Below are 144179 nucleotides of genomic sequence, written 5' to 3'. Positions count from 1 at the left end.
TGTGATAATGTTGTGTGAATAGTTTGTATTACACCAGTCTCATAAACCAAGGTAAATTTTCAATAGAAGAAAATATTTTTCTCACCACACAAAGGCACATGTATCATCTCTTTGCTACACTTGCTTTTAGAAGTCGTTATATTATATATTATATTTTAGTAAAGGTAATGTTATTAGGCTGCATTTTTGTGCTGTGTGTCTGAAAGGCTTCCTTTTGTTTTGTGCTATACCATGGCATTCAGCATCAGGTAAGGCATTTGATCTGAAAGGCCCCAGATTTGCAGGTTTGGCCTAGTGGCAGGCTTTTCTCAGTGGGAAGCCAACAAAGGCAATTCAGTCTTAAAAGAACTCAAATTTGTTGACCTTCAGTTCAAGCTGTAGAGCCTATTTACTGAGCTTTTAAGAAGCAGTAGGGGTGAATTGGTAGGGTTTTAGGTGTTGGGTAGTGGTTTACAAGACATTATGTTAGCTTAGGTTCACTTAGTATAAAGTGCTTTCATTACCTGTACTTAAGCTTTTTGGAAGGCACACTATATAAACCAGAAAAAAATCAAATATGCTACCATTTTAAATTAAAATTAAATTAAAAGTATGTTTCTTCAATAGTTATTGAAGTACCTCCCTTTCTGTCCAATGTTTTCCCATAATTAATTCTTTGGCTTTAATATTGCACACTTAAGGTTTCTCCAAATAATGTGTAGAATACAAGCACTGATGAACCAAGGCATTCACCCCCTTGACTCTAATGCTTTGTAGAAGAAACATCTGTAATGCTAGAAATCAGGTGATAAGGGTTTGAATCCCTTCCCTGACATATCTTTGCTTTATGGCTTTGGACAAGTTAACCATTCTGCATTTTAGGGCTTGTCTTTACTATGGAGCTAAATTGGCATTGCTATATTCGATGCAGCAGCATTGATTTAGTGGGTTTAGTGACGACACACTCAATCGATGGGAGAGAATTCTCCCATCGATTTCTGTACTCCACTTCAACGAGAGGCGGAAGCAATGTCAGTGGGAGAGAGTCTCCCATCAACATAGCATAGTGTGGACCCCGCGGTAAGTATATCTAAGCTATACCAAATTGAGTTATGCTACAAATGTAATTCAAATTGAGTAGCTTAGATCAACTGGCAGGTGTAGTGTAGACCAGGCCTTAGTCTTCCCATCTGTAAAATAGGGAATACAGAATTCTGAAACCTTGAAAGATGCCAAAATTGGAATTGTCACAAAATGGAATTGTCCGCCTTTAGCCAGCTCTAGTTTTAATTGAAAGAGCAAAAAACATTTTTTTTTTTTTGGTGTTTTTTTTTTTTTCTTTTCTTCCAGGAAGAGGTGTTTAAAGTCTACAAGTCTGTGTATAGCAAGAGAGTCTCTGTCTCTGAGCCCTAAACCTGGACTGGATCCAAAAAGCCTTTTACAAAAATGTCTACATTGGCAATGAAACATCTCCACAAAAAAATGTAGCATTGATGAAAATGAATATTTTGAGGAAATGTCATCTATATATGGAGACATACCTATCTCATAGAGCTGCAAGGGACCCTGAAAAGTCATCAAATCCAGCCCCCTGCCTTTACTAGCAGGACCAAGTACTGATTTTGCCCCAGATTGCTAAGTGGCCCTGTCAGGGATTGAACTGACAACACTGGGTTTAGCAGGCCAATGCTCAAACCACTGAGCTATCCCTCCTCCCCATGTTCCAACTGGTTCTAACTAAAACCTGAAAACTTTCTCCCCAAACTGATTTTTGGGGGCAAAATTTTCCTTTTTGTTGAGAAACATTTTCACTCTGAGAACTGGGGCTGAGATCACCCAGTGCTGTTAAGTGGCAGACACTATAACGAGTGATAAGCTCACTGCTTTACCTTGTCTATAATGCTATTACTGTACTAACATTGCTCTCTGTTAGTGAACCATGTCCATTAAAGTACAATCAAAATAAAAATTGTTTCACAATGAACTAAAATGTTTTGATCAAGAACTTCATTAATAGGTCAAAATTCTGCCTCATCGGAACCAATGGGAGTTTTACATTGATAGTCCAGAAGTTCACTCACACTATTTATATTAACCCATTTAAGCTGATTTGCACATTAAAATTGGAGATGCATGTGCAACACAAGTAGGGTGACCAGACAGCAAGTGTGAAAAATTGGGACTGGGGTGGGGGTAATAGGAGCCTGTATAAGAAAAAGACCCAAAAATCGGAACTGTCCCTATAAAATTAGGACATCTGGTCACTCTAAACACAAGCCCCTTACAAGACAAAGGATTCTATTCTTCCTGGGAATCTGATACGCAGCTCCTATAATCCCATGAAAATGTATGGGCACATGCATCTTGATCTCACTTTTTTCAGTTTCTAGAAACTTAAAGAAGAACAATGACACTCATTTTCAACATAGTGGGAGTCACAGCTTTCACAGTGTTTATATATTGCAGGGGTCGGCAATGTTTGGCACGCAGCTCGCCAGGATAAGCACCCTGACAGGCCGGGCCAGTTTATTTACCTGCTGACGTGGCAGGTTCGGCCGATCGCAGCCCCCCACTGGCCGCGGTTCGCCGTCCCGGGCCAAAGGGGGCGGCGGGAAGCCGTGCAGGCAAGGAATATCGGGTCTGCATTCTTGCTGTTATCTTTAGACATTTCTCTTTCTGGCTTAATTTAAATGAGCTTTCTAACACAGATACATGAATAATTTCATAATAAGTGCAAATAATTAAAGGAAAATCTCCCTTATCACAAGTCCTCCTTTCAGTGTTAGAGCATTATGGGGACTTTTCAGTGCTGTACATTGAGCAGAAAGATCACATCTAAAACTGCCATTAGCTAAATGTGCTCAAATCTTTTAGTAGGCCCAAGTGACAGCACACATCAATTTATTTAAGGTCTGTCTTTCTTTCCCCCCATCATCTACGTTTTTTAAGTAGAAGAGTGTAGGATTTAACTAGCACCAGAAATCCCAGTAACTCAGCATCCAGTCAATTACCTCAAGAAATACATATGTTCTTCTACCGTGATAGGACTGATGTAGTAATTATTCTGACAATTATGGGCTAAAGTGTGACTTTAACACAAGCCCCGGGTATGGGGGAGTGTATTGTTAGACCACCTCAGCGACAACTCAGTGACTCACAATCTGCCTCCCAATTTCTTGCTGCTCTGGGTGACATGGGTTAGAACATACCCTGCACTAGCTCTATACCTGGAATAACATATATCTCACAGCTTCATTGCCCTGGGGTTTAGATCCTAGGCTCTACCACCTTCCCATTTTTACCTACTGACTTGCTTTGGAGAGGGAGTAGTGGTTCTGAAGAAACTTTTTCACATCTCCTTGCATTACTTTCCACCCAACGTATGCCCCACATGTGAGCATAAAGTGTGACCCACCATCAGGCCTATACTTGTCACGGTAAGTTAAGTGCAAAAAGTAATTGAGTTATCAGCATCTACCTCCAAAGTTTCCAGGTATCAACATTTTTGTAGTGGTTCTCACAAAACCACATCCCTAACCCACAAACATGTGAAGGCATAGAGGTTCTTGTGTGGGTATTGTTTCTGTCCCCTGACTGAGCAACTGAAACTTTTCAAGCAAGATAATTAAGAAATAAATGATTAATAACAACTACTCCTGTTTATGCAGGACGACTGATGTTGACAAACAAATATAGGTTTTTTTTCCTGAAGAACGGAAAATCATGGAAATAAAAACATTTTGAAATACATTTTCATAATTAATAAATAAGAGGTATGAACATGGTCAAACCAATCAGCTATTTAGAACATGAATGAATGTGTGGAGCATTGTTTTTGCAGTACTAAGGTAGGATACAAGCCACAAAGGTACTTAGGTACATAAGTCCTGTTTTTAGGCACCTAGGTCCGATTTTTAGATGCCACTGCAATCCACAAAATTCCTGATTAGTTGTCTTTTAACTCTGTAGACAACTAAGTTTTTGCCACTGGGCATGTGCACAGTAGCCTTACTCTAGGCACCTGTATCCTGCCTGAACCCCAGTGATTCACAAACTGGGAAAGATAGGCATCTGGTCACCTAAACTGTGATCTTCTGGGCATGCTCAGAGCTGCCTAGTGGATTCTGCCCTTAAGGTGAGTTCACATAAAAGAGAGAGTGAGTGGGTGGGTGGAGGGATGGGGGGAGAAGATGGCTCTCCACTATAACCTTAGCTTAGTGGGTAGAGTATTTACCCAGGATGTGGGGAGATTTCTGGTTCAAGCTGAACAGGGATCTGCCATCTGTCTGGTGAGTGCCCTAAATACCAGCCTGTTTTTTGAAATTAGGTCATCTTAGAGCATGCCTACCAGATCAGGGCCCGAATGTGACCGAACTCCTGTCTTCCTTCACTACGCTGAGATAGGCACCTCCCTGCAGCTTGGAGGGGAGAGGAGTACACACCCCGCTAGTCAGCATCTCCCATTGATTGGCTAGCTTGGGTGGCTCCCTAGCTAGTGTGTTGGCTTTGTGGATCACATTCTCAGTCGTCTATTCCGTGGATAGGAAACTTAGGTGCCTAATTGAGGCTTTGTGGATTCCACTGTTGTTCCCATGATTTTCTAGGTGCCTAAATGTTAGGCATTGCAAAGCTCAGCATTGCATTGCATTGCCTAAGTCCCTTTATGGCTCTGGGCCCCAGTATTCTGAGCATTCCACTTCTAAATTGCCAGTGGAAATCCATCCCAGGCTGGCAATAAGTTATGTAACCAAAAGTTATCCACATGTGTCTGATGGCTATTCTGTAGACTGTATGAATTGAATTGATGATCTCAGTCCATTTCCTCCTGGAGTGCTGATTACAACACAAAACCTTCATCACAATTGACACTAATTGGCACCCTTATTTGTAGTCTCACCAAAGAGGCCAGGACTGAACAGACTTGGAGACAGAATTATCCTTTCAGGCTCCTCCAGGACATGTTTGCAAGATACGGTTGCATGGGGAAGCTTGTTTGACATTGGGCATCTTGTATTTCTTCTCTGCATAAACAACTTTAGTCTTCAAGTAAAAAAATCTGGGCTGGGATTTAATAAAGTGCCTAAGGGAATGAGGCACCAAACTTCCATTTAAAAATCCTTTTTGCAAATCTCACCCTATTACCTTTTACAAACATGGAAAATTCTCTTAAAAGCAGCAGCAGGAGCAAGTGTTGCATAAATTATTCAAATCTAATTGAAGGCATAATTAGTTCCGATAGGTTATATTTATTCATAAATGTTTTAGATGGATGCTATTCTTTTTTCAGAAAAAAAATTTCAGAATGCTGAGTTTGCTGGAATCAGTACATATACAACTACTGAGGAAAGAACACCTCTAATAAAAGGCATGGACTATACACCTTGTGACTTTACTATGCAGGTCAAAATATTAGGTCTTGTAATATTCAATCAGTGCTGATTTGATTACCTTTTTTTTTTTTTTAAACAACAGAATGCAGTCCAAAGTCCACAGAGCACTGGCAAAAGTTGAGATACAGCTAAAATTGAGCTAGGAATAAAACATTTTTTTTTTCTAAATAGTGATTAGAGTGGAAGATTAGCCACTCTGGGATTTTTCAGTCCGCAGTAACAGATGGCTAAGTTAGTGATGAACCACTGAGGGGGCTGAAGAGTTGATTAGCAAGACTGACTGAATGCATGCATCAAGAAATTGGCAGAATGCCTGGTAAAAGCAGTGACCCATCACTGTACTGAGTCTTTAAAATATTAAGTGGACAATTCTCTCCTGAAGAAAATGTATTCTTTTCAAAAAGTTTTGACATGGAACTAATTGCGCAATACTCATTTCTGTTTACTTTGAGTATACTTTTTTCCTTTCTCCCCACTTCATCTCGGTGTGTGCTTTAATATTCAAAAATGATTGAGTTTGATTTCATTAGACATACTTTTTTTTTTTTTTCAAACAACAACAGCTTGGCTTCAGTTTCTGTGACATGAGATTGCCTTAATCATCTGAAGAGAAGGAGACTGGCATTGTTTGTTTTCAATATTGATCTCAATGAAGCAATTGACAATGTGTATATTTTTGGACAGTTCTGGACTCAGCTCAGATCTAAAAACACCAAAAGATAACAAAAGAAGTTCAGTCTCTTATTCCAAACTGAAAGAAAGTTTAGACCATTGGGGTGCTGACTTCAAAGATCTCTTATTCATTTAGGGTCAAATTCTACCACCTTTTCTCAATTGAGTAATACTTTATACACATAGATTAATTTCATTTAGTAAAGTACAACCGAGTCTGATGATAACAGAATCTGGTCTTTGGAAAATGTTAATACGGTCTTCACTGAGAAAATTTGGTAGTACTATGGGACAAGACTGAGCCAAACCTTCAGGTGGTATAAAGTGGTGTTGCTCAATGCACTTAATATCTTTCCTCCCTTTCTAATGCACCATGCAAATGAATAGTAATCTATCAAAGGTTAAATAATAGCACTAATGTGGGATTTTATTCTTTTGCCATTGGAGTTTTATCATTTCAATGAGAGTAAGATTAGGCCTATGGTTCTGAAACTTTTGCATAACGCTGAGCACATGTTAATAGAGCTACTAGAGCTGTGAGAAAAAGAAATATTTGCACCCAGAGAAAGATCCTAGTTTCACTGAAATCGCAAAAAGCGGAACATTTTATATTTAGTTATTTTCCACAACATAGACTTTTAGAATAAGAATATTGCCATTTTACATGTGTGTGCGCGCGCGCGCACACACACACACACACACACACACATGATATACATGTATAGATTACCTCACTGGCACTGCAAGGAATGTGGTTTAACCAAGCAACAGGTCTATTAAAGAATACATTTCTTGATCCCTAAACTCCAAGGTCCTATTTGGATCTTCCCTTGATCACCCCTTAATAGCGCTGATTAAGATTACCCCTTCAATAGCCTAAGCAATACTCCTGGAATTTTGATAACCTGGTATCCTCCTGCAAGGTGTGCTGTTCTATAAATAGGGCCCTACCAAATTCACAGCCATAAAAATATGTCAAGGACCATGAAATCTGGTCTTCTGTGTGCTTTTACCCTATGCTATATTTCACAGGGGAGCCCAGCGTTTCTCAAATTGGGAATCCTGACCCTATCTCCTAGAACTGGAAGGGACCCTGAAAGGTCATTGAGTCCAGCCCCCTGCCTTCACTAGCAGGACCAAGTACTGATTTTTGCCCCAGATCCCTAAGTGGCCCCCTCAAGAGCCAAACTCACAACCTCAGTTTAGCAGGCCAATGCTCAAACCACTGAGCTATCCCTCCCCCCTGACCCAAATGGGAGATGTAGGGGGGAGGGTGTAACAAGGTTATTTTAGGGGGATTATGGTATTGTCACCCTTACTTCTTCACAGCCTTCAGATCTGGGTGGCCGGAGAGTGGCTGCTGTTAGCTGGGCAGCCAGCTCTAAAGGCAGCGCCCTGCCAGCAGCAGTGCAGAAGTAAGGGTAGCAATACCATACTGTGCCATCCTTACTTCTGCGCTACTGCTGGCTGTGGCTCTGACTTTAAAGTTGGGCTACCGGCCAGCAGCCACCACTTTCCAGCTGCCCAGCTCTGAAGGCAGCACTGTCGTCAGAAGCAGTGCAGAAGTAAAGGTAGCAGCACCACAACCCCCTCCCCACAATAACCTTGAGACCCTCCCACCAACTCCTTTTTGGGTTAGAACCCCTACAATTACAACACCATGAAATTTCAGATTTAAATACCTGAAATCATGAAATTTATGATTTTTGAAATCCCATGACTGTGAAATTGACCAAAATGGATCCTGGATTTGGTATCTATAAATGAACCAAAATAGCATATGATGCTAACCCATAGTGTACAACACCAATTGTAATATCGAGCTCTGAAGTAGGTCAGATTTTGAGAAGGTTCACCTCTGCCCTCTGTTGGAGTTAAATAAATTCCTCAACCCCCCAACATACAGTCACCTGTTTATGGTTCTAGTTGCTTTGCACTATGACAAAATTAATCAATAATCAAAGTTCCAAAGGCCTAGTTGTTCCCTAATGGGCCATTCACTCACACCCAGCACCCAATCTTAAGTTCTACCCACCTCATACTCTGTCCAACATTGAAATTCTCCATTTATTGATTTTCCTTAATAATAAGTTGAGGCTTGGTCTATACTAGACAAGTTTTGCTGGCATAACAATACCAATATACCAGTAAACCCTCCAAGTGTAGACGTAGCAGATGCTCGCATAAAAGCGCTTCTGCCAGAATAGTTTACACCTCTCCAAGCTATGACTGCAAAACACTTTTATGACAGTATAATTGTGTATTCAGTCGGATTTATACTGGCATAGCTAAGTCAGTAAACAAAACGAAAAAACCACACCCCTAACCAAACTAGCTATGCTGGTATAAGTTTAAAGTTTAGACCAGGACTGAGTCTGGCCACGACTGAGGAGGCAGCTGATTGCCAAGTGCAAAATACTCATCCGAAGGATATCACCCTGGGTATGAAATTGAAGATGGCCAGGCTTGTAGTTCATGCAAAGTAAACTTGGAATCCCCATCCCTATTAGCCTACAACTCTGCCAGTTTATTAGCAGTGAGTAGAAATAGCTGCCTCTATATCCAACTCAGTTTCCAGACAAGCCAGGCAAGTGAGATGGGGGCTTTCTGTTTTCCTTTTGCTGGTAGTACTCCTAATTTAGCAGCCTACTTGAAGTCAGGCCAACAGGCTTGTGCCCTCTCCTGAATCAACCCTTTCTGCAAATAATTTATCCATTTGGACCATCACCTGTAACTCACCAATCTGGTCTGTGTGCCACTATCCACTCTGACACTGTACTGGACCTTTAGAAGCTGAGCATGATCATGAGCACTAATGGGCTTGGCATGTCAAAATAACCACAGCCTCTTAACAACACCACCCCTCCCAGCAGATTACTTTGCACGACCTTGAAAACTGGAGTAATCGAAATAGGATGGAATTTAATAATAGTGCAAAGTCATGCACTTAGGAACTAATAACAAGAATTTTTGCTATAAGCTAGGGATGTATGAGCTGAAAGCGACAGAGGAAGAGAAAGATGTGGGTATATTGATTGATCACAGGGATGACTATGAGCTGCCAATGTGATGCAGCCTTGAAAAAGGCTAATGCAGTCCTAGGATACATCAGGCGAGGTATTTCCAGTAGAGATAGGGAACTGTTAGCAGGGCTGGCTTTAGGTTTTTTGCCGCCCCAAGCAAAAAAAAATTTGGCTGCCCCCCTTCCCAGCCCTGAGCTCCTCACTGGACCCCTCTGTTGCCCCAGCCCTGGGCTCTTCCCCCACACCCACACCCCCTGCCGCCCCAGCTCTGGGCTCCCTCATTCCCCCCCACCATTGCCCCCCACACACACCTCCTGCCGCCCCAGCCCTGGGCTCTCTCCCCCCCCACCTGCACCCTCCTTCCGCCGCAGCCCTGGGTCACTGGTAACTCGCTCCCACGGCAGGTCATTCAGCAGGAATTTTAGATGTGCACAGAACACAGATAGGATTGGTTCCCATATTGTTACAGAACTGCAGTAAAGTGGAACAATTTTCAGTTTGTGTGACTGGAGGATATCTGGATGCATATTATAAGACTGTCCTACATAAATGAAGAAAAGTTGAGGTGCCTTTATTATTCTTTTGTTCCTCTCTTTCTTTCTATGGGGAATTTGCCAATGCAATATCACTGTCTTCCTTTTAAACAAACAAACAAACAAACAAACAAACAAACAAACAAAAAAGGCAATGGCTGTTGAAAATAGTAATTCCAGTCCTAATAACCACTGGGAAGCATTTCTTGCTCAATTTTATTCTACTTTTTCTACCGCAAGTTACAGTGGATCAGTATATTTGATTTGGGAGAAATGAAGTAACAGCTGCCCAAACTGAGCTTGAGCACTCCTGAATTTTGAGGTGTTCAAATCTGGAAGGCAGGTGCTGCGGGGGGGGGAGGGGGGGAAGGGTGTGGCTCTGCGGGGGAGCACGGCAGCATGTATGCAGCAGTGTGTCTGGTGCTGTGTGGAGCCAGACACACTGGTCTGAGTGGCACGGTAAGGGGGCAGGAGGGTTGGATGGGGCGGAGAGGTTCAGGGGGGCAGTCAGGGGCAAGGAGAAGGGGGAGTTAGATAGGTCAGGGGTTGGGGGCAGTCTGGGGACAGGCAGCGGTTGGATAGGCATGGGAGTCCCAGGAGTTTCTCAGGGGACAGGTAGGGGGTGGGGTCCTGGGGGGAAGTTGGGAGGGGTCTCAGGAAGGGGCAGTTGGGGACAAGGAGAAGGGAAGCTTAGATAGGGGGTGGGATCCTGTGGGGCAGTTAGGGATAGGGGTCCCAGAAGGGGGTGATCAGGGGACAAGGAGCAGGGGGTGTTGGATGGGTTGGGGTTTTCTGTGGGGGGCAGTCGGAGGGAGTGGATGGGGGCAGGGTGGGGCTACACTCTCTCCCTGTGGAGTGTCCTATTTTTTGAATGTTAAAATATGGTATCCCTACTCACAGCGCAGCTCTCCATTCACTGCAGCATGAGGTCTCAGCTACCTCACTCCCTCCCCCTCTTTTCTGTTGGTGGTGGCCAAGGGAATGCTGGGAAATGTAGTTCTTTCCCTGCTTCAGGGCTGGCTCTATAGGCAGGGAGCTAACCAAGGAATTACAACTCTCAGGGCCCCCTGTTGGTTCTCAGCTCCCACGCTGGATCCCTGCTGCCCCTGCAAATGGGCTGCCCCAAGCACGTGCTTGCTTTGCTGGTGACTAGAGCCGCCCCTGACTGTTAGTACCAGTGTACAAGGCACTGGTGAGACCTCATCTGGAATACTCAGTGCAATTTTGGTCTCCAATGTTTAAGAAAGAAGAATTCAATCTGAAACTGGTGCAGAGAGGGGTTACTAAAATGAGCTCAAGAATGGAAAAGCTACCTTATGAGAGGACACTCAGAGCTTGGCTTATTTAGCCTAACCAAAAGAAGGATGAGGGGAAGATATGATAGCTTTCTATAAATACATCACAGGGATAAATACCAGGGAAGAAGAGGAGTTATTTAAGTTAAGTGCCAATGTGGACATAAGAACAAATATGTGTAAACTGGCCATCAACAAGTTTAGGCTTGACATTAGACAAAGGTTTCTAACTATCAGAGGACTGAAGTTCTGGAACAGCCTTCCAAGGGAAACAGTAGGTGCAAAAATCCTTACTGGCTTCAAGACTGACCTTGATACCTTTATGGAGGAGATGGTATGGTGAGATTGCCTACAATGCATGTGGCCCATTGGCTACTGCCATAGCTGCCCATTGGCTGCTGCCAACTGCTGGAGATGGGACACTAGATGGGAAGGCCTCTGAGTTACTACAGAGAATTCTTTCCCAGGTATCTGTCTGGCGGGTCTTGCCCACCTGCTTAGGGTCTAACTGATCACCATATTTGGGGTCAGCAAGGAACTTCCCCCAGAATCAGATAGGCAGGGAGCTTGGTTGGGGGGTGGGGGGTTTGCCTTCCTCAGTAGCATGGGGCACAGGTCACCTGCAAGTTTAAACTAGCATAAATGGTGAATTTTCTGTAAGTTGAAGTCTTTAAACCATGATTTGATGACTTCAGTAACTCAGCCAGAGGTTAGAGGGAAGTTTCGGGAGTGGGTGAAGTTCTGTCGCCTGCAGTATGCAGGAAGTCAGACTAGATGATTACAGAATTGTCCCTTTTGACCTCTGTGTCAATATTCACAGTTCTCAGGATCTGGTCTTAGGATAGCAATAGCACATAAGTACTGTAGATCAGTGCTTCTCAAAGCCTGGCCGCCGCTTGTTCAAGGAAAACCCCTGGTGGTCCGGGCCGGTTTGTTTACCTGCTGCGTCCGCAGGTTTGGCCGATCGCGGCTCCCATTGGCCGCGGTTCGCCATCCCAGGCCAATGGGAGCTGCGGGAAATGGTGCGGGCCAAGGGATGTGTTGGCCGCCACTTCCCAATGCCCCCATTGGCCTGGAGTGGCGAACAGCAGCCAGTGGGAGCCGTGATTGGCTGAACATGCAGCTGCGATAGGTAAAGAAACCTGACGGGCCACGGGCCAAAAGTTGCCGATCCCTGAGTTATTGGGAGACGCTAACAAGGGACTTTAAATGGTATAGATGGTAGAAAAATATCAAACAATTTTGTGAGAAATTTAAAACCAAAATATTTTCAAAATAGTTTTGATTTTATAGTTTTTTAAAAATGGTGTTTGACAAATTGTGTACACAGACACACACACACACTATTGTAGCATTGACTGTTACATTTGGTCAGGATTTTTTAAAAACCTTGTTTGTCAAAATATCAATTTGTCACATATATATGTCCAAAGCGGAACATTTTTCAGTTTCTGTGTTTTGAGTGAAAAAAACTGGAAAATTTTGACCAGAAGGAAAATTATATGAAGATTATCAAAAAGCCATTGTCAAAAGCCATTTTTCATTGTGAAAGTATTTTGATGAACAAAATATCAAGGACTCTAGTAAATATATTGAAAATACATGTAAAATTATTGTGTTTTTAACCATGGTTAATGTCTGCATTAAAAATCTACAATATTTTAAACTCTATTCCTTAAAAAAATGCTATATGATACTTTGCAAAACACTTTGGCAGTATATTTGCATCTTCTTGAATTTCACAATAATCTATTTATGTTTAAAAAGTGTTTAATCTGCTGTGTTTTTCAAATTTTAACATTTTGTGATTCGAATGACTAAATTACAATATCTTGAAAACATGTCTCTGGATTTCAGGGCTTGTGAAATTATTATATATATTTTCCAGTTTCTTCCTTTTCTAGAAATGAGCAAGATCGATAATTTGTAATGATTTGTAATGAATGTGTCCAGTGATTCAGATTTAATGACCTTAACATACTAGTAACAGCAGCTGAAAATTATATCACACAGAGAACAGCCAGACCCTGTGCCACTAAAGGTTACTTCCGCTTTATCTACCAAAATGGTTTGGACCTTTCCAGAGAATTACTGGGGATACGCTACTGAATCAATCACTTTAATCTCTTTCTCTAGCCCTGTTTTATTTGTTCACACTTCATCCCCTATTTGGGAAAAGAAAATGCAGAACAAGATTGCTGTTCTCATTTTAAGTGCTTACTAAACTAAGAATTCAAATTGATTTATCAAATTGGATTAATTGAGCATCACCATGTAGGGGGAATCTGCATAGTTTACTCCACAGTTACCATTAATCAAAGTTAACCATCTGGTATGTGGCAAGCCCCATATCAGGTGCCATCTTTTATATTAAGGTCTGGTCTTCACTGTCATGATAGGTAGAGGTATAACTCAAGTGCCCCTGTTCATACACAAATCTCTAGCTCAAGTTAAGTGCTGCTTTAAATTCGAGCTACCTGGTCTGTCAGGGTTGAGGCTTGTGTGCTGCTGATGCTTGAGTTAATGCAGTGGGGATGCAGGTACTCTGTGCTGCTAATACAAACATTCCATTCCTCAGTACTGGACAAAAAAAGCAAAGTCTGCCCCTAACCTTTCAGTCCCAGTATCATGCCCTGTACTAAGACAATACTCTTGCTTGATCTTCCAAATGCTCCTTTCCTCCAGACATTACTTCACCCCTAACCTCCATAATCATCCTCTTCCCTCTAGAAAAAACCTACAGCTACATTTTCAACAGTTCTTCATAACCATGGCTCCTGGTTTCTTTCCTTTTAGAAGGGATTAAATTTAACCATGAGAGATTCATGGAGTGGAAAGTAGACACAATCTCTGGATCTCTTCCTTTGAGTGGAAGCCAAGAGGAACCATGATCGTCTTGCTTCACAAGTGAGATAAAAATCAGAAGAGAATCAAAATATAATCTTCAAATCAGCCTGCTTGATCCAAAAAGGCAAGAAAATATAGGTGTTACATTGGTTTTTTTTTTTTCCTCCAGAAGGGGTTGAAAAACCAAACAATCCTTGAAAAGAACACAATTCATAAAAGTGCTCCTTTCCCTCTGTTAGCAGCTTGGATGTTGATACACTCCTACCAGCCACCTTCCTTTCCCTTATAATTGCTTCAGGCTGGATTTCCAGGTTGCTAATGAGCCTCAGCTGACTCATATCTCTTTAACCCTTTCTTCTTCAGCGTGAGACACCAGTGGCTTTCTATCTTGTCCATGCTGCCAACCATCCCTGAAGCCTGAGGGCACAGCACATTCTGTCACAGATGGCACCACGTGACACCAGCTGAAGTTCTTCAGTTGATAAATACACTATGTCTTTATATGCTAAGCCCCCTTTCACATATGAAATATCACAGAGAAATGGAATTACTCAGGTAGGCAAAGTTAATTGTGCAAGATCAGGCCCAAAGAGAGTTGACATTGCTGCTCAAATTCATTGCAAGTACAAATATTGAACCATGGATAAGTTTATATATACACACACACACACAGTATGTAAATGTAGTGCAGTTAAAATTTTCTCTTTTTACAATAGGCTAAAATGTTTCGAAAACAAGGGAGTAAGGGGAAAATGTCAGATAGAATCAGGCATTTGATCAAAATTTAAAGTGACAAAACCACTCTCCTCCCTCTTTTTGATGAGGCTTTTTATTAACTGAAAATGACCCATGTGTTTCTAGCAGTATTCAGATTGTCTGCAGCAAGAATACCAGTAGCATCCTATTGAGGAGCCAAATGTCTCTTTTATAATATCATCAATGGTAGAGCAGACTGAAAAATGGGAATGTTTTTCACAATAAATATTGCAAAGATTTGTCTTTGGCTTTCACTGAAAAAAATTAATATTCAGAAAAATTTTACCAGCTCCAGTCAAAGGCCAAAATTAAATTAAATAGGATTCTTAAAAGGATGGAAGAGGGTTCTGTCAGCAAAGTAGAGCTGGAGTGTTTGCCAATGGAAGGTTCATACCTAGTTTTCCAACAGTTTCTTGTATCTCTTGCTCACCAGGAAGTTATTTTCCCTGCAACAATGCCCTAGAAATATCTACCTACCTTAAAAGTTGAACTTTGAGCCCAGTTGGGTCTGTGATGTGTCCATGCTCAGGACTTCATCTTTGATTGGATGCCAGGGTGCTGCAGACATGGAGTACACAACACTTCAAAATGAATGTGTTGCTGGACTCTAACTTAAGAAATAGAAAAGGACACCCTCGGGGTTCAGTGGGCCACATAGTGCAGAAATTCAGCAGATTGTCCAGGCCCACCTGCAAGAAGTCCACATAGCCGTTCCTGCTCTGTGGGGAAAAGATCAGAAGGGAAAGTCCTGTGTGAGTGCCTCAGTAGAAATTAAGAAACCACAAAATACAGTTGATCTGAGAGCTGGCTTTTCCTAGCTGCCTATCTTTGGATCAAGAGATTCTACTTTAGAGGACTAATTCTGTTATTCCACATAAAGAGCTCCCAACATTCTTAGGGAGGATTCTATGTAGCTGGCTGCAGAATCAGATTAAAAACAATTTCACATTTACCTTGCAGGATATCTTAACATTTAGCTAGCTTCTTACTGGATTTTGACTTAAATGGGCCCAATATTTGGCCCCTAAACCCAGAGACTTATCAGAAGAGGAAAGAGAGAAATTCAAGAGGCATATTTTTCCAAGTATTAAAGAATTTGTAGTGTAGGAGATAATGTTCAGTAGTAAATAATTTTAAAAGTTTTCAATATTTCTAATGGGTACTTAAGTCCTTCAGGCAAATCACTCCAGTTAATTTGATTTCTACCTAATTATTCATATTCATGGTTTAAGTACCATTTAGTGCTCTTTCATAACCCTTTGTTTTTGAACAGTGAACCTGAAATCATTCCATATGGTTCACGAAATTCACCATGTGTTATGCTACTCCCAAGCACAATTGAGGCAAGCACCTTTGCACATGGCATCTTCTTAATGAACATATTACACCCCTTTTGCTTAATTAGAGGGGAAATTAATGACTAAGTATTATTTTTCCTTGCAACGTGACACATTTGTCACAAAGGAACTTGACATTTCAATGGAATGTGAGGTGTTTCCTCAGTTTACAGTGATATTGTACCTTTCATTAAACAGCTACTAGATCAGTTATCAGAAAAGCAGAGAGAAAGAACTCACATTCCCTAGACCATCTTCTTGATTAATAATATTGGAACATTACCTGTGCCACAGAAACCATTGGGCTCTATTTTGACCTCAATCATCTTGATGGTAATTTACACAGAACATTGTTTATTTGAATTCAAATATACAAAAGCTCATCTAATATTAATTAAATCAATCTCATTATAAATGATTGGTGCCATATGCATCCTTTAGACAATGTAAATTAGATGATCGTTAAATGGATCATCATGGCCAAATTATGGGCATATGGTCACAAAGTGTTTTTCTGTTATTTTGCACTTTGTTGTGAAACGAGAGGTTGGGATAATGAAAATGATCTTTCAATGTAATGTTGACCTAAAACTTCTAATTATGATGAATACATATTTAGTCCAAAAAATAAATATGGCCCTTTTCTAGTAAATCTCGAAGGATCAAGGATATTTTTAGGAGTAAACATGGTGGAAACAGTGATTTACTATATTGCTATAAGTTCCATCCCGGGAGAATACTTCATCTGAGCACAGCCCCATGGAAGTGAATGGATCTACAGATAGAATCATAGGACTGGAAGAGACCTTGAAAGGTCATCTCATGCACTAATGGCCAGGAGCGCCGCCAGGCAGCGGAAGGTCCCGCCCCGAAATGCTGCCCCCACAGAGGCGGTGGAAGGTCCTGCTGCCGAAATACTGCCGCGGTCGCCGCCCCCCAAATTGTAGCACCCTAGGCGACCACCTAGGTCGCCTAATGGGTTGCGCCGGCCCTGCTCATGGCAGGACTAAGTATTATCTAGACCATCGCTGACAGGTGTTTGTCTAACTTGCTCTTAAAATCTCCAATGACGGAGATTCCACAACTTCCCTAGGCAATTTATTCCAGTGCTTAACCACCCTGACAGGAAGTTTTTCCTAAAGGCCAACCTAAACTGCCCTTGCTGCAATTTCAGCCCATTGCTTCTTGTTCTATCCTCAGAGGTTAAGGAGAACAATTTTTTCTCCCTCCTTTTTGTAACAACCTTTGATGTACTTGAAAACTGTTATCATGTCCCCTCTCAGTCTTCTCTTCTCCAGACTAAACAAACCCAACTTTTTTCATTCTTCTTTCATAGGTCATGTTTTCTAGACATTAAATCATGTTTGTTGCTCTTCTTTGGACTCTCTCCAATTTGTCCACAACTTTCCTGAAATGTTGCACCTAGAACTGGACACAATACTCCAGTTGAGGCCTAATCAGCATGAAATATAGCGAAAGAATTAATATGTGCATGGATAGCTGCCTGCACAAAGCTATTATAGAATCATAGAATATCAGGGTTGGAAGGGACCTCAGGAGGTCATCTAGTCCAACCCTCTGCTCAAAGTAGGACTAATCCCCAACTAAATCATGCCAGGCAGGGCTTTGTCAAGACTGACAGTAAAAACCTCCAAGGAAGGAGATTCCACCACCTCCCTAGGTAACCCATTCCAGTGCTTCACCACCCTCCTAGTGAAAAGGTTTTTCCTAATATACAACCTAAACCTCCCCCACTGCAACTTGAGACCATTACTCCTTGTTCTGTCATCTGCTACCACTGAGGACAGTCTAGATCCATCCTCTTTGGAACCCCCTTTCAGATAGTTGAAAGCAGCTATCAAATCCCCTCCATTCTTCTCTTCTGCAGACTAAACAATCCCAGTTCCCTCCTCCTCTGCTCATAAGTCATGTGCTCCAGCCCCCTAATCATTTTTGTTGCCGTCTGCTGGACTCATTTTTGTTGCCCTCCGCTGGACTTATATAGCCCCCATTACCATAGTATCTGAACAACTCACTGTCCAACACATTTATCCTCACATCTTTGGGAAGTAGGGAAGTACTGTTGTCCCCACTATAGAGATGGAGAAACTGAGATACGGAGTGACTTGTCAAAAGTCATACAGGAAGTCTGTAACAGATCAAGGAATCCTAACAACTGGATAATCCTTCCTCTCATTGCAAGATTGAAGCCATAGGTCATGGTTGTCAGTAGACTCTGGATACTAACATGCGTAAGGATTGCCCATAAGGTTTTCACATTTCCTATATCAGGTTCATGAGATTTAAGGCACCAATTCAGTGAGGCACTTAAGCATGTAAGTAACATCAGTGAATCAAAGGGACTACTCATGATCTTAGAATTAGGCATATGCTTAAGTACTGTGATGGACTGAGACCCAAACTATTTTCACTACAGGTGTGAAGAAGCCTTTCTGAGCTCACAAATAATCAAACATTCACCTAGAAACATCCCTCCTAGTCTCATTCTCTACACATCTTTCCTATATTAGACCTTCCATTTGTACTACAATCTCTGAATTTATGATGATGCACTTAATTTTACATTACTTAGGAATTTTATTCCTGAAAGATGTGATAGAAGAAAATAATTTCACGGAATATAATTTGCCTAGTGAGAAAAGGGCCCTAAATATTACCCTATTTATAACTTCTTGCAATATTGGCAATTAAATTATGTTTAGTCTGCCAATTATTTTCCTTCATTTTAAGATATTGTTTGATTTATTGTCTAAAAAATATGCCTTACCCACACTTAATGGACCAAATTCTCCTTCCTGACTCACACTGCCATATGTATTCTACATGTGCTCCACAAAATCTACTGATGCTAACCATTTGATACAAGCATAGCCAATAAAATGTGCACTGCAGAGAAGAGAACGGCAATGTATGTTGTGAGAAATTTTAGATTAGATATGCATTGAATTCATCTACAAAGCCCAGTTTGTAAAGAGGCTTCAACGTGGCCTCTAAAACTGTACCTGCAATGTTTCATAACAATGATTTTGACATGCAAAACTCAATTTCACACATGAATACATTTCAGGGAATTGTAACCACCTGATCCACATATGCAATGAAATTCAAAACACAGAAATCCTGCTCCTCCCCATGTCCCCTGCATTAAAAACCCATTCGATGAAATCTTGACTCCATTAACTTCAATGGGGCATGATTTCACTCCTAGGCTTTGCAATATTACTGGCAGCATTCTGGAGGCTATTTGAACTCACATCACTGGATTGATAATCCAGGAGTCTGACCATTCCCCCCTAGAACCAGGTGTGGTGGCTGAGTCGTTAATGAGCTCAACTATATTTCTGAAGGCTGTGCTTTCAAGTCTTCTTCAATTATATGCTGAAAGGCCCTCTCCAGTTCTCTCTGCTGCAAAATGAGTATCTGATCCATTGGGTTAGGGGAGCCCAAGGCAGCCACATGTGATGCTGGCCACATCGGTCCCTTGTGTACTATACCTCTACCCCGATATAACACGACCCGATATAACACGAATTCGGATATAACGCGGTAAAGCAGTGCTCCGGGGGGGCGGGGCTGCGCACTCCTGCGGTTCGATATAACGCGGTTTCACCTATAATGCAGTAAGATTTTTTGGCTCCCGAGGACAGCGTTATATTGGGGTAGAGGTGTATTAGCAATGAAATTGACATGCCTTAATCATATTAACCCAATGAGCCATTAGCTCAGGGGAACTTTGACTTTACAGGCTGCTTTTGAAGAGCCCATAAAGTTCCAATAATATGCCAGGAATTGGAGCAGTTCTTGTAAAGTTAAAATTAATTTTTATCAATAAATCCTAAATCTTCAGCTATGCATAAGAATCCCTTTTCCTTGAGTGATTCTGACTTTGGTAAATCCTGAATGAGCAGTTTGTGTTTAATGATAATTTGGATTTTTTCCTAAGATTTTATATCATATATATCTTTAATTTACTCTACAGCACCTTGATTATTGGATGAGTGCTTTATAAATCAAAATACTGCTTCTACACATGCACATCCCTCTTATTTCATGAATTGACAGTCCAATAGCTGCAAACCTCTTTGTTAAAATAAAGTCAGCTCTGCAAGCTACACTCAGAGATGGAGACAATCATCTTCAGGTGATTTGCTCTTGCTAGTGCCATTACAACTGAAGGAAAGATGTGTCAGCCCCCTACTGTTAGCATGCACTTCCACTTCATTGATGGTGTGGAAATGAAATCTCTCCCCCACCCCCCAGCCATTTACAGCAGTTCATGAATGTTTGTGATAAGAACTGCACCAAGGGATTATCCACTGACTTTAAATCCAAAGAATACCCAATGGTTTATGTTCGTTTGCACAAGGACAGGACAGGACAAGATGTGTGGAGATGCATGCTTGTGTGCTCTGAATAAGTAGGCAGATTTCTTTTTTAAAATCAGACCACTTGTCAGGGGTATAAAGGTAATCAATAGTGCATGCACATCCTGAGGGGGCATGTATATAATATACATATATATACAATGTGTAATTCCAAGTTATTTAAACAAGGGAGTATTTATTAAAAAAAAATATTACCATGAATAGAGACTAGACAGGAAGTGACTGTAAGGTAAAATGCCATAAGATAAATAACAAATTCATTTTTAGCAGCGTAAGTGCCAATTAAAAGTATGCTACCCAAACATCTGGGATTAGAGAGTCACAGTACCTGGTGTGTTTACAGCCAGGGTCAGAAAATTCATTTACTGCAGCACACTGATCTCAGTGCTGCAGTAGTTGAGATAGATCCCGAGATAGACCAGAACACAAAGGTACACCGGAATGCAATGTCTGACCAGCATTAAAGAAACCATTGCTCAGGGCTGGTTACTTTTTCAAGTACCACCTATTGTCTAATCTCTGTTGTTTAAGCAAAAAAAAAAAAAAAAAATTAAGCTAGGAAAAAAGTCTCCAGTGCTAACCTTCAGCTACTAGAATCATGGTACACTTTTAGGAGATATTATATGAAGATAGAATGCTAACTCAATATGACAACAATTTACAATGGTTTACAATTAAACTAATATTTTCAAGGTTTCCTCACTACCATAAAGAGCCTAATATGTTTTTAAATGGAAGTTTGGATTCTGGAGCACAAATTTGCACCCAGAGGTGGATTCTACAGCAAATTATGCAACTATAAGAGGTCTTGCATATAAATATTTAGAGAGAAAGGGAGCAGAGGCTATGCAGTGTACATGATGGTGGCAGAAACCATGAAAGTGGTAGACTGAGACTATGTTCAGAATATGAACGAGAGGCTTCTAGGCAACTCTCTGACACCACATTCTACAGGCCATTACTCTCTGATCCCACTGAGGGTTACCAAAAGAAACTACACCATCTGCTCAAGAAACTCCCTGAAAAAGTACAGGAACAAATCTACACAGATACACCCCTAGAACTCCGACCAGGGGTATTCTATCTGCTACTCAAGATCCATAAACCTGGGAATCCTGGATGCCCCATCATCTCAGGCATTGGCAACCTGACAGCAGGATTGTCTGGCTATATAGACCCTCTCCTCAGGCCCTACACTCCCATCACTCCCAGCTATCTTCGAGACACCACTGACTTCTGGAGGAAACTACAATCAATTGCTTTGCATAATGACAGGTTCAGAGTAGCAGCCATGTTAGTCTGTAACCTCAAAAAGAACAGGAGTACGTGTGGCACCTTATTTGTTACTTTCTAAGGTGCCACAAGTACGCCTGTTCTTTTTACAATCAACTGGTGATCTTCCAGAAAACACCATTCTAGTCACCATGGATGAAGAAGCTCTCTACATGAACATTCCACATGAAGATGGACTACAAGCCATCAGGAACAGGATCCCCGATAATGTCACGGCAAAGCTTGTGGCTGAACTTTGTGACTTCATCCTCATCCACAACTATTTCACATTTGGGGAAAATGTGTACCTTCAAGTCAGCGGCGCTGCTATGGGTACCCTCATGGCCCCACATCATGCCAACATTTTTATGGCTGACTTAGAACAACGCTTCCTCAGCTCTTGTCCCCTCACATACCTACTCTATTTGCGCTACATTAATGACATCTTCTTCATCTGGACCCATGGGAAAGAGGCCTTTGAGGAATTTAACCAGAATTTCAACAATTTCCACCCCACCATCAACCTCAGCTTGGGCCAGTCCACACAAGAGATCCATTTCCTGGACATTACAGTGCAAATAAGCGATGTTCACATAAACACCACCCTATACCGGAAGCCTACTGACCACTATACTTACCTACATGCCTCCAGCTTTCATCCAGACCACATCACACGATCCATTGTCTACAGCCAAGCTCTAGGTTACAACCCGCATTTGCTCCAATCCCTCAGACAGAGACAAACACCTACAGGATCTCTATCAAGCATTCTTAAAACTACAATACCCACCTGCTGAAGTGAAAAAACAGATTGACAGAGCCAGAAGTCACCTACTACAGGACAGGCCCAACAAAGAAAGTAACAGAACGCCACTAGCCGTCACCTTCAGCCCCCAACTAAAACCTCTCCAGCTCATCATCAAGGATCTACAACCTATCCTTAGGGACAATCCCTTACTCTCACAGACCTGGGGAGACAGACCAGTCCTCACTTACAGAAGGCCCCCAAACTGAAGCAAATACTCACCAGCAACTACACACCACACAACAAAAACACTAACCCAAGAACCTATCCTTGCAACAAACCCTGTTGCCAACTCTGTCCACCTATCTAGTCAAGTGACACCATCATAGGACCTAACCACATCAGCCACACCATCGGGGCTCATTCACCTGCACGTCTACCAATGTGATATATGCCATCTTGTGCCAGCAATGCCCCTCTGCCATGTACATTGGCCAAACTGGACAGTCTCCACACAAAAAAAAATAAATGGACACAAATCAGACATCAAGAATTATAACATTCAAAACCAGTCATAGAACACTTCAACCTCCCTGGACACCCAATAACAGACTTAAGAGTGGCAATTCTTCAACAACAAAAACTTCAAAAACAGACTCCAATGAGAAACTGCAGAACTGGAATTAATTTGCAAACTGGACACCATCAAATTAGGCCTGAATAAAGACTGGGAGTGGATGGGTCACTATAAGAAATAAAAAAAATAAAAATCCCCATGCTAATTTGTCCCTACTGTTACTCACACCTTCTTGTTAACTGTTTGAAATGAGCCACCCTGATTACCACTACAAAATTGATTTTTTCATCCTGTTGATACTAGCCCACTAATTAAATTGTCTCGACCCCCCCACTTGGTAAGGCAACTCCCATCTTTTCATGTACTGCTATATATATCTTCCTACTGTATTTTTCACTCCATGCATCTGACGAAGTGGGTTTACAACTTACTTGTGTTATACACAATGAAGTGGAAAGTAGTAGTAGTATCACAAGATACTTTAATGAATAACCCAGACTTGGTTTCGAATATATTTTGACATACTATCTATCTATGATTAACCTGATCTGTTATGGATGGAATAAAAGCACTAATATTAGTACCAACATAAACACACTATTTTGTCAACCAGTCATAAATAACATGCTTCACAGTTATATAGAACAGATTCAGTTCTATATGTTCCTGAAAAATGCAACTTTAAGTGAAACAATGTTAAACAAATCCAATTTTCCCATAAGATGTAATGTAAATGCGGGGAATTAGGTTCCAACTGTGGTTGAGAGGTGCCACTGGCTTACCCCTCATAGGCACAGCCCGCTGCAGAAAATGAGGCAAGCAGGGACACTAGGAAGCACCTTGTGCAGCAGCAGCGGCAGCTTCCCCCCAGAAGAACAGGCACCGACTTTGAGGCGGGATACTTCAGGCCCTTCTTCCCATCCCTGCTCCACCTCCTCCCCAGAGCACGCCGCGTCCCTGCTCCTCCCCTTTTCTCCCAACACTTCTCTGCCACCAAACAGCTGTTTGGCAGTGCTTAGGACTTTCTGGGAGAGAGGGGGAAGTGCTGAGAGGGAGGGGGAGGAGACAGAGAAGAGGAATTTGTGCAATGCTCCCTTGTAAAGTCGCTGCTCTTCCACAAAATCTTACAAGCAGTGGACAGAGCAGGCAGCCAAACGATGTTATAAGGCAGCATTGCACAACTTTAAATGAGCATGTTCCCTAATGGAGCAGCCACATAACTTCAAAACAACGTTAAGCTGGACGATGTTAAGTGAGGAGTTACTGTATTCAGGTTATGCTTAAAGTTGTCTAACAGCATATAAAATATGCATCCTATAACTCAGGGACATTTCCAGAGGCAGCTCGCTTTGGTACATGATGACCTATGGGAATTTTCTTTAAAGATTTTCATTTCAAGATCTGTAGACTCCATCTTAAACAATCATTTGCATTTCAGATCTGTGGAGTTGTTCCATAGGTCTTCCAGTACAATATTCAAAGAATACTATTGTAGTTCAGATTAGAGCTACAACGTTAGCTCTCTCAGGGTACATCTACACTACAGCGGGGAGTCGATTTAAGATACGCAAATTCAGTGACGTGAATAGCGTAGCTGAATTCGACGTATTGCAGCCGACTTACCCCGTTGTGAGGACGGCGGCAAAATCGACTTCTGCCGCTTTTTGTCGGCGGCGCTTACTACCACCTCCGCTGGTGGAGTCAGAGCGCCGATTTGGGGATCGATTGTCGCGTCCCGACGGGATATTAGAGACACAACCTGGTCGATTTCTACCCGCCGATTCAGGCGGGTAGTATAGACCAGACCTCAGAAAGGGTACACACACTATTTTTCCTTTGCAAGGGTAGATGTGGCTTAACTGTAGGAATAAAGTTATGCCAAATTATTATAAAGAATGGTGTTCTTTCAATTCACAATAAAAAGTATGAATTTTCAATTAATAGAGTATAAATCAAGTGAATGTTTCTAATCTCATAAACTATGAGAATAAAGTTCTAGTGGTCTGTAAAAACATCAAGACCCCAAGTGATTTACTGTGCATCCCATTTATTCATGTTACCCAAGTCATTTTTATCAGTCTTTCCAAGGCCTGAAATGTCACCAAAGGCTATGGAGTCCTGGAAGAAAATGTCAGAAAATATTTCTCAACCAGATCATGGTAATTGAACCTGTGAAGATCTTCTTGCTTTGAATTCTCTTTGTGGTTAAGGAATGGTAGTGATAGGTTCAGTAAAGGCCAAGCTTTATGAGTTTCATATAAGGAAGAAGACCACAGGGGAATATATGAAAGCACATGTAGTGAATGTCCTTTAAGGGTTTTTACTGCTCCATAATAGCTGAAGTGATGCTAATGACAATATCTGTTAAAATTGTGATAATTTATAACACAGTTATAGTCAGTGCCTATTCCTGCTCCCATTGACTTTAATGGCAGACTGAGTCTTCATATAATACTGCTTTATCCTAAATGTCTCCTAAGAATATATGTGCATGCACACACACACATGGAAACAGGAATCAAGCAATCACTTCAGCCACCAGTGAAATGCTGGGGTAGAACGCAGAAACAATTTAACATTTTGTAGGAATAAATAAAGATGGCATGACAAGTTAGGACAGGAAATGAAGAATATATTACACTGTTCCATTAGCAATTGGAATAAAGGCGAATTTGAAAAGATACAATGTACTGCAATTGTAACCCACACACTTTCTGGGTGTGGTGTTCTGTCCCATCTAGTGGCACCGAGACCACTTAAAGTTAATGAGTCTGCTCTATAGTCAATTGGCCTTTAGCTTTATGTGGTAGAGACTCATGCACTAAGCTCCAGAGGTCCCCAGTTCAATCCTACCTGCTGATGACTGGGGTCATTCAGCGTTACACAATCACCTTTATTGGCCTTTGTCTAACAATGAGACTATTTCCCCATCTCTTTCAAAAATTGATACAAGAGCTTTAAAGAGGTCAGATATTATGTTTTGCTTTTCCCCAAACATCTGCAACTACAGAAGAAGTGTTCCCAACACATTCTCAGAACAAATGTAATGTTGCCAACGCTTTCAATTTTATCATGAGACCCATGATATGTGGTGATTTTCTGAAAGCCCTTGCTCCTGGAGTCATGTGATCACATGAGATGCTCCATTTTAATTTTTAGGAGGAAAAAAGAATCTAGCTCTCTTGGTTTCAGAGAAAAGCTTGAAAAGGTGAACCCTAGAGGCTAAAAAACAAACAAACAAACAAAGAAAAACCTCACCAGAAGGCATTTAATAATCAGTCTAACATTTATTAGTTTTAAAATCTCTTGATTTTTAAGATAATCTCCTGATCTGGAGTTGGCAATAGAGAAATTAGAAAATAAATGTGACACTGTAAAGCCCTGACATTGTTTTAAAGTGTGAATGAATTTAAATATACATTGTATATATCAATTTAAACATGATAATACAATATACCATATGTTAACAGAGTTTAAAGCAATATATCCCACATATAGTGAAAACAAATGAGTATAATTGTTTGCATTTTAATCTGTGGCATGGGCCAGATTCATCCATATGCTTGGCTTATTTGTGTTATGCCCATGCCACAGAGCAATTGCAAACCTCTCTTAGCCAGTCAGTTAAACTGGGTTTATTGCTGCTTTGCATTATTGGAGAAATTGTGTAATCTAGCCCATATATTTGTATATAATATAGTTCTAGGATGGCATTTATAAAATGCCTAGTGTGGATTCTATTGTTCAAGCTGAAGCTACATTTTGTTTACAGTGTGATATCTCTTTTATGGTCTCCTTAAAAATAAAAATCTACTTTGGGCAAGAAATATTAAGAGGCAACACAAAGACAGGAAAACATACTCACCGCAAAATAAAAGTACCAAACATTATAAATGGATTAGGAGTCTACAAAGTCTAGAAAGTCTGCATCACTTCACATTAAGATGAACATGAAATTGTCTCACCCAATCAAACTGCAAGGAGGCTACACAGTCTGTGATACATGATGAAATATGTTCTCCTAGTTATGGATTTACTTCACTCTGTGTCCAATTTACATATGGCTATATCTTAGTAACTACATAGGATGTGAATTTCTATATCTTGTTTTGCTGATGGCCGTTATTAGCTAGTCTGAGTGCAAGGATTTGCATAATCTGCATGGTTACTTCTTGATAACTATATGCCAAATATACAAATAACTCTACTCTGATTGGTTTCTACACTCAGAATTTTCAAGCTCTTTGCCAATCACCAAACCCCTACGCCAGCTTTTCAATCCTGTTTGAGGAATCAGAAAAATTCAATGTTTATATGAAGGAGAACAGGGGAAATCCTGCCACTGCCTCAAGCAAAGATGACAGTGAAGAGGGAATTTAAAAAGAGTTAAGCACGTGGACTCATTTTCTGCATCCCTTCCTTCAACCATGCATTACAATTTCTTACAAATTATTAAGGCATTTGGAGAATCACAACCAATTCCTGTTAATTCAGTTTGGAATACAATGCAAAAGTATATTACAGTAATTCTGTGCATAAGAACTTTATTATATTAATTATTATTATTATTAGGATGACAATAGCACCTAGAGGCTGCAACTAAGATCTAGTCTCCACAAGCATTGTACAAACACATTATAAACCCTTAGGGGCAGAACTGTCTGACTATCTAAACAGACAAGATAGATTGTAAGGGGTGAGGGAAAGGAAATATTATCCCCTTTTACAGACATGGAATTTAAGTAAAATTAATTGACATGTCCAAGATCACACAGGAAATCTGTTGCAGGGCTGGGAATTGAAATCAGAGCTCTTGAGTTCCAGACCTGTGTCGCTGTCAGAAGGCCACTCTTCCATTATGGCCTTCAGGAAGGGAGGGCAGGTGGGAATGGAAATTAGAGAAAAGAAAGAAAAATAAAAGAGAAGAGGCAGACAGTTGCAGGAGTTGGAAGAGGAAATACAACAGTACAGTAATGTTTCAACTTTTTCTATAATAATTTACCTTTCAGCAATTTGACAATTTTTCTTTTAGTGCCTCTCTTCTTTTAGTTAACATTTATTTAAAAATTCAGTAAGGTAATAACTTGAGGGTCCTTCATGTAAACTTGGTAACAGCCATATCCTTGGCTAATAAAATCCTTTGCCTTCAGTCTCAGTGGTTATTCATTCCAGGTTATGGTTATTACCTTGTGAGCAGAAAGCACCCTCAGGTTATCATTATAGGAACACGAAGAATAACTTTGTTAGATCATAATATGAACAGAGACTTCTCCATAATCAAAATGATACAGAAGCCTGAGCAGATACATTTAAAGTTCTGTTTCTACACCGAATCAAAAGGTAGAATTAGAAACACTTCTTTCTGCTGTTCAGATTCTTTCCAAACAGCACAAATTAGCCTGCTTGCTGTCTATTCCCTGAACTCTTATTTAAAATGATCAAATGTATGAACTTATGATCACAGAAAACCTCCAATACAGTTTTGCAGTACATCAATGAACAAAACCAGCATTTTTTTCAATTAGTGTAAGAGACTTTGAGTGGTTGCGTGAAATCTGTGAGCATGAGTGTGACTGTATCAGCAGGAGTGCAGGTCTCTGTGGACATGCAGAAGAGAAATATATAATCATGAATGAGATTTCCATTTTAAATGACTTCTCATTTTCATATTCAGATGTAAGTAAATGTGCATTGAATGATGAGTGCATTCAGATTTTCAGACAAATTAAGCAGATAGTTCTACATTTGTCCAGCATGTTAAAAACAGGTGGATTCACCTATTAAAGTTAAACACTTACCAATACCCCAAAGCTAAAGCTGACCAACTATACATAGATATAATTTTCTAGTCTCTCCTCTCGCCCGCCCCAAAAAGGATGAATATTTACATCACTTAGACATATTTATTCTGTTCCAAAGACTTTGGAAGGGCTCAGTTTAAACTTCCAAAGCACCATTTTAAATTAAAGAGGACAAGCAACGTTTCTTATTGTCCTTGGAATCAAAGATTGGCAGCAGGTTTATGATTTTGTGGCAGCTACAGTAAAACGATCAGCATGAAGTCTTTGTGCAAACTACAATTGTGAGCACAACACAGGCAAATTGTGTGCACAGCTAACAGGAGCAATTTCTCAGTGCAAAACCTGCTGCATGCCCAAAGTAAGTGGGTGTTTGTTTTTTGTTTTTTTTTATGCAGGTAAGTAAAAACATCTGTCTATTAAAGATACGAAAGGACAAATGACACCACCACCCTCCAGAATTTAGGGTTAGGACCCATCGCCTTTCCCTGCAAGAGGATGGACCATAGGGTCCCAGCTGCCTTGAGAAGAGTTAGACTTGGCCAGCAGCAGCTGTGGCTGCTGAGGGAGTAGACCATTCATACCTGCCAAGCTCCTGATTTGCCCCCTTAGATGCTTTTCCATGATTTATTTGTTGACTGCTATCATGTGTCTGCCATGTTTATTCTGATTGCAAGCTTTTCAGACCAGGGCTGTTTTCTTTTAGGCATTTGTACAGCAGCCAGCACAGTGGGTTCACAATCCTGATTGGGGCCACTAGGTGCTAATAGAATACAAATTGTAAGTAGCAATAATAGTAGGCACTAATTTAACTTCTAAATTTGTGGAGGGATATGCATCTTTAGAGAATCACTGAATTGATCAGCATGTTGCCCTCATGGACTGATGTTTTAATAGTCCCCATCAACAAGCAATTAAGTGAAACAACAACAAAACATTCTGAAATAATTATCAGATTTACCCATCTGTTGATAACATTATAGAATAATGTTATTTTTTTATGACGAAAACTGCACTCATGCACACACACAAACCTTCAAACACTGCTTACCCAAAGGCAACATACAGACAGGAGATAACTATGTGATTTAAGACTGGACGAGGATAGACCTCACATTTAATTAATATGAGGAGGGATTGAGTGCCTCTATTGTAACCAATTGATTGTGCTCATGGGAAAAGAAGATTTGAGCTAGTGAAGTATTGTACCAGATAGGTCAACAGAAAGTGTTCAAGGTGATCTGAAGGACTCCTAGGGTCAATTATGGTTAGTATTGTTGTGAGATCCAAAATCAAAAGCAATTATGGTTAGCAATAATCTAAAGTGAGAGGTAGATTGCTGCCAATTTTAACCACTGCAGCTTCAGCTGAATGAAAGAATCAGAATCCTAATGGAACTATCTGAAACATGTTATCTGTGGGATGATCTTAACATTGGAAAGCAATAATTTATTGCCAATTGTTCTAGAATTTGATTTTTTTAAAGACAAAAAACCCTACTTTACTTTCAACAGATTACTCTGTATTTGTTTTTAAAAATGAACATGTATCACCCAGAAGAGAAAGGCAATTATTGCATAGAACCACTATTGGAGCTTAATGCTAATTAATCCTACAATACATTACTGAGAAAATGCTGAATACACTGTAGAAAAGACAGAACAAGGAGCAATGGTCTCAAGTTGCAGTGGGGGAGGTCTAAGTTGAATATTAGGAAACACTATTTCACTAGGAGGGTTGTGAAGCACTGGAATGGGTTACCTAGGGAGGTGGTGGAATCGCCATCCTTAGAGGTTTTTAAGGCTCGGCTTGACAGAGCCCTGGCTGGGATGATTTTGTTGGTGTTGGTCCTGCCTTGAGCAGGGGGTTGGACTAGATGACCTCCTGAGGTCTCTTCAAAACCCTAATCTTCTGTGATTCTATGAATAGGCCCAAGTTGATGCTCAATTTAAAGACGATAGGAATTGAAGGCATTCGGCCTCTTACAAAAATCAGACCCAATGGCCATAGATTTAGAAATGAAGAGAAAAAAGGGCTGATATATTTATTTGATGTGATGAAGGAAAGTAGGCCACTGAACTTGTATGTTGAGTAATTCTTTCACAAGAAAATTCTGAAGAATTATTTTATGCGTTATTCCTATTAATAGTAAAGGTGAAAATAACCCCATGAGCATGTCTTGGAGAGTAGATCATCAAGAACCAAACTTGATTCTGGTGCACACTGTGAATCTCTAAGTTATGCAATGGAGTGACTGAGAGCAGCTCCTGCACATCAGATATGACTTGCCAGTATTCTGCCATCCTGTACTAGGATGGATCTGTAGGTCTGCCTGCCTTCTACACATGGGGCCATCCCAGTAAAACCTCTGGAAGAATGACAAAGTCCCAGGAAACCTCCGAAGGGTTACCTAATGGAGATTCCTTTTAATGTTTTAGTGTGGATCTCAGGCCACTTCCCCAAAGGAAGGGAATATAGCCTTCCAGCCCTGCACATCTTTGAAATCTCTCGTAAAAAGAAGCTGTAACCCCTTGCAAAGCTGGACATCCACGTGGACACTCATGCATCACTGAAGGAATTATATCACAGAGCACTACCACTCCTCCAGTACCACCACTGGCTATCCCTGGTACACACATCATAGCATCATGGAATCCTATACAATTGTGATGGATCCACAAAGCAGGGGACTACAAATCCCATTGGTTCTCTCCCTACTGCACTTTCTTTTCACCCAGCTAGGGAGAGGGAGAGGGAAAGGTCCCGAACCAGAAAGTGGCAGCCACATGTAACAAGCATGGAGCTGCAGGGAAGCTGAAGCAGAGACTGCATGGCAAAAAGAGAGCTAGAGGCAGGAATGAATGCAGCGCCATATGTGGCACAGGCTGACTACTGGACATTACAGCTAGGTGTATGTCTGTGTGGGACTTCTGGTCAGGAAGGCAGTGCGGAGAGGCCCCAATAGGAGGCACTAACTGCGCCTGGCTTGGAAACCCGCAAGCTCATATTTACTAGAATGGAGACTGGACTGGAAAGGTTACCCCAGGCACTAGGTCTGAAAAGTCCTGACTCTTAATTGGTTTTCCTCGGGGACCCAAATATTTAACATTATTGCTTCCTTTGAACTGTAATTGTTAAACCCTCTGTATCAGAGGGGTAGCCGTGTTAGTCTGAATCTGTAAAAAGCAACAGACTTTAAGACTGGCACCTTTAAGACTAACAGAAGTATTGGGAGCATAAGCTTTCGTGGGTAAGAACCTCACTTCTTCAGATGCAAGTAATGCTAATTTCCAGCGGCAGGTATAAATCAGTATGGAGATAACGAGGTTAGTTCAATCAGGGAGGGTGAGGTGCTCTGCTAGCAGTTGAGGTGTGAACACCAAGGGAAGAGAAACTGCTTCTGTAGTTGGATCGCCATTCACAGTCTTTGTTTAATCCTGATCTGATGGTGTCAAATTTGCAAATGAACTGGAGCTCAGCAGTTTCTCTTTGGAGTCTGGTCCTGAAGTTTTTTTGCTCTAAGATGGCTACCTTTACATCTGCTATTGTGTGGCCAGGGAGGTTGAAGTGTTCTCCTACAGGTTTTTGTATATTGCCATTCCTGATATCTGACTTGTGTCCATTTATCCTCTTGTGTAGTGACTGCAGACGCAACAGGTAAACAAACTGGCCTGGCCTGCCAGGGTGCTTACTCAGGGTGCTTACCCTGGCGAGTCGCATGCCAAAGGTTGCCAATCCCTGCTGTAAGGACTCGGGGAAAAGGGCTTCTATGGATGTGCTTTGGGTAATAATGGGCATATTTAGCATGAAATGTAAGCAAGCCTTATGTAGCAATTTAAAATAGGCCAGTCTTTCTTGAACCATTTAAGTGAGTGTAAATTGTAATCAATTTTGGAAAGAATACAATGCCCTTGAGACACCTGAAAGACGTAACCAATAAAGGAAGCCTTCTGGCTTCATGAGGTTTTCTATATCTTTCATCTAACTCAGAGATCCAAACGCAAAAATCTCCAAGTCAGAGGTCATCATGTGGATAAGTCATACTCCCTGGTGTACATTGGGTCCATGAAATAGTGACTAGATTAATTATATATATATATGATGTTAGTGTGCTGCAAATGTTATCTTGCTTCTATATTTTGCATGTTTGCTTTTCTCACATGTGATGTTCTGAAATAATCAAAAAGGAAACTGTATTCAGATAGACTTCAGGCATATTGTATAGCTGCACTTAGGTATATTTACGTGCACACAAACATACACAACTATAAATCTTTTGCCAGCTGCAACAAGGATCAGGGTCAGGAGTTAGAGGTTCCTCTTAGCATTACTAAATAGAACTTGCTTGAGTGCTTGCCCAGAAATTTGTGAAAACTAAACACCAACCCTAGGTGCCTCTGAGTCATAATACTCACAAGCACTGAGTCTGTATATAACAAAAGAAAATTTATTTTAAGAGGGGAGAGAACACAGCATTAATTAATCCGTGAGGGAGGTTCAATTTAGGGTGACCCTGTCAGTTACGGCATATTAATTACAATATGCTGGCTTTTACTCATACAACAAGGATGATATTTTATTACCCCTGCATCAAAGACGTAAGTGAATTTTAGCCCCAAACAGCCAAAATTGGTCATTTTGGCAAAGCAGATATGTCTGCTGATCACCTAGACAAAGTAGGTGTGTTTATGCAAATACAGTCTACTCCTGAGATTCCCCCTCCACCCCCGGTAATTAATAGGGGGAAGGAGAAAGTTCAATAAGTCACAAAATTTCTACAGCTAGTTCAGTACACTCTCACCAGCAGAGTTCAGCACCAGATGCTTTAGAGGAAGGTGCAAGTAAATCTGTGGTTGGCAATTATGGGATAACCTGCCTGTAGGGAATATTTTTTCTTAATCCTCAACAGTTACATGTTGCTTTAAGTCCTGAAAGAGATAATATCTCTTCTAAAAATAGTGTTTATACCTTTACTATTATAACTCCATACCATTTTTGTTATTCATATTACTGTCGAATCCCATTTTTAATCCTGCTAAATGCTTTGTCTTAATGATATTCTATGACAATGAGTTCCACAGTCTCATTATATATTATGTGGAAATATTTATTTTGTCATTGTTAAATAGTTATACTTCATTCCTTACTGACATTTTAGGTATATTTTTTCTTACCCTTGCTAAAGCCCTAATTTTTGGAACGTTGAGGCCCTAGACCTGGACCAATTTTGCAAATGCACTTGGGCTTTCTTTGTGCATTCAGTTACCAAAACTGCATGTGCAAATTAAACTCATTTGTGTATGCAAGGGACAGCCCCCAAAACAATGAATACAGAGACATCACATTCTGAAACTTTGACCTGGAAAGAATAAATATTTTTTTCACATATTTAAAAAATATTAGATGTCACCTAATCTGTATACATTATTTTGGACCCTTTATTTGTATTAATTTGTTAACTGTTGATTAATTATTTTCAATAAAATTTCCACATTTTTTTAAAACTTCCAGTTTATTGGCAGCACTAAAAATTGACAGTTTTCAGACCGACATAAATTTGATTAGTCTATAAGTTTCCAAAACTTTTGGACATCCCCTTATGATGCAGGTTTGAATGCTTTAGAAAACCATTTTCCACCCAATTCGTCCAAAAAGTCATTTGACTTTTTACTATGAGTGATGAGTTTCCTCAACCACATGCTTCATCCCACTTCTTGGATTTGATTTTGATTGTGATGGTCTTTGCAAGGGAAAACCTGAGTGTTATTCCTGGGATTTGTGAAAGAAATCAACTAGAAAGGGGATGTTATGTGTATTTTGTGATTGCCATTGTTATAAGGATATGACAACTGGGAACAAATGTTTACTTTAGGCAGGCTTGGTAGCACTGACTATTAAGATGTTCACTATTTATTACAAAACATTTATTCAGTTGCTTACTTTCCAAAACTAGTTGCTATTTTCCCAAACTTTAACCATTTGGGATGAAATTTTCTATGCTGACTGTCTGCCTCAGACTAAATATTTGTTGAGAGAATTGCAGCCAAAACAGGTCAGCCATTTCTGAAAATTAGGGTATGGGAAAAATATTTTGTTTTGTCATTCAAAAAACAAACAAACCACTCTGATGAACTTTTGAGAAGCTCCAGTGCTTTGGAGCAGGGAATTGAAATTTGCCAGGGAGCAGCTTTTTTGTTAGGGATATGCCTTTTGCTGTTCCTTTGAAAATATGCCCAAATTTGGCCATGTTGTAAACCTGCAAAAAATCCCATTTCACACATGCTCCGTAGAGAGAGATAATTTAATAGCTAAAGTCTCTGAAGATTCCAGAGTATGCTCAAGCCTCTCACAGCTTCTAGGGCCCACCAGACAGCCCACATGCACCATCCTCAGAGCACTGAGCTTACTCCCATCCCCTCACAGCTCTTAGATGTGACTGGACTGCACAGTTGCCATCCCCACAGAGTGACTGCATGCTCTTGACCAAGACTGCAGTTCCTGGCTGCTGCAGGCCAAGGTAGGGCCAGATACTATCACTGAGAGCAGGAACCCTGGCTCTCCTGCATTCTCACTGACCTCTCTACTGGAGGCAGTGTTGTTATAGCCATGTCAGTCAAAGGATATTAGAGACACAACCTGGGTGAGGTAATATGTTTTATTGGACCAACTTCTGTTGATGAGAGAGACAAGCTTTTGAGCCACACAGAGCTCCTCTTCAGGTCACCTTGTCTCTCTGACCCCTTTGCTGTCCCCCAGGCAGCATGGAGGAGGAAACCACTTGACCCAAATACAGTGAATAAAAGGGCCAGACTGGAGAGGAAGAAAATAAATATATGAGGACAAGGAGCCAGCCTGGGACTGGGAGCCATGAATGTGTGTTGGTGGAGGGGTGGAGGGCGGGACTGGATGTCACAAGGACTGGCCCTCTGAAGGGTCAGACACCCACCCTACCTGTGATAGGTTCACAGAAGGAGAATGAGCCAACCCAGACCCACCTGTATATAGTTATTGTCTAAGTAGATGGGTAGCAGTTAATCAGGTAAAAAACAGATGGGCCTAATAAAGGCTTAAGAGGGCTCACTCAGATTTATTTACTGCACATGATTCAAGCTTCCACAAACCATTGCTTTCAAATTTCACTCCAAAGAGAAATGTTCCCAACAGTTTGCAGTAACTAAAAGAGGCAAATTGGAAACACCCAAGAAGCCTTAGCTAGAGCTCTTGCTACATCCATCAGCTATTATTATACAGTGTAGGATTTTCTTGTTCATACAGATAGAGGAAAATATACTTGTTTTGTACTGTTTTGCCAGAATATTAACTTTGTGTATAATATGCACACTCTCTATGGTGGGTTATGTTATATCTAGTTAAGAAAGATTAGAACTCACTTATACTATTGGATAGCCAGAATAAAGATATTTGTAGACACATGTTTCATTCAAGTCCCTAAATGCAAATACTTCACTGAATATATACAGCCTATTTTTGCCGCTGTGGAGATTTCATTCCACACCATAATATGCCATGTATCATACACATTTCTTACTGTATATGTACTTTTATAGAAATGAACATGCATTACTTAACATGGGTCCTTCCACTTTAATATTCAGGAATCATGTCTTCCAAACTATTACATTTGTTCATTTTGAAGTTTGTTCCTTCAGTATCATTAAAAAAAATGAGGACAGGCAATCTAATCTCTAAATTAGTTTCTGACTACATAACATCTTTGCTGTTTTATATGAAATTTACAAGTCAGGTTTGATAAACTGTATTATCTTTTGAAGCCCACTGAAAGTCTAGTCAACATGAAAAAAACTATTATGTTCATGTTGTTCATGTTTGTCCTGCAAAATCAAGACATGTATCAAAGCTTATCATAGTTGTGAATTGGCACTGGGATGCCTTTAACAATTAGACTGGGCTACATGTTTAAATTGCAGCAAGGGAGGTTTAAGATGGACATTAGGAAAAACTTCTTACCTGTCAGGGTGGTTAAGCACTGGAATAAATTGACTAGGGACGTTGTGAAATCTCCATCACAGAAGATTTTTAAGAGCAGGTTAGACAAACACCTGTCAGGGATGGTCTAGATAATACTTAGTTCTGCCATGAGTGCAGGGGACTGGTCTAGATGACCTCTCGAGGTCCCTTCCAGTTCTATGATTCTATGTTGCTGTGGGAATATTATTTTCAGGTGTTCAAACTGCTGTCTTAAGACTGCTTACTTGTACAAAAATGCAAATCATTTCAGCCTTTCATTGGTCAATGAAAAATGTATTGAGTGCAAAATACTGATAATCACTCACATGGTTTTATGATCAAGCAAATCTTATTCATCTTAGTAAACTGAAAATTACTTTGCATTTGCCTTCCTCTGACCTCTCGATGGTTCCACTGAGATCGAAAAGCACTTAGAAAGACAAAATGTTCCCTTGATATTTTCCATTATTTTGGAACTCAGTTGATTCTGTATCAGCCTTATACTACAAATTACAGCAATCATTTTCCTCTAAACCATGGGAAAAATATATTTCTCCAATAAACATCTGCCTATGGATTGTGTAAGATGTGATCTCAGTGTTATACTTTCATGAAGTTTTAAAGTGAGGATATAACACTGATCATTAAGGTGCTTAAATTTTCTTTATTCTTTTCTGTTGTGCTCCATTTCTAGCTGGAGATGGGGGCAGTAGTGGCAGACAGCACCTTCTGGAGGGTGCAAGAGTGGATGATGTATGACTATAGCATGGTATGAACATCGTGGAGTGAGAACACATAGTTTAGAATAATGTGCATGAAAACCTGAGGAGCATAAGCATTCAAACCAGTGTTGTATCCTGCCTCGAGGCTCTGCACAACTTTCTGCAGGAGTCTCAGTGCAGGAAGTGGGCTGAAGAGCAATGACCTTGTTGGCCAAGGTATTCCTGTGGCACAGATATGCCAGGTTGCAGGAATGACTGGTGCAAGTTACATAGGGTTACCATATTTCAACAAGCAAAAAAGAGGACGGGAGGAGCCCCGCCCTAGCCCCGCCCCTGCCCCTCCCACTTCCCGCCCCCCCAGAACCCCCAACCCTCCCCCCGTTCCTTGTCCCCTGACTGCCCCCTCCTGGGACCTCTGCCCCTAACTGCCCCCCGGGACTCCACTCCCTATCTAAGCCTCCTTGCCTCTTGTCCCCTGACTGCCCCAACCCTTATCCACACCCCCACCCCCAGACAGACCCCTGGGACTCCCACGCCCCATCCAACCACTCCCCACCCCCTGACAGCCCCCCCCAGAACTCCCAACCCATCTAAACCCCTCTGCTCCCTGTCCCCTGACTGCTCCGATCCCTCTCCCCACTCCTGCCCCGACAGCTCCCCCCCAGAACTCCCAGCCCCCTACCCCCCGCTCCTTGTCCCCTGACTGCCCCCTCCTGGGACCCCTGCTCCTAACTGCCCTCCAGAACCCCACCCCCTACCTAAGACTCCCTGTTCCTTGTCCCCTAACTGCCCCCTCCTAAGACCCCCCCCCAACTGCCCCCCAGGACCCTACCCCCTACCTGTACCCTGACTGCCCAAAACTTTCTCCACTCCCCTCCAAAAGCCCCCCCCCCGTTTCTTGACTGCCCCCTCCAGAACCTCCCTGTCCCTTCTCCTGCCCCCCCTTACCCTGCTGCTCAGAACAGGGTGTTGGGCTCTGTGCCAGCCGGACACATGGCTGAGCTCCCCTGCACAACACAAAACCCGGTCCCTGGCCCTGCACAGGGCTGCCGGAGCGGGCTGCAGGAGGAGGAGCTGCCGGCCGGCTCAGAATGCAGGGAGGGGGGGGTGGGAGGAGGAAGCTGCTCCGGAGTCCAGCCCGGGACTTTCCTGCAGCCCTCCCAGCCGCTCGCTCTGCCGGGGGAGGGGGAAATCCCGGACATTGTGAGTGCTTTACAAATTCCCCCCGGACGCTATATTTAGCACACAAAAGGAGGACATGTCCGGGTAAATCCGGACGAATGGTAACCCTAAAGTTACAGCTAAGGCTGCTTCAGGATTGGTGACTATCTTTCCTCTCTGTCCCTGTGCTGAGCTCACCACTATCAAAGGGATCAATTCCAAGATGCTCATAAAGGCTGCAGATGCTACTACCAACCATGGAAGAGGCTGTATGGATATTCTACCATTTGCCCCAAAGTTTCTGGGAAGATTAAATTCCCCCAGGCCCCACACGGACTCTCCAGTCAATGGCCATTTATTCAATCTTTGCAGAGGTATTTGGCCCAGAGTGTGGCTTTCCCTCCCCCACCAACCTCAAGGTCACTAGCTGTTAATGGAAAGTATGTAAACTGAACAAAATTTATTTTTCACAAGTAAACCAGACAATTATCAGACAAAGAGCAACATGACATCCACAGACAGACTGAGGTCGATATATATTCAGCAAATATTACTCCCTATAATTATTTTATTTAATAAAAATTATTCAGATAAGCTGTTAAGAAAACTTTTAAAAGAAATCCAGACCTGTAAAAGGTATGAGAAATGCACTGTTCAGGCATCCAAACAACCTTAACTCTGCCCTTTAGTGATATCAGTAGAAAGGGAAAAGAAGAAGAAGAAAAAAAGCAAGTGCCTTTAAAAGTCAATTTACTATAATATGGGATCAAAACTATTAAAATGCTTTAACCAATCATATGATTTTATAGTGTCACTATGGGTCAACATTAAGTTGGCTTGGGTGCCTTAACTGTGCATTAATTCCTAAATTGTATGGATTTCTTTTAAAAGTAATGTTAATTGTGAATTTCCTGAGTTTATAAAACTTATTTTCAGGGATAACTACAGTAGCCCTATAATATAGATTTACTCAGAGCTGTAGTGATGGTAGAAATTGTTTCATGAACGATTTTGATATTTGTCAAAAGAGGACTGAAACCTATATTTTTTAAAATACTCCACAAAAGAATATTGGAAAAAAATGTTTTCAGTCAAACTGTTTTGTTTCAACAGCATTGACAAGTTTCATTTTGATTGTGACCTTTAAGATTTTAAATTTACAGAATTTAAAATTTTGAAACAGTCATTTCAAAACAAAAATAAAAGTTTTTGTTCCAAAATTGTTGAAATGGGATACCTGGATATTGTTGGACTTTTTTTTTTTTTTTTTTTTTTTTTTCCAGATTTTGTGAAAATGAAATGAATTTTTGGCAAAATAGACATGATTTTCCAAAGCACTTTGACAAAACTGCATTCTCCAAACACCAAATGGTTCATAGACTCACAGAACTGGAAGGGACCTCGAGAGGTCATCTAATCCAGTCCCCTGCACTCAAGGCAGGACTAAGTATTATTATTATTCAATTGGAGTTCTTCAAACCAACTCTAATTTTACCTTTAATTTTTGATATGTACTTGTCAGCGTGCTTCAGTGAGTCACTGCTGAGCATGCCAGATTCAGGACATACTGCTAAGAAGTAAGGCAGACTTACCACAAACTGGTGATTATTCTATCATTTCTTTTGTTACTGGCTTGGTATAATCTAAACTTCTGTCTTACCACATTAGTTAACAAGAAGTCAAAGACGCAGTCTACTTAGGCATTCCAGCCCTTATCTCACCACCACCCAGACACTGGACTGTATGATGAGTGGCTACTGAAAACCAGTTTCATCACATATAGCAGTAATGGGCAGCCTGCAGCCCGCGGGCCGCATATGGCCCATCAGGGTAATCCACCGGTAGGCCACCACACAGTTTGTTCACATTTGCACGGCTGCCCGCAGCTTCCAGTGGCCATGGTTCACCGTTCCCAGCCAATCAGAGCTGCGGAAAGTAGCGGTCAGCATGTCCCTGAGGCCCGCGCCACTTTCCGCAGCTCCCATTTGCCGGGAATGGCGAACCGTGGCCACTGGGAGCTGCGGGCAGCCATGCAAATATAAACAAACTGTCTGGCAGCCTGCCAGTAGATTAAACTGATGGACCGTGTGTGGCCCACAGGCCACAGGTTGCCCACCACTGACATAGAGGGTCCTTCTAATCCCAAGAGATCAGCCACTTAGCCAGGTCAATATATAACTCAGATCTTACCCAATAATCATGCTAATACCAATCCTTTAGTGACTAAAACTAAATGTTTATTGTAAAAATAAAGGAAGAAGAGAGTTAGTAATGGTTAAAAGATCATACACAGTCAAATAGTTGCAAAGTCCTTATTTCAGGTTTGCAGCAGTGATGAAACAGACTGCTGGCTTATAAAGTCTCTCTCGTAAATTCCAAAAGATTGGAAGGTTCTAAGTCCATAATTCAATATGCTCCTTTTAGTTGTAAATCCACAGTCCAAAGAGAAAGGGCAGGAAAGAGTCATCTCAGGGGTCTTTTATATCCTTTGCCATATGCCTGGAAATTTACTGTTTCAAACTGAGCTCACAGTTAAGTTTGTGGAAAGTTACTAGCACAAGATGGAGTCCAGTGTCACATGAGCATATCACATGTCCTTACATAACCTGATGACTCACAAGGGCAGCCATTGTCCTGATCCATGCTGAGGCATCCACAGGAAAAAGCTATCTTGGCAGAATGAGTTCCTTCTATGTTCCATGGGGAATGCCAAAGTGGGGGGTTGGGTGGCTCATCTGTTTTAATTTGTTTATCAGTATGTTCCTGGATGGCTGGTGTTGGTTGCCTTTATTTCCCCTTAGACAAATGAACCTGGGATTTTTTTTTATTTTAATTGTTAAACAAATTATAAATTAATAGCTTTGTGGGAAGGCATAGGTGAGTTGAGCATGGAACAGTTTAAAACCAGAACTGGGAGGTGAAGTCAAAAAGTCCTATAAAATTGGTCTTTAGCTCATAAATTCAGGCCAGACTACTCCACTAAAATGTGATTCTTAGGAATGGGTAACAATTCTCAGTAATGCTACCTGGCTTTTGTTATCTGAAGTTATATAAAAAGAATGAATCCATTTCTAAATGCTCCTGGGAGAATCACTATTATATTGCTTCAAAGTTAATCAGTCACAGGACCTAGAACTCTTTGTATAGGCATTTTTAGTTATAGTCTAAATCTAAATAAGTGTTTTTAAAATATGTTGTTTTAAATTTAAAAAGAAATAACCCCTCTGTCAAATAATGGCCTGCTCACTTATTTTTACTCTTCATTGAACAAAATTGACTTATACCATATGAAACCCATGCTATGATGGTAACTGACAGGACCTATTCTCCCTTGATGTGTGCATCTAACTCCATTAATGTTAAAGGAATAATGCATGCATTCTGTCAATGGGAGAACAGACACAATAATTGCTTTAGGGAAAATTGCAGAAAGAGCTCTTTAATTTTTAACCTCATGAATTTTCGTTTTCCCTCTAAAAATGAAAAGCATTTTCATCTGCATTCTAATGTACAGTGTAGCATTTTTACCATAACTTAATAATAAAAACATGGTGTTAAGTGCCATAGTTAAAAATGCCCTGTTGGAAAAGATCTTTTAGTCCATTAAACTGCTATTTACTCGTCACCTACACATTCCCTCTGTTATTGTTTAATAATTTACTTTTTTCCAGTAATATGCCTATTTTTGTTTCATTAGTCTAAATGGATCTCTTTTTTAAGAGATCAAAAATATCTTTCAACATCCATATTTTCAATACATGTACAGGAGAAAAGACAGCTAGTGAAAAAAGGCACCTCTGCCCCCAATTGCCCCAGAAAATCATTTAATCCAGTTTTGTTGAGAGTTGTGTGACAGATTGGTATCAAATTTAAGTACTTGGAATTCAAGAAGCTTTTTTGAATAAACCCCCTTTGATCTCATAGTCACGAAAGTGAAGATCTTATGTCAAACAGTTACCTGATTTGATTGAAGATAAATCATCTAACACTTAAACCCTCCTCTTCTTCCAAAGTAAAGTAACTCAACTCGCTAATTGCATTGCACTCAGTAGCAAAAAGAACTTATAGCTAAAATATTTTTGGTTTTGGTTTTGCTGAACTCAATCTCAGTAGAATTAGATCAAAATGCCTTCCAGGTTATGTTCTGCTGATGTCCATGCCTGCTTCTCGAACGCTTTCTATACCTGCTTCTGAGGCACTGGCCTCACGGATGATGCTTTGAGTCCTTTGCCCCAGAAATCTTGAGACAACCAGTGTCTAGAAGGTTCCAGACTGTTGGAATCCCGGTCCCTCTGTTAGATCAACATGAAGAGCTGTCTCTTCATGAATCAAACTGACAACCCAGTTGCAGACTAGCCATCAGGTTCTTCTGATGCCAAACTAATCTACACAGTAGTTAATGACTGTGCATATGGAGTCAAAAAATCATCTTTCCAGGATGCCCTAGCCTTTTTTCCACACCCCATCCAAGCACCTGCACAGCAATGACTAGAGGGGAGAGCAGGTCATTGCTCAGTCTGAGGAGCAGGATACCAGCTCACAGTTGCTCTCGTTGATGCTCTATTCAGTTCAGGTTTTACCCATGCCTGAAATGTGGTGTCTGATCTCCTTCCAAAGACTAAATAAAAGAAAGTAACTAGCAGCAGTCACATATAGTTTATTCTCCCTGGTCAGAGGAATAGAGAAATTTGGTGTGTGTGTAGGGAGGTGGAAGGGAAGGGTGATAGAGAGAGGTTTTTTGGTTGTTTTTTTAAAGTTGATGTGCTATTTGCTTGTGTCCTGGACTGGTAAATTCACTCCCACTGATATAACTATCTCAAATATCTCCACTGTCCAGCCCAAGTAGCACCATTCTTTGACTTTTCCTTCACAAACAAAAGCAAACTATCCTGGACTGAAGAATTGGAGTTCCAAGAATCCTGTCTCATGAAAAGATGAACTTCACCTTTGCAGGCAGCAATTCCATTGTTCTAAAAGAGAGGAGTTGTCAATGAAGGTTGAGGTCCTGGAGTGCAAGATGGTCTTTTAGGTATCCTGGGCTCAGGGCATTCAGAACCTTGAATAAAAGGACTGAGGCAGGAAAGACAACAGTCTATGGGAAACCAGGGAAATCAGCAAAGTACAAGTGTGAGGGGCTCACAGTTAGAGCTTGACAAGAATTGTCAATCAGAAAGATTTTCTGAAGGAAAGTGCTTTTTTCTCAAAATCAAAATTTTTCATGGGAAAATTTAAATTTTGCTGAAAATTTCTGATTTTCCATGAGAAAAATTGAAGTGATGGCTTCTCACCTGGAAGGCTTTTGTCAGTTTCACTTTCTGGCTGCTGAGAGAAGTCCATTTTGCTTTCTCCCTGCAGGTAAAAGTGAAATTGACAGTAGTCTTTCAGGCAAGCACCTGGGAGCACAGGTGGGCTTAGGCTGGGAAGTAGTGGGTCTGAATGTCCCAGCATTCTGCCTGTCCCAGAACCCCCTCTTCAGGGGGAAGAATCTTGTCAATTTTTCTTTCTCCCATGAGGGAAAAAGTGAAATTATGAGTCTTCTAAGCAGGCAGCTGGCAAACTGTTGGTTCTCCCAAAATTGAATTTTTCTGGAGATCCCTTCCTGTAAAAGATGTTGCATTTGACATTGCATCACAAAAATTGCAAAACATTTACACAAATTGATTTCTCTTTTTCAGCCAGATTTACTCAGAATAACCCACGTGGCAGAGGAGATGAGCTGTTGCATTATGTACCATTTGGGATAACACTCCACCAATAGTAATAATGCTCTGCTTCCGGTTCCATAAACATGGTTACTTCCATATTCTGGGTGAGACTCTCATCCCCATTCTGACCCTTTTATGCCAAGTGAAAGGGCCAGAGCAATGAAAAACACCTCTCAGAGCCACAAATCTGGTTAAGGAAGAATTTCCCCAGCTCCGGAACTCTTCTTAGAACCCACTCACAAGCCCTGACATAGGGAGCATGTTGGGGTGGATCCCACACTTTTACTTCTTCAGAAATTCAGGGAAGGCTCTGCCCATAGATAGCAAGAGATAGGGCCTCAGGGCCATCTAAATTACACCACAGGACACTCCAGCCCCCAGAGCAGCCCAGAATGGGGATGGTGCAAAGTCAATTAAAGATCATTTTGTGCTGCTTCCCCTTGGGCTGCGAGTTTGTGCTGCAGCTTTCAGAGGCACAGCACAGAAACTCACCCTCTAATTTTGGGTGTCACAGAAGAAATCTCAGGAGATGGATAACAGCAGAGTTTGGATTTTCCATGCAGAGATGTGAAAATTCTAATTAAAAGGCCAAGCACAGCCTATATTGGTGAAACATTTCACTAATATTCCTAGACACACCATAGAACTTTAGTCTTAAAGCAGTCTGGAGTGTGGAGTATGGTTTTTATGATCACTGAATCAAGGTATGGCAGAGCCTATCTTTGCAGCACTCCCTTGTGGCCTGTCATGACAGTAGTCACCCTGCATCAGTTTCCCTCAAGGTCTTCAAAGGTTAGCAGCTGCCTTCAACGTGGTCCAGTGCTGTGGTGACTTAGCCGTCTGGCTAAAGCACAAAGTTCCACCAGAGTATCCAAGTTTTAAAATAAAATGTAATTAAGTCAAAATTCTCTGTTCATGGCAACTAGGAACTGTGCCAGATTCCTTCAGTCACCGTTATATGAGGGCTTCCTGCCAGAGCCTCTCTGCACTTAGCAGCTCCTCACCATGGCTAGGTTTGAGACCCTGGTCAATACTGGTCCCTGGAGAGGATTATGTATTCCAGTCCTTGGCTGGTCACAGCCATTCTACTTAGGGTCTGCTTTTCTCAAGTTAATACTTACCAGCATTCCCTTTCTCTGGCCTCCTTTCCCTCATGAAGGCTCTGTCAGGCAATCATCTTCCCCACCATCTCCAGGCAAGGTGCTGAAAATGAATTTAAACAATAGTCCCAAAAGAAACAAAATAAAAGAGGTTTCCATCTGCCTGAGCAACCACTACAACTTAATGGCTCATAGCTTACTGACTCTCTGGAGTTTCTCCCCAGAGATCCAGCTCCTACCCAAGCTGCTAATCCTCAGGGCTTCTCTGAGTCCTTCCCTCAATCTGGTTCTCCACAGGTTGGATTTTTATTCCCAGTTTATCTGCAGGCTCACTGTCTGGAGGATGGTCTTCTCCAGGGCCCACTACAGGATTTTCCTTCTCTCCAACCACCTTCTTCTTCTTTCAGGACTAGTCACATGAAACTACCTCAACTCCTGCAACCTTCCTCCCCAGTTTAGCTCTCCCAGCCTGTTATGAAAATCATCTGACTCCTTTGCAGCTGCATCTACTAACTGATCCATTCCATCTGATCCCTAACCAATCAAAATTAGCTGGGGTCAGGGTAAGGTTTCCTTGGTAGGCAAGACTGAATGTGACTCCCTTTAAAGGGCCAACCAGCCTATGACAAGGTTAGATTGTGGAAATATTAGTGGGAAGATAGAAGCATTTCAAGAACTATCTGAGACACCTATCTCTTCTTCTCTCAATAGTATCTTCCCTCCATGTATCAAAGCAGCTGAAGCCTCTAAGTCCTTCTGGCAATAATTCTAATTCTGGATGACCAGATAGCAGAAAAGGGGGACCTTATCTGGGTAGGAAATTTTGCATGTCTCTCTCGAGCAAGGATCTGGCTACCGTAATTCATTTGTGATTCTCTCTCCCTGGGTTTGAGCCTGGAAACAATACGGAGACTGCCTTTATCTTGTCCAAAATATGGTGTTGCTCATTCTCAATGGTTTCAGGCACATCAGTTCTGGGCTTTTCACTTTCCACTGTCTACCAGTTCTCCCTCCCCCCCGCATCCCTCCAATGCCCAGTTCCAGGCCTTTACCCCAATCTCCAAAGTCATCAATAGATCAAGCCCAAGCTACCAACCACCTCACCATCCACAAGATGGTAAAATAGTTGTGATCCACTGGGATAATGCCAATTAATCCCAGGATGAAATGGGCTATTGCACAGATGGCCAAACTTACCAACCCTCCAAGCAGCATATGACAAACTTCAAAAGTTTGAGAGCCAGGACACTCCTGCCAGGACTTGGGGCTTCAGACCTTCAGCGGGGTGGTGGGGATAGGGGCTTCTGCCCTGCAGGATCGGGAGATCTCAGGGCTTCCGCCCCCCAGGGTGTGCCTGCCAGGGCTCAGGGCTGAAAACCTGAGACCTCCCTACCTGCTAGGCAGAAGCCCCTAACCCCACCACCCCACCGCAGGGGGGAGCCTGGATGGGCTCTGGAGAGCCACACTTTAACTGTAAAAGAGCCACATGTGGCTCACGAGCCACCGTTTGGCCACCCTTGGGCTATAGTCAGAGATAAAGGGTTATATTAGTCTTTATGTACCTTCTTTTCTCTACCTCTTTTCTTACACTTACCTAAATGTATTGTTTGCTATGGCAATGAAGAGCACAATGAAAAATGTCATGGGGGATTATATTGTCAGATTTTCCCTCTCAAATTTAAGCAGAAATTTGCCTTTGGAAGAATATTGTTGAGAGTAAAAAGTTGAAAACAAAATATTAGACAAACAGTTTATTGAAGGGGACAGTTGCAAGCTAAAATTTCACAGAATAGCTTGGGCATATGTCCATTTATGGTAGTTTATACCAGGAACAAAATTCTCACTTCTCAACAAAGACTCAAAAGAAGTTCTAATGTTAAAGATTTTACTCTAAGTGCTGAATAATGAAAAATAATCAGTCATCCATATCCATCAAGTTATATTGAATCATATAAATGTAGGGCTGGAAGGCACTTTGAGAGGTCATCCAAGCACTAAAACCAATTGCCACTGAGGTTGATTGATGTCTGAATTCAAAGTCCATCACCACAAAGGTTAACATTTTAGTGGCACTGATTGAAGAATTTGAAAAATCTGGATGTAAATGGGACCCATCCAGAATCTGACTTCACAAATTTACTAATGAAACATGATCACATATTGTGAATCAAGTTTCAGTGCGCCTGGTTTCTAGCATCTCATCAAAATATATACTTTTGTTTTTTGCCCAAAATATGGAAAAGTTTAAGATTGTTTTATGTCACAATAGTTTATTTCTCAATTCAGGCTGCCTCTGAAGAACGAATTAGGACTTAATAAGGATTTAATGTATCCATACCTCTCTAACTTCTATGTGCATTTTTCAAAAATTACCTGTTGATGTGTAGGTAACAGTGGTGGATTGAGTTATACTAAAAATCCTGTAGCCACACAATCCTTTTTTTTTTATTTAAACCTCAATTCTTACCAATAATTTTCTATATATTTTAATGATCTAATGCGGCCCTTTATAAACATGTAGGACTTCTGCTTGCAGGTCAATAAGTAAATTAACCATTTACCTATAAAATGTTGGACTTGGTATAATTCAAAGTAATGCTGTGAATTCATTGAAATAAGATGAAGAAGAGAGCTAGAGCGATCTTAAAATCCCATAAAAGAACAAAGTTAAAGTGACTATGAGCACAGGTACCAACTTTCAGCTTTCCAGGGGGTGTTCCATCCCCACTCCTCCTCCTCCCCTGAGGCTGTGCCCCCACCCTGCCTCTTCCCACCCCCCTCCTCCAAAGGTACCCCACCCTTGCTCCGCCTCTTCCTGCCCCCGCTCTTCCCTCTGCCCCCCAGAGACTCCTGCCTGCCACTGAACAGCTGATTGGTGGTGGGCGGGAGGCGCTGGGGGGGAGAAGCTCATTGGGGACTCATCAAACAGCTGATTGGCGGGTGGCTGGTGAGTTCTGAGCACCCACAATTTTTTTTCCATGGGTGTTCCAGTGGCGGAGAACCCAGGGACTCAGTACCTATGCTTATGAGGTGGTAAAAGAGATAGTGATAAGTAAAAATGAAGAACAACCTAAGAGGTGAGTTAGCATCATCGTGATGATGGAATTTTTTCCTCTCTCGTTTTACATCCAGTTTTGAACAAGAATTATCCTTCTTCTGCTCACATGTGCATTTTTGACTCTTCCTTCACACTCCTGATTTCTAATCTATGAAATTCTTCCAATATCTTAAAGATACAGGAATAATTTTTAGCTGTGAGTGCAAAAGGTACAGCCATGTGCATGCCTTCATTGCATGAAAAAAAAAGTGTGTGCAAAAACAGGGATTTGCATGCAAGTTCAAAAGGGTAGTTAGGTGTATATTTACCCAATTTCAGCATGCAAATGCCAGAATGTATGTGCAGATCAGGTATTTGTGGGAACACCATTGCACTTTAAAAATACATATATATTTGACCTATACCATCTCAGAATGGTACATCCAACAACTCCCGTTACTATTGCTAACTAAAGGGTAAAAATTTCCATAAGCGATAGCTATACACTTTACAACTTTCTTTGATGCTAAGCAACTTTAGAAGTGGTTAACATTCACTAGGCCTCTCAATTACACGACCACGTGAATTCTGTGTGCTTATCTAACTGCATATTGGACATGGGAGATAGTTTCCAATCAAAACAACCAGACACATTGACAGCCAATATGTGTTGCTATATGCCTGATCAATTTAAAGTATATTTTGATAGCTCAGGCAGCTTCATTCTAGCAGTTCGGAGAGCCCATTGTAGTTTGCAGTCACAAATCACCTGTTTTTAATACAGTGGTTAAAACTTTGTTTTGTTATACCGGAATGTTGTTATTTGATATAGATTCATGTTTTCTTCCTCAAAGTCCACAGTCTTGTATTCTGAAAATACAAGATTTCACCAACCACTAAAAACAAAACAAAAACAAACCCCTTTGCTTGTTGAGATTAAATAGCTGTCTAGGTTGTAATGTTTAGTACTGCTGTTTTGCCCCACTATTATAAAATCATCAGTTGGTGGGGGGATGTTTGTTTCACAGTGCTGGTCTTAGGCAAATGGGTACAGTTTCCCTTAGAATAGAATAGAATGAAATATGTGGGAGCATGATTAGAGACATCAGACACATACTTTTAATGTCATGGACTAAAATGAAAATGGTCACACAAAATTTCACTTGAAGTTCCTTGGCTCAGTACTTTACATTTGAAAAGATGGTCCAGGTCCCACAATGCAGACGAACCCTTGGAGATCCATACAGGTGCAAAGATCTGGCCACTCCAATTGGATTGCAGAATCATAACCTACATTGTTCAAAGACATTCTGTTGGTTTTGCCTTCCGGTTCCACATCAGAGAACCATGAGTTGCCATGAGTTATGGCATCCTAAGATGATAATTATAATTGATCTTTGGTATTACCTTAAAGCCTAAGAGACTAATCACGGACAAGAATCCCATTGTGTAAGGAGCTGTACAAACACAGAACAAAAAAGAGGGTTTCTGCCTGTGACAGGGTAGTCTGTGGACTACCTATATTATCACATGACTTGGTCTTTTAAGGATTTGAAAAGTTCACAAAATACATAGAATCATAGAACTGGAAGGCACCTCGAGGCAGGACTAAGTATTATCTAGACCAAGGGTTGGCAACCTTTGCCACGTGGCTCCCCAGAGTAAGCACCCTGGCGGGCCAGGCCGGTTTGTTTACCAGCTGCATCCACAGGTTCAGCCGATCGCTGCTCCCACTGGCCGTGGTTCGCCATCCCATCCCTCGGCCCACGCCGCTTCCCGCAGCCCCCATTGGCCTGGGACAGTGAACCACGGCCAGTGGGAGACACGATCGGCCGAACCTGTGGTCATGGCAGGTAAACAAACCGTCCTGGCCCGCCAGGGTGCTTACCCTGGCGAGCCGCGAACCAAAGGTTGCCGACCCCTGATTTAGACCATCCCTGACAGGTGTTTGTCCAACATGCTTTTAAAAATCTCCAATGATGGAGATTCCACAACCTCCCTAGGCAATTTATTGCTGTGCTTAACCACTCTGATAGTTAGGAAGTTTTTCCTAATGTCCAACCGAAATCATCCTTGCTGCAATTTAAGCCCATTGCTTCTTGTCCTATCCTCAGAGGTTAAGAAGAACAATTTTTCTCCCTCCTACTTGTAACAACCTTTTATGTACTTGAAAACTATAATCATGTCCCCTCTCAGTCTTCTCTTCTCGAGGCTAAATAAACCCAGTTTTTTCAATCTTCCCTCATAGGTCATGGTTTTTAGACCTTTAATCATTTTTGTTGCTCTTCTCTGGACTCCCTCCAATTTCTCCACATCTTTCCTGAAATTTGGTGCCCAGAACTGGATGCAATACTCCAGTTGAGGCATAATCAGCGCAGAGAACAGCGGAAGAATGACTTCTTGTGTGTTGCTTACCATTCTCCTGCTAATACATCCCAGAATGATTGGGATTTTTTGCAACAGCGTTACATTGTTGATTCATATTTAGCTTGTGATCCACTATGACCCCCAGATTCCTTTCTACAGTACTCCTTTATAGGTGGTCATTTCCCATTTTGTATGTGTGCAACTAATTGTTCCTTCCTAAATGTAGTACTTTGCATTTGTCCTTATTGAATTACATTCTATTTACTTCAGACCATTTCTCCAGTTTGTCCAGATCATTTTGAATTTTAATCCTATCCTCCAAAGCACTTGCAGCCCTGCCCAGCTTGGTATCATCTGCAAACTTTATAAGTGTACTCTCTATGCCATTATCTAAATCATTGATGAAGATATTGAACAGAACCAGACCCAGAACTGATCCCTGTGGGACCCCACTCATTATGCCCTTCCAGCTTGAAAGTGAACCACTAATAACTACTCTCTGGGAATGATTTTCCAACTAATTATGCACCCAGTTTATAGAAGCTCCATCTAGGTTGTATTTCCCTAGTTTGTTTATGAGGAGGTCATGTGAGACAGTATCAAAAGGCTTACTAAAGTCAAGATATACCGCATATACCGTCCCCCAACCACCATGGACAAGGCTTGTTACCCTGTAAAAGAAAGCTATCAGGTTGGTTTGACACGATTTGTTCTTGACAAATCCATGCTGACTGTTATTTATTAACTTATTATCTTCTAGGTGTTTTCAAATTGATTGCTTAATTATTTGTTCTGTTATCTTTCTGGGTACAGAAGTTAAGCTGACTGGTCTGTAATTCCCTGGGTTGTCCTTATTTCCCTTTTAATAGATGGGCACTATATTTGCCTTTTTCCAGTCTTCTGGAATGTCTCCCATCTTCCATGACTTTTCAAAGATAATTGCTAATGGCTCAGATATCTCCTCAGTCAGCTCCTTGAGTACTCCAGGATACATTTAATCAGGCCCTGATGATTTGAAGACATCTAACTTGTCTAAGTAATTTTTGAGTTGTTCTTTTCCTATTTTAGGCTCTGATCCTACCTCATTTTCACTGGCATTCAATATTTGACCATGAAGCAGTTCTAATAATCACTGGAGCTTTGCAGAGAGGACCAGCCAATTGGACATGAACTTGGAAAAGGGAACCAGGATAACAGTTGCCTCCTTCCTCATAGCAGGGTAGACATCAGAAGATAGCAGGAAAAGGCAGGCCTGCTAAGTACCCTGAATCTGGATGGCTTATTAAGGGAAAAAAGGGGGGTCAGGAGAAGCTGGCAATTGACTAACCCACAAATCAGTTCCAGAGAGGAGAACTGGGGTCAAGGGCTCTTGTGTAAGGACTAAAAATGAAAGACTAATTAGTACAGCCCAGTTCCAAACAGGAGAGCTGGGAACTTCTGCTTAAGGAAGGACTGGGATGGAGTAATCCAGAGAAGGAACCAGGAAGGGTTCCAGAAAGAGAAACTGTTTCAAGATGCAGGAAAGTAAAGTATCCTGAAGGAAGGAGCCATAGATTGCTAGTTGGACTGAGCCTGAGAGGACAAATGCCTTGGCTGTATTTGCTGAGTAAAATTCTACTCATGCTTATGACTGGTATTAATAAGTCAGACTCTTAGAAGGGGGTGCTTTCATATAAAAAAGGTCTCTCTAGACCGCTTTATAACCCAGGTGAAGGGAAACCGAGGGAGGGCTTACCTGCGATGCCACACCTAACCAAAAGGGGATGCACCAGAGTACAAAATACCTCCCAGCATCACACTGCACCTAAGAGCTTAGCATCTACATGTAAGACAAGCAACAATAGGTGGGCACAGACAGACAGAGAGGGTGGAGTACAAAGAAATAAAAGAGACACTGTTGGTCATAACAATAGGCATAGGCCGTTGGTATGCTAAGACCAATCTATTGTCAATTTTTTGGGTAGGGATCATGGCAAAGAAGAATTTTTAAGGACGATAAGGTAGCTTTAGATATGTTTATGGGAAGCTCCTCCCAAGCATGAGGGACAGCATAGGAGAAATCATGACGATGCTTCTTTGAAATTTTGAACAAGTGGGCAATGGAGGCTGGGATCATTGGTCAATAGGAGATGGGAGTCAATAGTGAACTAGAGATGATTGGTAAAAGGGGAATATGCCGTGAAGAGCCTTGAATATGAATACAAGTAGCTTATGTTTGATGGAGTAGAGGACGGGGAGCCAGTGAAGGGATGCAAAGAGAGGGAGGTGATGTGGTCAGAGTGATGGGCGAGGGAAATAATCTTTTCAACAGTATTCTGAATGGAATGACTGGGGCAAGTTTGCAGTTGTCAGCACCAGAGAAAAGGATGTTGCAGTAACTGAAACATGATATGATGAGAGATAGAGAAGAGTTTTATCTGTCTCTCTAAGAAAGGCCGTATCTTAGAGGCATTATGTAGAAGAATTAGCATAGCAAAACTTAGACATAGCCTGGCTGCGAGAAACTAGAGAGATGTTGTAACCATGCCTCTGTGGGTCACAACTGAGAATACCAACCTCAGGATAATCTGCTGAGAAGTAGGGCTGACACGTCCCAAAACTGGAGGGTATTCTCTCATGAGATATACCAAACCAGCAACAAAAGTAAACTTCTGTTTCACCACACTGGCTAACAAGAAGTCATAAAAGCAGTTTCCTTAGGCATTTCAGTCCTTGTATCACCACCAAAATCACTAGACTTATAGATGAATAGTTCTTTAAAACCAATCTCTTTAAATAAAATGTTCTTCTAATCCGAAAGGACTAGGCACACACCCAGGTCAATATACAACTCAGATTTTAACAAAAAAATCACGCTGTTGCCAATGCTTTGGTATCTAAAATCTAAAGTTTTATTGAAAGAAAGAAAGAAAGAAAGAAAGAAAGAAAGAAAGAAAGAAAGAAAGAAAGAAAGAAAGAAAGAAAGAAAGAAAGAAAGAAAGAAAGAAAGAAAGAAAGAAAGAAAGAAAGAAAGGAGAGAGTTAAAATTGGTTAAAGGAATCAAATACATACAGTAATTGCAAAGTTCTTGGTTCATGCTTGTAGCAATGATGGAATAAACTGCTGGCTTGATAAGTCTCTGGTTGCTTCCAAATCATTGGAAGGACCTCAGTCCCTTCATTAGTATGCTCCCATTAGTATAAATCCATAGTCCAGAGGTTTGAGCAGGAAAGAGGCAAAGTGAAAATGATTCCAGGGCATTTTATATCTTCTGCTATGTGGAGGGAATCCCATTGTTCTTACTGTGGAAAATTACAGTAACAAGATGGTGTTTGGAGTCACATGGACAAGTCACATGTCCATGCATGATTTCGCCTAGTCACAGCAGGAAATCATTACCTATACTTCAAACAGCATGTTCACAGGAAAGTCCCTTCTGGGTAGGTGGGTGTCTTCCATTGTGAGTTAAATGTTCTTTTGATCAGCCATTCAGTTTGAATAGTCCCTTCAAGATGTGCTGGCTAACTACCTTGTGGTCGTTCCCCCAGGTATAGAGCCAATACTCATAACTTCAAACACAAAGAATGATACATGCATACAAATAGCATAATCATATTCAGCAAATCATAATCTTTCCATAGACATCTTACATGCCACATTTTGTACAAGATTTGTTGCACATATATAACAGTGGTTGCAACAATGATCTATGTGGTCATATTTTAATCAGATAACATCACAGAGGTCCACGTAAAAAATTATGCCTAAGTTATAGGGCTGAGTGACAGGCAGGCTAGGATGGTGATGTTGTCCACAATGATTGAAAAAGTAGTTATTGGGGTGAGACTTGGAGGGGAAGATAAAGAGCTCTGTTTTAGCCATGTTGAGTTTGAGCTGACAGCTCAACATCCAGGAAGAGATAACAGAGACAGGCCAAGATTTTAGTTTGGAGAGAAAGACAGTTCTGGAGAAGAGGGGATCTGTGAGTCATCAACATAGAGATGGTGGCTGACCTTGTGTTTCTGGATGAGACTACCCAGAGATAAGGTGTAGAGGAGGAAGAGAAAGTGACAAAGGACAGAGACCTATGGAACTCACATAGAAAGTTAGAAGGGGAATGAGGAGGATTCTGCTAAGGACATGCTGAAGGAGTGATTACATAGGCACAGTACATCTCACTGAAGTGATTCCTTTTTTTAATAGAAAAATATGTGTTATTTGGAGGTCAGTTGCTCAATTGGAACTATACACTGAGAAAGAAGTGCAAGATTTGATGCAAAAAAAGTGGTGTTTGCCTTGACTATATAATTTTGCCCTAAATATACGCCAAAGATAGTAGAAACATTGTGACAACTATATAATCTCATTTATGCTACTTTCAATCTATGCAGAGAGTTGAGTCAATTCCTAATAAAATGTAAAGGCGGCAGACAATTATTTAAAAAAATGAAGTTAAGAAATGACGGTGTACAATTTCTCTTTGCCTTTTTCTCAAAATCATGGAAATATTACATTATAGAAATTGCTTCTCTAGGTCCATCAAATCCGATTGAGCCTTGCACCTTTCTTGAAGGTATTTAATAGCCTTAATACTTCAAAATGAGACGAACCATATAACAATTTACAAACTCTGATAATAGATCTCTAATGGCATGCTTAAGCTTTTAGTCTCAACTTCAGCTCCTGGCACGTCCACATGAAATCATCCTTGAGAAATTAGTGTCTTTAACCATTTTAAATTATATATTTTTGCATTAATCTTCAAACAGTTTGGTGCTATAAACAATGATACAATGAGGACCATACAGTGATTAATAACATGCTTATTATCATACCAATTATCTCAAAAACCTAGAGTACTAGACTTTGAAGACAACCCATTTTTACTCTTTTCATTGAATAATCTGACTGCATATTGAGCATTTGCAGGAGATTAAAGTAAAGCTTTCTTGTGGAAACCTGAACTAACCTCAAGCTAATTAGTTTTCCTGACCTCCACGACATCCATATAGTGAAGAAAAGCAATAGCATGTGAAGCAGAACATATTTCCCCTGTTTATGGAGCATTATGATTATTTTCTTTAGCCATTTTAAAGTTAATGGATGACTATGCAAATTAGATATAATATAACACATATAAATATAACTATTACTTTGAACCCTGGGAAAAGTCCTTATGATTTTTAAAAGTGTTTCTTTAAGACAAGGCTAAGACATCTCAGCTAATGTCAACATGTGGGGGGGAAAAGGCAGTTTTAAGAGGCTTGGAAGGTCTCTTATAGAGTACATAGCAGAAATGATGACCCCACTCTGCTACTGTCACCAACAAAATCTAAATCCCCCATGTAAACAAACAAATAAAGCAAGATCCTTTTTGGAACAGTTTTAATCCCAAAGTGTTGGCAGTTGGCAGCATGTTTTAGCAGCAGTGCTTTTAGAGCTGGAAAATCCTATCTCTTGACATGAAGCTATGATTTGTTTTTAGCATAACTGAAGGCATCAGTTTGCCATGTGGGGCATCTAAACATGGTATCTCTGTAGTTGCAAGGCAGTAGAAGGGACAAACAATCCCAAGAGTCAGGTTCTCCTAGCAAAGAAGTTTCTGTAACAAGGGATCCACTTCTGCCAGCTTTATTCCCATTGGGTAGTACCTTACTCCATCAATAGTGTTTTGGGGTTAGGTCCTGGTCACAGATAAAGCTACTTGGAAATGCTCTGGAGATACAAATCAGCCGTAAACCAGGAGTTGGGGATTCTCCTGCTGCAGGGGGATCCTCGGCTTGTGTAGCTCTAGCATAGCTGGCTCTATTCAGTCCCTCCCAATTCCCAGTGTAAGGGCATATGAGGGATGTGCTCAGAGTTAGATTAGAATCCCTAAGGCTGCTCTAATTTATGCCAGAGTCTGAATCAGCACATTCCACTTCCCTGAGGTTCATAAAAGTGATGTAGAGACACCTTTGCCCCCACCAGTACTCTTCCTGGAGTAGAGCGTGGTTCAACCTGGGAATTAGGTCACATTATTTATTTACTACCTTAAGGAAATGCACAGATGAATCATGATCCTATTGATCAGGCTAAACTAAATATCTGATGGATATTTTGAGAATGTACAGAGCTATACAGCTAGGCTCCATGGCACACAAAGGTCCCGCGGCTAGCATATAGGTTCCCCAACTTGTGCCCACTCATCTCTGGTATATAGATATTGACCTCAAGGGCCCAAAGAGTTAAAGGTGTTTATAAACTCGTTTGTTAAGCAGTGATAGGTAGGTTCGGGATTCTTTTAAACAGAGGCTTTGGTTTTACTCTGTTACTTTGCAAACACCCAAAAGCATTTTTGTAAATTAAAAACATATTGACTGAAACACAAGAAGGAACAAGAAATTAAAACAGGCATTTATATGGAACTGTGATTGACCGATTGTGCAAATCAGAGTCAAAACTTTGAAAGTCTTTTGGAGTCTGTTATTTTCAGAGGAACCTTTCTTTGATGAAAAGGAACAGGTTAATTTTCCTATCAGTCCTGATGTATAGAGAGCATAGAGGGGGCAGAAAAAACACAACAAGGGAAGGGAAAGCAATGCAGGATCTTACATGCCTCTGCTGTGCTGGCAATTAGATATCCCCATTGATGGGCTGAACATAGGTGCCAACTCCATGGGTGCTTCAGCCCTGGAGCACCCACGGAAAAAAATTAGCAGGTGCTTAGCACCCAATGGCAGTCAGCTCCCCCCAGCACCTCCAGCCAGTGGCCCTGCCAATCAACTCCTCCCCCTCCCTGCCAGAGCCTACTGCCTGCCACAATCAGCTGTTTTGCGATGTGCAGGAGGCTCTGGGAGGAAGGAGGAGGAGTGAGGATGGTGCATGTTCAGGGGAGGGGGCAGAATTGGGTGGGAAGAGGCAGGACAGGGGTGAGGACTTTGGGGAAGGGGTCAGGTGGGGTCAGGACCTGGGTCAGAGTGGGGGGTTGAGCAGCCCCCGGGGCCAGAGGAAGCCAGCGCCTATGGGGCTGAGGATTGGATGTCATGATAACGTAATGAGTTTCAGCACTCACAGGTGAAAAAGTTCCTTGAACAAGATTAAGGCCAGCCAGCCTTACTCTCAGGAAGAAAGTCCATCAGATGAGCCAAGCTGACCTGCAGTGGCAGTTCGGGACGGGAGATGAGCTGGGTGCAAGGTGGGACAAAGACGAGAGGGAAAGCTGAACTGAACTGTCTATGTCTTTTTAGGAACTCAAGAAGAGGAAAGTGGACATCATAGTTCATCTCCTTCATTGTTTTGTCTACCAACTAGGCCTAACATCCATGACACCAATTTTGGTCTATTTTGGTCCTCTTCTGCCTCTTCCATTTTTACCAAGCATAATTTCAACAGCCCTTGAATTATATCACCCTAACATTGCAGGACTGGAAGGGACCTCGAGAAGTCATCTAGTCCAAACCCTTGCACTCATGGCAGGAGTAAGTATTATCTAGACCAGGGATCAGCAACCTTTGGGAAGCGGTGTGGGCCGAGGGATGTGCTGGCCTCCGCTTCCCGCAGCCCCCATTGGCCTGGAGCGGCGAACCACAGCCAGTGGGAGCCGCGATCAGCAGAACCTGCGGACAGGGCAGGTAAACAAACTGGCCCTTTAATCATTTTTAGCGAGAGGAGTACTTGTGGCACCTTTGAGACTAACAAATTTATTTGAGCATACGCTTTCATGGGCTAAAACCCACTTCATTGGATGCATGCAGTGGAAAATATAGTAGGAAGATATATATACACAGAGAACATGAAAAAATGGGTGTTGCCATATTAACGATAATGAGAGTAATCAATTAAGGTGGGCTATTATCAGCAGGAGAAAAATATTTTGTAGTGATAATCAGGATGGTCCATTTCCAACAGTTGACAAGAAGGTGTGAGTAACAGTAGGGGGAAAATAGCACGGGGAAATAGTTTTTACTTTGTGTAATGACCCATCCACTCCCAGTCTTTATTCAAGCTCATGGTCTTATGTCACAGATTCACAATCCCAAAGCGTCCCCTCCTTGCTGGTCAAGATGCTGCAAGTTCATCCTGCAACAGTTTCTATTCTTACCACAGACAAAAAAGGACAGACACTAGCCTCAAATTGAGTGTGACTATTAGAAATCAGGCTATCATTTTATTTGTTATTACCAATAATACTCAAAGTTCTGCTGTCTTCCATAGACTTTTTATCTTCACCCTGAAGTTCCCTTCCATTCAGGGCCCGCAGTAAAACTGGTTATTCAGTATATCTTGTCAGCTCATACTCCGAGATACAGACCTTTCTGAACTATTCCCCTTTTATCTAGGGCCTTAAGCAAGGACTTCCTTTGTCCATAGGTTATTGCTCTTTGTCAACACATACCATAACTTTATCCAGACTGATTAAAGTCCCTTTCATGTTCTATCACTAGACTTAGGGTCCCCGCAAGAGCCTGCGGCCTGCCTGCAGTCTCCTTTCACCAGCCCTCTGTAGGGTTCCTGCCTGAATCTCACTGTACTGGGCAACTCCCTCTCTGTTCTCAGACAGGACCTGTACAGCTTTGTCCCTTCTGTAGCTCCTTCCTTCTCTAGCACACATCCGAACTAAACATTTCAAAGCACATCTGAGCTAATGTCAACATGTGATAAAAAATGTAATAAGCAGCTTAAGAGGCTTTGAAGGCCTTTTATACAGTGCACAGCAGAAATGATGACCCCGCTGTGCTACTGTCACCAACTAAATCTAAATCCCATATATAAACAAACAGAGATCCTTTTTGGAACGGTTTTGGAACCTCTCTTAACCACCCTTCCCAATTTTATTAGTATCAGGTGTCCCTCATCAGCTGGGAAGCATCTATTCCATCACAGAGGAATTGGAACCCAATTCTCTTAAAGGGGCCAGTCATCCTGTGACATCCTAATTCCATTTCATAATGGGAATTTTTTGAATCAGTCAGGGCCGGCTCTGGCTTTTTGGCCGCCCCAAGGAAAAAAAAACAAACAAAAAACAAAAACGTGGCGGCCATAACGGCAAAGGAGTGCAGGTGCAGGGGGATCGGCTGGGGTGGGGGGAGGAGCAGGCGGGAGAGAGAGAGAAGGGGGCAGCCAGGGCTACAGCAGGGAGGCTACCACGCAGCCCCTCCCGCTGCACCGCCTCCTGCCGCGAGGGCTCCACTCTGGTCGGCGGGGAGGGAAGGAATAGGCAGGGCGCTCTGGTTCTCCGTGCCACCGCCCCCTACACGGCAGCCGGAGCGGAACAAGAACAACAAACAACAACAACAAAAAAGCGGCTGTGCCGCCCTAGGATTGGGCAGAATGCTGCCTCCAACAATCTGTCGCCCCAAGCACCAAGTTGCTCAGCTGGTGCCTGGAGCCGGCCCTGGAATCAGTGCTAAAGATCTCAGATTTTGACCATATTACTCTTTTTATTATTATTAAAGGTGGAGCTGTTAACACTGCTTCTAGTCTAGGATGATTAACATTTTCCATTATAACAACAAGGATTCCGGTGGCACCTTAAAGACTAACAGATTTATTTGGGCATAAGCTTTCGTGGGAAAAATTCCTCACTTCTTCAGATACATGGGCCAAATAACTCTGTTAGTCTTTAAGGTGGCACCAGACTCCTTGTTGTTTTTGTGGATATAGACTAACATGGCTATCCTCCGATATTTTCCATTATAAAAACCTGATTGCAGTTGCTTATAAATGTGCCAAATGTTTATTCTTTGGGCTGAAATTTTCCATGCTGGATATCTGCCTCAGGTTCATTGGAGTCAATTCACACATTTCTGAGAAGGAGATTTGCAATGAACACATTGTTTTGCCCATGTTAAAAAAAAAAATTCTTACACCTGTTTAATTGGGAAGCTCTAGCACCTCCATGCTTTGGGCACATTAATTCGGACATTTCCCAACTTTTCATTCCTTGACTTTGCACTTCATGTACTTTTAAAGAAGTATTTTTGATGTAATTTGTTTGGTGGTAGCACTTAAATGCCCTAGTCATGGATCTTCCCATTATACTAGGCACTGTACAAACATAACACAAAAATGATCTTTTTTCTTTTCCACTGCCCTAGCTTTTAGGAGATAAAGAGTTTTTAAATGCAGTAATTGTATTGCACTTCAACTGCTGGATGGGAAGGTATTTTTCCTAACCCATATTATACATTTCTCCCTTTTACAATAATAAGTTATGTGATTTGACTCAGAGCAACTTTATCTTCGCTATTAGTGAAAAGTTGATCAAAGGAGTGATTTATTTTGCAAGGTTTCAAAATTCTGCATCATAAAGATTTATTTATAAAAGTTTTTTTACTCAGAATATATACAAATATTATATGAAAAAAAAACATTAAAATATTACAGTTGCAAACTCAAGCTGGGATGAGGCATTGACCCCCACACCAGCACTGATGCAGTTAAAGTGGCAAGATAGGCCAGTTAACTTTACTCTGTACCTACTGGGGCAATGAGAATGAAGCTCACCTAGACAGCAACAGGCAGGACTTCTAAAAATGCCTAGGAGTTGAGGATGGAATGGGCAGCTGCAGTCAGGTGACCCTGCAGTCCACACACCCTAAGAACATAAGAATGGCCCTACTGGGTCAGACCCAAGGGTCCATCTAGCCCAGTATCCTGTCTTGCGACAGTAGCCAGTGCCACATTCAGAGGGAATGAACAGGACAGGTAATCATCAAGTAATCCATCCCCTGTCACTCATTCCCAGCTTCTGGCTAACAGAAGCTAGGGACACCATTCCTGCTCATCCTGGCTAATAGCCATTGATGGACCTACCCTCCATGAATTATCTAGTTCTTTTTTGGAACCCTGTTACAGTCTTGGCCTTCACAACATCCTCTGGCAAGGAGTTCCACAGGTTGACTGTTGTGTGAAGAAATACTTCATTTTATTTGTTTTAAACCTGCTACCTATTAGTTTCATTTGGTGGCCCCTAGTTCTTGTGTTATGAAGTAGTGACAAGGGAGTGAGAAGAAGCCTGATAAAGGTAGGGTAGGAAGTAGTACAGAAAAGGAGCAGCAAAGTGTGAAAGGGATAGACCTGGACTGCTGCTTCAAGGGTCCCCAGACTGGAAACCAGTGTAGATGGTGGGCCTGTGTTCCCCTACCAGCTACTGCAGAGTTGCAATCAGCACAGTGGATATTGAGATTGCCTGAAACTTTGAGGAAGGAGACTCTGATAGTACCTTGTAAGGGGAGGATGATAATGACTTGGCCGAAGGGCTATGCCACAAAGGTGAGGCAGTATAGCTTCAGATAAGCAAGAGAAGGGCCTCAGTTCGAGTGACTGAGGCAACAGGCTGAGCGACCACTGGATGGGGCACGGACCGTGGTGAGCTAATTTCCCAGATGAGCCATGAGGAGGTGCAACCAAGCCGTGAGTAGCAGACCCTGTGTACATTCTAGACTTAAGGATGCCCATGCAACCTTATTTTTTCCCTTTGGAGCATGATAATACAGTGTTTAATTACATGGTTGCACACTACTTTTTTCCATAGGATCTATATCTCATTCAATGAATGGGTAGTTATTCCATATTTATTTTTATCCTCTATATTCATTGTGTGGCCCCACACCTTATGTAGGGCACACCATTAAAATGCTGTACTGAATTAAAACATTCCTCATGAGCTTTTCTATGGCATTTTCATTACACTATCTTTCCAAATGCTTCACAACCATCAATTAATCCATCTTCAAAACATCCTGTGAGAATAGATTATATTATCTACATTTTACACATAGGGAACCGAGGGTCAGGCTTGTTTAAGTGACCTGCCCTGCATCACACAGGGACTCTGTGGCAGAGGAGGGATAGAATCCAGTTCTCCAGGATGATACTGAGCTCCCTCAACCATGAGATCATCTTTTCTCTTCCTGCAGTTCCAAGCATTGTTCAGTACACACCTTCCAGCTTCTGAAACAAATGAGGCAGAGATCCCACATAAAACAGCCTCTTTCACTACACAACACCAATTCATTCCCAGAGCATGGTCCATCCTCTGCTCTGAATGAACCATGGGTCTTTTCCTGCTCTCACCTCTGGGACCCGGTGTCACAGCAGCCCCGGGCAGCAATTGCCAGAATAGTTCTGCTCAGCCCTGAAATGGAGTATGCTCAGTCACTCTGTAAGGATGGGCATATGCAATCCATTCACAGTTAGGAACTGTGATGGTTCGGCGCATGCTCAGTGCAGATGGAAACTTCACTGAATTTATCAACCAAATTCTAATAAGTCTCTACCAAGCATGACTGGAAAAAGGCTAATGAGTGCCCATCTTTAAAAAAGGAAAGAAGGAAGACCCAGGGAACTACAGGCCAGTTAGCCTCACCTCGGTACCTGGAAAAATCATGGAGCAGATCCTCAAGGAATCAATTTTGAAGCACTTAGAGGAGAGGAAAGTGATCAGGAATAGTCAGCATGGATTCACTAAGGGCAAGTCATGCCTGACTAACCCAATTGCCTTCTATGAGGAGATAACTGGGTCTGTGGATGAGGGGAAAGCAGTGGACGTGTTATTCCTTGACTTTAGCAAAGCTTTTGATACAATTTCCCACAGTATTCTTGCCGCCAAGTTAAAGAAGTATGGGTTGGATGAATGGACTATAAGGTGGATAGTAAGCTGGCTAGATCGTCGGGATCAACAGGTAGTGATCAATGGCTCCATGTCTAGTTGGCAGCCAGTATCAAGTGGAGTGCCCCACAGGTCGGTCCTGGGGCCCGTTTTGTTCAATATCTTCATTAATGATCTGGAGGATGGCGTGGACTGCACTCTCAGCGAGTTTGCAGATGACACTAAACTGGGAGGAGTGGTAGATATGCTGGAGGATAGCGATAGGATACAGAGGGACCTAGACAAATTAGAGGATTGAGCCAAAAGAAATCTGATGAGGTTCAACAAGGACAAGTGCAGAGTCCTGCACTTAGGACGGAAGAATCCCATGCACTGCTACAGACTAGGGACCGACTGGCTAAGCAGCAGTTCTGCAGAAAAGGACCTAGGGGTCACAGTAGATGAAAAGCTGGATATGAATCGATAGTGTACCCTTGTTGCCAAGAAGGCTAACGGCATTTTGGGCTGTATAAGTAGGGGCATTGCCAGCAGATTGAGAGACGTGATCATTGCCCCCTATTTGGCATTGGTGAGGCCACATCTGGAGTACTGTGTCCAGTTTTGGGCCCCACACTACAAGAAAGATGTGGAAAAATTGGAAAGAGTCTAGCGGAGGGCAACAAAAATGATTAGGGAGTTGGAGCACATGACGTATGAGGAGAGGCTGGGGGAACTGGGATTGTTTAGTCTGCAGAAGAGAAGAATGAGGGGTTCTATGGTTCTATGATTCTGTGTGTGTGAGCTGAGATTTTTTTCAAAGGCTCATAACTTGGCCAAATTTGCAAACTTTTCCACACGTACAGTAAAAGATTTATCTCTGACAAAATGCCACCCTCTAAGAAATTTGAAGCCCTTGCTTCAAAGCATGGGGGCAATAAAGCTCCTCAGTTCTATTTATATGTAGCCTGAATATTAGGCTAGGACCACACTACCCGCCTGATTCGGCGGGTAGAGATCGATCTTCTGGGATCGATTTATCGCATCTCATCTGGACGTGATAAATCGATCCCAGAAGCGCTCCCCCATTGACTGCGGAACTCCTGCTCGCCGAGAGGAGGAAGCGCTGTCGACAGGGTAGCTTGCCTGCACTGTGTGGACTCACAGTAAGTAAACTTAGTTCGATCTAGGAAACATCAACTTCAGCTACGCTATTCTCGTAGCTGAAGTTGCGTTTCCTAGATCGATCCCCCGCCCCACTGTGGACCAAGCCTTAGACTAAGTACTACTGCAAATATAGACAAGTTGAACACAGTGATGGTTTGGAGATCCAAAGATGATTAGTAGTTTTTTTTTTTTCTTAAACAGAAAATGATAAAGGTAACATAATTACAACCTTTTTTTGTTGGAAATAAACCTTAAAAATCATGGGCAAATCTCAATGGACCTGTGTATATTTGCACTAACTGAGGATCTGGCTCTATGAAAAGTGTGAAATCCACACTGGATTCATCTGCTTCCTTTACATATCCCCAAATATGAATGTTGTCTAGTCAACTTGCTTCTCAGCTGGATCCAGTTACAAGCGTTTGGCAGTAGTTATTTTTCTCTTAAAGGGTCATCTCCTGAGGCTCTTCCTACACCTGGTCAAATTATTTGTTGTAAACAATTTATTCTTTTCATTTAGCCCTTTTTATGCCTGTAAATTCCCAAATGTTTTTGCTGAATTTACTAATCTCCTGTTAGCTGTCAACCATCTAGCCACAGGGCCATGTACTTGAATCTAGTGTCCTAAAAGAAGTGGGCTGTAGTCCACGAAAGCTTATGCTCTAATAAATTTGTTAGTCTCTAAGGTGCCACAAGTACTCCTGTTCTTCTTTTTGTCCTAAAAATGTTTGTCTTTTTGTAGAAAACATCAAACCTCTGTTGAGTTACTTTCAATAGTTGAAATAAAGATTATGATGGAATCTGATCCAGCTATTTTAGGTAATATAGTTAAAGTTTTAGTTTTTCTTCCAACTATGCTTTTTTCATTTTAAAAAGTGATGAAGAGTTTTCTTTCTTCTTGCACCATTTGTTCTAATTTTCAAACCATGTAGACTAGGTTTGATCAAGACTACGTACTTTTAAAGAAAAGCTCTTGGTGCATCTCACCAAGCACCATCTTGTCTCACAAATACTACAGTTTCAAAAGGGCATATTAATACAAAGAAGAAAACTCACACAGAGGAACTGTGAAGATCAATATGATTAGTAACCTAAGAATTCTCATACCTGATGAGACGGTTTGTCCAGCAAGTCTGGCATTCTGCTTTCAACAATGGCCAATACCTAATGGTTCAAAAGACAGGCCAAAAAAACAATAATTCATTTAACCAATTGAAGAGTGATTGAAAATAATGAAAGCCTAAGACTCCAAATATCATTGGCTCTTTATTACCCTCCTAGCACCATCAGCCTGCAGATTCCCATTTTTTGCTTGTAGGTGAATCTCCGATTAAAGAGCTCCTTTTGAAATGCAGGCATATCTCTAAACCTGTGATTTTTTCCAAGATCCCTCTCCCTTACATATCTTAGTTCATGGGACTCCATTAGTGAAACGATATTATTGAAGTGGATTGGACACAAAAGAACAATACAGCTTGTAGTTTTTATTTGATTCCTGTAGGGACATAGTTCCTTTCTAGTTTAGTGGGCAACAGTTCTCACTAAAAGTTAATTTTAGTATATATAATTCCTCATATTGGAAAGATATTTGTCCCCCAAGTCCCATATTTAAGAAATGTGACTAGGAGGATCTGTCTTCTTCTAGACCAGTGGTTCTAAAACTGTGGGTTGGGACCCCAAAGTGGGGTGCCAGAGCTGGCAACTTGCTGGGGCCTGGGGTGGAAGCCAAAGCATGAGCCCCACTGCCTGGGACCAAATGTGAAGCCTGAGGGCTTCAGCCCTGGACGGTGATCTCAGGTTACTGGCCCCCTGCCTGGAGCTAAAGGAGCCCTTGGGCTTTGGCTTCCTTCCCCCCCCCCAACCGCTGCCCAGGGCGGTGGGGCTTGGGTGGGTTCAGGCTTTGGGGTTGTGTAGTAATTTTTGTTGTCATTGTTGCAATGAAGTTTGTGAACCCCTGTTCGAGACATATAAAGCTCTTGGGCATAATTTCCATCATATTCCCAAGAGTATGACATTTTCCATTCTGGAATGAGTTCTTAAGTTTTTAAATAAATGTTGGATAGGTTTTAGAATTTTTTTCTCTTATAAAGCTTTCCAAATCATTATTACTTCTATTGATCCTTTGTCTTGTTCAATTGATATGCACATTTTCAGCAAAACATTAACCAGTCTAAGTTTGAATACCAAAATGGAGATATTTGTACCTAAACAGCCCATTATATGTTATAAAAGATATTCTAAATTGGTTTATGTGATAAATTCAATCTGGGGAAAGAATCTGATTGGGTTTGCTAAATAATGTTGCTTAGTTGATTGTTGTGGTGTTTAACATCATTTTTGTGGTTAGAATATCTCTCATCTATGTCTTCATTAGTTCCCCTAATATTAATGTATATATGCACAGCCCAAATTTTTTATAAATGACTACTCAGGAGGGAGTATCTTTCAACAGACTCTATGATGCACTTTTTTCCCTTTGTGAGTTTATCCTCACCCACATTCCTTGCATTAAGAGGGAGTCTGGGCATAGCTTGTGCAACTGATCCCATACAAGTGTTGGGATATATCTCTAGCTGATGTGTTGATATTTCAAACCCAGCAAAACATTCTTTCTATTTAGGTTTTAAAATTGCTATTTTTTGTGCTAACATAAAATGCCTGAGTCCTGGTACAAAGGACTTCTAGGCAAACAATAGTATTCCTGGTCAGCTACATATTCCGGCATCCTGGTCAGCTACATCTGTTGCTCTTGTATTAGGAATTCCTGCCTTTTTTTTTTGTTTAAGATATGCTGAAAGTGGCCTTCTATTATGTGTTTTTTTAAAACTTACTACAGTTTATAAAGTGTGTTTATATGTCTTTTAAGCCACATTCAAAAGATATTCTATCTTGACTGCAGCAATGTCAAAACCACTTGGTTAAGCCCATGATAACATGTATTATAGTTCATCTAGCCTGCCAATCAGTAAGCAAGCTGAGAGACTTGCCATTAATCTAAATCTGCATTCTTCCAGCATTGCTATCATCTTCTGCTGTGAAACCCTAACACTCATTGTTGTGCGGTATTAACTTCCCTTCCTGATTCTATTGTTTGGGAGGTCTTTGTCTACTCATCTTTAGTCTTATGCTGACTATAAAATGTCCAGTCCTCTTACATTGCTGCATTCTTGGGCATTGTGCCCTCTTTTCCCCATCCTGATAAAATGAGGGTGTTTGTCTGTTCCGCTATGTGGTGACCTAACTTCACTTTTAGTTTATATTAATAACCTTGCTGCTGTTTCAGAGAATAGACAGCACCAGATATTGTTCTTGTTGCAGATTTCATCTAAGCCTCAATTTTAGATTTCCTTGCAATCATCTACACTTTCCATGATGATGACAACAAATTATCTGCAACCTCATCTCTGTCTATATATCAATTCTGACATCTCCATATTCACACATTTGTACAAGGCCAGTTTCAGTGCATTGCATATCATTGAAGCAATAACTATGAAAAAGCCATTTTTCCCTATGTGTCTTAGAAAGACTAGTCTGAACCCTGAATCTACAAAGGTTTCCATTGATGGTAAATTAACTGACAAACATCTTCAGGGCCAAAATGGTACCATTCCTCTAATACTGTGGTTAGCACAAACACAGGAACTCAAACACCCTTTCTGTCCACATCAAACTAGTTTCCAGTCTTCTTGTTTACTAGTAAAGTATGTCCTTCTAAGAGTTCTTCATACAATTCACTGTATAGTGCAGATATTTGTTTCTGACGAACAAAATAATTTATGTTTCTTTCTTCCTTTGTAAATTGTGGTCATGTTGGCACTCTATTATCGTGGTTTTATCCCACTATCCTGGTGCCTTTCAAAAGAATGCTGAATACATTTCACAAATTGTTGGGCATAGCACCATCCAGTAAATAACCCACATTTAAAATTGTAGATCTCATTCTTGGTTCCATAATATTCTCTTTGGATGCAGTACACAGCCTACAACTGCACTGGTCTCTTCTGCAGCAGTATTGCACTGTTCAAACTCAGATTGTCTAATTTGCCATCCATTTTTCACCACTGGGTCTAGTTCAGCATAGCTATTCCCAAGTTTCTCCTTACCCTTGAGTCTGTTAGTTTCAGATTACTTCCCCCCACATATGTGTTTGCATGTTTTGAAGATGAGTGTCATTGATATTTTCATTGCTGTACCCTGTAAATGGTAAATTATTCCACTGCTTCTCAGAACATTTGAAATGTGAGGTTTTGTAAATCTGGCCAAGTTGGAGGCTGCCCAAAACTCTTGTTTTGGAAGTGTCTTGATGCTTTCACAATATTTCCCTACTGTTCAGATGTGTGTTTAGTATCATAAGCAATTACTGATTTTTGATTGCTTATGTATAGGTGTAAAATTCTATCTGCAATGAGGTACAGAATTCCCAAGATTGGTTCATCTAAAGCTATGAAGGATTCGTTGCAGTTTATTTATTTAGCCTGGCTTTTGTTAAATCTTCATTATATTTCTTTGTTCAGGCTATTTACCTTCAGGCATTCAACTGACCCTTTAAGGGTCTGGGGCAAGAGATCCAATCAAATATAAATTATTTGCATAAATATTTATATTTGCAAAACTTACAGCATTTATATTATAAATCAGCCTAACTTTATCTGATATACAGTCTAATAATCATTAATTGGCTTTTTGGGGGGGGAGTCATGATGACAAAGCAGTGTGACGCTGTATAAAGGAATGACAACCAGGTATATACTGCAGTGTTTCCCAAACTGTGTTCCGCCCGATGTGAATAAGTGTTCCATGAAAGAATCATAATTTAGAAAAAGGGTCTTTAATTTTTTTTTTATTTTAAATTTGGCATATTTGAAGTGTAGTTTACAACTCTTTTTGAATGACTAATTTAACATAAAACTTTTTCCAGTTGATGATAGCTCTCATATTGAATATCATGGCATAAAGAGACTGTGGCACGCAAGCATGTTGATGTCTACCCTTTTTGGGCATGTTTCAGTTAGTGACGTCGTACCCCTTCCGCTTGAGGCTGCGCGAACTGCAGTGGTATGCACACACCATTCTCTTTATGCCATGTTGAATATAACATATTCACTCAACACGTTCAAACCTGTGGGTCTTTACTGTGTGTGTGATAAGCACAACTAAACTAGTTTCGCTCGAAACAATATAAATGTTTGTGACAAACAAAATTTGACAAAAATCAGTATTTCTAGATATTGTTACTAAACCTTATCACCATGGATTTGTGGCTAAAAGAAGGAACTTTGAAATGAAAAGCAAGTTCTTCTGGTACTCCAACTGTGGCTGAAATAAATGAGCAAAATATTGTGACACTTCAAAGTGAGGATGAACAATCACAGTCTTTTGTTGCCAAAAAATCTGTTAGTACTAGTGAGTTATTCAAGGTGAAAGAATTTCCCCAAAGTATATAAAAAAACAAGAAGCAGGTGTTAAAAGACCGAAATGAAAGTATGACGAAAGTTATTTGTCTTTTGGTTTTACATGTGTTGGAAATAAAGATGTTCTTGATGCGCAGTGCGTCGTGTGCAACAAAATACTAGCAAACAGTTCATTGGCTCCTGCTAAACTTCGTAGGCATTTGGAAACAAAGCATGCTGAATACAAAGACAAAGATATAATTTTTTTCAAGAGGAAGCGTGACTCACTTGGAAATTGTAAACTTTTGATGATTAAAACATACAACAAAAGTGCAACAGAGGCATCTTATCGAGTAAGATACCATATAGTGCTTGCCAGAGAAGCTCTAGGACTTGATGTGCTACTAGTATTTGTCTGATATAGATTTAATAATATTATTGAAGAGGACCTGCTCTTAGGTGAATCTCTGCAAAGCAACACAACTGGAGAAGAAATATTCAACTGCATCAACAATTTTATCAGAAAGCATGAAATTAGTTGGGGAAAATGTATTGATGTATGTACTGACGGTGCTTGGGCAATGATTGGGAAGATGAAGGGAGCTGTAATGCGAATCATAAGTGTGGCACCAGAAAGCACTAAGCCATTGTGTTCTACACAGACAAGCACTCGCAGTTAAAAAAATACCATCATATCTGAAAATTGTGCTCGATGAAGCAGTACAAATCATCAATTTTGTCAAATCTCGACCACTTCAATCCAGGTTATTTAAAATTTTGTGTGAGGAAATGGGTAGTCAGTTTAAAGTGCTTCTTTTACATACAGAACTGAGGTGGGTATCCAGAGGAAAAGTGCTTGTGAGGCTTTTTGAGCTTTGTAGTGAACTACTGGTATTCTTCACTTCAGATAATTCAGGATGAAAATTTAATGACTGTCTGACAAATTCCTCATGGCTAATGAGACTTGAGTATCTTGCAGATATTTTTGCAAAATTAAATGAAATTAATCTGTTGCTGCAAGGAAAGTATGTGACCATTTTTACTAAAAATGGATAAAATTTCATAATTAAAAAAGAAACTGAAATTCTGGGCATCTTCTGTAGAAAAGAAGAACTTCAACTGCTTCCCTACAGTACATGAATTTCTGACTGAAGTAAATTCTACAATCCATGAAGAAGTTTCCAGCACCATTTTACAGCACTTGTGACTTGCAGGTCTCTTTATTAGAATATTTTCCTACAACTACTGATGATAATGCTTGGGTTCGAAATCCATTTGTAATTACAGCCAAACCAGTCGGCTTTACTGCACACGATTATGAAAGCCTAATTGACTTAATTTCTGACTCTGATTTGAAACAAAAGTTTAAGGATCTTCTGCTGAATAATTTTTGGAGAAGTCTAATAGAAGAGTACCCTAATGTGGCTAAACGTGTAGTTCCAGTGTTCCTTCCTTTTGCTACAACTTATTTGTGTGAGATGGGATCTTCGTATTATACTGCAACAAAAACCAAATATAGGAATAGACTTGATGCTGTGCCTGACATGAGGATTCAACTTTCCAGCATTATTCCAAATATTAAGCGAATTTGTGATAGAAAAACACAGAAACACCAATCCCATTAAATCCAAATTTTTATTTCTGTTTCTAAAAAGAGATTTTCCTAGTAAAAATCTCATTTGTTTGGTGTTTGTGTATATATAAAAACAATATTTTAAAGTAGAACACTTTTTAATTTTGACTCTTGCACTTGATTTTTGTACTGCTTTAAATGCTCTTTCCAATTAGAAATTGTTAGTTCAAGTTATTTTAAATTTGTATTTTTGCTTTGTTTTATAAAATAATATATTTGAGCATAAATAACACAATTTTTTATTTGAAAACCAAATGACTACAGAATAATATTATAAGTGTTCCATAATAGGCTAAAAAGTGTTCCGTGGCCAAAAAAGTTTGGGAAACACTGTACTAATGTATCATCACCACTGTATCACTCCTATTACAATCATAATGTATCACCAGTGTTACACAATTGCACTAATACAATGCAACTTTGTATCTACGGCTATGAAGATTGACTGTATAGTTGTATATCAAACATGTTTTCTTGGGTGATGCCCCAAGAAAGATTTAGATGAGCTATCCCATTGATTGGTCATCTGTGTTTTAATGTGCCAGTGAAGAGACTTAACTCACCCAGTGGGCCCTTCCTGGAGATGTTTCAGAAAGCACTGAGAAGCAATGGCTGCCTTGAGAGTCAGCATAGGATGTAAGGACATGTGATGAGGACATGTGACCTAAAACTCTATTTTTCACCAGTAACTTTCCATGCTCATGTGACCCTGCACTTCATATTAGCCAGTAACTTTCCATGCACATGGGCTGAGCTATAAATTGCAAGCTGTGATATCACTGCTTTGTCTTCCATTCTGCTCCACATCTCTGGATATCATTTCTAACAAACAGCTTTAAACAAGGGACTGAATGACCCCCAATCTGCTTGGGTAAACCAGAGACTTTTTACAAGATAGCAAATTTACATCACTGCTATGATCCTGACCTGCATCCCTGAAAATCAATTGTAATATATATGATTCCTTAACAATTTAATAATTCTTTTCAGGTTATCAAACCTGTAATTTTCAATTACTAAATAATTGGTTATAAGCATGTTTTTTGGGTAAAATCTGAGTTATATATTGACCTGGTGAGGTGGCTGATCCTTTGGGATTAGAAGAACTGTGTGTGATGAATCTGGTTTTTGGTAACCACTCACCATAAACTCCATGTGTGGGTGGTGAACCAATGGCTGGAATGCCTAAGGAGACAGCATTTTTGGCTTCTTGTTAACCAGTGTGGTGAGACAGAAGTCCACTTTTGTTATTGGTTTGGTAAACGCTAATGATAGAATAACCACTAGTTTGCAGTATGTCTGCCATGTTTCTCAGCAGTCTGTCCTTAGTTGGCATTCTCAGCTACTTAGGCATGGTGACAAGTGGATCTTGAGGAAAGATTTCAAGGTAGAGAGGGTCGTGGATTACAGATCTATTGAGTCAGCATGTTCCATGCATAGTGGGAATGTGGAAGAAGGCACAAGGATGCATGGGAAACTGACAAATGGGCAAACAAGGCTGGCATCATTGGTAGAAAGAGGGATGTAAATATAATGTGACAAGAGACAAAAAGGACAAATAAAGAAGAGTAGATTTGTGACTGGCATTGAAAGTGAGGCCAGAAAGCTTAAACTTGGGGTAGTGATGCCGGGAGAGCATGTGGAAAGATTCGAAGAAGAGGGTAACATGACAAAAGTGAAGGGCAAGAAAACTATTTTAAACTGTATTCTGTGTAGTTTGGAGAGGGAGGAATTATGCTTTCTGACTGTTTAAAAAAATGTGCTTGAGTGTCTCCCTAAATGTAAGTCCATGTTTAAGTCTTCTTGATTTCATTACATCCAGTTCAAGCTTGATTTCAATAGGACTTAAGCATGTGTCTTTGTGTTTCACTGAATCATGACTTAACGGTGTTCTCCAAAACCCACTGAAGAGAATGGAAATACACTCATGGACTTTGTGTCAGGTGATCACATTACAAGATAGCTGCTGTGTTTGCCAGCACATGTTACAACTGGCAAAGCAGACAAAGCCCTGCCAAAAATGGAGGCTACTTACCTGGAACTGGAAATTCTTTGAGATGTGTGGTCCCTACCTGAATTCCACATGTGTGTATGTAAGCACACCATGCACCTGAGACTGGAAACTTTTGCAAGCAGTGTTTATTGGTCTGTGCCTTTGCCCTGGCTCACCTCATTCTCAGCATCCAGGGTAGATGAGGAGGTGTGAGTCAACCACTTCTCCAGTTGGTTCTTTGCAGTAAGTCCAGTCAAGATCCAAAGCAGAGAGGAAGAAGGGCAGGTAATAGAATACACCTAGGGATCACATCTCAAAACAACCTCCAATTACATGTAAGTAATCTCAATTTCTTCAAGTGCTGGTCCCGACTCAGAGGCCCAGGCAGTCCAGCTCATTAGTTAAAACCAGACTGAGGAGGCCAGGGGTTCAAATCAGAGTCAAGAGCCAGGGCTCAGAGCGGGAATCAGAAACTGGGAAGGGGTCACAGGCTGGGACAAGGTGAAAGAAAAGCTGGAGCATGAGTGATGACAGCTGCAGGCCAAGAGCTGAGCAGCTAGTGACTCCTGTACTATTGAGCTCAAAAGCAGGACTGCTAGCTCTCTTCAGCCAATTGGGAGGGTCAGCCTTCCACAGCCCATAGGAGCTCATTAATCTCTCTGGAGGTTTGCCTGTTTTGTCCTCAGAATTGAGCACCTTCAGCTGAACCGGATATCTATGGCAGTGACTGTCAAACAGTGCTCAAACAGGGGTGTGTGTGCAAGAATATAGGTGGCATAGGTGTCTATAACATTGCAATACCAAAGGCTGCATCAGCAAAAGAGGCTTGGACCAAAATGTAAAACTTTGTGAAAGTGTGGATGAAACTCCAGATTGCTGCCTTAAAAATGTCCAGATGCTACTGAGGTCATCTGTCTCTAGTGAAATGGGCCTTCTTCCCATCTGTGGGAGGGAGATGAACCAACTGATAGCAAAGAGGATACAGCCAGAAATCTATTTAGACAGTCTATGCAGATATTGTTTATCCCTATGCTTACTCTGCTATAGCAACTGTGACAAAGTTCCTCCTCTATCTTGGTGGGTTCTGCGCTTATTGGAGGATTTTCTCGCCTCAGAGATTCACCATGTGGGTTGGGGAACAGCCCAGAGACCTTCCCCTCTGGAAGAACCCACAGTCCAGGTCAATTGGGAGGTTTGGGGGGAACCCAGGCCCACCCTCTACTCCAGGTTCCAGCCCAGGGCCCTGTGGACTGCAGCTGTCTATAGTTCCTCCTGTAACAGCTGCATGACAGCTACAACTCCCTGGGCTACTTCCCCATGGCCTCCTCCAAATACCTTCCTTATTCTCACCACAGGACCTTCCTCCTGGTGTCTGATAACACTTGTGCTCCTCAGTCCTCCAGCAGCACACCCTCTCAGCTCCTTACGCCTCTTGCTCCCAGCTCCTCACACTCACACCACAAACTGAAGAGAGCTCCTTTTAAAACCCAGGTGCCCTGATTAGCCTGCCTTAAATGATTCTAACAGCTTCTTCTTAATTGGCTCCAGGTGTCCTAATTAGCCTGCCTGCCTTAACTAGTTCTAGCAAGTTCCTGATTACTCTAGTGCAGCCCCTGCTCTGGTCACTCAGGGAACAGAAAACTACTCATCCAATGACCAATATATTTGTCCTCTACCAGACTCCTGTACTCCACTGGTCTGGGTCTGTCACACAACAAATAGTTTAGGTGATTTTCTAAATGGTTTCTTTTTTTGCAAGGTAGAACACCAATGCTTGTCTGATGTTGAGAGAATGGAATATCCTCTTCTTGCTTGAGGCTTTAGGAAGAATACTGGTAAGTGAATTTATTGCTTTATGTGAAAATCAAAAATTACTATACATTTAATAAAGAAGATGTGGTGGGTCAGGCAGGAGAGCACCCAGCTCACCCACCATCCTGGGCAATGCAATGATGACCAGGAAGGAAACCTTCATAGACAGAGGCACAGAACATGTGGTCCAATAAGTACTGAAAGTAAGAGATGGAGGTCCCGCTATGGTTTTGGCCTCACTACTAATAGTAATGTCCTAGTCAGACCCTTTAGGAAAAATAGACTAGCCATCTACCTGAGAATGGAATACACTGATTGTTGTTCAGTGGATCTGCAGCAAACTAATAGAAAGACCCCATGTCTTGAGTGTGACGAGGGAGTTTAAAAATAGCAGGTATCAGAGGGGTAGCCATGTTAGTCTGGATCTGTAAAAAGCAACAGAGTGTCGTGTGGCACCTTTAAGACTAACAGATGTAAACGGATGGACATCATACCAAATGGACTGAAGGTGAAAAATCCATTGCTATCTACATACTGCACAGACCACAGTGAGAGATTATGCCATACACTATCAAAGAAACTGAGGAACCACCCAATCAGCATCCTATACAGCAAACAGGAAAACATCAAAAAAGAGCTCTCCAACCTGGAGACTTTCATTAATAACCAACCCTCCATACAAATGGACTTCACTAAAATAAGACAGGAGATCTACAAACCCCTAGAAATTTCCATTACATGCATCCTACAAAGTGGGCATTCACCCATGAAAGCTTATGCTCCAATACATCTGTTAGTCTTAAAGGTGCCACAGTTGCTTTTTAAAAATAGCAGGAATACTTGTTGATTCTGATAGCTGATAACAGATAGAGAAACACCTTAATTTGGCTAGATATATTCTGGTAGAATCTTTCCTGCTGTGATTGCCCAGCCTTTGACCATGACCACTCTAGGTCTGATGACCATCCAAATACCAACCCATGAGATGACGAGAGTCCAGGTTGAGATGTCTGATTCTGTTGTTCTAAATTTTCAGGTCTGGAAAGAACTGAATGCTGATGGGTTGACAGGCTGACATTCGCAGCAGGTCCAGAATCCAGAATTGTCTGGGCCATTTGGGTGTGATTAGAATGACCTATGCTTTCTTGTGTTGAATCTTCTGTACACTCTGGGGTAGTAGGCGTACCTCAAGTGCCTGTCCAGAACAAGAGGAGAGCATTGTCCCTGGAGTCCATCCCTTGTGCTGCTTTGGAACAATATGCATTGAACTTCTTGTTTAGCTGGGAGGTGAACAGGTCCCAAGATGGCATTTGCCACTGAGTGAAGATGTTGTTCAGCACTGAATTAAGTGACTCCCACTTGTGATCAGTGGCAAAATGTCTGTTGAGGTCATCTGCCAGTGAGTTCTGAGTGCCTGGGAGGCGATGTGGTTCCAGATCATTGGCTGCCCCTACTCATAGACCCTTTCCCCTCCTTGCTTGTTTATATAGGAGATGGTTATATTGTCTGGCATTATCAGGATTGTATAAGTGGTAGGAATACATTGCAGCCCTATCTGACTGCTCATAGTTTCAGAGATTGAAATGCATCCTGGCCTCTTGAGGCTTGCAGATAGAGCAAATGCATCCTGGCAAACAGCATTACATAAGTAAAGAATTACATTCTGTGGCCTATCGGAGAAAGACAGACCCAGATTGTTGTTCAGTGTTTGTAAGTGACTTAATAGAATCGTAGGACTGGAAGGGACCTCGAGAGGTCATCTAGTCCAGTCCCTTGCACTCATGGCAGGACTAAGTACTATCTAGACCCTCCCTGACAGGTGGTTTTCTAACCTTCTCTTAAAAATCTCCAATGGTTTGGGGGAGCACAGGGGGACAAGGCATTAGGTACTAGTGCTATCTTGGAAGGTAACCCTTGAGAGGAGGATAAGTCCAAGACACATTGAAAGCCATATCTGAGCTAACCTCCCTGGGTAGGGGAAGTGATGGTATATCCTGGACATCAGATTCAGCCAATAAGAATGCTGGATCTGGCTCCATCAGTGGTACCATTGATGCCAGAGGGAGGAAGCTCTTAGACTAGGGGAAGAACTCCTTCTCCTCGAGGTGGCATTCTCTTCTGGGGTCAAAATGTTCCTCAGAAGGACTAGGACTAAAAGTGGAAGAGATTGTGGGTCTGCGTGGGTGAAGATATCCTCTGGGGTAGTGTGTGTATATATATATATATATATATATATGAGGGGTCTCAAGTGTTGGTTCCACTAGCTTTGGTGCAATGACTAACTTAGTGGTCAGTGGATTCTTATGAGGCTGGGCTGGTACCAATATAGTCCTGTCTTGAGCTACTGGAGGATGTTGGTCCTTTGGCTTGCTAGTGGTCACAGTCTGCATTGGTGTCAGTATTAGGCTCAGTACCATTGGAGCTGTGCTTCTACGCACTTTCCCCAAGTCCTAGGGACCTGCATGTGCAGACTCACCCAACTTTGAAAGGGTCAGAGAAGGATCCCTTCTCCTGGAAGCGGACTTAGAGGTGGCTCTGTTTTTATGTCTGTGAGAGTGCCCCTTACTGTCCTAAGAAGCTCAAGATAATGGGTCTTTACAGTTATCTGATTCCACCTCTGTTCTGGAGCTTTTGCTCAGAGGTGTGCTGCTTGAGGACTGAGGCCGTTGTGTGTGTGTGTGTGAATGGGTGTCTCATGACTCGCTCCATGAGGTACTTCCTCAGTCAGAGCTCTTGTCCCTCTCAGATCCCAGGTGGGAAGGAGTGACAGATACTGCCTTTGGCGAACATATGCACCTCTCCAAGGCAGTAAAGGCAGCACTGGTGATAGTCGCTGACTGAGAAGGAGTGAGGACAGAGAACATGGAGTTTTTAAATCCCACAATTCTGGGTATAGCCTACTCCTGAAAGGAAGGACATAGAGAGCTCAAAGGGTGGGGAAAAGTAAGCTAGACTAACACTATAAAAAGCACTAACTGAGTATATATAATTATAATTACAGAGATGAAAATGATGTGAGGATAACTCCAGCCACCGGGAATTCCTACTCAGACCATGCGGTGATAAGAAGGAACTGGAGAAAGAGGAAACTGATTGTGCATCTGCACCACAGGACATTATTTTCAAGATTTACCAGCCTCAGGTGCGTAGAGCAGATGTGTACTTATATATAGGCTACACGTCAGGACCAGCACTCAAAGAAGAAATTAAGTATTTTCCTAATCTGAAGAACACAGAAAGGTAAAAGTGGGTGTGGGAGGACCCTATTATCCTTAAATAAAATATTTCTTCTTGAAAACAAATGGGTAGTCATGTGCATTCAACATCTAACCCTGTCAAAAATTCAAGCATGGTAGCTATTTTTTATTTCGTTAGACAGGATCTTTCTTCTCTTCCTACATGTAAGATGGATCCATACTTTGACATGATCATATTTATTTGGTGCTATGAGTCATATTTTAATTAGATAACCTCACCAAAACTTGGTAGATCTTTCTCTAGACCTTGTTTCAATCCATTATGTTTATTTATATTTCACCTTTAACACTAAAATGTGTCTTCAGGTTTGCCATCTATTACAGTTTTTATTGCTATAGTCTAGAGGATGCAATTATCTTTTACTACTCTCATCTGCATTTGCAACTCCTCATGTTAGAGGCTCAGATGCATTTTGTTTTTTATTTCCCCTTATAAACTCAAATTAATGCCTGCTGCTTTGGGGAATTCATTTCTGCCTAAAGATCAATTAATTGTTTTCCTTCTTTCACCCACGTCTGTACTAGAGGTGACATTGTGTGTCTTGTGTCATTTGCATAGATGACAGACAAAATACAAAATAAAGTGACAAACTAAATTAAGTAAGCAGTCCACTTTGCACTCTTGGGTAATTAGGAAACATTGTTTTTGAAATTTATATAGTGTGCTCGCACATGTATTGAATTTCAATGTCAACTATATTAAGCTTTAATATATAAAATAGAAATAAAATGGTTGTTTCATGTATAGTATTGTACTATGTCCTGTAGTGTATACTGTGTTATATAAGTTACTCAATTGCACTTTACAAAAAAGGAAAAGAGCTACCATGCCACATACAATTGCTCATATATCTGTCTAATCCTTTAGTTAAAAATAGCTATTGTCAAATCTGATATAATTGATTTCACCATACTGTATGATGTCACTGTTTTGTTTTGTTTTATAAACACAGAACCTGCCACCCTCTAGTAGTATCATTCAAATAAGGAATAGTTATTAGAGGTCACGTTTATGTTTACCTTTAGTTCTCCAAACATCAGATCACTGCTAAGTCTAATTGTACCCTGGTACTCCAATGTTCTTTGTGAAATAAAACTCCGAAGAAAAAGTAATCATCTGCTAACCTAAGAAAAACATTCCTAAGAACAGTTGTACAATCTTCATTAGTTGAACAGTGTGCAGAAACATGTGTCATGAAAATCAAAGAAGCAAAGGGAACTGTTTAATTTGCATTTCAGATGGGTATGTGCAGCCCAGTGAAACCCTGGGGCAAAAGCATTAAAAATTACCCTATATGTATTTGTTCACATACTATGACTTGCTACTGTATTTATCTGTATTATCTTTTCTCAGAAACATGGTGGGAATCATTCTTGATATAATTAAAACAAGAACATTGTTTCGTGTTGTCCCACTAGTTCAGACATCTTGAAACTGACTATTCCAATGTTTTATTTCATGTACAGTCATTTACAGGTATGGAGAGATACTGTAGAATCCTGATGCTGGAAGTTAGTCATGAGGAAGAAACAAGACTTTAGAACAGTAGTCGTGTCCTATAGATTTCTGAGTAGTGATGAATGAAAAGCTTGGTCTGGGCAAGCATTTGGTCTGGTCAGGGCTGGTCAAAAATGTAAGACTTTTCCAAGCATTTGTTTCTCTAGTGAGGAAAAAAAAATCAAGAAAAACCTGAGATGAACTGAAAAACATTGTATTTGAAAGTAAATACTTTGTTTTGATGTTTCATTAGTAAATTGAAAAGTTTCCTACAAAATGAAAGTCTTTCACAATTTTTTTCTTTGAGGACCCATTTCCCCCCGAAACCAGCTCTTGTTTGGATAGTAAAATTTATCTGAGGCTTAACCATGTTATCTGAAATCCTTGTGTCTGTAAGAGAAGCTTCTTGATATTTTTGGCACTTAACCTCCACCATATTCAGTCCTCCAGCAAGTCCCAGGACTCAACTTTCCTTTGCTGTCTGAACTCTAAGACAGCAGAGCTTAGAGCTAGGACTCTAAAAATACTATATACACCTCTATCCCGATACAAGGCTGTCCTTGGGAGCCAAAAAAATCTTACCGCATTATAGGTGAAACCGCATTATATCAAACTTGCTTTGATCCACCGGAGCATGCAGCCCCACCCCCCGGAGCGCTGCTTTACCGCATTATATCCGAATTTGTGTTATATCGGGTCGCGTTATATTGGGGTAGAGGTGTAGTATATATACACATCTATCTAAACAAACACCCTGAAGCATCCACCAAATAAAATTTTAAGCTTCCATCATGAGCATTCACATGAGAATGGCATATTCTATATGGAATGGTGCCCTGCTCATCACTGAAGTGGTATCAATAGAAATACGGAAGCATTTAAATGAAACAGACAAGAATCTGAGAATACACTTCATGACTGAGGACCATGATATGGAGAGACATACAGTGATTATGAATGAATATGATGAAAGAATTAAATTTAAACAATACATTTTATGGTGGCCTAGTTTTTCCTAGGAAGGATGCTTTGGACAAATCAAGTCATGTGTGATCCAGAAAGTAAAAGGATGAAGGAATTTTAAACCTTCCTAAATCTGAAATTCCCTAATCCTGTGTAACTGCTGCCTCTCCATGAGACATTCAAAGCACCATGGCTTCTTCAAGCCTTCCATCTGGGAACAGAAATAATCACTGTGTGACTGAGCACAACGAAAACAGCACAATTCTAATTTTGAATGCTGAGTGTCAAACACTACTGTGAATGGGTTGCAGTGAGAAAATTTAAAATAAAAGAATTTACGAAGTTTGGTCTAACAAATACATTCAAGCAAGTCAAACAGTGAGCAGAAAAAAGTGTTAGCTGAAAGGCTAAATTTAGAGTAATCACTCAGACTTATTTGCTTATCTTTACCTGCAGGTCTCTACCCTACATAAAATCCTTGGGAAGCAAGTTCTGCCTTCTAGTTTTATGTAAGTGAGGTTTTTTGTTTCTCCCACCCCTTGCCAGGCAGTTCTTGATTCCTGCATGGGAGCTGTCATTATCAGATTCTCCTTTTGCAGGTGCATGCAGCCAGCAGCTTAACTGGCTGCTTCTGCCTGCCTAGTACCAAGCACATTGCTGCTTCCTCTCCAGTCAGCCCTGGTGCTGCACAATATGGCCTACAGAAGCAATGTGCAGTTGGTCTGAAGAATTGGTGGAGCAAAGCCTCAATGCCAGTAGCAAAAGGATAGAGTAATTCTGGGTTAGTGTGGTAAGCCTTATTGAGGGGGAAATCTAAACAATGCCAGTTCTGGGGCTGGGGGAAATGCCTTGGGAAGGGGAATATGATAATATCATGGGCAAATTTAGAGGACACTACATTTCTTTGTGGGTGGTAAAAGGGAAGTGAGATTAGGGGATCCAGAGGCAACCAAATAATTCTTAGAGGAAAATTGAAGATTAGATCTGTGGGAGAAAAAAGTTTTCTAAGAAGAGGGAAAATAGGAAAAGAGAAGGAGCAATAGGGAAGGAAAAAGGGAAAGGAGAAGAAAAGTCTACATCCACATCATAAATGAAGCAATTTAACCAAGTCCTTCATTAAAATAGTGCTCAACTCAATATGGAGAGTGCATGAACAAGGCAAAACTAAATGTTTTTAGTGTTCCAAACTAAAGGAGAGAAGTAATTTTAAGCAGGGATTCATCCAGACCTCTTTCCCTCCAGTGTGGATGAAGAAAGAGGCTTAGCAGAACAGAGGAAGGAGCGAACACATAAGGTAAAGGAAAATAAACAGTGGACAATAATTAAATAAAATGAAAGCTCTAAAATAAGAAAATTGAACACAGCTAAATAAGAAAATCAAGGGAAAACAGATTTGTATGACTGAAAACCCAATAGGTGCCTGATTCTGCCTAAGTATACCTCAGTGGGAAGTGCACTCATTTAATTGAGGGAAGGATTAGGCTTTCTACCAGGAAGATATGTGAAGGCTGGATACAAACAGGAACACAAGTGTGTAGAGCTGAGGAGGAAAAAAAAATGATAAAGTGAGATAAGAGATCACAAAAACGGAAGTGTAGTAAGCTCTAACCTCTAAAAATTACAAGCATTTATAGTATAGTATAGTTTGTGAAATGGGTCTTAATTTTATGCATAAAATATCTGACATTTCCACCCCACATGTTTTCATACATATTGACTTGTTAAGATGTCAAGACATGAACTCTAAGGCAGTGGTGGGCAACCTGCAGCCCGCAGGCTGCATGCGGCCCATCAGGGTAATCTGATTGCAGGCAGTGAGACATTTTGTTGATGTTGACCACAGTGTAGGAAAGGTGAACCGTGGCCACAAGGTCAGTAAAATGTCTCGCACCCTGCAATTAGATTACCCTGATGGGCTGCATGTGGCCTGCAGGCCACAGGTTGCCCACCACTGATCTAGACTGTCCCTCATAGGTGTGTGTCTAAACCATTCTTAAATCTCCAATGACAGAGATTACACAACTTCCTTAGGCAATTTATTCCAGTTCTTAACTACCCTGACAATTAGGAAGTTTTACCTAATATCCAACCCAAACTGTCTTTGCTGCAATTTAAGCCCATTGCTTCTTGTCCTATCCTCAGAGGTTAACAACAATAATTTTTCTCCCTCCTCCTTGTAACATGTACTTGAAAACTGTTATCGTGTCCCCTTTCAGTCTTCTCTTCTCCAGACTAAGCAAACCCAGTTTTTTCAATCTTCCCTCATAAGTCATGTTTTCTAGACCTTTAATCATTTTTGTTGCTCATCTCTGTACTTTCTCCAATTTGTCCACATCTTTCCTGAAATGTGGTCCCCAGAACTGGACAATAGTCCAGTTGAGACATAAAACTGGTCTACAATTTTTGAGAAGTCGTCTGCTTCAGAGATAAAATGTGCTATTTATTATGTATTTATCTGTTTCTAAGATTACATTTTACATTTTATGTCTATGTATATTGTGTAGATAGTAGAGTTTTAATCATAAATTGTAAACCTAGGTCTTTTCATGTGTTTATGGTTGCTTTACATGATAATATTTCACCTGTCCTGTTTATGTAACACTTTAAAAATCAGCAAAAGGGTTATATAAATAAAATGTATTATGAAACAAAAGACAAAAAACTATTATGTACATAGTTTAGTCCTATTCAGTGTCTACTCAGCGCTTCTTGACTTGTCTCTTGTATTCATTAAATGGAGCACCTCTTGTCACTGTCCAGCAATAGTCTGCAAGCATTGATGGGCTCCATTTGCCCTGATAGCGTTTCTCCATTGTTGCAATGTCCTGGTGAAATCGCTCGCCGTGCTCGTCGCTCACTGCTCCGCAGTTCGGTGGAAAAAAATCTAGATGAGAGTGCAAAAAATGTATCTTTAGTGACATGTTGCAACCAAGGCATTTGTATGCCTTGAGGAGGTTTTCCAGCAACAACCTGTAGTTGTCTGCCTTGTTGTTTCTGAGAAAATTTATTGCCACTAACTGGAAGGCTTTCCATGCCATCTTTTCCTTGCCACGCAGTGCATGGTCAAATGCATCATCTCAAAGAAGTTCACGGATCTGAGGACCAACAAACACACCTTCCTTTATCTTAGCTTCACTTAACCTTGGAAATTTTCCACGGAGGTACTTGAAAGCTGCTTGTGTTTTGTCAATGGCCTTGACAAAGTTCTTCATCAGACCCAGCTTGATGTGTAAGGGTGGTAACAAAATCTTCCTTGATTCAACAAGTGGTGGATGCTGAACACTTTTCTTCCCAGGCTCCAATGACTGTCAGAGTGGCCAATCTTTCTTGATGCAGTGGGAATCTCTTGCACGACTATCCCATTCGCAGAGAAAACAGCAGTACTTTGTGTATCCAGTCTGCAGACCAAGCAAGAGAGCAACAACCTTCAAATCACCACAAAGCTGCCACTGATGTTGGTCATAGTTTATGCACCTCAAAAGTTGTTTCATGTTGTCATAGGTTTCCTTCATATGGACTGCATGACCAACTGGAATTGATGGCAAAACATTGCCATTATGCAGTAAAACAGCTTTAAGACTCATCTTCGATGAATCAGTGAACAGTCTCCACTCATCTGGATGGTGAACGATGTTGAAGGCTGCCATCACACCATCGATGTTGTTGCAGGCTACAAGATCACCTTCCATGAAGAAGAATGGGACAAGATCCTTTTGACAGTCACGGAACATGGAAACCCTAACATCACCTGCCAGGAGATTCCACTGCTGTAGTCTGGAGCCCAACAACTCTGTCTTACTCTTGGGTAGTTCCAAATCCCTGACAAGGTCATTCAGTTCACCTTGTGTTATGAGGTGTGGTTCAGAGGAGGAGGATGGGAGAAAATGTGGGTCCTGTGACATTGATGGTTCAGGACCAGAAGTTTTTTCCTCTTCCTCTTCCTCGTCTGACTCAAGTGAGAATGATTCTGGTGCATCAGGAACCAGAAGTCCTTCTCCGTGCGGTACTGGGCGTATAGCTGATGGAATGTTTGGATAATGCGCAGTCCACTTTTTCTTCTTTGACACACCTTTCCCAACTGGAGGCACCATGCAGAAGTAACAATTGCTGGTATGATCTGTTGGCGCTTTCCAAATCATTGGCACTGCAAAAGGCATAGATTTCCTTTTCCTGTTCAACCACTGGCGAAGATTTGTTGCACAAGTGTTGCAGCATATGTGTGGGGCCCACCTCTTGTCCTTATCTCCAATTTTGCAGCCAAAATAAAGGTGATAGGCTTTCTTAACCATAGTGGTTATACTGCGCTTTTGTGATGCAAAAGTCACTTCACCACAAACATAGCAGAAGTTATCTGCACTGGTCACACAAGTACGAGGCATCTCTGCTCACTTTGGCTAAACAGAAATGTGTCCCTTTGCAAAATCAAACACTGACAAATAAGAGAACACGACACTGTGTGATTCCTAGAGCTGATATAGGGCAATTTGTTCAGCAGAGTGATGTAAGCTTCGTTATGATTGCATCATCTATGACTTCTAGGAATAACATGATGCAATTCATATCATGTATGACGCAATACCAGCTTCAGATTGCATCATTCATTGTTTTGCCTAAAAAGCAAGTATTGTCCAAACCCAGTCATAGATTTATTCATAGATCCAGTCAAAGATGTATTTTAGTCATTTCTGGTTTAAATTGAAATCCCTTCCCTTTATAACTCACTTATCCTCCGCCATTCCCAAGTCAAAGGTCGTATATACTGACCCAATAGCATATCTTGAAAACTAGAGCTAATCAACAATCATTTTCGTTCTCAGTGACCCAGAATTAGTAAAGTTTGACTACATTTATTTCAGAAGCATTTTGGCTCTAGAGCAGTGTAATCAGTAATCAGAGTGGAGCAGAATTACTTTTCGTGTCTTGTTTAGGACACTCCTGCTAGTATATCCCAGAATGATGTTGGCTTTTTTTTTTTTTTTTTTGCGCAATAGTGTTACACTGTTGATTCATTTCACTTATGATCCACTGTGATCCTCAGATCCCTTTCTACAGTACTCCTTTCTAGGCAGTCATTTCCCATTTTGTATGGGTGCAACTGATTGTTCCTTCTTAAGTGGAGTACTTTATATTTGTCCTTAATGAATTTAATCCTATTTACTTCAAACCATTTCTCCAATTTGTCCATATTATATCCTCCAAAGCACTTGCAACCCCTCTCAGCTTGGTATCATCCACAAGCTTTATAAGTGTACTTTCTATGTCGGTATCTAAATCATCCATGAAGATATGGAACACAACTGGACTCAGAACTGATCCATGAAAGACCACACTTGATATGCCTTCCAGTTTGACTCTGATAGTATTGATGGTATAGACCTTAAAATAAAACCTTTTGAAAATGATTTTATTAAAAAAAAAATCTTTACTGATTTATTTAGGAAATTTTACCAGGTTTTTAAGATCCATGTCATGTAATTATTAAAAATAAAACAATCATTACAACAATGAGCTTTTGTTTAAAGAGAGACATTATACAATAATATAGTTATCAGATCTCTCTATTTAATGAGACATTACCATATTACAGAGTCACCATCATTAGTATATCCATAATGTCCTTTCTAGTGAGTAAATTCTGATTTACATTTAACGGATCAGGCAGGTCTATTAAATATTAATATTCAAAAAATTGGAGTGGCGGGCTGGTATTCTTGCAGTGGAATGAATTTTCAGTATTGAATAAATGGTATCCAAATATCTAAGGGTACGTATACATTATCCGCTGGATTGGCGGGTAGCGATCGATCTATCAGGGATCGATTTATCGCGTGTAGTGTAGATGCGATAATCGATCCCCGATCATTCTCCTGTTGACTGCTGAACTCCAGCTCGGCGAGAGGTGGAAGGAAAGTCGACGGGGGAGCTGCGGCAATTGACCCTGCGCCGTGAGGACGCGAGGTAAGTTGAACTAAGATATGTTGACTTCAGCTACGCTATTCTCGTAGCTGAAGTTGTGTATCTTAGGTCGATCTCCCCCTCCCCCGCCCAGTGTAGACCAGTCCTTAGTATCTATTTGTCCTGTCTATTTTGCTTGCGTATGGAATTGGTGCATTAATTTTATTCATGTGTCAAAACTGAGGTACAACTTGTATCTAGAATAAGTGGAAATTTTTGGTTACAGCAACATTTGAATTTTAGGAATAAATATGGAATATAGATATTAGAAATATAGATTAATACAGAAGGATCTGACATTTTTTAAAAAACCTTTTTTGTTATTCTTTGTGCATGCTCTTGCTTGTATAAAGTTGTCACTTTATAATAAGGGTATTTCTTTTCTGACAATTCCTGTTTCCTGTTTTTTGTTTGGTTGCTTCTTTAATAAAGATGGAACAAATGTTAGAGGTTCATATGGCATAGAAGAGTGTGAGATTGTTCTCTGAAGTTAATCTAACTTGGAGATGGAACTATACAGGAAGATCCTCAATGAGACATCTTATAGGTGTGATGGGACTTGATTTTAAAAATTTCCATGAAGTGGTATTGTACTAATTTGCTAGGATGACTTAGTTTTCATTGGCCAGCTGTATTTGTTCCATGTATTCGGAAGAGTGATATATTACAAAGTGTTTTCTTGTTTCCTTCTGAGTATAGTTTGTTTTGCATAAGGTAACACAACAAAATTTCTTAAAGAATCAATGCCATTTTGCAAAGATATTTCCACCTGAAAATTTTGTACCTACTGTTACAAGCAATTCCTAATATTTAATATAAAACAAGATTTGAAATTAATAAACAAACTATCTAATGTTTCAGTGTATATTTGACACTGTGTATAGGGAGTTTCACTCTTCTGTTAATAGAACACAACTTTCCAAGAGGGTATTTTCTAGTGACAGTAGCAGCAAAGATAAAATTGAAATCAAAGGAGGAGGCAGGAGTGTGCACAGAGATAAAAGAGATGGGGGGTGGGGGCATAGGAGTCCAACCCCTGATCAGAAGACCCTTCTACATATTAACAGCAGAGAAACACTAACCTTCAACTAAAAACCCTCAAATAATCAAATGGTCCAGGCAGCCTAGTATTTTAGCTCTGGCAGTAGCCAACATGAGGTGCAGGAAATCCTGCAGAAAACAGCTGCGGTATAATCCATTTCCCAGAAAGGTCTCATTCTAATCCCTTATTTAGTTAGGCTTGGTAGAATTTATTTTTTAAAATAAATTTAAGGATAATTGATTATTTTTAAGTTTTATTTTTACCAATTTAAATTGTGACAGTTATGGGAAATTATGGGGGTAATGTAATGGGGGGGGGTGGCAGTCAGTCAATAGCTTTTTCATGACAGACAGTTGAATTTCAAAAAATTAAAGCTTTATAATCTTTAAAACATATTTTGATGTGATGTTGACAAAGTAAATTTCTTTAAATCAAACTCTAAGAAGTTATCAAGCAGTATTTTTCTTTATAGCTCTAAATTTCTATCAATGGAAATTTTTCTGTTGCGTGTACAGTGAAATTAATGTTTACTGACACTTAATAAAAAATTAATCCTTGCAAACCTACTTATAGAGATTGACTTAAATCCTGGAAACTGAGGTTTAATATCCTTTTGTTAGTAATAACTATCGTAACAAGCTGGATGAAACCTTATTACGGGCTGAGTTAAAACCTTGTTCAAGCTAATTCATGAATGAGTCCTCCATTTAAAATAGTGGTAAGAGACAGTTAAGGGCCACACCTACAACAAAGCCTAATATAGTCTGCCCATAAACTAGCACCAGGGGAGCATACACTTCAACTGGGCATTGTAACTAGGTGTGTGGGGTTGTTGCGGAAAACAAGAAACAAGTAGTAGGTTTCAAGCACAGTGACATCCTGAAAACTGGTAAAGAAAGCACATGTGGGTCTGGTATTGGCTAAAAGGAGCTTAAAGAACTGTTAAGCTAAGAACCTGCTCCTTTTTGTACTTGATTCCTTGTAAACAAACAAGATTGCAGCAAAGAAAAACCTGGCTATCACCAGTTTCTACTCCCAGAACATGCACAGAGCCCCAAATTTTGACTAGCTACTTGGATCAAAAAGGGGCAACACAATTGTAATTCTGGATAGTCTTCCTATTATAGAAGTGTCCGGTCCTGCTTTGAATCTTGCTTAGTTCTTGGCTTCAACTATGGCCTGTGGAAATGAGCTCCACAGTCTAATTACACATCACCTATTCCTTTTATCTGTTTTGAATTTTTCACCTTTTGATTTAGTTGTCTGTCCCCTTATTCTTGTTTTATGAGAGGTGAGAATAGATGTTCCTGGTCTACAATACGGTAGTAATTTTTTGCAATCTTGCATTCCTAATAAGTATGTTTATGAAAACACAAAAAGTAAATATTACTTTACCTGTTATACTATTGGTAACTGTACTTGCAGAGTTCAGTTAGGCATAGCTTTCCTCTGTGAATACCTGACCAGAAATAACATGTGGTTGGTTTGCTTGTTCACCTGGGAAGGGCTCATCTAATCAGCGTATATATAGGCTATGTCTACACTGCTATTAAAAACCAATGGCTGGCCTGTGATAGCTGACTCAGGCTGCGGGGATTTTTATTTACAGTGTAAATTTCTGGACTTAGACTGGAACGGGCTCTTGGACCATGTCATGTGGGAGGGTCCCAGAGCTCAGACTGCAGCCCAACCTGGAACATCTACACTGCAGTTACACAGCCCCGCAACCCGAGCCATGTGAACCAGAGTCCGCTGACATTGGCCAGCTGTGGGTATCTAATTGCAGTGTAGACATATCCTTAGAGCAACCCTGTGACTTACACCATGAGACTGTTTTTCAGAGAACTCAAAACAAAACTAATAAAATTTAGACTCAAATATTTATGCTTATCTAGCTGGGGCAAAAAAAAAAAATGCACCTCCCCTTTCACAGGGAGGGCCCACAGGCCTGAAAGCTGCTATCAAATGCACTAGGTTTAGTTACTGCCTGCAAACCCTAAACAAGGAAGGTTCAGAACAAAAGTTTGGCACAACTATGTTTACATATTATCCCTAATATGTAAGATTCTACAAATTGTCTTTGCTGCTTTTGGTGAGAAATTTTCCAAACTAAGTCATGGATGAGAGCAAAGGAAGAAAGAAAAATAACTGTCCAGTGAAAGATGAGTGAAGAAAATTGTCAACTAAGACCCACAATTTTTCTTCCAGAAGAAGAAGAAGAAAAAAAAAAAACTGTTCAGACAGAGCTGAACTTGAAGCCAAACACAGAATAAATGACAATAGCAGACTTAGTAGCGATAAGCTACTCCCATGACTAATGCTACACAGCACTATATGAACTGCCAGTCATACCATATCCCACTACTGTGACCAATGCTACCTAGCTTTAATCTGCTTGTGTTGAAGGATGAAAAGAGCGACTCTCCCATTCTTCCCTCCAACACCCACAATCTTGAAAAGAGAAGAATTTCTCTATAGACTCATGAGAACACTGGAGACAGAAAGGTAGCATAATACTGTCTCACGTCATAAAAGGGTATGTCTACATTGCAGTTAAACATCTGTGGCTGTCCCAGGTCAGATGACTCACACTCTCAGAGCTCAGGATGTAGGGCTATAAAATTGCAACGTAGACATTTAGGCTCAGTCTGGAGCCTGGGATCTGAGGCCCCTCTAGGTGGGATGGGGCCCAGGCCCAGGCTCCTGCCTGAACAGCTAAACTGTGATTTTTATAGTCCCACAGCCCCAGCATGAGTCAGCTGACCTGCGTCAGCTGTGGGTGTTTTACTATAGTGTAGACATACCTTAAGTGGTCTATTGATCATGGTGCAAAGACAATGTCTAGGTCCCCACAAGCTGACTAATGCATCCTGAGCAGTAAGTAGTAGCTGTGTGGGTGTGTCATACTTCACTCCTGCTCCAAAGAGCAGCAAAGCTCGGCATTGCAATCCATCCCTCCAGCTCAACGTGAAAAGAATCCTCCCCTCACTGCTGTAGCCTTATGACAGAAAATACTGTTGTATTTCTCTGCTCACCAAGGCAGATTTAGCGTAGGTAAAATATCAGGGGTGCATACATGTCAGAACACTCTAGGGTTGAGGCCTTAAAAAAAAAAAAAAAAATCAAGCATCTCCTAACAATACTGTTCTATCCCATTCAGGTTAGTTCTCCCACAATTTCTAAGAGTGCTAGAATAGGTAATTTTCTCGCTGCTGCTGTCTAAAAACTGTCCACCACCTAAGCATTTAATATTAACTGAAAGGTGCACTGTTCATTTTACCTGTTATGCTGTAAATTATTATAGGTGCAAAAAATTAAGTGCAAATAAGGCTTCTTTCCTCTCTCCCCCCTGGAGTTATGTAGATTTTAAAAATATATAACAAAGTTTTAGAATCAGTTTTGTTTTGTAATAGTCATACAATTACATTTTTAAAGAGCACCCTATAAACAAAGCAGTACTGAATTTGATTTCAAAAATAGGAAGGCTTGTCTATAGTCACAAATCTACTATATTACCAAGAAAAAGTATAAGTGCTCATGTTTACAACATAAAGGAATACAATGTCACTTTCAGTTACCAGGTTTTGTGAGGTTTTTTTGGTTCTCATCTTTTATAAGTGCTTGTACTGTATTTTTCTTTGTATTACAGAATGAATAGTTATAGAAGATCTTTTCTGCCCACTGAAAACCCATGATAAATGCCTCAGTCACCCTCACAGTTATCTGTATAATAATGATACAACTCAATATTTAAGAGAACCTTCTCTGGTGAACAGCTCAGGATAGCTGTTGTCTTAGAGTACACTGTGGCATAAGGTTGACCCAGTTGCAGGTTATACACTATCCCTGCTCCATCAGTTTCTAATGCACTGAATGTTTTTTCTCATAAAGAGTGAATGAGAGTGTGTGGGGAGAAAACCACTCTAAGGCTATGTCTACACTACACACCTTTTAGTGGGGGGAGGGATAGCTCAGTGGTTTGAGTATTGGCCTGCTAAACCCAGGATTGTGAGTTCAATCCTTAAAGGGGCCACTTAGGGATCTGGGGCAAAATCAGTACTTGGTCCTGCTAGTGAAGGCAGGGGACTAGACTCAATGACCTTCAAGGTCCCTTCCAGTTCTAGGAGATAGGATATCTCCATAAAAATAATTTTTAAAAAAATTTATTTAAAATTTTATTTATTTAGTGACATGGCTGCGTTGCCATAGCCGAGCTGCTAAAAGTCGGCTCTCCTGATGAAAAAAAAAAACTTCTACCACCACCAAGTGGCATTCGCATTGTCAGCAGGAGAGTTCTCTTTTGTGGCATGATTTTTGTTGAAAAATAAGTGAAACTGACTATGTATACGAAGTGGAGTTTTTATTTTTTATATATATATATATATATATATAATGTGAGGGTTAAAACTTTACAGCCATAGCAGGGAAAAGATTGGACAGAAAAGTAACAACAACATTCTTTTTGGCTTATCTATCTCATATAATCTTAAAAAAAAAGTTATGTATGTTTAGTCAAATTGTCCTAGAAAACAATCTGAGAAATACACAGGGAAGAACTCAGGGGTGGGGGAAGGGGAAGGTTGTTAATAAAGAAGATGGACAGATATCAAATATCCAAAAAAGTTGACAGAACTTTAACGACAATTTATTTGAATTGGAAATAAAAATTAGGATATCACACTTAAATTATCTTCAGAATAATTTCACATGCTGTGATTTATAGAATCTTCTCCGCATCCCCCATGAACAATGATGCTGTTAACACTTTCCACAGTGCAGACAAGTCACAAGCTACTATAAATGCAGACTGAAATTTCTTTTAGTTCATAAGAGAAGCAGTAGGGTACAGTGGATAGGGAACTGGACTGGGACTCTGACATCCTAGTTTCTGTTCTCAACTCTGCCACTGACCTGTTGTGAGACATTGAGCAAGTCCCTTCACCTTTCAGGGTCTCTGTTTCTCTTCCCACAATGTGTGTCTTTAGTTAGATTGTAAACTCACTGGGAGAAGGATTGTATTGCACTCTGCATTGTGTACAGTGCATAGCACAAGGGGCCATGATATCAGATGGGGTTGCTAGACACAACTGTAATACAAATAACATTAAGAAAAAACAGAAAACCATAATTTAGACAGACAGCAAAAAAAAAAGGGGGGGGGAAATGGTGGAGGCTAAACCAATAAGAACTTGTTAAAATCATAGGGCTAACTGACCTAATCTTTTAGTAAAGATTCTGACATCATTTGTGTCTGATTAAGCATGTGAAAGTAGTTAATTGAGCTGCACTGACTTACTGTAGTGGTGAAATCTGAAGCTCTGTTTATTTATTTCTTGATTTTTTCCTGTTATATTTCATTTTGATCTTGTTTTGAAATGAAATAATTTACTTCAACAAACAACATACAAATATAAGAACATCCATACTGGGTCAGACTAAAGGTCCATCTAGCCCAGTATCCTGTCTCCTGACAGTGGCCAATGCCAGGTGCCCCAGAGGGAGTGAACATAACAGTAATGATCTCTCCTGCCATCCATCTCCACCCTCTGACAAAGAGAGGTTAGGGACACCATTCCTTACCCAAAACAAATCATGTATAATTGTATATGCTTATTATCTGCCATTGATTCTTTCTGGCTTCCATGTCTCCAGAGCCTTGTTTCATGATGGCTTCTGTTCATTTTTAATTCTTATCGCTCTAGCTTCAGAGAGAAAGTTTTGTGGAAGACAGAGAAACCTTTCCACTACATTTGAAAGACATTGTAAAAAAGATAAAAGCAGGATTTAAAAGTGCTCTTTGGCTTCACAAAAGGGCTATAAAATTTAAAGCAATTTTGGTACATTTTATATTAAATCTGTTTAATTACAGTATCTCTCAAAGAATAAACCATAAATATGTCACAGTTTATAAATCAAAAGTTAGTAAGTATCACTTGCTAGAAGTGCTCTTTGGATTTTCAGAAAGAAAATATATGTTTTGTAGGATAATAGACATTATAAAACATTTTCAATGGTTCCCCACCCACCCCACACATAATTTATGTTTCTCTGACATCACAAATATTGCCCCTTGTATTCTGCTGCTGCATTTTAAACAGGGGTCTGGAAATCACACTGTCACAAAAAAAAAAAAAAAAAAAAAATCCAAGTAAGGAAAACCATTTCTCGGAATGCTAACCACTGACCTTTCTTCTGTGTCTTATTATTGCTTCTCTGTGTGCTTTTTCTGGTCAAAGACTATATCTCAGATGCAATCTCCCAACCAAAGAGTCCTATTAATTCCAGTATCATCTTTAAGAAAGACTGTTCACCACCGTTTTTCCTCAGCCGAATTTAAAATGAGCTGGAGAATGTCACATTACTTAGAGGAGATGTTTATTTATGACGATGGCGTGTCAGTTGCTATCTAAAAGTAGTATTAATGGAGTTTTATTCTTCATATTTTCAGATGCACTGACAGTATTTACAGATTATTCCTATGTCTTATTTAGATTCAAAACTAATTAACAACAGCAAACACTAAAATATCTGCAGTAAACTCTTACCCAATTTTACCAGAGGATTGCAAATAATTACCTTTTTAAAAAACAAAACACCAAACAGGAGGTAGAGATGGTCTGCATGGAAGACCATATAATTTTTGAAAGAACTCTAGCCCTGTGATAGGTCCCAGTCCTGTCAGGAGTTCCGCTCAGTCAGATAACATTGAACTTCATAGAATCATAGGGTTAGAAGGGACCAAAAGGTCTGAGTCTAACCCCCTGCCAAGATGCAAGATTTGTTGTGTCTAGCCATCCAAGACAGATGGTGATCCAGCCTCCTTTCGAAGACCATCAGTGAAGGACCTTCCACAACCTCCCAAGGCAGTCTGTTCCATTGTCCTATTCTTACAGATAGGAAGTTTTTTCTCAGATTTAATCTAAATCTGCTCTGTTGTAGTTTGTACCCATTGCCTCTTATCCTGCCCTCTGTGGCATGAGAGAGAAAATTTATCCATTTTTTTATGGCAGCCTTTCAAGTATTTGACAACTACTATTGTCTCCCCCCTTAATCTCCTCTTTTCCAGACTAAACATATCCAGTTCCTTTAGCCTTTGGTCTCTTGGATTGCATTCCATCCCTTTGATCATCTTTGTCTTTCACCTCTGGTTCTTTCCCAGTTTCTCTGCATCCTTTTTACATATTGGTGACCAAAATTGGAGACAGCACTTCAGCTGAGGCCTAACCAGCACTGAGTAGAGCAATACTATTGCCTCCTGTGACTTGCATGCTATGCCTCTGTTAATGCAATCTAAAATTGCATTTGCTTTTTTTGCAACAGCATCACATTGCTGACTCATGTTGAGGTTGTGATCCACAACAACTCCAAGATCCTTCTCAGCAGTGCTGCTGCCAAGCCAGTTATCCCCCATTCTGTATTCAGGCATTTGATTTTTCTTCCATAAGTAGCACCTCATATTTGTCTTTGCTGAAATTTTATTTTGTGGTCTATAGCCCAGTGCTCCAATTTATAAAGATCCCTCTGAATTTTAACTCGATACTCCAAAGTGTTGGGAACCCCCTCACTCCAGCTTTGTATTATCTGGAAATTTGATCAGTATCTTTCTCTCTCTTCTGTGAGGTCTACCCACAGAGTTTATTGCAGGATTTGGGCCTTATATTCTACAACAAAAATCAGGGAATCTCTGCTTTATGCCTCATGCTGTTAGAACAAGGAAGTGCTTGGGGAACCTCTACTAAAACAAACTGTCAGACATTTACAAATTAGAAAAATCAAGATTTCTTCAGGTCACAGCCCTGAAAAGGGATGTTGAAGCATGCACTTCTCTGTCCTATATTCTCTTATCACAGCAAGAGATGGTTGGGGGGAAAGTGTTTGAAGCACTATTGTAGAAAAATCAGATCAAGTTCAGGAGACGCTTTCCTCGATGGAAAAAGGTTTCTTCATGATGCAATAAACTGGAATATAAATGAAGGGTGAAAAAAAAACAAACCTTTCTAAATATAAGGGAGATGCACTTGAACTGTGAAGAAATGAACTGCTGAACAGTGTTTGCTTACAAAAGTTAATTAAAGGCAGCTTGGCATATTGAAAATTTATAAAATCAATATAGATATAAAACTTGAGTCCTGGGGTCTCAGAAGACTCTAGTAACCCTGGATTATATATTATTATATGTATACCATGATTCCCAAAGTGCTTAGTCTTGGTTTCAGATATGATCCTATTTACATAGATAAAGCCTTCAGAACCCTGGCCAGGAAACCCCAAAGCACAGGAAAATAGGAGAGTACAATCCTAATCATTATCTGACTATTAAGGACCTGATACTCATCTCACTCATACCAGTTTTTTTACATGGAATTCCCTAGCTTTTGGTGGAGTTAATCCAGGTTTATTAAAGTGTAAGCAAGAGGCAAATCAGGACTAGAATATTTGACTATATCTTTGATAATCAGGGATGTTATATTTGAAAAGAACGTTATCCTGCCCTTTCAGGTTTTCATGCAGCCAGCCATAATGATGTAGGAAATGTTCATATACCTTGGAAGAGAAGTCATTGTACTCTGATGGTAAAGGTGATAATGAAATACTTAATATAATGAATACTTAATATAAAACTATATAGGAGGGGGTAAGTATAGATGGACTTATCCCAAAGGGTGGCTATAGGAACAATACATGAGCTGTTGCTAAGGGTATTAGGCCAGGTAAGCAGAGGAGTTGGTTGGCAGAGCAGTTAGCTAAAAAAGAGAGGATAAAAGGAGTTAATGCTTAGGTCCACATGAAATAGCCCATGTATTTATGTCATTTAACTTTGGGCTAAATGTTTTCTCAGGACACAAGAATAAAGTATGGGTAGGGTAGAATAGAGAGACCAAAAAATCAGAAAGGGGACTGCGCTCTAGCTATAGGGACTAGACAAAGTCATCTTTATCTAGGCTTCTGCTAGTGGGATTGATAATGTGTACATATCTGTTCAGAACTTGAGTCCATCTTGTTTAAAGAAGCTAAAAGAAAATACCTTGAGTCTGTCATTAGTTTCTTTGGAAGCTGGAAAATGAGCCTATGCAATGCCTTGAATCTGGCAATGGGGAAAATAGTATTATGTGAAGGGAACTGAGTGATGCAAGCTTACATTTTCTGGGACTCATCATCTGCAAATAAACTTCTAGATAAAATAAAGGACTTTAAAGGCACAGGGCTCTGAGCTTAGTAGTCATTTGGCAGTAAGGCATTTTGTAAGGAATCACTACTGAACAAAGACAAGGGCAATTTGTGGCATGTTACTGTCTCTGTTTCCCTTAAGTAGTGGACAGTTATATGTCGAGTTGTTTTCCAGCTCTCTTCTTGTTATCGTGATGGATAAACTGAGTAGTAGAGTTGCTGAACAACATACATATTTTTGCTATTGGGAAAATCAAAATATTTCCCAATTAATCATTCCATTTTGAGGCTGGTGCTTTAAGCTTCCCCTGTCTCCTTTGCATGCAGTTCAGGGAAATATTCTACTAGCCACTGCTCTGAAGCCTTGAGCAGGATCCAAGGAAAATACAGTGCTTTCCTAGTTACTGCGCGTAGTGAACCCTGGACTGCCTCAAGCCAGCACAGGTCAAGAGTCAGTAGCAACAGGAAGCTGTCTTGTCTTCATTCCTGCAAGAGAGGAGTACAAACAGCCCTCCTATGCTACAAGGCTGTGTCTATACTGGGAAAAGCACTGATTTAAAAAAGTACATTAGCTAACATGATGTTAAACATGATTTTTCCCTTTGGGAGGACAAGGATGGTTGCATTTCAAAATGTGTTATTGTTAATGTGTAATCAGACCAGGATGATGTCTCACTAGAGTATAGTAGGGTGTTTTTTTGTTTGTTTGTTTTTTGTTTTGGCAAGAATCCAAACAAACATGCAAACACAGCATGCAAAAACCCACAACTTGAGCACCTTCCAGGAGTACCTCATTTTGCTTCAAGCACACTCTGAACACTAGAGCTGTGGCCCTCTGACCTCCCCAATAAAGGTCCACACCTTAAAGCAGTGGTTCTCAAACTTTTGAACTGGTGACCCCTTTCACATAGCAAGCCTTTGAGTGTGACGCCCCCTCTTATAAATTAAAAACACTTCTAAATATATTTAACACTATTATAAATTCTGGAGGCAAACAGGGTTTGGGGTGAAGGCTGACAGCTCACACACCCCCCCCATGTAATAGCCTCACAACCCCCTGAGGGGTCCTGACCCTCAGTTTGAGAACCCCTGCCTTAAAGAGACAGGACACTGAAAAATAGAGTCCTGACATTCCATCCAGTTCTCACACTAAAAAAAGTAAACTACATTTACACTAAGACATTCAAAAGTTTGAGTTCTATATTAGCTGGCTATGCTTAAAAACAATGTTCATCACCACTATAGACAAGGCCTCAGAAACTTCCCAGGGTGGGAGAAGAGGTTTCCTGGAAGCTCCTTCAAAGATTTAAAGCAGAGGGGAGGAAAAAGAAAGTGTAGAAATTCCATCCATCCATAAATATGTTTCATCTCATTTCATTAGAGCACTTGGAACTCATAGTCAAGAAAATCATTGAAGTCAAGAGCTTAGGGGGATTCAGAATGTAATATAGATAAGGATATGCAGTGTTATATTAGTCAATGTTATAAAACACAAGAGCTTTGGAAGGGACATAATCCTTCAAATTTTAGAGCATAAGCCCCTGTTCCAACTATTAGGAATTAGACAGAAATTTTATGAGTAGGTTATCTTGTAACTTCTGACTGTAAGGTTGTGTCTTCAGACAACTGGTACGGATCACTGTCAGAAGCAGGAGAATGGACTAGATGTACCACTTGCCTTTTTCAGTATGATTGTTCCTATAATATGCTGATCCCATCATTGCCAACATCACTAGAATGCCCTCCTCTGTGTAGTTTAGTTGCTGTGCAAAGTCCAGAATTATTTATAGCAGGGGTCAGCAACCTTTGGCATGCAGCCCACCAGGGTAAGCTCCCTAGTGGGCTGGGCCGATTTGTTTACCTGCCGCGTCCACAGATTCAGCCAATCGCGGCTCCCACTGGCCACACCGCTTCTCGCAGCCCCCATTGGCCTGGAGCAGTGAACCTTGGCCAGTGGGAGCCGCGATCGGCCGAACCTGCGGATGCAACAGGTAAACAAACTGGCTTTGCCAAAGGTTGCCAATCCCTGATTTATAGTACAAACAATCCACATGAAAAGAAATATTACACATAATACTGATTAGACAAACAACATACTGAAGGCCGTATTTCTTTATTCTTCTATTAAGACAACATGTGTTCAGTTATCTTAGGGTTTTATAAGTCACTTATCACTGTAGTACTGGATCTAAGTGCTGATAGAATAGATGTTACCCCAAATATTAAGAGCTAATTATAAAAAGCCCCTTAGGCCTAGATGATTATATTGTCCTTTTGACATGGATAGCCATTGTTAGTGTGCTCACAAATCACACATGTATGAAGTTTGTTATATTTAACTACACAAATGCAGTGGCTTCTCCAAATGTAATAATTCTGTAGCCACTGGGTGCAAATTTCTTAAACCTGTTATTCAACAAAATGTGAAGAAAAGACTAAAGGATGGCCATGATGTGCTCAAAATGCCAGCAGCTTTCATCACCACAAGTGATGCATTACTCCAATCTGAACTCTTAAAGCTCTTAGCAAAAGTTCCAACTGAAAATTTTCATCCAGTTCTAGTTTGACGTTATTGTGCAAATCAAATATTTGCGTATCCACATGGATACACAGTTATATATTTAGCCACATGTGCTTTGTGCATACTCATCCAAGAATGCATATGCACAGTCAGAACTCAGTGAGTCAGAAAAATATGTGCAAGTATGAATTCAAACAGACTGATTCAGAAGAGACATCTTACAATATCACACCTCTATATTCAGGGTAAAAGCTGTCAGGATCACTTTAGATATGAAAGGAACAAAGATGTGAAGATTGGAAACTGGCATAATTACAAAAACCAGAATTAAGATTGCAGAAAAAAAGTTTCCATGTATGGGTATCTTAAGATTGGGTTGAGAATTGTATATTTAACCGCAGATCATTTCTGTAGTTTCTAATACTTGTTTTGTTTCTAAACAGTTTGTAATTTTATTGTGTGTTATATATATATATATATATATATATATATATATATATATATATATATATACACACACACACACATACACACACACACACACACACACTGTCTCTATCTGCATCCACACAACCCATGCCCCTTCCACTCACCCCATCCCTATCCACCCATCCACATGCTTCTGTCTATGCACAGCCTCCTTGCAAGCACCCACNTACTGTATTTTCTGGCGTATAAGACTACTTTTTAACCCAGGAAAATCTTCTCAAAAGTCGGGGGTCGTCTTATACGCCGGGTGTCGTCTTATAGGGCGGGTGCTGAAACTTCCGAGCCGGACTGGAGAATCTGCGGTCGCCGCATATGGTGGGGGGAGCTCAAAAACGGCCGCGGCCACATCCCCGCCCGATGACGAGGTGAGGGGGCGCCTCACCGGGAAGGTGTAAGTGAAGGGCGGAGCAAGCTGCAGGCGTACGGGACGCCCGGGGTATGAAAAAAGAGAGAGCGGCGCTGTGCCCAGAAAAACACGCCTCTTTCACCCGTCTGGCCCGCGCTTGTATCCTATTACCGTACCTCCTTCTCTGCCTCTCAGATCTCGCTCCTGAGGACTGCAGTGAAGCGGCGCAGGCATGCATGTGCGAGATCTGAGAGGCAGAGAAGGAGGTAATAGGATACAAGGGCGGGCCAGACGGGTGAAAGAGGCGTGTTTGCGCTACCGCTCTGATAGTCTTGGAGACAGGGAGGGCTGGGCAGGCAGGGAGAGCTGACCAATCCAAGCAGGCTTTGTATACAACAACCAGCCAATCGCCGGTAAGGTACATCGCTTGCCGTGATTGGCTGGTTGTTGTATACTGGGTACCACATACAGTACAGCACCAGTATCTGTACCTGTTCATACAGTATAGCACCAGTACATACAGTACAGTATACAAATGTCCAACAGTCAAAACCCCATCATGGCTCCACTAGCAAGAAGAAAGAAATATGAAGCCAGTTTCAAACTTAAAGTTGTAAACTTTGCCATGGAACATAATAACTGCGCTGCTGCAAGACAATATGGAGTAACAGAAAAGATGGTTCGGGACTGGAAAGCAAATGAAAAAGCATTAAAGAGTATGCCAAGGGGTAAGTGTGCATTAAGAAGAGGCACTCCACATTGGCCAGAACTCGAAAAACATGTAGCAGACATGGTGAATGAGCATCGCCAAAACGGTTATGTAGTGACACAAAATAAAATACATTTGTTTGCACTTCAGTGGGCCAAATCTAACCCAGATCACAGCAACAGATTTAAGGCCACTGTATCCTGGTGTACTAGATTCATGGGAAGGCATAATATGGTACTGAGGCAAAAGATGAAAATTGCCCCAAAATTACCTGCAGATCTTGATAGCAAAGTAAATAGTTTCCATCGATACGTAATACAACAGCGCACTAAACATGGCTATGCGTTAAGTAGTATTGGAAATATGGATGAAACTCCAATGAATTTTGATATGGTTGGAAATAAAACTATCCATCAAAAAGGTGAAAAAACAATTTTAATTAAAACAGGACATGAGAAGTCCAGTTTTACAGTGGTACTAGGATGCACAGCTGATGGCGCCAAACTGAGACCAATGATTATTTTTAAAAGAAAAACAATGCCGAAATTCAAGTTCCCTGTTGGTTGTTTTGTACATGTGAATGAAAAAGGCTGGATGGATGAAGAAGGGGTAAAGCTATGGCTTGATAATGTATGGAGCAGGCGACCAGGTGGACTTATTCAAAAATGTAGTCTACTGGTGTGGGATATGTTCAGGGCTCATTTAACTCCCAGCACCAAGCAAATGCTTGCAAGACTAAACACAGATGCGGCAGTTATTCCTGCAGGATTGACATCGTTGGTACAGCCTCTGGATGTGTGCCTAAACAAGCCATTTAAAGATCGCATTCAAGAACAGTGGAATGAATGGATGGTTAGCGGCGAAAAGTCATTCACAAAAGGAGGAAACATGCGTGCTCCACAGTTGGATGTTTTGTGCAAGTTTGTCATAAAAGCCTGGAATGATATTGATGCAGAAACAGTAATCAAGTCTTTCAAGAAGTGTGGCATATCAAATTCATTAGATGGTATGGAGGACGACTACTTGTGGCAAGATGAAGAGGAAGCCGAAGCTGAGACCACACCATCTGATACGGAATTCGATCCATACGATGACTGCCTTACAAATGTATCACAAGATGTCATTGATGTACTTATGATATCAGATGACGAACAGGAGGATTTTGAAGGCTTTTAAAGGGAAACTGTCACGCCAGCAAAACCTGTAAAAATACCTTAGCTTGCAGTTATGATGGGCGTTGCTAACTCGCCAGGGACTTGCCCGGCACTTGCTCTCTCTCTCTTGTTTGTTATCTTCCTCCTATCATCATCAGTTCCAGTTTGGTTGACAGCTTAGAAAACAAATAGCATGGCAGCTCCCATGGGTTTATTGTCTTATCCTTCCTTTCAGCTTTAGAGTGAATTAGGAAAAGTTTAATCCACTTGTACTGTTTTATGTTTACATGTTTGATGACAAACAGCCTTATGTTTATAAGTGACAGTTTTCCTGCTAAGTACCTGCATGTCATAAGCATTTGAATTAAAATTACCATATTGAAATCAAATCTGATGTTTTTTTAATTTTTTTTTGGTGTGTGTTGGAAGAGGGGTAGTCTTATACGGCGAGTATATCCCAAACTCTATATTTTAACTGGAAAAGTTGGGGGTCGTCTTATACTCCCAGTCGTCTTATACGCCGGAAAATACGGTATATATATTATATATATAGCACAATTTTCAACCTTATGATTCCAACACAAAAACATCAGTTAATTTTAACTAAATGTGAAAATCATTGAAAGTGCCATCAAGGTTTGACACTATAAGTAAAATATTCCTTACCAACATCTATAAACTCACAGCAAAGCCATCACAGAATCCATAGTAAAGCATTCAAGGACAGAGAAGATCAGAGAAACATGTTTCCAGCAGCTGCAGATTATCTAATTTAATATACAACTCCCAAACCACATATAAAGTAAGCAAGTTATAAACAAAACCACATTTACCTCCACCACATGAGAAGTGTAAATTGGATAATGGAACCTAAACGTACCATACAAATCTGCCTGCTTCTCCCATTGATTTCTAGGCACAATAAGTGTCTGCCTAATTGTATCCAGTTCCTGAAAATGGTTAACTCCATGGAGTGCAAATATTTTCCTTTAAAAATGTTAAATTACAACGTTTAAAAATATAAATCCTTTGGTTTTGATCAATAAGAAAAGAAATCATCCAGCATTTTAAAATTTTAGAATCCTATAAAACTTGTAGGCCTAAAATTCAGAATACTCCCAGTTTGTGTGTTTCCAATCACATAAACAGAGGTTCTTAAACAGAGGTCTGTAAAGCAGCTTTAACGCTTTGCAGATAGTTAATAAATTGCATGGTATTGGCACCTCCTTCTCATTTTCAGATGCTAAATTGCATAACAAATAATCTGAAATAAAGCAAGATTAAGATTTTCAAAGGTGCTTATGTATTTGGATGCTCAACTTGCATTGATGTTGATGGGACTTTGGGTTTCCATATTCTAGCAGTATTGAAAATCTCAACCTAAATAAAAAGAACGAGGAGTACTTGTGGTTTTAGCCAACAAAGGCTTATGCCCAAATACATTTGTTAGTCTCTAAGATGCCACAAGTACTCCTCGTTCTTTTTGCGGATACAGACTAACATGGCTACCCCTCTGAAACCTGTCAACCTAAGTAATCTCCCAGCATTACATTTCCATGGAAGCAATTGCTATAGTTATCACAGAGATGTATGTGCACATCGGTGAAGCACCTGTTCCTCCGTTCACCATGTATTAAATCATGATCCAAGGCATGGAAAAAATTGAGATCCCCTTTTATACCCAGTGCTGGATGTACATGTGGAAATCAAGTGCTTGAGTGAACACATGGACAGACAGCTATATATTTAGCCACATTTAAAAATACTTGATTTGTGTATGCACATCCAAGAGTGCACAGGTACCGTAGGAATTCAGTTGGGTATGCAAGAAAGTACAAGTAGCCAACTAAAAAGATTCAAGCCCTGTGTTAATGTTTGTGGATTGTTGAACAAGGTTTATGTATTAGGACTTTTGAATCAAGGCAACAAGTTGTAAATAATGAGTAAAGAAATGCTTGTCTGGTGTAATAGAAACCGAATTGTGTAGTTTGTGTGTCCTTTTCACAACATTTCATCCAGAACAGAAAACTCAGGAAAACCAAAAAGGCTGAAGGTTGTCTTTTATATACTGAATTGGAAGTTGCTTCTCTGACACCACCTTGGACCTGACTGTGCAGCCATCAAATCAATGTCAAATACTGGATCAGGCCTCCTGAAAATATTTTTACATCTCTCTATAGAGACAACCATCATCTAGATTCAAAGAAAGATGTTATAAAAGTTTTTTGACTGAAGACAATTAGTGCTGAATTTTCAAAAGGGTCTCAAACCAGACTCCATATTTGTATGCACACATGCAAGCCTGAAGACACCTCCCCCATCCCCGAGTTTATGTAACCCATTGGGGAGTATGTGTTACAAATCTTTCCCCACAGATCTCCCAAGCTTATCCACAGAGGTGATAAGTTATTACAGTTCCCAGCTATAAAGCCTTGGCTCGCTAGCTCAAATTGTAGCTGCTCATGCTTTTACCTCTTTTTAATCCCAAGAGGGTGGATATCACATTTTATATAATCAATTGCAACAAAGTTGTGCACATACTTTTAGAAAATATGGGATTTAGTCTCTGAAAAACATTGACGACATGAATGGGACATTCTTATTGATAAGAAAGCATCTGCTCTGGAGAGCAAATGGTCAGTCTCTCTACATTTTGAGGTTCTTTTTCCTCCATGGCTGCTTATTCAGAACAATGTCCTCTAGAGAGGTTCAGAAGTTGAATTAAGTTTCTTTAACTCCACAAGACCTTTCTTGGACACTACTCTTCTTAGACACTTGTTTTGTATGTCGGCTCCTTTCAGCTTCTGTTTTCCTCTAAGCATAAATGAGGAAGACTTCCCATTAAGTCCAATACTGGACCAAGTTATATTTTCTATTCTTCTTGTCTTTTTGTGTTATGCTGGAGGGCATTTCAGGCAGTCTGCACCTAACAGCATGGTTTTGTGATGGGACTGTTTGATAGTACAAAGTACAAACTGTTCCTGTACATCTTTTATTATTTCCCTTTCGGTAACACAGTTGACTTTAGATTGGGAGAGGCTTTTATTTTAGATGCTGTCTATGCCTTCTTACCCTTTACTGAAATCTTGTTTTAGATTTAAAAAAAAAAATAATATCAAACCATTTCCCTTCTCTCTTACCCAAGGGATATAAATAATGACAATTTTAAAGATTTATTTTCAAATATTGCACCCATAGCATCTAAATAGAGTACATTATATGAAAGAAAGTACCATAAAATAGGACTTTATCTGATCACCAACTAATAAGTATCTCAATAGTGCCATTGAAAGTCATCCAAAAACTTGCCTGAACAAGTGTATGTTATTACCACAAGTTTTTACAAAGGTGCTCATCACTGCAGTGGGTTGCATTTTACCCAGTCTAGATCATAATTAGTCAATATTGAGATATCAAGAACTAGAGTTTTTAATCTAAATGGAGGATTTTGCTACAGAATTCCCACTTATTTCAATGGCAATTTGTGACTACTATGCTTTGGAAACTCAACCCATATTATCTCCATAGTTAGGGTTACTGGGCTCCATTATAAAGCTCATTTTCAATCTCTTGATACAGCAGCACCAGATAACCAGAAAGCCATCTTTTTTAATTAAGGCCCAAATTCACAAAAGACCTAAGCATTGAACTAAATCAGGGATCGGCAACCTTTGGCATGCGGCCCGCCAGAGTAAGCACCCTGGCGGACCGGGCCGGTTTGTTTACCTGCCGCATCTGCAGGTTTGGCCGATCGCGGCTCCCACTGGCCATGGTTCACCGCTCCAGGCCAATGGGGGCTGTGGGAAGTTGTGTGGGCCAAGGGATGTACTGGCCACCGCTTCCCGCAGCCCCCGTTGGCCTGGAGCGGCAAACCATGGCCAGTGGGTGCTGCAATCGGCCAAACCTGCAGATGTGGCAGGTAAACAAACCGACCCGGCCCGTCAGGGTGTTTACCATGGTGGGCTGCATGCCAAAGGTGCCGATCCCTGAACTAAATGTTGGTGCCTTTAAAAAAAAAAAATCACAGTAATAATACAATCGACAAAGCCTGAATAGGTGCCTAAGCTCTCTATACAATGAATGGGGAGAAGTAGGAACCTAAGAATAAGGTCCACAAAGCTAGCATACTAGGAGGAAAACTGTCTAAGCTAGCCAATGGGAGATGCCTACCAGAGAGCTGTGTCCTAGGTTCAGCCCTCTCATGGAGATAGGCACCTCATTTCAACTTGGTTTTAGATGCCTATCTCTGCTAGCAATCTACCACCAGGAACCCCTCTCAGACTTAGGTGCCATAGCCGATTCTTGTGAGTTAGGTGCCTGCCTTTCTCCACACAAAATGGCCAGAGGAGGTAGAGGTGCTCACCTTATAACTTTTAGCCCAGTTGTTACAGCATTCACCTGGGTTCCACTCCTCCCTTTGCCTGATGGTGCCAAAGAATTTGAACAGGGCTCTCTCATCCCTCTCAAGAGAGTGCTCTAACCACTGAGCTATGGGATAGTTTGATAGGGATATAGTCTCTCCTCTTGAAGCGGTTTCACTTTTTTGAAATACTAGAGAGTTATTGGGCGAGATAGAGAGAAAGCGCAAGAGGATCCATAGTTCAATGGTTAAGACACCCACTTAGCAAGTGAGAGACCCGAAGCCAGTGACTATTATGTATCCAAAGTGTAATGACTTCAACAGGAGGGAGCCGCTACCACCATCTCTTCCTCCTGCAGCCAGGTTTTGAATGGGAACTGACCTGAGAGATGGGCTCTGATCACACCTACTAGATCAGTCCAAATAGGTGCTCCTTAGCCTGTCTTTCCCTAGTTCATGAATCACACTGGAGCCTAAGCAGGAGCCCAGATGCCTAGAATGAGGCTGCAGAATGCATTCTCACAGGAAAAACTTAGGCACCAAGGGAGCTTTTACCAAGGAAATATAGGTGACCAGTGAGTGTAAGCATCTACGGGGTTAGGCCACAGTTGAGGGGCAATTTTGTGGATTGCAATGGTGTCTAAAACTGGGACTTAGGTGCCTAAATACTTTTGTGGTTCTGGGCTTAACTGCCTAGGAATTCCCCTTATGCCAACCCCAAATTGCATGGAGCTGGAATAGCAGCTCATTCCCCTAGCCTCTCCTGCAGGAGAAGAATACTAATTGAAAGGGGAGAGGCCAGGGCTCCTCTGTGCCCCCGCTGTCCCTTGGTCAAAAAAGTTTCACTTAGGTCTAAGTAAGAGAGAGCTTAAAATTTGGGAAAACAGACCAAAACAAACCCACTGAGACTAATAACTAAAAGCAATTGGGGATGGATATCTGCTGGATATACTATGCTTATTCACAGATAGCTGGAGCAGTTTAACAGCATCAAATATAGAACCAGCGTTAACAGAAAGAAGATGAGCTACATCAGCTGACTAGTTACATGAATAAAGCCTTATGGCAAATGATATTCTGTTTTACAAAGTATTGTCTGTGTTGTAATTCTGATTGGAAAGTTCCAAGCCGTAGAGACTCAAATTCATTATGCAGCTAGGAAAGCAGCAGGTTAGGAATAAGATGTCTGCAGAATGACTATCTAGAAAGGACACACAGAAGATCTGAGTAATGATTGTGCTATTTTAAAATGTATCGATGCAGAGCCAGGAGGAAAACTGTTGATTAAGGTGATACCATCTACATCACTGGTTCAAATACCAAGTGACTGAAAGTCAGTTGGCTGAAGAATGTCCTGTGGCCAACATAAAATTTGTTGATGGGTTTAGCATCTACATGCCAAATCACTCGCAGAAATGGCACCTTTGCCAGCAATCTCAGGAGCCCAAATGGTGATATAGTTCTGGTACTCTTCTAGGAGGTTCCTCCTGGTCAAGGCTGACATTAACGGCAGGTCAGTTTGAAGCAGCTTACATTTCTGCCTCCCCCTTTTCGGGACAGAAGCTGTGCAGTGGTAGCTCTCAGAAGTGCTAAATTCACTTTGAAAAAAATTGAAAGTTAAAATAAATAATAAACAGACAGGTTAGCTCAGAATGAAATTATTTGCCAGAAATATGATGAAGCTGAAGTGCTTGGAGAAATTAAGGTTAACATAATTTGACCCAGTTTATTAAGGTATTTAGGCTTTGCTGTGCTAAGCCTTGCAATGCTTAACTGATTTGGAGCCTAATTTTAATTTTCAAAAAGGCTTAGTCTAAATACCAATAACTATCAATGGGATTGTAGCTCCGAAGAGCCTAAATCCCTTTTGAAAGTTGGATTTAGGTTCCTAAATCAGTTAGGCATTGCAACTCTTAGCACATCATGAACTAAGCACCATAACAATCTTAGTGCACAAGGCCAACATTTTATGGTTTGTATTTATTAGACTACAGTATACAATATAATGAGGGGAAACAAAAAGCAATAAATGTGGGGGAAATGTTTGATTGTATTTAAGGAAAGTGCAGGTGTACTAAGCACTCTTTAAAAACTTCATGGAGTTCTACATTCTTTTACTATTGAGCACATACTGAATGGATACAGATTGCCGCAACAGTTGCAGCAGGGAGGGTGTTGCCATGCCAGGAAACTCTAGCTAGAAACATAGGGGCAGAGCTTCAGCAGGTGCAAGTGGTCATAGCTCCATTGATTTCAAGAATCATTTGCATTAATTGATAAGTTGCCCACAAGTTCACAGCTGCTACATTAAAGTCTGTGATTGAAAGCCCTGCAGCATTTTATGGGTCAAGTTTCGCCTCTAGGGCAAAGGCCTGCAATGGGGTTGGCACAATAGCCATTCAGTCCCAAGAGGCGTCATGTCTTCTACCGCTTCCCTCCAGAGCTCTTTGCCACAATAGAGGCACAACCCCACCTCATAGGACAGTGCAACATGCACTCCCTAGGACATCTTGGGGATGCTAGCAAGGAAAAGCACCTGCATTCAGGAGAGTGCATGGGTTGCAATTTGTTTGTGGGGACTCAAGGAACAAGAAGATTCCTCTGCATGTCTGTCACCTCTCATGCAAAAACCATGCATAATCTCTGTCTATACTATTGTGACAGGGTGCTCCACTCACCACTAGGATTGCACCTCCTCCTGGTTGTTCTAGGAAGTAGCTCATTAGGTCAATGTCCTTTCCCATGGCTGTACGATATATTCCAACACTCCCTCTGAGTCTAGGGCCCCTCTCTCGCTCCATGAGCTGCTGCTGTCACTTCATGACTTAGCTCGCCAACCAGGTCACAATGCCAAAGTCTTCCTTCTGCAGTCCTAGGCAGTCTTCCCATTCACTGCTTTGTAGTGCCACTCCCTCAGTGGCAAGCAGGAGAATCCAGGCCACCCTCTACTCCAGGTTCCAGTTAAGGGACCCTTTGCCAGCAGTTAAGCCCAGTTCCCTTCTAGACTTTACTGCCTTTCCCTGAGCCTTGTCCTATCTTCCTGGCTTCCCCCCTGTGACAGGGTTGGGACTCACCACCACAGTGCCTCCTACTGGTCATCTCGGGGAATTGGTTCGATCCAGTAGAGCGCCCCTTTCTGGTGGCATCCCATCTGTCATCTCGCCTTTGGTTGGCATGCGGACTCGCGTTGCTCCCAACGCACAGCGTAGTCTTCTAGACCACTGTCCTCTGACAGTGTCCTTCTGTCCATTTGTACCCCCTTTGGGGAGGGGGGCTGGATGATCAACAGTCCCACACCTTTAAGTCCAATCCCTACAGTCCAGGATCTGGTGTGGTTCCGGCTGGCCACTCCCTGTGGCCTATGGCTGACTGTATGGCCAAAGGGAACAAAAAAGGGAGGAAGGGGGGGGGGAACCCAGGCCCGCCCACTACTCTGAGTCCCAGTCCAGAGGCCCTCTAGCGACAGCCTTGCTGTCCACTTTGTCCTTCCTCCTCTGACTGCTCCTCTGGACCGCTTCCCCAACAGCCCTTCTCCCCACTAGGGCTTTTCCTTCCAGGCCTGCCGCCTGGCAGGCTACAGAGTAGGACCTTCTCATGCTGTCCAAGGCTGGCCTGCACTGCGCTGTCCGTGGTGCTAGTCTCCCAGCTCTGGAGACAGACCTTCCCCTCTGAAGGCCTGGGACAGACTGACTACTCTCTCCCTGAGCAGTCTTTTATATGGCTGAGCTGGGCCCTGATTGGCTTGCAACAAGCCCTTCTCTCATTGGCTGCTGGAATACGCAGGTGCCCGGGCCTGCCGCAACCCACGCTCTCTGGGCGTGGGGCAGTTGCCCCACCACACCCCCTCTCTGGGTTTGCCAGCCCAAATGCACCTCCCTTCTCCCAGGGAGTTACTGCAGACATTCCCAACAACCCCCTTCTGCTTCCAATTTCCTGTCTTTATAGACCCAGCCGATAGGGTTGCCAGTTTTGGTTGGACATATTCCTGGAGCCTCTAGGACAATCCTGGAAGATTGGCAACCCTACCAGCCTAGCTCTTTCCTTCTCAGCTGGGCCCCCTCATTCAGTCAGGTGATTACTTGGCCACCTGATTTACCTTAGCTGTGATCTTGTGGGTTAATTAGCCACCTTCTCAGTCTGCATTAACCCTTTCAGGGCAAGTGTGGGGGGGAACACCCCATCACAACTATATTATAACAAGCACTAATGGATAGGCTTACTGTTCCAAACCTTTGAAGTATGTCCAAGTAAAAAGCCTCTGCTGCATGTGACAGATACATTTTAACATTCTTTTAAAATCAATTAAATGTTAACAGGTCTCTGGTAACACAGCAGGCGCAATGGAGGACCCGGGTAAAAGAGTCAATGAGTTTGTGTAACATACTCCCCACCCTTCCAGGCCTAAATTATCTACTCACCTGGTGGAGAATAAATCATTAGATCTTAAAATTCAACAATCAGCGGTTAGGACCATAAAGCTACCTTTCATCAGCGTCAAAAAAATAAAGCTTGGTGGGGCATATTTTAATAAGTCTTTTCCCTGTATGCACTGTATGGCTGCAATTTTACATTTCAATTCTGAATAAGTCATCAATCAGATATTTTCCTTAAGGACATGCTATCTGCCAAGGGCTTCTGACATTGTACCTCCTTTTTTACATACTCTGATAGCAGGTATTAAAACTGACCTTACTACCCATAAGGTCAAGCTCATTTTCAGAGACTTCTGACAGTTCTTAATGGGTCTAAAAGATTAGAATCTCCCATTTGCCTTCTCAAAAAAGAAAAGAAAAGTCATCTATTGAGGAGATTTTCACTGGCATTTGACACACACAGTAGAACTTTTTTTTTTTAAATAACATTATTGAGATCTTCCTTAAATATTTCTTCTCATTCTAGTTGCCTAGTGGGAAATGAGGAATGACCTAGAATGTCCATTCAGATTTTATTCACCCATAGTTGATATATCTGCTGTTTTTACTATATTTCCTGTAATGAGGTAGCACATGATGACTCCCATATCTGTAATGTTAGGATTTCATGCACCTCAGGAACCAGGACTACATAAAGTCCCATTGTTTCTCATGGTGCTAACCATCTATGACCTTGCCGGATATAGATAACTAAAGGAAATGGTTTGGTATGGTTTCCTCTTATGGGAAGATCACAACTCTAAGACACAGCAGAGGATAATAATGAGGATTAGAAGAGAGGGTAAGGGCTAAATTCAGAGTTGATATAAATAGGTTGTCACTTACAAACCCACTTACTCAAGTGTAACTTGCACAAAGAGGGCTGGATTCTGATACCCATGCTCACACTGAGTAGAAACTCACTCCATGAGAAGTCTCGGTGGTTTCACTGGGACCTCTTGGGGACTAAGGCACTATGCACAATGAGGAAGGGTTTAAGAATCTTGCATTGAGATGACAATATGAACGAAAGTAGTAGACAGGAAAAAGTAATCACAGAAGGGGGGTAAAGAAGGTATAGTACAAAGTGTGAGTGTGTGTGTGGGGGGACTTTTACACCTTCCTGTTAATTGCTGCTTTGGTCAAACTAACCCCATAGCATGTAAGTTATATGAATTACACTGTTCTATATCACATTTGTATTTGACCCTAAATGTATAATTTTCTGCAAGACTGGTGGCTATTTATCCTCGGTAACTGCATTTTAAATAAATGTCACATTTCTGTTTGTTAAAGTTGTATATTTCAATACATTCAGTAGAAAAGCCTTTAGGAGACAAGTTGTGCATAGTCAAGTTCAGTATTTTTTTCTTCTCAGGATAATTATTTCAGGAATCATAAATAAGTTGCAATTTAAAGACATTTAAGTGATTAAAAACTATATTTGCTTGTAATTTATGTTTATGGGTTCCTTGGATAATAAGTTGTGTTGATTATTAGTTTGAAACTTTCTTATTCTATAAATAGTCATTACCTCAGGGGAGTGAATAGTTAGGGAAATTGATAACTATAACTGAACTATAACTGAAATTATGTGTTTATCTACTTTTGATTCCTTTAATGCATTTTTCATTAGTCTATATCTGATGTCCCACTTCAGAGCATTAAGTTAGACTTCTTGTATTTAGTGATAAGGGTCCTAATTTGAAGTACAGCAAACTATTTGCCTCCTTTGACAACATCCCTTATGAGTGTACTATATTGAGGATGGCTCTTTACCATCAGTCGAATGCTTCTCTTTAATGGGCTGGTGATGAAGACCAAGACTAAAAACACGTGTTGCAAATCTTGTACTTCATTGTTGAGGCATTAAAGGTAGCAAGTAGCTGAGCTCAAATTTCAGAAATCCCAAACTGCATTTGGAGACAAGTGAGCATAGGCTAACATCGGTGTGTATACTGTTGGTCTTTTTTTAATTTTAAGATAACCAAAAGGGATTTCAAAAATGTTGGATTTTATATGAGGGCAGGATAAAAAAACAAACAAACAGAACAAAAAAACACCAGACACAATTGACTCCATGCTATCATACTCCCTCACTACCCAGTTTGTTTAGCATTGTAAAAATCAGATAATCTGGCTCATATCCTCCTGTTCATAGTCAGGAGGAAGGCCACACGCATATGATGAATAATAAGAAAAAGAAAGGTGCAACAGTAGGTAGACTAGATAAGCCCTTGTTTAAAGTGGGTTAATGAATGCTATGGTCTGCCTAAACCCCAGCCATGGAACTGTCTAAAACCCAGCTTTACATAGAAACATAGTAGCACTGTTTGAGACATGGGTTTGAGAGAACTGTACTTATCTAACAGACACCAACTGGAGAAAGATTAATCCAAAATTGACTTAGCTCTGATGAGTGGTGAAACCTAACCTCTGTGTCATTAGAGAAGAATGAAATACTTCTCAGGATTCCAACAAGAGAAGTGCCTTCTGGTATCATGAGCCTTCTGTGAGTTAGACTCAAAACTTGCTTGTGTGTGTTTTTCAGAACGTATTTAATGTAGACCAGGTGTAACTGCTCTTTTACTACCAAGGAGAGGAGTGGCCTTCAAAGGAATTTGTGATAAAGAAGAGCTGTAAATTCTTCTGTGTGACATTCCAATGACATCATCCTCAAGTAGTATGTTCTTAGGTGACAGCTGTGAAAAGAATGGCACAGTTCCTGGCACCTGCTTATGAGTCGTACAGTGGGTTTTGATTACTGTGGTTATTCTATTTCCTAATGATGCAAGTTCTTCAAGAACAGGTTCAGCTGTGGACATGTGCACATTTCATAGTGGATGTTGATCCCCACTACATCTGAAGGATGCCCTGGTGTTTCAACAGATTCACCCCAGTTTTACTGTAAACTATACACAAACATTAATACACGCTGATGCAACCCTCCCCCCCCCCATTGGCCGGAGTGGAAGGATAGTTTTTGACTGTAAACATGGAGCTAAGATCTGGGTTCAAGTCCTTGCTGATATGAGAATAAATACATTAAAGATTATGTCACACCCATCGAGGGGGCTGTATAAGTACCTAAGATAGACTTTTAGCGTCAAGAGTTTGAGTACATATACCTCATGATTACTGTGTTTCTGCTCTGTAGATACACAAGGCAGTTTCCGGAGCATAAATTCTCTCGGTGGAAAAAATGTCGGAGTTTGCTACTTTGTTAATGTCAAGGACAGTTTTTCAGTATTATTACACTGTTTTCAAAAAGGCTTTGTTTAACTTGAGTACAAGTGATCATGACTCGATCACATTTATAATGTGCAAGCAGAATAAATATATACATTTGGTGCCTTAATAGAGCCAATTTAACAAAACTTAAAACAATTATGAGCCACAGGGAATCATTTACGAACACCTTAATAGATACCATAGGCGTGCACAGCTCATTTCATTAGGGTGTGCACCCAGGGAGCCCCGCCCTAGCCCCACCTCTGCCCTAATCCACTCCCTCCTACTTCCCACCCCCCGACTTCCCCCCTCCGACCCTCCACCCCCCCCCCCGTTCCTTGTCCCCTGACTACCCCCTCCTGGGACCCCTACCTCTAACTGTCCCCCAGGACTCCACCACCTACCTAAGCCTCCCTGCTCCTTGTCTCCTGACTGCCCCCCTAGGACCCTATCCCCTACCTGTCCCCTGACTGCCCCGACCCTTATCCACACCCCCAGCCCCAGACAGACTCCCAGGACTCCCATGCCTATCCAACTGCTCCCCACCCCCTCACAGGACCCCCAGAACTCCCGACCAATACAACCCCCCTGCTCCCTGCCTTCCCCAACACCTCTCCACACCCCTGCCTCCTGACAGCCCCCCCAGAACTCCTGACTCATCCAACCCCCCCCCAGCTTCTTGTTCCCAACCACCCCCTCGACGACCCCCCTCAGGACCCTCTTTGCTCCCTGTCCTCTGACTGCCCTGACCCCTATCCACCCCCCACCCCCTGAGAGACCCCGGGACTCCCATGCCCCATCCAATCCCCCCTGCTCCCTGACTGCCCCCTCCAGAGACCCCCCCGCCCCTAACCACCCTCCCCCAGGATCCCACCCCCTATCCAACTCACCCTGTCCCCTGACTGCCCCACCCCTTATCCAACCCCCCTGGCCTGGACTCCTTACCATGAGATGAGGCTCCTAGCCTCCCCCTAGAGCCAAACACTGCCCCACAGGAGCGCGCAGCCCCAGCCCCAAGAGTGCTGTGCATGTGGTGGCATGGCTCATGGGGAGGGGGGAGCATGTCTGACTCCCCGCAAAGCCCCAGCCCCCAGAGCGCTGCACGTGGCGGCATGGCTCCAGGGGAGCGTGTCTGCCTCACTGTGGAGCCAAATGCTGCCCCACAGGACTGCATAGCCCCAGCCCCCAGAGCACTGCATGCGGCAGCATGGCCCCAGGGGAGGGGCCGGCGGCTTGCTGTGCTCAGCCGGGCACTCCAGCCCAGGAGCCTGGACCCCGCGGCAGGGAGTGGAGCCATTTGCCCACCCCTGCATTAGGGTGTGCCTGGGCATACCCGGCACACCCTGTGCACACACCTATGATAGATACACAAAAAGCCACAATCTCAAAACTGAGGAAGAAGGCTATGTTGGTTAAAAACTGACCTGGTTTAGATGGGAAGTGAAGGCAGGTTTAAACACACAGACACAAACAGACACACACAATATTATATAAGGGGATATTATATAAGGGGAATAAAGGGGACTTTGACCGCAATGAATAAAAATCAGAAGTTAGGATTTGTAGAAAATTGATAAGGGATGCAAAGGAACACTAGGTGAAATTTATGGCTGGCAGGGTTAAGTACTATAAGGAGTGTTTTTTGTTGTTGTTGTTGTTGAATAGAAAGAGAATCCTGACAACAGTGTTGGTCCATTACCAGATGGAAGCGGTAGAATTATCATTAATAATGCAAAATAGGCAGAAGTGTTTAATAAATATTTCTGTTCTGTATTTGGGGGAAAACAGATGATAATTTTCATCATATGGGGATAACACTCTTTCCATTCTACTAGTATCTTTGGAGAATGGTAAACAGAAGCTACTAAAATTAGACATTTTAAATCAGCAGTTCCAGATAACTTGAATCAAGAGTTTTAAAAGAGCTGGCTGTGGAGCTTGCTGGCCTGTTAATGTTCATTTTCAATGAGTCTTGGAGCAGTGGGGAAGTTCCAGAAGACTGGAAGAAAAATAGTGGTATGCCAATATTTAAAAAGGGTAAACAAGATTACCTTGATAATTATAGACTTGTCAGCTTGACATTGATCCCTGGCAAGATAATGGAGCTACTGATACAGGACTCAATTAATAAAGCATTAGAGGAGGGTAATGTAATTAATACAAATCAGCATAATTTTATGGAAAATAGATGCTGTCAAATTAACTTGACATCTTTTTTTATGAGATTACAGGTTTGGTTGATAAAGGTAATAGTGTTGATGTAATATACTTAGACTTCTCTAAGGCATTTGACTTGAAACTGCAAGACATTTTCATTACAAAAATCAGAACTATGTAAAATTAATATGGCACACATTAAATGGATTAAAAGCTGGCTAGCTAATAAGTCTCAAAATGTAGTTACAAACAGCTTATCACCAAGCTTATATGTTTTCAGTGAGGCCATGCAGGAATCAGTTCTCGGCACTAAGCTATTTAGCATTTTTAGCAGTGACCTGGAGGAAAACATATAATCACCACTGATGAAGTCTGCAGGTGACACAAAAATTGAGAGAGTGATTCAGAACACTCTATATCATTAGGTAAACTGGGTGCAAGCAAACTATATGCTCATTCCACCAGGTGTAAAAGGTGTCATCATTTTCATCTGTAAGCAGCACAGTTTTCTGCAGAATAGGCCAAAGTAAAGCATTTCTAATCCCCTCATTAGTGTGGCCATCCATACTACTTGTGGCTTCTATAACGTAACAGGGAAAGTCTTGTGGGCCCATCCCCACTTGTCATATTTCAGCCACACAAGACTCATGGGGAAAAAGACTTCAGGAGGCAAAAAAGGATTGTGCCCAAGAGATAAATAATATTTTGTGGGACAGATTCAGTGCTGCATCTCCTGAGACGTGTTGTACAGAAGGTACAAGCCCAAGAGGAAGGAGGACAAAGTTTTTTGCCAATTTTAAACCACATGGATTCTGCCTGTCCAGGCCCAGGCATAGGTTAGAGCAGGGAATGTGAAGGGGGAAGCATAGGCCCACTTACATTTGATCTATGCTGCTCCTGCATCAGGAGGAGTTCTCTCCTAACCTGCAAAGTCCCCTTTTCATCACCACAGCTGGTGGCAGGAAGTGGGTAGGGTGAAAATCTGATACTATAGTGATGGCCATAGTATAAGAATCTGGATAGACTAGAGCTGCTAACCCTATGCTGACTTCTGTAGGTTAAAGAAGTGGCACGGACAATTTGATTCCCACTTCTGCTCATGTGCAGTCATTTAGAAATTTTGTAATGGCCACATTTTCCAAGCCACTTTCCTACTCCAGCCACTTGTAAACTTTGGGAAATACACCTCATGGTTGTAGTCATCTTTTAAAATCCTCAGGAGATGTATACCTCACTATACTTGTAGAGAAGAGTGAATAGCGGAGAGGCTAACAGAGGGAGTTTGACTGGGAGTTTGACTGGGGAGAGCCCACTGAGGCTTTCATCTTGCAGGCTCCTTTGAGTAGTTGCTGCAACACCTGAGGAAGCTCTCAGAAGGAAGGTAATATGGATGGTGAGTGATCAGCTGTTGTTACCTGCACAGGATGTGCCATGTTTGTCTTTCTTCCACAGGACAGAAGTGACTTCGTCTGTACAAAGTGCAAGCTGGTCTCCATATTGGAAGAGAAGGTTCAGGGCCTGGAGAAACAAGTATCAATCCTGTGTTGCATAAGAGAAAATGAAGATTTCCTGGACAGATGTCAGGATATGCTTCTACGGGCACAACATTCTGAAGAATCAGAGCAGGCTGTGCAGCAGGGACAGAAGGACAGTGAAGAGATTTGGCAATATGTGACCTCCAGAAGAAGAAAAAGGAGCGTCCATGTACCAGCAATGCAGATACAGGTGAGCAACCATTTTCATGTTGTTTCCATAGGTACTAATGTGGAGAGTGGACTAGATGATACATCTGAGGAAAGGGAGCAGAGGGAGACTCCACAGATTGGAAGGTATGAGATGCACTGTCCTAGGGATGGGGGTTCCAAGACCATCACTCCCAAGAGAAATACGTGGGTGGTGGTGATCAGGGACTCCCTCTTCAGGGGGACTGAGTCATCTATCTGCCATCCCAACTGGGAAAACTGAGATGTGTGCTGCTTGCTAGGAGCTGAGATTCACGATGTGACGGAGAGACTGCTGAGACTCATCAAGCCCTTGGATCACTACCCCTTCCTGCTTCTCCACGTGGGAACCAATGATACTGCCAAGAATGACCTTGAGCGGATCACTGCAGACTACGTAGCTCTGGGAAGATAGATAAAGGAATTTGAGGTGCAAGTCGTGTTCTTGTCCATCCTCCTGGTGGAAGGAAAAGGCCCTGGTAGAGACCGTTGAATCGTGGAAGTCAATGAATGACTATGCAGGTGGTGTCGGAAAGAAGGCTTTGGATTCTTTGATCATGGGATGGTGTTCCAAGAAGGAGGAGTGCTAGGCAGAGACGGGCTCCACCTAACGAAGAGAGGGAAGAGCATTTTTACAAGCAGGCTGGCTAACCTAGTGAGGAGGCCTTTAAACTAGGTTCATCGGGGGAAGGAGACCAAAGACCTGAGGTAAGTGGGGAAGTGGGAAATGGCAAGGAAGCAGAAGCAGGAATGCACAAGAGGGGAGGACTCCTACCTCATACTGAGAAAGCAGGACGATCAGTGAGTTATCTTAAGTGCTTATACACAAATGCAGAAGCCTGGGAAACAAGCAGGGAGAACTGGAAGTCCTGGCACAGTTAGGGAATTATGATGTGATTGGAATAACAGAGACTTGGTGGGATAACTCACATGACTGGAGTACTGTCATGGATGGTTATAAACTGTTCAGGAAGGACAGGCAGTGCAGAAAAGGTGGGCGAGTTGCACAGTATGTAAAAGAACAGTGTGACTGCTCAGAGCTCCGGCATGAAACTGCAGAAAAACCTGAGAGTCTCTGGATTAAGTTTAGAAGTGTGAGCAATAAGGATGATGTTGTGGTGGGAGTCTGCTATAGACCACCAGACCAGGGGTAGGAGGTGGATGAGGCTTTCTTCCAGCAACTAACTGAAGTTACTAGATCACCAGGCCCTGGTTCTCATGGGAGACTTCAATCACCCTGATATCTGCTGGGAGAGCAATACAGCGGTGCACAGACAATCCAGGAAGTTTTTGGAAAGTGCAGGGGACAATTTTCTCTGGTAAAAGTGCTGGAGGAACCAACTAGGGGCAGAGCCCTTCTTGACCTGCTGCTCACAAACAGGGAAGAAATAGTAGGGGAAGCAAAAGTGGAAGGGAACCTGGGAGGTAGTGACCATGAGATGGTTGAGTTCAGGATCCTGACACAAGGAAGAAAGGAGAGCAGCAGAATACGGACCCTGGACTTCAGAACAGCAGACTTTGACTCCCTCAGGGAACTGATGGGCAGAATCCCCTGGGAGATAACATGAGGGGGAAAGGAGTCCAGGAGAGCTGGCTGTATTTTAAAGAATCTTTATTGAGATTGCAGGAACAAACCATCCCGATGTGTAGAAAGAATAGTAAATATGGCAGGCGACCAGTTTGGCTTAACAGTGTAAGCCTTGCTGATCTTAAACACAAAAAAGAAGCTTACAAGAAGTGGAAATTGGACAAATGACCAGGGAGGAGTATAAAAATATTGCTCAGTCATGCAGGAGTGAAATCAGTAAGGCCAAATCACACTTGGAGTTGCAGCTAGCAAGGGATGTTAAGAGTAACAAGAAGGGTTTCTTCAGGTATGTTAGCAATAAGAAGAAAATCAAGGAAAGTGTGGGCTCCTTACTGAATGAGAGAGGCAACCTAGCGACAGAGGATGTGGAAAAAGCTAATAAACTCAATGCTTTTTTTGCCTCTGTCTTCACAAACAAGGTCATCTCCCAGATTACTGCACTGAGCAGCACAGCATTGTGGCCCTGGGAAAAATAAACATTTAAAAACCTTCTGCATCTTGGCACAAACCCAGTTTTGAGAAAACTTCTTTTCAAGTCACCTTTACAAGGTATCACTGGTTCTCAACATCAGCTAGTGCTAAAAGGCACTAAAGCTCATTAAAAGGGTTGGACAAATATTTTCCGTCAAAATTTTTTTGGATTGAAAACTAGGGGTTTTTAAAAAGCAGAAAAAAATCAAGGACAATATCTGCTTTCCTTCAAAATTTGTTGTGTTTTTTTAAATTGAAAAGCTGAAATTAGTCTGCCAAAATCTGAATATGGTTTGGGGTTTCAGAAGTGTGTGGCCAAATATTTGCTGCTTGCTGTGTTTGATTATTTAAAGAAACAATAAAAAAATTCTGCTTAAATAAAAATCCAAAACTTTTGAACCACCTCAGCTTGTGATCAAATGCCTGAGCCCATCCAATCAGAGATATTTCCAGGTTTCTGTTACTCTGCTGGCTTCCTTGACTCATAGCTGTCTCCATAACTTTGGGTTCATTTAGGCTAGAACATAAGAACGGCCATACTGGGTCAGACCAAAGGTCCATCCAGCCCAGTATCCTGTCTACCGACAGTGGCCAATGTCAAGTGCCCCAGAGGGAGTGAACCTAACAGGTAATGATTAAGTGATCTCTCTCCTGCTGTCCATTTCCACCGTCTGACAAACAAAGGCTAGGGACACCATTCCTTAATCATCCTGGCTAGTAGCCATTAATGGACTTAACCTCCATGAATTTATCTGTTTCCTAGAGACTGGCTCCATGGGGTCCCTCACAAACTCGAGACAGTTACTGTGGGTTTGTCTTTAGTATAGCTTATGTACATACTCCGTGAACTGAGCATTTGAGCTTGTTCCAGAATCTGGAATGAGCCTATGTTGTGAAAACTGAAATGCTCAAAATAGCACATGCATGTGAATGGACTGCTTTCAACTACCTGAAAGGGAGTTCCAAAGAGGATGGATCTAGACTGTTCTCAGTGGTACCAAATGACAGAACATGGAGTAATGGTCTCAAGTTACAGTAGGGGAGGTTTAGTTTGGATATTAGGAAAAACTTTTTCACTAGGAGGGTTGTGAAGCACTGGAATGAGTTACCTAGGGAGGTGGTAGAATCTCCTTCTTTAGAGGTTTTGAAGGTCAGTCTTGACAAAGCCCTGTCTGGGATGATATAGTTGGGGATTGGTCCTGCTTTGAGCAGGGGGTTGGACTATATAACCTCTTGAGGTCCCTTCCATCCCTGATATTCTATGATTCTATGATTCTATGCAAGAATCTGTTCCACTGGCATAAACCCTTTGTAAACCTTTTTAACTATAAATAAAGGCAGTGACATCAAACCAAACCCAGTATTATATTCTTGTAAACTGGAATAGAAAGTTAGCCTAAGATCATGGTTTTGTAGATCTGACAGAGATGAGATATTACAGAATGACAGAGAGAGAGAGAGAGAGAGAGCAGAAACAATGGTACATGAAGGGATACTTCATCTATACCGCATTTTAGGTCATCAGTATTTCTTCATTTAGAGTGGCAAGCATTTGAATATATTGAAATTTTACGGTCCCTACAAGATTTGATTCCTTCAGCAATGAAGACAAGGCTGTTACTATTTTTCAAGCCTTTGTTTGAAATGATACAAGCTTCTTTTGATTAGTAAAGGAAGAGAGATAGAATGCCCTGAAGTAGATTTCTTAAGTAGCTGCATAAATTCATATGCGGCTGTTACAACAGTAAGGACATTACAGTAGGTGGTCTGTTATTTTTAGCCATGGTACTGAATTTGGAAAGCACATAATTTATTGGTATCTATTTATACCATAGTTATGCTGTACATAGCTCTAGTGGCTTAGATTCTAAGGCAGAAAAGGCAATTGTAATAACATATTAGAACAAAAACTGATTCAGAATAGATTAAATAGAAATGATTTTTCTTTTCATTCCTTCCATATCTCAGAACGCACACTGTCTAGTATATTTTGCCTTCATAATAAGTATTTTCCAAGCAACAATGAGATCATAGATTAGCCAAGCAATTCATAAATTTGTAGCTACCCTGATCTGGAGCCAGTTTGACTAAGCACACAGGCCAAACACTATGCAAATTTGCAATGTATATTTGGGTCTTGAACATCAGGCAGGATAAATTCACAAAGCTCCACTGACACCAAAGGAAGTTTTGTCCTCATATCTGCAACTATATAGATTAAATTACCTAAGAAGGAATGGGAGGCAAAATGAACGTGACAGAAGAAATAAACATGTAGCCCCTCTCCTAAGGTGTCACTCAAGCCTTCTCCCTAGTCCTTGCTAATTGGAATGGCTTCATCCCTTTCCCACATGGCTTGGATCCTGAGTTCTTTGCTATGATGTCTAGTTCCTCCATCCACTCTGTGTGTGGGACACAAGGAGTGCTGTCCCTTGGAAAAATAACCAGTACTGCTACTCTGAACAGGCAGTTTGATCCAGTACACAAGAAACAAAATGCAGTATTACAAATTCCAACAAATGAAATGCCACTCCTGAAAATAGCAACGTAAAAACGGGGGATGGGGGACTTTATTGGAGTAGGAAATAGAGGCTCTAGGGAAGGAAAAGGTTAAGGTTAACTAATACATACTTAAACACTAATAGCGCATCAAATTCCCCACCTCCCACCATTCACAATTGTACTGCAGCCCCATGTTCCCTCCCTACATTTTTCCGGGCATATGGAATACCTAGGATGAGTCCAGAGACAAGAATAGCAGCGCTACAAATGTTGGCAGGTTCAGAAAAACAAACAAGGCCCTATTACAGTGTTTTCAACCCACAGTGGGCCGGGTTCCTCTCCTGGCTCCCTGGTCTGGAGTCCTATTGAGGCCTTGGCTGGCTCTAGGTAGTTGGCACCAGGTTAGTTCTCTGGTCTCTGCAGGGCTGGAACAGTTCAACCACACCCTAGATCCCACAGCAGTTAAGAACATACAAATGGCCATACTGGGTCAGACCAATGGTCCATCTAGCCCAGTATACTGTCTTCTGACAGCATCCCGGTGCCAGATGCTTCAGAAGGAGTGAACAGAACAGGGCAATTATTGAATAATTCATCCCCTGTCATCCAGTCCCAGTTTCTGATAGTCAGAGGTTTAGAGACACCTAGAGCATGAGGTTGACTCCCTGACAATCTTGGCTAATAGCCATTGATGGACCTATCCTCCATGAATGTATCTAATTATTTTCTGAAACCAGTTAAACTTTTGGCCTTCACAACATTTCGTGGCAGCAAGTTCGACTGTGTGATGTGTAAGTACTTCCTTATGTTTGTTTGAAACTTGCAGTCTATTAATTTCATTGGGTGAGCCCTGCTTCTTTTGTAATTTTGAAGGGGTAAATAACACTTCCTTATTCATTTTCTCCATACCCGTCATTATTTTATACACCTCTATCATATCGCCCCTTAATTGTCTCTCTTCTTAGCTGAACAGTCCCAGTCTTTTTAATCTCTCCACATGCAGAAGGTGTTTCATACCCCTACTCATGTTCTCAGAGAAGTATCAATGATGACTCCAAAATTTCTTTCCTGAGTGATAACAGCTAATTTAGACCCCATCATTTGTTATATATATTTATGATTATGTTTTCCAATATGCATTACTTTGAACTTCAAAGACCCCCTTTGTGGGGAGGGAAGAGGGCATTAGTCAGAGACTCCCTGAGCTCTTCTGCTTCTCTTTCAGTTCCATTCCCAACTCTAAAGCCCCCAAATGAAACTAAAACTAGGCCCTTTGTCTCTGAATCAGGTTGTCCCTACCCATTGAGGAACTGAGCAGTCCAGGCTCCTTATTGGCCCAGAAAACTGTTTGTATAAATCACCACACCAGAAACCTCTCTATCGGCTTTTGTGGGAGTTTCCAGTCTTTTATGTTCCCTCCCTGGACTCTAAGCAAACTGGGGAATGATGTCTCGAGACATCTTGAGGAACAAAGGAAGATTACAATCTAACAATTCTAATATAATACAATACAATATTGACCTTTTGGAGTTTTAAATAGCTGTTAATCCTGATTTTATTATTTTTTTGGTTTTTGGTTTACAGCTTCACCATGCTATAGCTAATTAATGGGATTATCAGACAATCAAAACCAACACCCTCAAATGACAAAAATAAACCCTGATTTTCACAGAATATCTATGTACTGTATTAAAATACAGCTAATTTGGGCCAATTTCACCACATATGACTCATGGAGGTACAGAATGAACTATCCTACCATACCCTGCATGTTTCTGCCATAGGTGTTGAGCAAGGCAGGAGTGTTAATTTAATGATCATTTGCATGTCAGCTAAATGTATCACAAGAATTTGCAGTTTAGTTACAAAACAAAATGTCATATGTATAGCAAAATTGTTTAATATTGCTATGAAAGCAGTGCCCTCTGTGTCTTTGACGATAGAATTTGGATTTACTAAAGAAGTCTGGCTTTACGTGTGAAAGGCTATGAAAAATAATAGCAAGATACACATATTTTTATCTCTGAAATATTTCTAAAAAAATATCTTTAACATATATCACTACAGTTTGTGTAATCCCCCTTAGGAGTCTGTCAGCTTCTGAAATGCTGGACTGAGCCTCTAGCGGTATGTCTACATAGCAATGTAAGCCTAAGGTTAGTGGGAATTGAATGAACTGACCTGTGTCAGGAAACCCTGGCCTTGAGCATCTACATTGCATTTTAACCCAGACCTGAGTCAAAATAGCCCTAGCCAGAGTGTCTAGCGCCCTCCGCCCCCTGTGTCAACACTCTAGTCCAATGAATGTGTTGCACTGTGGGAAAACTCTATTGCCCACCCTGTTTACTAACTGTGACTATGCAATTGATGGGATTTGGGTGCCCATAAGGAGCACATGAGTTCTAAACTGCATAATTAGCTCCTTTGGTGACTGTCTCAGTAGAAAGACTGCAGTTTGAGAAGGCTTTATTCTGAACTACCATTTAATCTGTGAATCAAGCTCTCTACCACTAGACTGAGTCACATTGGCAGGAAAATGCCCAGGTGGAAATGTACTGAGGATAATTAGGTCAACAGATTCCAGGGCTGTCAAACTAGGAAAATGAAACATCACAATTTTTTTTTTAATGGGCTGTTCAATGAAGATGTTTTTGTTTATTTATTTATTTTTGTCTGTTTGTTTTGAAGTTTGACATAAAACGTAGGTTTCAGAGGAAAAACACACATATCTCAACCTGGAACTGCCAGCTGTGGAGCAGTGAAGTGCTCCAGCACCCCCTGGGGCTCCCTCATCCCTGACCCCAGGAGGCAGGGATAAGGGATCCTCTGGAGGCTGTGGGGAACTTTTGGGTCTGGCTCCCATTCACTGCCTTCACAATGCATGCTGCCTCTACGCATGCAGCCCCAAGAAGGGCAGGAGGGGCCCGGGAGCAAAGGACAGAGAGTGGAGCAGGACCAAGCGGCTACCCTGCAGGGAGGGGGAGTTGCAGAGCTCCTGGATTAGCAGAGCTGGGGGAGGGATGACCCCCAACAACCTGGCAGCCTGGAACTGCCTCCCACCTGGGAGCTTTGCTCCCTGCTTCAGGCAATCTCTGCACAGCAACGAGGAGGAGCCAGAGCTGCCGCTGTGGGAGGATTCAGGGAACTTTTGGGGCTGGCTCCTACTTGCTACTCTGACAATGCATGCTACCTGGGTGCCCCTGCACACGCCATCCCAGGGAGGGTAGGGGGGCCAGAGAGCAGAGCAGTGACCAAGCATCTGCCCTGCAGGGAAAAGCAGTGGCCAGGACATTGGAGGCCATTCCTTCTCTGACTGTGCTGAGCCAGGAACTCTGTCGCTTCCTCTCCCTGCAGGGTTGTTATACCAATAGAATAAAAACCATCAGGATCTTATTAAGAGGGATAAGGCAAAGATGCCACATTTATTGTAAATATAATGGTAAAGCAAAAGATAAAAGTAAACAACGTTGTTTGACTACTTATTCCTATCACTACTTATTCCTTATACACACACACACATATATATAGATAGATAGATTCATTCACACAATCATTCATTCAAGTTCTGAATAGGTGTTATAGTTACCAACCTATAAGTTGCTCATGCCAAGTTACTGGCCAGGTATCTTGGTGATGAGGATGGAGCTGAGTCTGTGTCAGGTGCACCTGATGCTCCTGGAGGTTGGCAGCAGACCAGAGACTCAAAATACTCAGTCTTGAGAGTTCATTGTTATAGGAATTAATTCCTATGTTAGTCTATGGGAGTTGTTTCATCCTGCTGTTGCTGACTCAATCAGCAGATGGTACATTCCTGGGCACATTCCTGGTAGCTCCACACTGTCCAAAGTTTGTGTTTCTCATCCTTCCAGGTGACGGGGTGGATCCCAGTTTACCCTCCAGGGGGTTTTGGTGGTCCACTTTACACATTCTTTGGCAGATGGATACTCCCTTTCTAGGCTGGCACCTCCCTAACCATTCATGTATATCAAGCCTTCATCAGCATACATTCCATATCTTAACCATATTTTAATTTACTGTCTCCACCACTTTCGGGGTGTGTGCTAATTCATTTGAGACTCCCAGCCCTTTAATCACAGAGGGTGGGGGTCTGTCCTAGGAGCAGTTGAATGAAGTGAAAGTCACGTAATGGCTTATAGTGTTTGTTTACATTGTATCAATTACTTCAAGAACAAAGTCAATTAACTTGTTTGTAAGTTTTACATAGTAACAAAGTATCTTTCACAGGATAGATATAATCAATGGTTTCTACAGACAGTAGCTTACAAGTTTTAACAGAAGACCCAGAAGATTTTTGTACTTGGTGAAACTGTTGGATTTTAAAGTGTGGGGGACAAATTATGAGGGGGTCACTGTCACTTGGGGGAATCACTGTTAGTACCTTCTTTAATATCCCTACAGGGTAACCTCTTAGTTCCCATTCAAATCTCTGTCCCTCACTCCCCCACCCCATGCACACACTTTTTTGTAACTTCATCATGTTGATGGCTCATATTCAATTTGTGATCATTTATGACCTCCATATCCTTTCCAGCAATACTACCCCCTAGCCAGTTATTCCCCAATTTGTATTTTTGCGCATTTGATTTTTCCTTCCGACATCTACTACTTTACCATTGTCTTCATTGCATTTCATTTTCATTATTTCAGACCAATTCTCCAATCTGTAAAGGTCCTTTTGAATGCTAATCCTGTCCTTCAGAGTATTTGGAACCCCTTTTTAGCTTAACATCAACCACAGATTTTATGACCTTACTCTCTACTCCCTTGTCCAAGTCATTAATGAAAATAATGAATAGTACTAGTCCCAGGACAGACACCTGCAGACCCAACCAGATATGTCTCCCTAGTTTGACAGCGAACCATGAGCTTTGTCTTTCAACCAGTTATGCACCCACCTTATAGTAATTTCATCTAGACCAAATTTCCCTAGTTTACTATGAGAATGTCATATGTGACTATGTTAAAAATCTTACCAAAAGTCAAGCTATGTCATTTTTACTGCTGCACTCTATCCAGTAGGCCAGTAACCCTGTCAAAGAAAGAAGTAAGATTGGCTTGGCATGATTTTTTTCTTGATGAATACATGGTGACTATTACATATCATCCTATTATTGTGAAGGTGCTTGCAAATTGATTGTTTAAGAATTTGTTCTAATATCTTTCCAGGCATTAAAGTTAGGCTGACTGGTCTATAATTCACTGAGACCTCTTTGTTCTCCTTTTTAAAGATTGGTAATATGCTGGCCCTTCTCCAGTCCTCTGAGACCTCACCCATCCTCTATGAGTTCTCAAAGATAACTGTTAATGAGTCCGAGATTGCTTCAGCTAGTTCCTTAAGTGCCCTAGGGTCAGGTTCATCAGGTCGTTTCACTTGAATATATCAAACTGATCTAAATATTCTTTAATCTGTTTTCCCGTATTCTAGATTACAGACCTTCCCCCTTGTTGTTAATATGAATTGTGTTAAGCAATTGTAATAATTGTGGTTCCGAATACATTTTTAATGAAGACTGAAGCTAAATAGGCATTAGATACAGTCTTCTTGATGTTGTCTGTTATTAGTTCTCCTTCCCTACTAAGTAAAGGACCTTCATCATTCTCCTGTTCCTAAAATATTTACAGAACCTCTTTTATTGCCTCTTATATCCCTTACTAGATGTAACGCATTTTGTGTCTTAGCCTTTCTGATTTTGTTCCTATGTGTTTGTGCTCTACTTCTGTACTCATCCTTGGCAGTCAGTCCATGTTCCCAATGTTTGTATGATTCCTTTTTGCTTTTCAGGTCATTAAAGAGCTCCTAGTGGAGCCATATTGGCCTCTTACTGTTCTTCCTATCTTTTCTTTGCTGTTACTTCTTTAATTTTGTCTCTGAAAAAACTGGCAGCTTTCCAAAACTTGTTCTTCCCTTAGATTTTATTTCCATGGGCCTTTACCTACAGGTTATCTGAGTTTGGTAAAGTCTGCTTTATTGAAGTCCATCATCTTGCTCTCATCCCTTCTTTTCCTTAGAATCTGCATTTCCTGATCACTTTCAGTCAAATTGCCTTCTACTTTCAGATTTGCCACCAATTCCTTTCTGTTAGTCAGAATCAAGTTTAAAATGACTGCCATCCTGGTTACTTTTCTCTGGGTATGTAAGTTTTAAGTAGAAAAATGTATAGGGATGCTGATACCTGTACTGTGCACTGAAGATAAAGTTTCTGTAGAAATGTAGGGGAATCATAAATGCCTGTGCATCACACCATGTAGACTCAAATTGAATGGTAATAGTTTCACACATTTTCAATAACATTTTTTGCATGGGTGAATAGTTTTTGCATCCTTTTCCTATGCAAATTATTCATTTATTTCCAATCACAGAGCTAGCACAGATATGTGTAGGAAACTGAATTATTTTCCCTCCATTTGCTCCTAATGTCTAACTTGAATGTCATATCAAACTGCAAATCACAAAAAAACACTTTAGGAAAAAGACCCATTTTACAAGAATGAGAAAAGTAAAGCTAGAGTCACAGTAGATGATATATATTTTACCGGAAACTGTAGTTAATCCTTAATGAAACTCCAAGAAAAGATGTCATCATGATCATGAGTAACTTTAATGCACAGGTAGTAAAGGCAAGTACACTCAGGAGGTTTGGTATTGGGCAGAAGAACAAGAACGGGTAGCAACTGCTGGAATTTGCAGCTCCCAGTGACACAGTGATCACTGACTTGTGCTTCCATTACCCAAAGATTCACAAGAAGACCTAGCTCAGCTCAGATCATTTCACTAGGACTGTCATTGATCATGTCCTCATTAACCATCATTAGTGGTGAACTATCATGGACGTATGAGTTCACAGAAGTGTTGAACTCGATACCGATCATCTGCTTCTGCTGACAAAAGTGCACCTCCAACTTCGAAGAAAGCCAGTTAATGAGCTGAAATTGGTTCCACTAACCAAAAGCTCATATTACAACTAAGCTATCAAATGGGTTTCTGTTCTGAACTGCTTAAGGACATCAAAGCATTAGAGACTGAAGTCTCACCTTCTCTTGTCTTCTGAGGAGGAATAGTGTTATTTCAAGTCATCTTTGCTGTCTTCTGTCAGCTCAGTGCTGGGGCCTCAGACCTAAAAACATCATCCATGGATCAGGGAGGAGATGCTTACAGTTGTCAGAGCTAAGAAAAAATAAATGAGGCTACAATTTGAGTCTTTACATACATGTTTATCAAGAGCAAAAGCAAAGGCTGAATGGGTTAGACATCCTGTTCAAGATTACAACCAGCTCAGTGTTAACCTGTCCAGAAGGGACATTGATCAGGTAGTAACTGTCAAATGTTTGGGCCAATGTCATAGATAGTACTGGAGGATGTTTGAAGGATGTAGACTTGTATAACAGCAATTGCTGTCATGTTTTGAGCCCATCTGTAGCCTCTGTGGAGATGTTGTGACATTAAGCTTTCCAAGAAGCGCAGTTCTATAGGACCACTGTTATACCATTTTTATTGTATGGTAGTAAATGGGTGGCTACTTACCCTATAGTAATTGTGGTTCTTCAAGATGTGTGCACATGTGGAGCCCACTCATTGTATGTAGGCACACCATTTCAGTAATGTGGAATATTTTCACCCATAGAGTCCAGTACGGTTTGAACTCTTCATGTCATCATGCTCCCTCTCCCGAGGGCATTAAAAGCAAAGTGATGCCAGTAACCACTCAGTTCCTTCACCCCTCAGAAACTACTTTATAAGGCTCCAAACTGTGGTAAGGAACAGCATGTCTTTAGGGACCACATGTGCAGACATCTCAAAACAACAGACTTACTATAAGATAACTAACCACTCTTTCTTTGAGTACTGCACCTGTGGCTCATGATGGTGAGCTAGCAGTCATCTTAAATGAAGATGGGAGCTATGAGTTATATGAAAAGATATTAAAAAACCACCCATCCAAAATGGGTGTCTGATATGGAAGCATTCACTCATGAAGAATGCTTTGTAAACATTATGAGCTGAAGTCCTGGTAGCTGCCCTGTAAACCACAAGCACTGACTTAAACATGCCACCAATGTCACTTGTACTTAGGGTGACCAGATGTTCCAATTTTAGAGGGACAATCCCAATATTTGGGGCTTTTTTTTATGTGGGCTCCTATTACTCCCCACCCCCTGTCCCGATTTTTCACACTTGCTATCTGGTCCACCTACTTGTGCTCAGGGACAATGAGTCCAAATGTCTGAAGGAGGATTCATCTTATTTGTTAAATAATGTGGCCAGTTGTTTGTCAGAACTCAGGTTAAAATCCGTAAGTTCATTAAAAAAAACAAACAAGAAAAACATTGCAATATTGAAGTAGCTATATTGTAGCTGCAATGTTTTGCAGTGTAAACATATATATTTTTTGATTATCTGTGTTATAAATGGTTAAACAATCAAATTAACCCAAATAAAAAATTAAAAATGAGGTCCCAGTTATGTAACATGGTTTTGGGGGTAATTATCAAAATTATCAACCTAACAAAGGGGGAAACCAGGCTACACACCCTGTACCTGATCTTGAAAGATCTACCTTAAATCAGCCTGTAGTTGATATGCTAAGGCACCAGGGCTTGTTAATTATCCTTTGATTCAGCTAATGATAATTCATTAAAGTTGTCGCAAAAGAGCCACATTCTGCACAATAGATTCTGCACAATACACTGAATTGATGGAAATGGCTTGTTTAATGGAATTTTGTGGATCATCCTCAGTTAATATTGTAATTGAATTGTAATTAAATCTTCCCTTATCATCCATGTGTTGGGGATAGCGAAAAGGAACATTTCTCTACTACTTCCAAGCAGAGCAACAAGAAACTGTTCCAGTGACAAAAGAAACAAAGACAATCAGAACTAATAATGTTATGTTGGAACCAAATTCAGACTTGCATATGAAGACTCCTAACACAATAACAATATTGATTTGGGTCCAAGAACAAGTGAGATGGGATCAAGAATCCAACATGACTGTCCATCGGATGATGTTTTACTCTAATGGAGGTGTCAACAAACACAGGGACAATTAATAACTAAGACTGGGAATAATATATTGTTCACAGCATGGACTAATAGTATTTGTCACCAACTCATAGACTGAAAAGTAAAGAACACTATTGTCTTTGTTATCATGTTCCTCTGTTTAACCATATTTATGGTTCCTATATGAATATATGAGCCCCCCAATCTGTGAAGACTATTCTGCAAATAGTAAAATATGGGTAGTGAACCCAGAGCAGTATAATTGGGCCTGAAATTCAATGGTCAAAAATGGTCCAAAAGAAAGGAATGGTTATAATGTTATATTCTGTGTGCTTTAAGAGTGGCCATATCTTGGAATACAAAGTATTTTGAAGAATTCTTCTACTTGCAGAAATTCTACCCAGTTTTCCACAATGGAACAAAGGGAGTACTTCTTAAAACATAATGTAAATAAGGGCAACATAACTCAAAATAGTAATGGAGTTAAAATGGTCATATGCCCTGTCATATTATATAAATATACTCCATGTGTAATTACTGCCAACTATTCACATGACACCCAAACCCAAAATGCTCTTACACATGTAGAATGGCAATTGGCTTTTGATTCTTAGTAAAAAATTGGTGATCATTAGTCCAAAATATGGAATTAATAACACTAGAGCTGAGGAATTGGAAATTTTTATTGGAAATCATTCGAGTTATTTGTATCTCATGTGGACAAGGAGAATGCAAAGATTACCCAATAATACCCAAATCTGAACTGTTGTAATAACAGAATACCTTGGTGTTAATCTACGATATTGGACAATTTGTCCTAATGTTATAGATTGGTCTCCAGTTACTGATAGTGGTATTATTATTAGACAAACCTGACAGATGTTGTTTAATCATGTCAATTTCATTCATATTCCATTAGCGTTGGGTTTTTCTACTTATGCTTTGTCTGCTTGATGTCCTAAACTGTATTGAAACTGGATGACTATGTTAAAATACAAGGAATTAGCTTTCTTTATCAAAAAATTAGGGGGAATAGAAATGATACATAAGATCAGGAAAAGGAATCTCAGTGGATTGTGAGCATTAGTTGATTCTACTGTTAACACACATGACACTGAATCTCTGTGGGAAGATCAAACATGGACCAAACAAGCCCTCAAACAAATCCTGTTAAGGATTGGCTTAATATAAGAGTGAGGCAAGGGAAGAAAATACAGATGTGCCTATGATGAAAGTTTTGGTCCAAACAGTAATGTTAACCTTAGATAAAGTTAGTGAAATAATTGATGCAACAGGAGGTGGTTTTACAAATGTCTCAACTGCTATGATGTGTGTGTGGCAAGCACAATATTTACGGTCTCATTTGGGAGCTAGGATTAATTGAATTTCAGCAGGGAGTTATCCCATGATTCATCAATTATTCATATTTGAATCAAAGTATGGACACAAACAATACACAGCCAAATTGTGAGGAATATAAGTATGCTTCTGCAATGGTAACCTCACATATGTGTTCAGAAAAGAATCCTAATTTGATTCCAATGATGTTAAAAGTTCCATTATCAAGCTCCTCGAACCACAAATTTGTGTTAGTCAAATTCTCTCATTAGAGCAATTACAGGAGGTTGATGATATCATGAGAATAAAGCAATACCTACTACAACGGCAAATGGTGATGCAATATGATTCATGGGTCAAACCCTGTTTGGAATGTTGCCAGAAGTTTAAATCTACTTTTCTTTGCATTTGTGATGCCGTGAATAATGGTGAAGAACCTTGTGCAGTGGTAGGGAGCACAAATTACTCAGTCTACATGTCAAATTGGCAGTCAAGAACATATTTCATGTTCATAATCATACCAAATGTCAGAATACAACTTATGGTTCGAATGGTCTCAGCTTCAGAACCCCTATTATGGCATGGTGTGTAAAAGGAGCTGAGGTATTTGAAATTAACAAACAGAAGTACCATTAAGACATATACCTAAACCTACACTGAATTTAAATAAGGACAATGAGGAGGTAATTTGGAATAACATTCACCCACAATTTATGGTGCCTATTCTTCCATTAAGCCTTAACCTAACTACAGTACTTCAAAGAAAGGAAAGTGGGGAAACTAATTTGTGGGAGGACAGTAAGGAAATAGAACAAGACATAGTTGATTTCTGTTTACCTAACATATGGGACAAAATTGTAAATATATTTAACAACATAAGAACACATCCACATGTATAAGTTGTTATATGTTAAGCATTTCAGCTTGTAATTGTAATAGAATTGTTGATAATGTATTGCCAGATAAGAATTGTAATTCAAAGCCAGCCAGCCAGAATCAATAATGCAAAACTAAAGCATTATTTTGTCCCTTAGGGACCAACAAGGTCTCAAGTGGGGGTGTGTGTGTGTAAGGAGATGAGACAGTAATTAGGTGAATTTACCTCATGTAAAATGATAAGGGCCTAAATATATCTAATAATTTATTTAATGGATCAAATATATGAATATTTGTTAGTGATATATATATATAACCACAAACATAACCAATATAACTAATACAATGGGTTGCCTGTGAGTAACCCTTTCAGGAAGGAGTACAAAACAGAGCCATTTTGCTAAATAATATTTGGCTTACTATGCATCCTGTTATTCAACTCTTGAAGTGCCCCTGATGTTTGGGTACAGAACAGGGATGAAGATAGAATGAAAGGTCACAATGACCAAGCCAAATAGAATCAGAATAAAGAAGGAAAGTTCCTGTCAAATATAAAGATGGATAGGGTTTTGTTATGGTTAATAATTAGATAAACAAGTTATATAGCTTAGCGTGTAATGTGGAATCTCACATTTGGTCCTAGAACATTATTAATTGTTATTACATAACAAATCAGAAGAGAGGGGTTTTGCTAAAATTATGTCATCATCTTAGGTACAAAAGAGACTTAAGTCTCTGCCCTTGTTTGTGTACAGACTTATTCTCAACCAAATCACTGGCCGGTCACCCTCAACTGACCACTGGGGTGTGGCACTTTGTACCTATGCTGAAATAAACCTTTTCCTTGGATCTGAACTCTGGAGTTTGCAGTGGTTTTGTTTGCTACAACAAGTAGTGGTTGTCTGCTTTGCCAGGTTCATAAGGTAATGTGTGGTCCTGTTGATGATCCTGAAAACATACTTACATTTGTGCTTTATCATAGACCATTGATCCATACACATTGAAGATCATTTTTTGAGTTATCAGAAGTGACTTGGAACCAGGTAATGCCATTTTTGACATAGAGTGCCACTCTACCTTTCCTTTTGCCCACTCAGTCCTTTTAAAATAGTTTATAACCACTGATTTTAACATTCCAATCATATGACTCATCCCCCCACCGAGCGCCGCGCCGCCGAAGCCTGCCTCTGCCCCCTGCCAAGCGCCGCCGGAACCCCCCCTCCAGCGCCGCGCGCCGGAACCCCCCCTGAGCACCAAGCCTCACACTGCCCCCCCGCCGAGCGCTGCGCCGCCGGAGCCCGCCCCCGCCCCCCGCCGAGCACCGCTGGAATCCCCTTCCAGTGCCGCGCCCATGCCGCCCCCTCGCTGAGCCCCGCACAACTGGAGCCCGCCCCCCTCATCGCCGCGCCGCCAGAGTGCCCCCCCCGCAGAATGCTGCGCCGCGCTCCCCCCCCCGCCGCCCCTTACCAGGTGCCGCCCCAAGCATGTGCTTGGGTGCCTGGTGCCTGGAGCCGGCCCTGACTAGTGCTGATAAGAACCATCATCAATAGATCCTTGCCCATTGACTTCAGAAGCCTATCCAGTCATAGAGTGATGTTGCATGTCTTGGCTCTGGGAGATAGCACATCATCCTGTTATCTGCTTGTCCCTTGTAGAATGTTCTTTCTATTATTATGAGTACTGAATTCCCAACAAGGATCCTAGGACAGCTGGAGAACTCTTTCTGGGCAAGCTTGCTGTTCTTACAGGTTGTGTCAAGCAGCCATCTACAGTTTTCTTCTGTACATTTCTCCATTTCCTTTGACCAGCTGGATTTGAGAAATATCTTCCACAGTTTCCATGTTGAGGACTTGGTAGTGACTGAGAATTTCTATCTGCATTGAATTCCCCTTGATCCATTTGCTCTGGTGGCCACAGCCTACCCATCCTTGTCTGTTGCCAGCTCTAGAGAATGCTGATGTGATCTCTTGCCTCTGATGGTTACGAACTGCAAAGCTTCCTCTCGGACTCCTTATTGGCCATCTTCTTTCTTTGTTGAACCTGGGGTATGGGTATTTTCCAAACATGGCTGCCTAGGAACTCCTCAACTTCTTTGATTCTCAGTAGTGTCTCTACTTGCCCCTCCAATCCAATCTTAACTTGTGAAATTGCCACCAATTTGCACTTTGTCCACAGAAAGACCCCCAGTCTTCAATCAGGAAAGAACCCATGACAAATCCATTGAAGGTTACCACGATTGTTCCATCACGGGCCATATTGAAATCATACGTAGAGCTGAACCTGGAAGGAAAGCATCCTACACTCACTCTCAAACTCCCCCTGAAACTCTCCTGTTAGCTGCCCTGGTTTGCAGCTTTTGAGTTTGCCTAGCAAGTGACTTTTTATACCAAGACTCACTGCTTAACTTAGGTCAGCCTTGCCTCTTACCACAGGGAATGATTAACCATTAGGAGATGTCAAATAGCAGGTTTGATCAAAGCTCCAAAGGTGAGAGCCTATCAGCCTTTCCATGGCACTGATCAAAAGCTCCAATGGTCAGAACCTTCACATTTCCTAATGAAAGTTTAGTCAAAACAGACATTTCCATGAATAGTTTTGGGTTCAATGAAAATACGTTTCACTGAAAAATTCCCAGACAGCTAAACTTGAGATCATTATATACATTCTTATATAATTTGTAACAGTCACATTTTGCACAATGATACCCTGGGTAATGACATGTTCTTACTGCTGTTATCTACCCCTCATCCTCCTATTGTTTGTTACACTAACTGGTTGTATCCTGTTATCAAGACCTGCCCCTTACTCTACACTGGTGTCTCTGGGTCATTACTACAGCCCTTTTACCCTTTTCTAAGCTTCCTTCAGGGCACTTGCCTGTAAATATCCAGCAATACTGCCTGTTTTTCCTAAATCTAGTTCAAGGGCCCAGCTGATCTCTTCAAATCCCTCTGACTGACTAAGCATCCAATTTCTGGGTTTGAAAAAACAGTCAACTTTTATTTAACCAGATAAAACATAACAGAAGCATGACAACATCTTTCAGTAACCCTTCTCCTTCTTACTCCTGGAAGGAAAGCCTAATCTTACAGGGTCCTGACGGTGCTTCCTTTCCTGATCACAGTCTAGCTCCCCAACCATCTCTGTGACCCTGCCCCCTGCCTCTTCAGGAGCCAACCAAAGACTCCTGAAGTTCCAAATGAGCAGTCTGGGTGAGCTTCTGTCCAAGAGTCTGAGCCTGTTCATTTGTATGCATTGAGGGACATATGGTTCTTTTGGGCTCTGTCCCACAACATGAAACATCATGCAATTTTGCTTAACACTTAAAACAACATCTGGTATCAAACAATTTAAAGTTAACATAGTCCTTTCTCCAGACTTGCCTTAAACTATCTGGGGCTGGGACTTTGTCTTACTATGTTTTTGTACAGCGCTTCACACATGGTTTTCTGACTCTGACTCTAGACACTACCAAACACTTATACAGGCTAATAATCATTTGATTAATGCTTGACTGGAAAATAATATAGTTTCAAAGTTCCTGTTGTGATATATTAAAGCTGTGTCTATGGAGAAAATCATCATTTTACATGCTGGCTTCTAGCATTTCTGATAAATATAGACAAGCAAAGACTTCTGTACAAAGAGGAAAGCATTTGCTCCTTTTTCCTTTCTGCTGTGAATACCCAGCAAATTAAGTTGATAAACACAAAAGAATATCCTCCTACCTCTTTAAACTAACAGAACCCAAACAGGTCCTTTTTTCCTTCTAGTTTATACATGTTTGGTTATTGCTGTTTTTAAACTATGTTGTTGAACATAATTTGATAAATAAAGGAAAAATTCAAAGGATTATAGGAAAATTTCTATAGGAAAATCTACAGAATCTAAATATTTCAAAAACTAATCATGCTGCTTTAGAGGAATTTCACAGAAGAACATTTTTAACAATGCAGCTAATACCATCGGGCTTGCTTCCACTCCCACTGAAGCCCCATTGACTTCAATGGGAGCAGGTTTAGATGTATTATCTGTTTTGCAGTAGGTTAGTGAAATCAAGTCTCAAAGATTCAACCATCTCTGATATTATTATCCATTCCCTGAAAATGAGTCAAATGACTAACTATAGGCAAAATCAAGGTCAGGTATGTGCTACTGCTACCTGACTTTAAAGTCCAACTAATATCACTTAAGGGCTTGTCTACACTTAAAATGCTATAGTGTCTACAGCTGAAGTAGTGCTTCAGTGTAGACACTATCTACACTGACAGGAGGGGTTGTCCCATCTTCCATTGGCCTAGCGCTGTCTACATGGGGGCTTAGTTTGGGTTAACAACACCATTCAACGTGTGGATTGTTCACAGCCCTGACCAACATTGATCAATTGATCTAATTTTATAGTGTACACTGGGCCTTAGTCTAACAAATATAATATTTTGCAGCAATTAACTAGAAAATGTGTAGCTAGAGTAAGCAGCATGAAAACATCCCTCATCGTGTACTTAGTTTTTAACCTAATAGTATATGCACTGTATTAACAATTAGACAAGGTCTCAAAAGCCCTTTGGAAATGAAGAAGATTATTTAAGTGGGAAATAATATTGCAGATGAAAATGTTATTCTTTGATGTACACAATGCTATTCAGTCTTGGGACCCAGTGAAAGACATAAAATGAACAATAAAGGAGAACAAAACTTTATAATAGAGCTGATTGAATAATTTTTATAATTACTACTTATAGCATATTTTGGTTTATTTCCAAATGTTTATTCACAAGAAGTTTTCATTATTTGACCAGCTCTCCATGGCAGAACTGTTAAACATTTTAAAAAAATACTTATTAGGGATGGTCAAAACATTTCAACAGATTTTTTTTCTATCAAAAAATGCTGTTTCATTGAAAATTTTATGGAAACTTATTGTTTTATGGAAACTTATTGGTTTCATTAAAGATTTTTGTCAGGGCTGGAATTTCTGGTCAGAGAGAGTCCCATCCCAGAATAATCAGTAGTCTTTTGTTTAGGGCATGTGCTTGAGATGTCAGAGATTCAGGTTCAGTTCCTTGTCACAATTCAGGCAGAGCAGGGACTTGAATCTCCAGTATTTAAAGTGAGTGCCCTAATCCCTCAGCTATTGGTTATTGTAAGGTGGGTCTCTCCCTCTTTCTTTTATTCATACCCTAGCATATCTGCTGTTCGTAAATATATAAAGGTTCATGAAAGTGTGTTAAGTTTCATCATTAACTCTTCTTTTAATAAAAAATAGTTTGATGCTGACCTGTGTGGGTTTTTCTTTCTTGCAGAATTTAGTATTTAGTTATTACTGTGTCCAGCAAATCATAATGTTAAGAGATCTCAGATTTTTAATTCTTGAAATGCTTACAATGCATTTCACTGTTGACCAATATATTCTGGTTAGCAAGCTAGAGAAGCACTTCCATTGCCCAGTACCTGGGATGCTATTATCCAAAACAAAGATAAGAAAGGAACAGAAAAACAAGTTAGGGAAATGGGACAAACTGATAGATTGCATTTTAGTGACCTGTAAAGAGATGTTTAACTTGTGAAATCATCATATAAATAATACCAGATAAAATATGTAACTTTGGGAGCACACCTTCTGTGTAAGGTGAATGTAACTTCATTATATGAGATGGCTTCCCAGAAACTGATATCTTACAGAACCCTTTTTCCTGTACTATACTCTTATTTTCTTATAGCAATAAACCTGACTAACATGGTTATTTGGTCTATTAAGCATATTTCAGAACAAACCAAAGTATGGTCTAGCAATTGACAATACAAATTATCAACATAATTTAAATACATCTGTTGTGGAGCAGTAATTTGCACTACAAATTCCATGAAAAAGAGACTATTTTTTCCAGTATGCTTTCCAAGTTGGAGAAAGAGTTTTATGCTTGTTTGATAACATACATATATAACCCAATATATTCACTTGCACCTGAGGTTCCTGTTTTGATTGGTTTTGAGATGTAGCTTTTCTCTTTTATGTCTTGTATACTTAATATAATTTCCTTTGATCCTTCTTTTTTTCCCTTTGTTGACATTTTTCTTTGTACTTTTGCTCTGCCCCCCTTTACTGTAAAAAACTTTCATTTTCATTTAATCTCTGCCTATGTCTTCCTCTGTATCATTGCTGTCATAGTTCTGATGTCTCTTTATAGTTTTTCTTTTTATCTGGCTATCTGCTGCTGTTTAGCTTTTAATCTTTTAAACTCTCTCCATTGCTAGGATCTCTTTTTATCTTCCCTTAGGATCATTTCTTGTTGTGGCTCTTGATCTTTTAGTGGAGGGTGACAACATTGACTGAGACCATTGCTCTTTATTTCTTATTAAGTCTAAGATTAAAACAAAGCTATTAATTTTTTTTATACTGCTAAGTAGTGTAAAATGTGTAATCTGGAGCTGGAACAGAGAGCTACAGCTTTGCTTCAATACCTTTGAACATCTGGGGGCTGATACTGGAGGTCTATGGTTATGTGGAATCAGCATTGGATAAACTATTTGACAGTTTGCCCTATGCTGTCTTTGCAAAATGTATGCAAACTGCTCATGATTTTTATGCATTTTATTTTATGCATGTTATTCATAAATTGTTTGTCAAACAATTTTTACAAATCTACTCAGTCTCGGAGTTTCATGAACTATTCAGACTGAGTGATGTACTTAGCATGTACTCAGAATTCAGTGTTCAAACTGTGTGATTTGTTCCCTTAAAGTCACATGGCCCTAATCCTCACATGCAGGATTAGTGTTTGAAAAAATTAAGTGGGGTGTTGAATCGCTTATAGGGGTGCTGTGGAACATTGTAAGGTGAAGAGAGAGAGAGAAACTGACAGATAAGTAGAGCAGGGGCATTTTAGGACATAAAAATCTGTTTCTGTCCTCTTCAGTACAAGAAAGAAAATAATGTTTGGCTACATTCACGGACCCAGATTCAAAAAACAGTTGGATTCCTTCCTGGTGAGGGAGAGAGAAAGCTATAAGCCACATTTATTCGCTGTCTTGCAATGTGTTTAATTGTTTTTCCTTTTACATTTCTATTTGAACTTGTTGGTAGAGGTTTGTTGGTTAGCATCTTGTGTAAGCTTTGGGTGGCCTAGAGTTTGCTAAATTGCCCTTCTGCAGTGCCCGAAGAAACCCCTCCTAACACCCTTATAAAAACAACTGGAAATGCAGAATTCAGTGTCTAAGGATTGGACAGGGTCAACTTCTCCACATTCAAGTCTGAAAAGGAATGAATTTAACAACTTTATAAAATATTATGATAAATAAACATAATACATTATAATAATTTTCATTGTACAACATAACATGGCTATTTGATAATCCACATACATTATCTTTACAGTTATACATAAATAAAGAAAATAAATTAGCTCTGAACAGGTCAGTCTCCACAGAAACAAGTGAGAAGAAACTCAGAGTTCCCAAAAGCTTAGGTTGAGTTCATCTGAGTCTCAGTTAGAGTCTTTCATCTCCAAATCTATCTAGTCTTCTCAGTCAAAAGCAACATCTTTCCTCACTTGCTTGTAGGAATCTTCAGTTGGAATTCATGCAGACTCTTCCTCTGCTGAAATCACTGTTAGCCAGCCAGCTAACTGACTAACCAGCCAATCAGTTAAGTATATAGATTTAAAACAAACAAACAAACAAAAACGGTTACAAGAAAATACAAGAATGGAGAATAGCAAATTATAATTGATTCTTTCCGCATTAAAACATTTAAAGAAAAGTTGGTCAATCTACTTGAGTTGGTCATACTAGTTGAGACAATTTAACTAAAACAGTTTGGCTAAAATCAAACAACATTCAAAGTATACAATTAAAATCGAATAAATTTTTCCTTTCTATAATTAGCATTCTTCATGCTTCCCTATTGGAGGGTTAACAATATCACTAACCTGCAGCAAAATGCTTCAGAGTTAGGGACAACAGCCTGCTTTCTGGTCCTGGGCTCAGCTTATCCCAACTCACACAGGGCACACGGCCCCTAGTAAAGCAGCTGCCCTCATGGAGTCTGACCCCAGCAACAGGGAACCTATTGGAGCATACCCAAAACTACCACACCCAATTCCAGAAGTTTCTGGATGTGGAGTGCTAATTGTGCATCTGCCTAGCAACAGTGACCCAGACACAACTCACTCCTATCTCCCAACAATGAGATAGAGATATCTCCCTATTAGGCATGTGGGTTACACTTGCATCATGAATATTTTCATACATATGTCCATACTAATGGTCAAACATGAATATTCTTATTTGCACAAATAAAAGCTCCTCTTCAAACAGTACTTGTATTCACTGGTACATTCAATGTTAATGAAAGGGTGACTGAAAAAAGATCCAAAAATGATGTACCTCCAGATCAGTGGTGATCTGTTAGTCATTGACAAAGGTGTTGTTGCTTCTGTGAGAAATGAGCAGAGACTGACAGAGGAGAGACAAGATACTGCAAAATGAACAGTGAGGGGAAAAATACTCTTGCTACCAATCAATTTATTTCCCATATGTTTATTGGACAATGGCCATTTTTATCAAAATGTTCTCTACTATTAAAAACTATAGATGAATTACCTGAGTTTCATGTGTTTGAAACATTTGATTTTCAAACACACAAAATGTCAGCAAGTTGGGGCTGCATGCACAAACATATTTCAAAAATGTTGGCCTCAGTTCATTTTCCCCAAAAGCAGCTCTTTCAGGAATATTCTTAAGTTATATTAAATTCTGGTTGGATGTTATTATGTGGTCTTTTCTGGCAGCACTGCTTTTCCTAAATCAGTCTTCTGTGAATAATGGTGCAGATGGTTGGTGTCCCTTCTACTTTCCGTTAATCATCTGCTTCAGAAAAAAAGATTTGGAAAGTACTGCAAAGGCAACAACTTACCAGTCATTTACATTGCATCCCATCTCTTGTAAAGACATGCAAACCTCATTTGATCACTTTATGGTATGCAATTGATATTACATATGTGGTTTATACTCCTGCACTTTAGAAAAAAAAAACATTATAACTTGGGGAAACTCAGGATAATAAGCAAAAGTTTACATTACTACACTGCCATTCTATACCAGACACATTTTGCAGATTTAAAACATGACATTTCCACAGCTGTGGATCTTGCACCTTTAAACTTATGGCCAAATTTCAAATATTTAGGCATCTAACTAAAAACAGTTTGGTTTTCAGAGATGCAGAGCATTTTCATTTAGAAATATTGGCTTAACTTAGCTCCCATGACAGGTGAGGCAGTATAGTAGACAATGATTAGAAACCTCTTAGAGGTGTTTTTGAAAACACTGCCTACAGCACATTTTTCATCTTTATGTGTGTATTTATTGATTGGTGATCTTTTTTATTGTGCAGATTTATAACATACATTTTATTATCCCACTGAATTTGTTAGGAAACCAAGGAAGGGGGAAAAGTTAACATTAATAAAGATTAAAGATTAACTCTGATGTTCATCTTTTTTATATGGTTTGTAATTGCTTTACTATGTCTCTTTTCTCTTGATATTATAAGGGTTAATGCCTAACTTCTAACTTTATACAATTTCTTTCTCCTCCAGGCGTTCCCCTTGTTGTAAGGAGGAGATGATCAGCATGTATGAACGTTCAAAGCAAGCATGTGAAAACTCAAAAAGTTCTAACATTTTTAAGTTTGAAAAACTCTTGCACCATAATCCCTTTGAGAATCTTTTATTAGTTCTGATTAAATCAACTTTTCAGTTATATAATGATCTGCTTCTATTCCGGGGAATTCCCTCCCTTGTTCTTAACCTATCTTCACAGGGACTCTGAGCCAAATCATTTTATTTAATTGCAGTTTCATTGCACACCTAAGGATAGCACTGCAGGAAAACAGTTGGTGCAGGGCTGAGTATTGACTTAGAGTTTTAGTGAGGGTGATGGCATGACTGATTAAACCATGGCTGTATGTGACATGCTGATAGACACTCAGAGAAACTGGCGTAAAAATGAAGTCCTCGTCTACCTCATTGTATTCTAAAGGCTGCCTCATCATGGGAGTTGTAAGGGCTGCACTTTTTTTCTTGTCTAACATTTATAAATGTTGGGGAAATTAAACTATCTTTGAAAGCAAAAGTTT

At 40.8% G+C, this 144179-nt stretch overlaps 1 pseudogene; it reads left to right on the top strand.

Moving 5' to 3' along the window:
* Positions 1 to 69680: 69680 nt before the first annotated feature.
* LOC117875640 lies at positions 69681 to 71446 on the top strand (annotated as a pseudogene).
* Positions 71447 to 144179: the final 72733 nt, after the last annotated feature.

Source organism: Trachemys scripta, chromosome 3 (assembly GCF_013100865.1).
Source record: "Trachemys scripta elegans isolate TJP31775 chromosome 3, CAS_Tse_1.0, whole genome shotgun sequence".
NCBI lineage: Eukaryota > Metazoa > Chordata > Testudines > Emydidae > Trachemys > Trachemys scripta.
The sequence above is the reverse complement of the archived record's forward strand: the minus strand, read 5'-3'. Positions and strand labels throughout refer to the sequence as shown.